Source organism: Ranitomeya imitator, chromosome 1 (genome assembly GCF_032444005.1).
Source record: "Ranitomeya imitator isolate aRanImi1 chromosome 1, aRanImi1.pri, whole genome shotgun sequence".
In the NCBI taxonomy this organism is placed as follows: domain Eukaryota; kingdom Metazoa; phylum Chordata; class Amphibia; order Anura; family Dendrobatidae; genus Ranitomeya; species Ranitomeya imitator.
The window spans coordinates 905,285,128-905,429,306 of record NC_091282.1 but is presented as its reverse complement, the minus strand read 5'-3'; the positions used below and the strand labels follow the sequence as shown (position 1 = coordinate 905,429,306).

Below are 144,179 nucleotides of genomic sequence, written 5' to 3'. Positions count from 1 at the left end.
CTGTGACATAAGCCAACTAGAAGACAGCTAAGTTACAACAGAGTGTATAGTACAGTGGTTAGGTGTGTAGGCTTGCAAACAGAGAGCTGTGAGTTCGAACCCCAGCAACAAAAGTTAATTTTATTTTATTATTATTATTATTTTTCTTATTTTAAACCAAAACTATGTGTGATGAAAAAGCATAAGGCTGCTTTCACACATCAGGTTTTTGTCGTCGGGCACGATCCGGCGAGTTTTGCAAAAAACGGATGCTGCGGAAAAAATGCATCTGGCAGTAAAAAAAACGGATTTGGCGGAAAAAAACATGGCAGAAAAAAACGGATCCTGCGGGGAAAAAAGGGATCAGCCAGGAAAAAAAATGGATCTGGAGGAAAAAACCAGATTCTGCAAAAAAAAAAAAAAAAAAAAACGGACCCTGCGCAAAATAAACAGGACGGCGGAAAATAAAAAGAATCGGTGGAAAAAAACGGATCCGGCAAAAAAAAACGGATCCTGCGCAAAAAAAACAGATTCGGCAATAAAAAAACGGATCCTGCGCCAAAAAAACTGATCCGGCAGAAAAAAACGGATCATGCGGGAAAAAAAGGGATCCGCCAGAAAAAAACGGATCTGGAGGAAAAAAACGGATTCTGCAAAAGAAAAAAAACGGATCCTGCGCAAAAAAACAGGACGGCGGTAAATAAGAATCGGTGGAAAAAAACGGATCTGGCAAAAAAAAACCGGATCCTGCGCAAAAAAACGGAGCCGGGAGAAAAAACGTATCCGGCGGAAAAAAACGGATTCTGCGCAAAAAACGGATCCGGTGGAAAAAACGGATCCTGCGCCAAAAAAACAGATCCGGCAGAAAAAATGGATCCAGCAGAAAAAACGGATCCGGCAGGAAAAAAAACGGATTGGCGGAAAGAAACGGATCCAGCGGAAAAAAACGGATCCTGCGCACAAAAAACGGAGCCGGCAGAAACAAAACGGATCTGGCGGAAAAAAAAACGGATCGGCGGAAAAAACGGATCCTGCGCACAAAAAACGGATCCGGCAGAAACAAAACGGATCCGGCAGAAACAAAAGGATCGGCGGAAAAAACGGATCCGGCAGGAAAAAAAAATGGATCCTGCGCACAAAAAACGGATGCTGCAGAAACAAAACGGATCCGGCGCAAAAAAACAGTACGGCGGAAAATAAAAAGAATCACCGGACGACAAAAACTGATCCAGCAGAAAAATAAAAACGATATGGCGGGAAAAAAAATGGATCCTGCATCTAGAGAGTACAGGCGTTGGCCTTACCATTGCACCACAAGCTCAAGTGATCCCAGGTGCTAATTTTAGCTAATTTTACTAATTTCAGGTATCAGAGTTAGGTATCAGAGTCAAGTATCAGAGTTAGGCTACGTTCAGATTAGCGTTGCGCGCCGCTGTGTCGGCGACGCAGCGCACGACGCACGAAAAAACGCGTGCGTCGTTTTTTGACGAAAATCGGACGCAAGAAAAATGCAACTTGTTGAATTTTCTTGCGTCCGAAGCTAGCGTCAAAAACGACGCACGTGTCGGAAAACGCAAGAAGAAAAACGCATGCGTCCCCCATGTTAAACATAGGGGCGCATGACGCGTGCGTCGCCGCTGCGTCGCCCGACGCAGCGTCGGGAAACGCTAATCTGAACGTAGCCTTAGGTATCAGAGTAAGGTATCAGAGTTAGGTATCAGAATCAAGTATCAGAGTAAGGTATCAGAGTCAAGTATCAGAGTTAGGTATCAGAATCAAGTATCAGAGTTAGGTATCAGAGTCAAGTATCAGAGTGTCGTAGCTGTTTTTCGTTCTGACCCAAATGTCAGCTGACAGATCACCAGTGAGACCAAATTGTGGAGTTACGCCCGTCATTTTACAAGCGCGCTTGGAGACAAAAAGACACCTCACACATATCCTGTGAGCAAGTCACTTTTATCTGAAGTAATAGAGCAAGAAGCAATATTTTATACCATTTACACATAATGCATTTCAATGTAACTCATGTAGCCCCCACCATCACCCAGGGTCATACTTTATTTACCATAACCCAGAATATGTTGTACTGACTCTTGAGAACATACATGATAAGAAGTACAGTCTCCTTGAAGAGGAGACCGTCAGACTACTGAGTCAACAGATTCTAGTAATTCTAACACTTAGAGGCAAAAGGCACTTAAAGGCAAGGTAGTTAAAGGCAAACTATTAACCATTCTATATCAAGAGTTAGGTATCAGAGTTAGGTATCAGAGTTAGGTATCAGAGTTAGGTATCAGAGTTAGGTATCAGAGTTAGGTATCAGAGTTAGGTATCAGAGTTAGGTATCAGAGTTAGGTATCAGAGTTAGGTATCAGAGTTAGGTATCAGAGTTAGGTATCAGAGTTAGGTATCAGAGTTAGGTATCAGAGTTAGGTATCAGAGTTAGGTATCAGAGTTAGGTATCAGAGTCAGGTATCAGAGTCAGGTATCAGAGTCAGGTATCAGAGTAAGGTATCAGAGTTAGGTATCAGAGTCAAGTATCAGAGTTAGGTATCAGAATCAAGTATCAGAGTTAGGTATCAGAGTCAGGTATCAGAGTAAGGTATCAGAGTAAGGTATCAGAGTAAGGTATCAGAGTTAGGTATCAGAGTTAGGTATCAGAGTTAGGTATCAGAGTTAGGTATCAGAGTTAGGTATCAGAGTTAGGTATCAGAGTAAGGTATCAGAGTAAGGTATCAGAGTAAGGTATCAGAGTCAAGTATCAGAGTAAGGTATCAGACAGAGTATTTCTGATGTTTGACTTTGATTTGTGACCATGTGTGAAAGTCAGGTATAAGAGTCAAGTATCAGAATGAGGTATCAGACAGAGTATTTCTGATGTTTGACTTTGATTTCTGACCATGTCCTAAAATGAACACCGTACAGGAAATGGTTTCAGCCACTCCCAAAACAAATGTGTATAAAAAGATGGTGTGGGAATTGCAAGGCCATTACTCTCTGGACGAGAGCACAACACTGGCTATGTAACTATAGGACCTTTGAAAATGTCTCTCACTGTACTTTTGGACTTTGTACTGTCAGAAATGATTTTGGTAATTATTGCAATGTGGTCTGACACGGCAGAGAAAAGTTACTGTGCTTTTTTTTCCAATTTTTTCATTTTTTTCCCCCCTTCACAGTGAAGAGAATCAAAATCTGGTGGCATTCGATGAAGGATTGCTTCAACAAGGACATGAGAGAGGAGATTTGGGTTAAAAGCGGTGCTGCAGAAAGGATAAGATACAAATACTACAAGAACCTTGCTTTCCTGAGGTCTGCGCTTGCTCAGCTAACATAAATATATATGTGTCAATACTTTTGGCCATGACTGTATATGTGTGTGTGTGTGTGTGTGTGTGTGTGTGTGTGTGTGTGTGTGTGTGTGTGTGTGTGTATACACAGTCATGCCCAAAAGTATTGACACCCCTGCAATTCTGTCAGATAATACTCATTTTCTTCCTGAAAATGATTGCAAACGCAAATTATTTGGTATTATCTTAATTTGTCTTAAATGAAAAACCAAAAAAAGAATTGTCCTAAAGCCAAATTGGATATAATTCCACACCAAACATAAAGAAGGGGGTGGACAAAAGTATTGGCACTGTTCGAAAAATCATGTGATGTTTCCCTAATTTGTGTAATTAACAGCACCTGTAACTTACCTGTGGCACCTAACAGGTGTTGGCAATAACTAAATCACACTTGCAGCCAGTTGACATGGAATAAAGTTGACTCAACCTCTGTCCTGTGTCCTTGTGTGTACCACATTGAGCATGGAGAAAAGAAAGACGACCAAAGAACTGTCTGAGGACTTGAGAAACCAAATTGTGAGGAAGCATGAGCAATCTCAAGGCTACAAGTCCATCTCCAAAGACCTGAATGTTCCTGTGTCTACCGTGCACAGTGTCATCAAGAAGTTTAAAGGGACTCTGTCACCTGAATTTGGCGGGACTGGTTTTGGGTCATATGGGCGGAGTTTTCGGGTGTTTAATTCACCCTTTCCTTACTTGCTGGCTGCAATATTGGATTGAAGTTTATTCTCTGTCCTCCATAGTACACACATGCACAAAGCAATCTTGCCTTGTGCAGGCGTGTACTATGGAGGACAGAGAATGAACTCCAATCCAATATTGCAGCCAGCATGCAGCCAGCGGGTAAGGAAAGGGTGAATCAAACACCCGAAAACTCCGCCCATATGACCCAAAACCAGTCCCGCCAAATTCAGGTGACAGGTTCCCTTTAAAGCCCATGGCACTGTGGCTAACCTCCCTAGATGTGGACGGAAAAGAAAAATTGACATGAAATTTCAACGCAAGATTGTGCGGATGTTGGATAAAGAACCTCGACTCACATCCCAACAAGTTCAGGCTGCCCTGCAGTCCGAGGGTACAACAGTGTCAACCCATACTATCCATCGGCATCTGAATGAAAAGGGACTGTATGGTAGGAGACCCAGGAAGACCCCACTTCTTACGCCGAGACATAAAAAAGCCAGGCTGGAGTTTGCCAAAACTTACCTGAAAAAGCCTAAAACGTTTTGGAAGAATGTTCTCTGGTCAGATGAGACAAAAATAGAGTGTTTTGGGCAAAGGCATCAACATAGAGTTTACAGGAGAAAAAAAGAAGCATTCAAAGAAAAGAACACGGTCCCTACAGTCAAACATGGTGGAGGTTCCCTGATGTTTTGGGCTTGCTTTGTTGCCTCTGGCACTGGACTGCTTGACCGTGTGCATGGTATTATGAAGTCTGAAGACTACCAACAAATTTTGCAGCATAATGTAGGGCCCAGTATAAGAAAGCTGGGTCTCCCTCAGAGGTCATGGGTCTTCTAAGCAGGACAATGACCCAAAACACACTTCAAGAAGCACTAGCAAATGGTTTGCGAGAAAGCACTGGAGACTTCTAAGGTGGCCAACAATGAGTCCAGACCTGAATCCCATAGAACACCTGTGGAGAGATCTAAAAATTGCAGTTTGGAGAAGGCACCCTTCACATATCAGGGACCTGGAGCAGTTAGCCAAAGAAGAATGGTCTAAAATTCCAGCAGAGCATTGTAAGAAACTCATTGATGGTTACCGGAAGCGGTTGGTCGCAGTTATTTTGGCTAAAGGTTGTGCAACCAAGTATTAGGCCGAGGGTGCCAATACTTTTGTCTGGCCCATTTTTGGAGTTCTGTGTGAAATGATCAATGTTTTGCTTTTTGCTTCATTTTCTTTTGTCTTTTTTCATTTAACCCCTTAGTGACAGAGCCATTTTGGTACTTCATGACCAGGCCAATTTTTGCAATTCTGACCACTGTCACTTTATGAGGTTATAACTCTGGAACGCTTCAACGGATCCCGCTGATTCTGAGATTGTTTTTTCGTGACATATTGTACTTCATGTTAGTGGTAACATTTCTTCGATATTACTTGCGATTATTTATGAAAAAAACGGAAATATGGCGAAAATTTTTAAAATTTTGCAATTTTCAAACTTTGTATTTTTATGCCCTTAAATCAGAGAGATATGTCATGAAAAATAGTTAATAAATAACATTTCCCACATGTCTACTTTACATCAGCACAATTTTGGAAACAAAATTTTTTTTTGTTAGGGAGTTATAAGGGTTAAAAGTTGACCAGCAATTTCTCATTTTTACAACACCATTTTTTTTTAGGGACCACATCACATTTGAAGTCATTTTGAGGGGTCTATATGATAGAAAATAATGAAGTGTGACACCATTCTAAAAACTACACCCCTCAAGGTTCTCAAAACCACATTCAAGAAGTTTATTAACCCTTTACGTGCTTCACAGGAACTGAAACAATGTGGAAGGAAAAAATGAACATTTAACTTTTTTTTGCAAACATCTTAATTCAGAACCATTTTTTTTATTTTCACAAGTGTAAAAACAGAAATGTAACCATAAATTTTGTTATGCAATTTCTCCTGAATACGCCAATACCCCATATGTGGGGGTAAACCACTGTTAGGGCGCACCGCAGAACTTAGAAGTGAAGGAGCGCCGTTTGACTTTTTCAATGCAGAATTGGCTGGAATTGAGATCGGACACCATGTCACATTTAGAGAGCCCCTGATGTACCTAAACAGTGGAAACTCCCCACAAGTGACACCATTTTGGAAACTAGACCCCTTAAGGAACATATCTAGATGTGTGGTGAGCACTTTGAACCCCCAAGTGCTTCACAGAAGTTTATAACGTAGAGCCGTGAAAATAAAAAATCGCTTTTGTTTACACAAAAATGATTTTTCGCCCACAAATTCTTATTTTCACAAGGGTAACAGGAGAAATTAGACCACTAATGTTGTTGTGCAATTTCTCCTGAGTACGCTGATACCCAATATGTGGGGGTAAACCACTGTTTGGGCGCACCGCAGAGCTTGGAAGAGAAAGAGTGCCGTTTTACTTTTTCAATGTAGAATTGGCTGGAATTGAGATCGGACGCCATGTCGCGTTTGGAGAGCCCCTGATGTGACTAAACAGTAGAAATCCCCCACAAGTGACCCCATTTTGGAAACTAGACCCCCCATGGAACTTATCTAGATGTGTGGTGAGAACCTTGAATGCCCAAGTGCTTCACAGAAGTTTATAATGCAGAGCCGTGAAAATAAAAAATATTTTTTTTTTCCACAAAAAAGATTTTTTAGCCACCAAATTTTTATTTTCACAAGGGTAACAAGAGAAATTGGACCCCAAAAGTTGTTGTCCAATTTGTCCTGAGTATGCTGGTACCCCATATGTGGGGGTAAAACCACTGTTTGGGCGCACGGCAGAGCTCGGAAGGAAGGAGCGCCGTTTTGGAATGCAGACTTTGATAGAATGGTCTGTGGGCGTTATGTTGCGATTGCAGAGCCCCTGATGTACCTAACCAGTAGAAACCCTCCACAAGTGACCCCATTTTGGAAACTAGACCCCCCAAGGAACTTATCTAGATGTGTGGTGAGAACTTTGAATGCCCAAGTGCTTCACAGAAGTTTAGAATGCAGAGTCGTGAAAATAAAAAATATTTTTTTTCCACAAAAAAGATATTGTAGCCCCCAAGTTTTTATTTTCACAAGGGTAACAGGAGAAATTGGACTGCAATAGTTGTTGTCCAATTTATCCCGAGTACGCTGATGCGCCATATGTGGGGGTAAACCACTGTTTTGGCGCACGGCAGAGCTCGGAAGGGAAGGAGCGCCTTTTTGGAATGCAGACTTTGATAGAATGGTCTGTGGGCATTATGTTGCGATTGCAGAGCCCCTGATGTACCTAAACTGTAGTAACCCCCCACAAGTGACCCCATTTTGGAAACTAGACCCCCCAAGGAACTTATCTAGATGTGTGGTGAGAACTTTGAATGCCCAAGTGCTTCACAGAAGTTTAGAATGCAGAGTCGTGAAAATAAAAAATATTTTTTTTTTCACAAAAAAGATTTTGTAGCCCCCAAGTTTTTATTTTCACAAGGGTAACAAGAGAAATTGGACCCCAGAAGTTGTTGTCCAATTTATCCCGAGTACGCTGATGCCCCATATGTGGGGGTAACCCACTGTTTGGGCGCACGGCAGAGCTCAGAAGGGAGGGAGCACCATTTGACTTTTTGAGCGCAAAATTGGCTGTCGTGTTTGGAGACCCCCTGATGTACCTAAACAGTGGAAACCCCCCAATTCTAGCTCCAACCCTAACCCCAACACACCCCTAACCCTAATCCCAACCTCATCCATAATCCTAATCACTAACCCTAACCATAATCACAACCCTTACCCCAAAACAACCCTAATGTCAACCCTAACCATAACCCTAATCAAAACCCTAAATCCAACACACCCCTAATCCTAATCTCAACCCTAACCTCAAACCTAACCCTAATCCCAATACACCCCTAATCACAACCCTAACCTTAACCCTAATCCCAAACCTAACCCTAATCCCAAGCGTAACCCTAATGCCAACCCTAACCCTAATACCAACCCTAATCCAAACCCTAACCCTAATCCCAGCTCTAACCCTAACTTTAGCCCCAACCCTAGCCCTAACTTTAGCCCCAACCCTAACCCTAGGGCTACTTTCACACTTGCGTCGTTTGGCATTCCGTCGCAATCCGTCGTTTTGGACAAGAAACGGATCCTGCAAATGTGCCCGCAGGATGCGTTTTTTGCCCATAGACTTGTATTGCCGACGGATCGTGACGGATGGCCACACGTCGCGTCCGTCGTGCACTGGATCAGTTGTGTTTTGGCGGAGCGTCGGCACAAAAAAACGTTCAATGAAACTTTTTTTGTACGTCGCATCCGCCATTTCTGACCGCGCATGCGTGGCCGTAACTCCGCCCCCTCCTCCCCAGGACATAGATTGGGCAGTGGATGTGTTGAAAAACTACAGCTGCTGCCCACGTTGTGCACAATTTTCACAACGTGCGTCGGTATGTCGGGCCGACGCATTGCGACGGCCCCGTACCGACGTAAGTGTGAAAGAAGCCTAACCCTAAGTTTAGCCCCAACCCTAACCCTAAATTTAGCCCCAACCCTAGCCCTAACCCTACCCCTAACCTAACCCTACCCCTACCCTGTTGTGAATTCTGTGGCTGAGTTCACTTCTGTGGTCACAAGTGGTATTGCAGTCTCTGGGCTTCCTCCCTCAGGTGTTTTGGTGAGCTCGTTGGCTGCCTTGCTATTTAGCTCCACCTGAGTCTGTCTTCCTTGCTCCTTGTCAATGTTCCAGTGTTGGATCTGAGCTACTGCATCTTTCCTTGGGCCTGCTGCTCTGCTAGATAAGTGCTTCTAGTTTGTTTTCTGTTTTTTCTGTCCAGCTTGCTATTAACTTTTGCTGGAAGCTCTGAGAAGCAAAGGGGTGCACCGCCGTGCTGTTAGTTCGGCACGGTGGGTCTTTTTGCCCCTTTGCGTGGTTTTCGTTTTAGGGTTTTTTGTAGACTGCATAGTTCTCTTTGCTATCCTCGCTCTGTCTAGAATATCGGGCCTCACTTTGCTGAATCTATTTCATTCCTACGTTTGTCTTTTCATCTTGCTAACAGTCATTATATGTGGGGGGCTGCCTATTCCTTTGGGGTATTTCTCTGAGGTAAGTCAGGCTTGTATTTCTATCTTCAGGCTAGTCAGCTCCTCAGGCAGTGCCGAGTTGCATAGGTAGTGATAGGCGCAATCCACTGCTGCTTATAGTTGTGTGAGGATAGATCAGGTACTGCAGTCTACAGAGATTCCACGTCTCAGAGCTCGTCCTATTGTTTTTGGTTATTGCCAGATCTCTGTATGTGCGCTGATTACTGCACGCTGTGTTGCCTGATTGCCAGCCATAACACTACCCCTAACCTAACCCTACCCCTAACCCTAACCCTACCCCTAACCTAACCCTACCCCTACCCCTAATTTTAGCCCCAACTGCTGTTCTCCTGCCGGCCGGCAGATGGAGACAGATGGCGGGCGCACTGGGCATGCGTCCGCCATGTTCTGCTGCCGGCGGCCAGGAGGAGCAGCAAGAGGATCCAGGGACCTAGGTGAGTATGCTAGGGTCCCCGAATCCCCCTATTTCTCTGTCCTCTGATGTGCGATCACATCAGAGGACAGAGAATTACACTTTACTTTTTTTTTTTGCGGTCGCCGGTAAACAGTTAATTACCGGCGATCGCAAAACAGGGGTCGGTAATACCGACCCCGAATCATGTTCTCTGGGGTCTCGGCTACCCCCGGCAGCCGAGACCCCAAAGATTCTCCCGGTGCCATTTTGAAGATGGCGGCGCCCACCGGGAGACACGAGGAGCTTCGGGGGAGCTAGGTGAGTATTGGTGGGCCACCTGGGACCCCTTTTCTCTGTCCTCCGATGTGCGATCACATCGGAGGACAGAGAAATTAAAAAGAGATCGCTTTTTTTTTTTTTTTTGCGATCGCCGGTAAACGGTTAATTACCGGCGATCGCAAATGCGGGGTGGGTTAAAAACCCCCCGAATCATGTTCTCTGGGGTCTCGGCTACCCTCGGCAGCCGAGACCCCGGAGAAAATCGGCCTCTGGGGGGCGCTATGGACTTTTTCCACAGCGCCGTTAATTAACGGCGCTGTGGTTTAAGTACCCTTAGCGGCCGCCGTTAAAAGGCGTATCGGCGGTCGCTAAGGGTTTAAGAAAAATTAAATGAAGATAATACCAAAGAATTTGTGATTGCAATCATTTTCAGGAAAAAACTGAGTATTATCTGACTGAATTGCAGGGGTGTCAATACTTTTGGCCATGACTGTGTATATAATATATATATATATATATATATATATATATATTTTTTTTTTTTTAAATGTTTAATTTTCCTTTACACAGAGCCTGGATGCATGACTCGATTGTGACACATGCGGCCCAAGTCGCAGGAGCTTTGCCCCTCACTCTCTAATCCCCTGATAAACCCATTACATTATGTCTTATTGCAGAACATATCCTACTATTGGTGTACCCTCACCTATTTTTTCCAAAAACCTGTTCTTTAGCGTTACAACGCGTGATCTGTGTTTGGCCTTATCCCAGACAAAATACTCCCTGTCTGCCTGGGATTGGCCTTTGATATATGCAGTTACTAAGAGATAATCTATTCTTTAATCATCAAAATACATTTCGACTATGCAGTGAGCACTTTACTTGGACACAGGTGTAAGTTTGGCACCCACTGAGATATGGCCATATAAAGACTACAGTGTCAGGTTCAGTGACTTTGTATTGCACTTAAGCACATTAATGGGTGTTGGTTACGGCTTAAGGTACCGTCACACTAGACGATATCGCTAGCGATCCGTGACGTTGCAGCGTCCTCGCTAGCGATATCGTCCAGTGTGACAGGCAGCAGCGATCAGGCCCCTGCTGTGCTGTCGCTGGTCGGGGAAGAAAGTCCAGAACTTTATTTGGTCGCTGGACTCCCTGCAGACATCGCTGAATCGGCGTGTGTGACACCGATTCAGCGATGTCTTCACTGGTAACCAGGGTAAACATCGGGTAACTAAGCGCAGGGCCGCGCTTAGTAACCCGATGTTTACCCTGGTTACCATCCTAAAAGTAAAAAAAACAAACAGTACATACTTACCTAACGCTGTCTGTCCTCTGCACTCCTCCTGTACTGGCTGTGAGCGTCGGTCAGCCGGAAAGCAGAGCGGTGACGTCACCGCTCTGCTTTCCGGCCGCTGTGCTCACACAGACAGTGCAGGAGGAGTGCAGAGCACAGCGCTGGAGGACAGACAGCGTTAGGTACGTATGTACTGTTTGTTTTTTTTACTTTTAGGATGGTAACCAGGGTAAACATCGGGTTACTAAGCGCGGCCCTGCGCTTAGTTACCCGATGTTTACCCTGGTTACCGGCATCGTTGGTCGCTGGAGAGCGGTCTGTGTGACAGCTCTCCAGCGACCAAACAGCGACGCTGCAGCGATCCGAATCGTTGTCGGTATCGCTGCAGCGTCGCTAAGTGTGACGGTACCTTAAGTGAGGGATTCCCTTTTAGGGTCAGGCAGTGTTAATCCACGTGGAGCGGGGGCACAATTATGTTTAACCTAGGGTGCCAACCTCCGCTGTCAGGTAGGGAAACAGAGGACTACTTTCTGTTCCCTTAGAATTATTTTCTTTGACAAATATACGTATCTTTGTCCATTTATGTGACCCCGACCTGATCTTCTCACTTACATGTTTATAAATGTTCAAGCTTTTTAGATTAAATACAATAAAAGCTAAATTTCAGAGTTTTGTTTTTCTCTTGTATAAGAGCCCTACAAATGTGGCATGGTGTCCGCAAACCACTGCAAAGTCTGCTTCAAAATGGCATACCTCTCTATTGGAGCTCTGCTGTGTGCCAGAACAGTTTTCCCCAACATATGGGGTATGGGTACACTCGGGAGACTTTGCACAACAGGGACAGGGGGAGTGGTACTTCACCCCCCCTCCCACCCCGTGGCTACGATCGCTCTGATTGGCAGTTTCACTTTCAACAGCCAATCAGAGCGATTTGTAATATTTCACCTATGAAGACAGGTGAAATATTACAATCCAGCCATGGCCGATGCTGCAATATCATCGGCCATGGCTGGAAACCGCGATCTGACCCCCCCTACCAACTGACAGCGGCGATCTGCCACCGCTGTCAGTCTTTCCTCCCCTCCATTCGGTGCTCCGCTGCTTTCCTCTCCCCTCCGGTGCCCCCCCTCCCGCTGTCCGATCCCACCCCCGTACCGCTGGAGTCCCGGGAGTTCCGTCAGGCATCTTCGATGGTCGCCGCCATCTTCCAAAATGGCGGGCGCATGCGCAGTGCTCCCGCCGAATCTGCCGGCCAGCAGATTTGTTACAGGTACATTTTGATCACTGTGATATAACCTATCACAGTGATCAAAATGATAAAAATAGTAAATAAAGTCTCCCCTTATCACCCCCATAGGTAGGAAAAATAATGAAAAATAAAATATATTTTTATTTTTCCACTAGGGTTAGGGCTAGGGTTAGGGTTGCAATTAAGGTACCGTCACATTAAGCGACGCTGCAGCGATATAGACAACGATGCCGATCGCTGCAGCGTCGCTGTTTAGTCATTGTGTGGTCGCTGGAGAGCTGTCACACGATGCCGAGGTCCCCGGTAACCAGGGTAAACATCGGGTTACTATGCGCAGGGCCGCGCTTAGTGACCCGATATTTACCCTGGTTACCTTAAAAAAAAAAAAACACACTACATACTTGCATTCCGGTGTCTGTCGCGTCCCTCGCCGTCAGCTTCCTGCTACTGACTGAGGGCCGGCCGTAAAGCAGAGCACAGCGGTGACGTCACTGCTGTGCTTTACGGCCGGCGCTCACAGTCAGTGCGGGAAGCTGACGGCGAGGGACGCGACAGACACCGGAATGCAAGTATGTAGTGTTTTTTTTTTTTTTTTAAGGTAACCAGGGTAAATATCGGGTTACTAAGCGCGGCCCTGCGCTTAGTAACCCGATGTTTACCCTGGTTACAAGTGAAGACATCGCTGGATCAGCGTCACACACGCCGATTCAGCGATGTCAGCGGGTGATCCAGCGACGAAATAAGGTGCTGGCCTTCTAGCTCCGACCAGCGATGTCACAGCAGGATCCTGATCGCTGCTGCGTGTCAAACACAACGATATCGCTATCCAGGACGCTGCAACGTCATGGATCGCTATCGTTATCGTTGTTAAATTGTTCAGTGTGAAGGTACCATTAGGGTTAGAAGTAGGCTGGGTTCACACTGCGTTGGGTGAACCCGTTTAACGGATTACGTTACACCGCGGCATAACGCGGTGTAGCGCAGTCCGTTAACGCTGCCATTACTTGCAATGGTGAACGCATCGCTAGCGCACGCCCACAATGGGCGTGCGCCAGCGATGTGCAGTCATTGAGTGATGGACCTGAGACGCGGGCTGCAGCGTTTACGGGTCCGTCACTGCTAGCGCAGATGGAGCTATCAGATGCTCCATCTGCGCTAGCGCAGTGATAAAGTCGGCACTTGTGTTAGTGCAGTCCATATAACGGATTTGTTGAACGGACTGCACAATGCAAGTGTGAACCTAGCCTTAGGCTATGTGCACACGGTGTGGATTTGGCTGCGGATCCACAGCGGATTGGCAGCTGCGGATTCGTGGCTGTTTTCCATCACGTTTACAGTACCATGTAAACTTATGGAAAACCAAATCCGCTGTGCCCATGGTGTGGAAAATACCATGCGGAAACGCTGCGTTGTATTTTCCGCAACATGTCAATTCTTTGTGCGGATTCCGCAGCGCTTTACACCTGCTCCTCAATAGGAATCCGCAGGTGAAATCCGCACAAAAAACACTGGAAATCCGCAAGTTAAACTCAGTGCGTTTTACCTTCGGATTTTTCAAAAACGGTGCGGAAAAATCCGCACACGAATCCACAACGTGGGCACATAGCCTTAGGGCTCGAACTAGGGTTAGGGTTGGAATTAGGGTTAAGATTAGGGATAGGGCTGTGTTGAGGTTAGGGTTAGGCTTGTGGTTAGGGTTATGGTTGGGATTAGGGTTGGTTGTGTGTTGGGGTTAGGGTTGTGATTAGGGGTGTGTTAGGGTTAGGGTTGTAATTACGGTTATGGTTAGATTTGGGATTAGAGTTAGGGGTGTGTTGGGGTTAGTGTTGGAGTTAGAATTGAGGGGTTTCCACTGTTTAGGCACACCAGGGGGTCTCCAATCACGACATGGCGCCACCATTGATTCCAGCCAATCTTGCATTCAAAAAGTCAAATGGTGCTCCCTCCCGTCCGAGCCCCGACGTGTGCCCAAACAGTGGTTTACCCCCACATATGGGGTATCAGCGTACTGAGGAAAATTTGTACAGCAATTTGGGGGGCTAATTTCTCCTGTTACTCTTGGAAAAAAAAAAAAAATGGGGGCTAAAAAATTATTTTTGTGGGGGAAAAAAAAAAGATTTTTTATTTTCACTCCTTACTTGCCATGGCTGTTTGTTTCAGGTCATTGTCATGCTGGAAGACACAGACACATCCCATATTTAATTCTCTTACTGAGGGAAGGTGGTTTGCTGGCTAAAACCTTGTGATACATGACCCCACCCATCCTCACTTCAATACGGTGCAGCTGTCCTGTCCCTTTTGCGGAAAAGCTCCCCCAGAGTATGACGTTTCCCCCGCCATATTTGATGGTTGGGATGGTGTACTTGGAGTTGTACTCATCTTTCTTCATCCTCCAAACACGGCGAGTGGAGTTGATACTAAAAAGTTCAATTTTGGTGTCCTCTGACCACAACCTCATAACCTTCTCCCATGAGTCCACTGGATCATCCAGATAGTCATTGGTGAATGTCAAACAGGACCTGGACATGTGCTGGCATGAGTATGGGGACCTTGCATGCACTGCAGGATTTTAATCCATGACGAAGTAATGTGTTACTAACGGTAATGTTTGGCACTGTGATCTCAGCTCTCTTCACATCATTGACCAGGTCCTCCCGTGTAATGCTGAGCTATTTCCTGACCTTTCTCACAATCATCCTTACCCAACAAGGCGAGATCCTTGTGTGGAGCTCCAGACCGAGGCAAATTGACAGTCATGGATTATTTTTTCCATTATCAAATAATTGCACTAAAGGTACCGTCACACTCAGCAACTTTCCAACGATCACGACCAGCGATACGACCTGGCCATGATCGTTGTAAAGTCCTTGTGTGGTCGCTGGAGAGCTGTCACACAGACAGCTCTCCAGTGACCAACGATGCCGAAGTCCCCTGGTAACCAGGGTAAACATCGGGTTACTAAGCGCAGGGCCGCGCTTAGTAACCCGATGTTTACCCTGGTTACCATTGTAAATGTAAAAAAAAAAAAAAACACATACTCACATTCCGGTGCCTGTCACGTCCCTGGCATCCGCTTCCCTTCACTCCTCCTGCATCCTGTGTAAGCGCCGGCCGTAAAGCAGAGCCGTGACGTCACCGCTGTGCTCTGCTTTACGGCCGGCCGGCGCTGACACAGGATGCAGGAGGAGTGCAGGGAAGCGGACGCCGGGGACGTGACAGTCACCGGAATGTGAGTATGTGTTTTTTTGTTTTTTTTTACATTTACAATGGTAACCAGGGTAAATATCAGGTTACTAAGCGCGGTCCTGCACTTAGTAACCCGATGTTTACCCTGGTTACAAGTGAAGACATCGCTGGATCGGCGTCACACACGCCGATTCAGCAATGTCAGCGAGTGATCCAGCGACGAAATAAGGTGCTGGCCTTCTAGCTCTGACCAGCGATGTCACAGCAGGATCCTGATCGCTGCTGCGTGTCAAACACAACGATATCGCTATCCAGGACGCTGCAACGTCACGGATCGCTATCGTTGTTAAGTTGTTCAGTGTGAAGGTACCTTAACAGTTGTTGCCTTCTCACTAAGCTGCTTGCCTATTGTCCTGTAGCACATCCCAGCCTTGTGCAGGCCAACAATTTTATCTTCCAGGATCTTTAGATAGGCTCTCTCAATTAGATAACCCTAAAGCTCATTGCCTCTTCTAGCTGTTATGGCTACTAGGAAAGTTGCTTTAATGGACAGTTTATTTAAATCCACTAAGGCTATTGGTTCAAAAGACGGAAGAGTAAGGCTGCATTCACACATCAGGTTTTTGGTTTCAGGCTAAATCCGGCAAATTTGCTAAAAAAACGGATCCGGCATAAATTGTGAAAAACTGATGAACTGGATCTGTTTTTTAGCTTGATCCGGCTCTCTGTATTGCGCATGGTTTTTGACTGCCTGGTGGGAGGAGAGGAGAGATAGATTTTTCATGCCAGAATCAAAAACAAAGCTTCTGGGCATGCTCAATGTGTAAAAACAGATTCGGTCACCGAAAACGTTTATTCACATATCAGTTCCATGCGTTTATTTCCAGAAACGTCACTTCAGGCTTTTTCGCCGGACACAAAAAAACGTTGCAGGAGACTTTTTTTTGTGTCCGGCAAAAAAGCCTGAAGGGACGGATCCGGCACATAACAGATGAAACGCATGTCCTTCAGGCACAATCCGGTGCTAATACAACTCTATGGGAAAAAAACTGATCCGGCATAAGAAAAAAACGGATCTGGATTGTGCCTGAAACTGCCGGATTGTGCCTGAAAGAAAAAACCTGATGTGTGAAAGCAGCCTTAGACCCTTGAGGACAATATTTAGGTTTTAATGTGGGACTACGTTGCTCCTTCTTGGATGCACATGGGAAGTTGCGGTCGTGAATCTCCTTGATTCACTTAATTTTAGTTAAAAAAAAAAAAAAGCTTAAGGCCACCACCTGGACGTTAAGGGTACTAGGTTTTCAGCCTCTTCCTACACCATCCTGTAAAAAAAAAAAATCCAAGATTTTGGATATGTCTGGATGAAGTGGATCAGGACTAACCAACCATACTGGTGTCCTTTGGATTCAGAGAGAAGTATAGCCCTACGTTTGCTTTTTGACTGCACGCATATAAAGTCTACTTCTGGATAACCCAATCTCCTGTTTATCATTTGAAAAACCCTGTATTCAGACAGCACTCACCCGGATGCATGGCTTTCTTGCTCAGAAATAGAGAAATAAACCTTGCACTCAACTTAATGCTCAAGTGAGATATTTTATTGTAGTACTAAAACGTTTCGGTCCAAAACACACAGGACCTTCATCAGTTACTACAAAAGTGAAACAAAATATGAACATAAATACAGTGCAGTGATAATAAAAAAAGTATATACAGTAGCCTGCTACTATGTAGCGTTACGGAGCCGGATAAAATGGTCAGGATAAGAGGAAATATTCATGGACTAATTGTCATTCAGAAAGAGAAAAGAAAAATACATGCCTCTAATATTAAGTATAAATGTGACCAGAGAGAAGACGAAAAGACTAATGACGTACCGTACTGTTGGGTAAGTTAGTGGACAAAGAAAAGAGACTAACGGGTCTCTAGGCACACAATAGGCTGCGCCTATGGTAGAACGACAGTAAAAAAATTGGGTCACGCTAGGTGTATCAAGGCGGTGTGCCGAAGCTAGAATGGGGTGGTGGCGTACCTGCATGAATCATGTGAATGGAACCAGTTAAACTAGAGAAAGGAAATGAATCCAGTTAAGAGAGCCTGAAGGTGCTGCTGCAGAGTGACAAAAACATATCCGCTGTGCAATGATTACCTGTAAGGTGGACGAGGTATGTGCCTGGGTCAGACGCGGTATCCCCCGCTCGTCTGCTGTGTATAGAGCGAGTGCGCGCTTATCTAGAAAGGGAGCGTGTCTCAATGATGCCCCGCTAGCCAATGAGAGAGCGCACATTAGAAGCGGAAGTGACGCCGTCGGTAGTAACCGGCCGCGTCGCTAAGGGTACGTTCACACTAGCGTTGCGCCGCCCTGCGTCGGCGACGCAACGCATCGAAAAACGCGCGCAAACGCGCGCAAAAACGCGCGCGTTTTGCGACGCGTGCGTCGTTTTTGACCAAAATCGGACGCACAGAAAATGCAACTTGTAGCGTTTTCGTGCGTCCGACGCCAGCGTCGGAAACGACGCACACGGCGAAAAACGCAAACAAAAAGACGCACGCGTCCCCACATAGGGGCGCGTCGCCGCTGCGTCGCCGACGCAACAGCGGCGCAACGCTAATGTGAACTTAGCCTAAGGAAGAGATGTGTGTAACCTCTAACATGTGGTCTGCCGGCGGAAGTGCGTCCCGATGCGGGAGTCTGCCGTGTGAAGCACAGTGCGGCGTAATGTGTTCCGTATATAATGAGACTAGGTACGGAAATAGGGGAGAGAGGAGGACCTAGAATGGGGCGGTGGATGGTAGTAAACGATGGACGGCAGAAAAGGAAGAAGTGTGCTAATTAAGGTAGTCCACTAGGTGCCTCTGGACATAAACGGCGTAGTAAGTGAGAGGTGAGATGTGTCCAGAAGAGCGGTATCCATGCCCCCCCCCCCCCCCCCCCCCCCCCCCGTGGCTACGATCGCTCTGATTGGCTGTTGAAAGCATTAAGCTACTTACTGGTAGCGGCATTTTTCGGAGACCCATGACAGCACTACGAGAGAGGGGATCCGCCCTTCAGGAACAGGAAACCTACAGATACAAGAGGGCGGTACCTCTCCTTATGCATCAGTTGTATTTCAGAGCCTGAGAGGACTACCGCGGTTAGTAGCACACAAATATGCATTATATACAGTTTATGTACAAAAATAATCCATCATATTGAACTATAAACCACACGTGAGATCTATCTCATTATATATACACTATAGGAAGTGCAACCCCCACGTGAATAGGGAGGGAACTAAGGGTGCTGTCATGGGCCTCCGAAAAATGCCGCTACCAGTAAGTAGCTTAATGCTTTATTCGGATTCCCATGACAGCACTACGAGAGAATTACAGAGATGTAAACTACCTTAGGGAGGGACTATAGCCTGCAGCACCCTTAACCCGAAGGTGAGATCAGAAGAGAACCCCAAGTCCAACCTATAGTGCTTGAAAAAGGTGGAAGGGGATGACCACGTAGCTGCCTTACATATCTGGTCGATCGACAATCCAGATATTTCAGCCCAGGATGTAGCCATGGCGCGGGTGGAATGTGCCCTCAGATTCTGCGGAGCTGGACCTCCACCTGCAGTATAAGCCAGAGAGAGCCTCCCTAATCCACTTCGCTAGCGTGTACTTTGAAACTCTAAGACCTTTCCTGGGACCTTGGAAGGATAGAAACAACGCATCCTCTCTCTTCCAAGCATCAGTGACTGATATATATTCTAATAGACATCTCCTAACATCTAATGTATGGAGTAACTCCTCTTTGGAATTAGAAGGATTAGGGAGAAATGACGGTAACACTATCTCCTGAGATCTGTGAAAATCTGAGGCCACTTTTGGTAAATAAGCTGGATCTGGTCTGAGGACTACTCTGTCCTGTAGAAATTCTGTATAAGGGGACAGCCTAGAAAGAGCCTGTATGTCTCCTACCCTACGAGCAGATGTAATTGCCACCAAAAACGCTGTTTTGAGGGACAGTAATTTAAGTGAGGCTGAATGTAAGGGCTCAAATGGTTCCTTAGTCAAGGCTGAAAGGACTAGATTGAGATCCCAAGGCATTGACCTATTCCTGTGTATAGGTCTGGATCTACTAGATGCTTTGATAAACCTTGATACCCAGTAGTTACCCGCAATGTTACAAGAAAATAGAGCCCCCAGGGCTGATACTTGTACTTTTAGTGTACTTGTGGATAGATTTAGCTCTAGCCCCCTCTGCAGGAATTCTAGAATCTGGTTGATTGGTATACCCTCTTCAATATTAAAATTTGAAGAGGCCAGAAACTTCCTCCAAGTTCTAGAGTAGATCTTAGTTGTTATGTTTTTCCTACTCTTCATAAGGGTATCAATTAGGTTTGGAGAAAAACCTCTGCTTTTTAACAATGACCTCTCAAAAACCATGCCGTCAAATGGAGACCCTTCACTTGTGGATGGTTGATCGGACCTTGATGAAGTAAGTCCGGAATGTCCGGCAGCACCCAGGGATCTTTCACGGACATGGTCCTGAGCCAGGAAAACCAAGCTCTTCTGGGCCAGAACGGAGCGATCAGTATGACTCTCGCTTGATCCTCCCTTATCTTTCTGACCACCAGCGGCAATAGATTGAGCGGGGGGAACGCATATGCCAATCGGAAATCCCATCTGATCAGGAAGGCATCCACTGCCAGTGGATATTCCCTGGGATTTAAGGAACAAAAATTTATCGTCTTTCTGTTGTGCTTGGTGGCAAATAAGTCCACTTCTGGATGACCCCACATGTGGACAATCCGGTTGAAGATCTTTGTGTTCAGAGACCATTCTCCTTGTTTTAAGGTGCTTCGACTTAGAAAGTCTGCTCTTATATTCTCTCTCCCTCTTATGTGAACTGCGGATAAAGATAGAAAATGGTTTTCTGCTGTCTGGAGCAGGCGATCCGCTACTTCCATCAGGGACTTGGAGCGTGTTCCACCCTGGTGATTCACATAGGCCACTGCCACCTGGTTGTCGGAGAGGATTTTGACATGGTGACCCTGTAGATATACGAGGAGTTCTTTAATTGAGAATGCAATTGCCATTAACTCCTTCTGATTGGAAGAGGCTGATGTTTGGGGATCCCATAACCCCTGGACTACTACGTCACCCATGTGTGCCCCCCACCCCGTGGGGCTGGCGTCCGACGTAATTACCCGAGTCACTTGAGTCACCCAGGGAACTCCTGCTGACAGATTGTCTTCCTCTAGCCACCATTTAAGAGATGCCAGAACCTCTGGACTCAATGTCATCTGACCCTGCAAGGAACCCTGTAAGACTATCATAATTCAGTACTTCAAACTGTAAAGGTCTGGAGTGGAACTGTGCCCAACGGACGGCGGGAATACAGGAAGTTAGGGAACCTAATAAAGACATAGCCTGTCTAAGAGTCATGGTTGGTTTATTAATTGCTTTTAATACCTGTTGTTGGATATGGAGCAGTTTATCAGGTGGAAGACGGCATTGTTGGGACTCGGAATCTAACAGCAGCCCTAGAAATCTCTGGGTTTTTAGGGGTTGTAATTGGGATTTTTCATAGTTTATAATCCAGCCCAGATGTTCTAGTTTGGACATAGCTGTTTTTACCTGAGCAAGGCAATGGTCTGCTGAGTTTCCAACTATCAGGAAATCATCCAGATAAGGGATTATGAGGATATTAGATTCACGTAAGTGCGCCATGACCTCCGCAACAACTTTAGTGAATACTCGGGGAGACGTTGAGAGGCCGAAGGGAAGTGCTCTAAATTGAAAGTGTCGAACAATACCCCCCATAGACACCGCCACACGTAGAAACCTCTGAAAGTTTTCATGGATAGGAACATGATAATACGCATCTTTTAAGTCCACAACTACCATGAAGCAGTGTTTGAACAACATTTTTATTGCAGAGCTGATTGACTCCATTTTAAATGTGGCCTTAACCAGGTATTCATTAAGGGATTTAAGGTTAATAATAGTCCTAAATGACCTGTCTGGTTTTTGAATCAGAAATAGAGGAGAGTAGAATCCACTCCCTCTATCTGACTCTGGGACCTCAATCAGCACGTTCTTAAGGCATAAACTCACAACTTCTGCCTCTAAAGCCATCTGTTCAATAGTGGAGGAGCGTAAGGGGGTTAACATAAATTTATCCCGAGGCCAGTGAATAAATTCCAATTTCAGACCTTCTGAAATAATACCTCGGACCCAGTCACTATTTGAGATGTTCGTCCATGCGGAAGAGAAGGCTGACAATCTCCCTCCCACAGGGATTGCTAGTCATTGGTCCGGTTTCTTACGTTCTTTTGAGGAACGGCGGAACATGTAACCCGTACCTCTCCTGCGTCTATCCTCCCATCTAAAATTTTCTCTAGAGGGCGAGGATGCGCGCTTCCTTCCGCGACCAAATCTCCTCCTGTTGAATGGACGCCGATAAGAGGCTGATGACAAACTAGGGAATTTTTTTTCTTGTCATCTCCAGCCTTTTCAAGCAGCTCATCCAAGGTTGGCCCAAAGAGATATTCCCCTTTGCATGGAATAGCGCATAATTTGGACCTTGATTGAATGTCACCTGACCAACATTTCAACCACAGGGCTCTACGAGCCGCGTTGGAGAGTCCTGCTGCTCTGGCCGCCATTCTGACCGAATCGACCGACGCGTCCGTCAGGAAAGCCGCAGCATCTTGAATCACCGGAAGCGCACTTAGAATAGAACTTCTGGAAGCGCCTTCTTTAAGCTGGGATTCCAACTGTTCCAGCCAGACCATTAGGGATCTGGCTGTACAAGTCGCAGCCACTGCCGGTCTCAAGGATCCGGCTGCCATCTCCCAAGTACCTATAAGGAAGGTATCCGCCTTCCTGTCAAGAGGGTCTTTAAGGGATCCCATGTCCTCGAAAGGTAAAGCGGCTCTCTTTGATGCCTTTGCCACCGCGGCATCTAATTTAGGGGCCTTGTCCCAGGTATCCACAGTCGTATCCTCAAAGGGATACCTGCGTTTTAAAGCTGGTGGTAATGAGCCTTTCTTCTCCGGTTTCTTCCATTCTCGGAGAATCAGGTCTTGAATTTTATCATTCACCGGGAAGGATCTACGCTTCTTGTGTTCCAAGCCACTGAACATTAGCTCCTGACGGGAAAGCTGAGTCTTAGGTTCTTCTAGGCCCATCGTACCTCTGACCGACTTAACTAATTTATCCACCCGGTCCAGAGGCAGACAGAATCGGCCAGATTCCTCTTCTGATGACGAGGAAGAGAGATTTGAGCCATAAGAACCTTCTTCTTTATCTTCCTCTGACGAATCAGAGATCACCGAGGCTCTCTGTTTTAAACTTCCCGCCTGGGACATAGACCGCAGGGATTCCCTTACTTCTGTACGGATCATCTCACGTAGATTAGCCGTAGAAGCAGATTCTTCCGCTACCTAGGGGAGGACAATAAGGGTGATACCATCTATCTAGCCTGATGTCACTCAACCCCTCCACTCCTGTAGACCTCACCGTCTGTTGTATACAGGAGGCGCATAATTTTTTAGTATAAGAATCTGGTAACGGGACTTCACACAGGGCACACTCCTTATGTTTCGACTTTGCACTTTTCTTCCCCTAGAATGACAAAGTATAAGGGGCCCGCGTCACTGAGTGAGCATTCACGTAGATCTCTTACCAGTGTACGCCAACAAAGGTACCGGAACACGAGGGGGTTCTTTGCCAGTCGATGCTCTAGATCCCTGCTTGGACGAGCTTTTACGGCTGGACTGGTCACTCCTGGCATGCTCCTTCTCCGTGGGCTTTTGTCGCACCTCCTCCGACAGCTGAAGCTGCCGCTCACCATCACTCTCCATGATGTGGATGTGACCAAAGGCAGAGCTCTAAATCCAGCTCCTGCTTAAATCCCCCTCAGATCTGGTCAGCAGGCTGCCTGGCGCCACTCTCATTGGTTCCTGCTGATGAGGCTACAGCTGGGGGGTCAGCGCAGTGTGTGAGGAGTCCGGCGTTCAGGATCGATGGGCGCCGCCATCTTGGATGAACTGCGCATGCGCAGTTCCCCAGTGACCCGGAAGCACCTGCTGACTCTCCCCTCGACGTCACTGCACCCGGAAACGCTCCAGCTAACGCTGAGAGCGATGCAGGATGCCGAAGAGCACGCAGCAGCGCTCCGGATAGCGTTCCCCTCCTGGCACCGCTACCTCACCACCGCGCTGCCACCACATGAACCGAAGGAGCGCTATACTTACCGGCGCCGGCGCTGAAGGAGATCAGGAATCCTCCGGACTCTGCTCCCTGCTGTCTACGTCACTGACGTGCAGTCCAGCCAGGACCACCGTGACGTCTTCCAGGGGCTTCCGCACCGGCCGAGGTAGGAGACCCCCCCGCTACCTGATTCGGTCCGGCCGGCCTGGGATCCATTACGAGATTCATCTGTAGGATCCTGTCCCTTCAGGAACAGGAAACCAACTGATGCATAGGGAGAGGTACCGCCCTTTTGTATCTGTAGGTTTCCTGTTCCTGAAGGGCGGATCCCCTCTCTCGTAGTGCTGTCATGGGAATCCGAATAAAGTGAAACTGCCAATCAGAGCGATTTGTAATATTTCACCTATTAAAACTGGTGAAATATTACAATCCAGCCATGGCCGATGCTGCAATATCATCGGCCATGGCTGGAAACACTAATGTGCCCCCACCCCACCGATCGCTCCCCCAAGCCACCGATCTGTCCGGTACACTGCTCCGGCTCCCCTCCATCCTGTGCTCCGCTCCCCCGTGCTCTTGTCTACTCCCCCCGTGCTCCAATCACCCCCCCGTGCTCCGATCCAACCCCCCTGCACTCCGATCCACCCCCCTGTGCATCATCCACCCCCCCATGCTCCGATCCACCCCCCGCGCTCCGATCCCACCCCCCATGCTTCCCCCACCCCATCATACTTACCGATCCTGCCGGGGTCCGTCTGTCTTCTCCCTGGGCGCCGCCATCTTCCAAAATGGCGGGTGCATGCGCAGTGCGCCCGCCGAATCTGCCGGCCGGCAAATTCGTTCCAAAGTGCATTTTGATCACTGAGATAATCTATCACAGTGATCAAAATAAAAAAAAATAATTGACACCCCCCCCCCCCCCCCCCCCATTTGTCACCCCATAGGTAGGGACAATAAAAAAATAAAGAATTTTTTTTTTCCCACTAAGGTTAGAATAGGGTTAGGGCTAGGGTTAGGGTTTCGGTATGTGACACGTATTCTGTTCCTCTGCGGATTTTTCCGCTGCGGATTTGATAAATCCGCAGTGCTAAACCGCTGCGGATTTATGACGGATTTACCGCGGTTTTTCTGCGCATTTCACTGCGGTTTTACAACTGCGATTTTTTATTGGAGCAGTTGTAAAACCGCTGTGGAATCCGCAGAAAGAAGTGACATGCTGCGGAATGTAAACCGCTGCGTTTCCGTGCAGTTTTTCTGCAGCATGTGTACAGCGATTTTTGTTTCCCATGAGTTTACAGTTCAATGTAAACCTATGGGAAACTGCTGCGGATCCGCGTTTTCCGCAGTGTGTGCACATACCTTTAGAATTAGGCTATGTGCACACGGTGCGGATTTGGCTGCGGATCCGCAGCGGATTGGCCGCTGCGGATTCGCAGCAGTGTTCCATCAGGTTTACAGTACCATGTAAACCTATGGAAAACCAAATCCGCTGTGCCTATGGTGCGGAAAATACCGCGGGGAAACGCTGCGTTGTATTTTCCGCAGGATGTCAATTCTTTGTGAGGATTCCGCAGCGTTTTACACCTGTTTCTCAATAGGAATCCACAAGTGAAATACGCACAAAAAACACTGGAAATCCGCGGTGAATCCGCAGGTAAAACGCAGTGCCTTTTACCCGCGGATTTTTCAAAAATGATGCTGAAAAATCTCACACGAGTCCGCAACGTGGGCACATAGCCTTAGGGTTAGGGTTGGAATTAGGGTTGTGGTTAGGGGTGTGTTGGGGGTTAGGGTTGTGATAAGGGTTATGGCTACAGTTGGGATTAGGGTTAGGGGTGTGTTGGGGTTAGTGTTGGAGGTAGAATTGAGGGGTTTCCACTGTTTAGGCACATCAGGGGTCTCCAAACGCAACATGGCGCCACCATTGATTCCAGCCAATCTTGTATTCAAAAAGTCAAATGGTGCTCCCTCACTTCCGAGCCCCGACGTGAGCCCAAACAGTGGTTTACCCCCACATATGGGGTATCAGCATACTCAGGATAAACTGCGCAACAATTACTGGGGTCCAATTTCTCCTGTTACCCTTGTGAAAATAAAAAAAATGCTTGCTAAAACATCATTTTTGAGGAAAGAAAAATGATTTTTTATTTTCACGGCTCTGCGTTGTAAACGTCTGTGAAGCACTTGGGGGTTCAAAGTGCTCACCACATATCTAGATAAGTTCCTTGGGGGGTCTAGTTTCTAAAATGGGGTCACTTGTGGGGGGTTTCTACTTTTTAGGCACACCAGGGGCTCTGCAAACGCAACGTGACGCCCGCAGACCATTCCATCAAAGTCTGCATTTCAAAAGTCACTACTTCCCTTCTGAGCCCCGACGTGTGCCCAAACAGTGGTTTACCCCCACACATGGGGTATCAGCGTACTCAGGAGAAACTGGACAACAACTTTTGGGGTCCAATTTCTCCTGTAACCCTTGGGAAAATAAAAAATTCTGGGCTAAATAATTATTTTTGAGGAAAGAAAACGTATTTATTATTTTCACGGCTCTGCGTTATAAACTTCTGTGAAGCACCTGGGGGTTTAAAGTGCTCAATATGCATCTAGATAAGTTCCTTGGGGGGTCTAGTTTCCAAAATGGGGTCACTTGTGGGGGAGCTCCAATGTTTAGGCACACAGGGGCTCTCCAAACGAGACATGGTGTCCGCTAACGATGGAGATAATTTTTCATTCAAAATGTCAAATGGCGCTCCTTCCCTTCCGAGCCTTACCATGTGCCCAAACAGTGGTTTACCCCTACATGTGAGGTATTGGTGTACTCAGGAGAAATTGCCCAACAAATTTTAGGATCCATTTTATCCTGTTGCCCATGTGAAAATGAAAAAATTGAGGCTAAAAGAATTTTTTGTGAAAAAAAAGTACTTTTTCATTTTTACGGATCAATTTGTGAAGCACCTGGGGGTTCAAAGTGCTCACTATGCATCTAGATAAGTTCCTTGGGGGGTCTAGTTTCCAAAATGGGGTCACTTGTGGGGGAGCTCCAATTTTTAGGCACACGGGGGCTCTCCAAACGTGACATGGTGTCCGCTAAAGAGTGGAGCCAATTTTTCATTCAAAAAGTCAAATGGCGCTCCTTCCCTTCCAAGCCCTGCCGTGCGCCCAAACAGTGGTTTACCCCCACATATGAGGTATCAGCGTACTAAGGACAAATTGGACAACAACTTTCGTGGTTCAGTTTCTCCTTTTACCATTGGGAAAATAAAAAAATTGTTGCTAAAAGATAATTTTTGTGACTAAAAAGTTAAATTTTCATTTTTTCTTTCCATGTTGCTTCTGCTGCTGTGAAGGACCTGAAGGGTTAATAAACTTCTTGAATGTGGTTTTGAGTACCTTGAGGGGTGCATTTTTTAGAATGGTGTCACTTTTGGGCATTTTCAGCCATATAGACCCCTCAAACTGACTTCAAATGTGAGGTGGTCCCTAAGAAAAATGGTTTTGTAAATTTGGTTGTAAAAATGAGAAATCGCTGGTCAAATTTTAACCCTTATAACTTCCTAGCAAAAAAAAATTTTGTTTCCAAAATTGTGCTGATGTAAAGTATACATGTGGGAAATGTTATTTATTAACTATTTTGTGTCACATAACTCTCTGGTTTAACAGAATAAAAATTAAAAATTGCAAAATTTTCGCCAAATTTCCGTTTTTATCACAAATAAACGCAGAATTTATTGACCTAAATTTACCACTAACATAAAGCCCAATATGTCACGAAAAAACAATCTCAGAACCGCTAGGATCCGTTGAAGCGTTCCTGAGTTATTACCTCATAAAGGGACACTGGTCAGAATTGCAAAAAACGGCAAGGTCTTTAAGGTCAAAATAGGCTGGGTCATGAAGGGGTTAATATTAAAGGCATGTATTTTTCTTTTCTCTTTCTGCATGACAATTAGTCCATGAATATTTCCTCTTATCCTGACCATTTTATCCGGCTCCGTAACGCTACATAGTAGCAGGCTACTGTATATACTTTTTTTGTTATTATCACTGCACTGTATTTATGTACATATTTTGTTTCACTTTTGTAGTAACTGATGAAGGTCCTGTGTGTTTTGGACCGAAACGTTTTAGTACTACAATAAAATATCTCACTTGATCATTAAGTTGAGTGCAAGGTTTATTTCTCTATGTACCACATGGTGTGGGAACCTACCTTTGCACCACTACTAATAGTGCACGCGTCCCTATTGTTTTCTTGCTCAGAAAGTCTGTGACAGTTGGCATAGCCATTTAGATGGAATATCAAAAGGGACAGAAGATGCCGCATAACTTATTTTGTTGAGACCGACTGCAGATTCCCAAATTTCATTCTTCCCTGTTAAATTTGAGCCACTGTGTTCATGTTGTCAGAAGAGATCCTATATCTGAGGTATCACTACAGCAGTCCTCAGGGTTTTTTCCACCACTTTCAGTTCTCTGAAATTGGATGGCTGAATGTTTATCTCTTGTGGCCAGATCCCCTGAAATGAGACTCGGGAGACCACCGCTCCCTATCCTCTCTTGCTGGCATCCTTTACTACAGTTGTTAGAGTAAACTGAATCCATGACACTCCTTTTGCCAGATTATCTGGCTTGAGCCTCCAACTGAGGGAGGATCTCACTTGGATGCGCAAACAAATTCTCCTGTTTAGGGCTCGGGGAAGGGGGGGGGGGGGGGATGGATTTGTCCCAGCAGGACAAAATATAAAAGTTTGAAGAATTCTAGGGGGAGTCTGGTACCAAGACAATGCTTGGATAAGTTATGTCATAGACCCCAGTAAAGACACTGCAAACCTTATGGAGACAGTCTTCTGATTTCGCAAAGCCTGTAGTCGTATTTGTCTCTTGGTAAAAAAGGATGCTCGTTCTTAGGAGCTTAAAAAGAAACCCTAAGAAAACCTGTATGGCTGAAATATTTAAATAATTACCAATCATCCTAGAGATGTCAGGATGAGGCATTATCTGTAGAGTTTCTCTGAAAAACTGTACAAAAGGAGGCATGATTAAAAAAAAAAAAATCAAGATAAAGAATAATATACATTCTGTTTTTTGACAAATACTACTATTCCTGCAATGATTTTCATAAACGTGAGGTGTTGATGAAATTCTGAAGGGTAGAACATTGAACTAGAAGTGAAGAGTCTGCTGTACATATGGGAATATGGTAGTAAGCATCTTGTAAATCGATGGTAGCCATAAAGTCTGTCCCTATCAGAGGGAAGTTGGACTTAATAGACTCCATCTTGACCTTTCCTTCTGTAGGTGATAGTGATTTATGGGTTTCAGATTTATAATTATTGTGTAGGTTCCATTTAGTTTCCTCATTAAGAATAGATGAGAGTAGTGATCTTTGACATGCTCCATTTCTGTAACTGGTGAAATTACTCCTGACATGTGCAGATTTTACAGACAGGACATTACAGATTTTTCTGCTTTTTGGGATTAAAGAAGTTACTTTCATGCTTTGGGGGGAGTAAGAAGAGAACTTTATCTTTTTCCCTACTCTGGCGGATTCCAGAACCACTTGATCTGAGGAAATCATTTGCCACTGGAAAAAAAAAATTGAGATTATTCTTCCAACATGCCTGGCTTCATTGTATACCTGGTATGCTGGTTCCTACCCCTTCCTCCTTTGGAATAGCTCCGGCATAGTTTTCCCCTTCCCTCTGTACTGGTTGGGTCTGTAATGGAAGAAAGGATCTTCTCCTTAAGACTTTTGGTTCAAGTAGCAACTTTTTAATCTGATGCTTTGTCTAAAGCAAGCCTGAACACATACTCCTCAGAAGGAAATGGAGCAAAGTTTGGCTTTGAATATATCTTTGTTCCACATCTTCATCCAGAGTGCCCATCTTGTTGCATTTAAAATACTAAAGACCTGGCTGCTACCCTGACTGACTGGTGAGGCATCTGCTAGGAATCCCATAGGTTTCTGATGGAGAGGTAAAAGAAGCTATTAAATCTTCTCTGGGAGTATCCATGCTCAGTAGATCCTTGAGATGGTTCAGTCATTGGAACATGGACCTTACCACACAGGTGGAAACCTCTTTTGTTCTTAAAGTTGCCGCCAATGCCTCCAAGATTTCCTCAGACACACTATCCATCTTCTGATCCATCGGGTCTTTGAGTTGGGAAGAATCCTTAAACGGCAAAGTTGTCTTCCCAAACGTTTCTCTGGGAACTTCCATTCATCCAGAATTACACTTTGAATATTGTCATGAATAGGGAACACCATCTTCCTTTTTGACCTTAATTACCCAAACATTTCGTCCTGGAAAATTTGAAGCTGGATACAACTTGTAGTGGTATTGCTTTAGAGTAGATACATCACATATCTAAAGCCATAGTATAACTCTGGTTCAAGATAATGTGACCAAATGTAAACCAAAGAGGTAAATATATGGACATATAGTCCCACTGCTTCTCTTAGTTTCTGTATTCCTTTTTTTCTCTCCTTAAAAATTACTATAGATCAGTTGCATATCCTAAATTTTCACATTTAGCTTGTAAAAGTACTTGTAAATACTAAATGCATAAATATGATTAATTTGCACACAATATACTTATTATATAGACACTGCTAATCAGTATGAGAGCCAAATTAGTTTTTCGCAATTCCCTAGCAGAGTAGTATGACATAAGGAAGAATGGACTTTGCTGCCTCCTGCAGTTATATAGACGTGTAATATTTTAGGACCGACTCCCAGCACTTCTCAGCCTTCTGATTCCAGTTAATGTTAAACTCAAATACACAGTGAGTCAAAATTAAAAACTTGGAAACAGTCACGAGCCAAACTTGATATTTATTGAAAAAAATGCCTACAATTGAGGATGTTATTCTTTCTCATCAAATATAACGATGCACCTTTTCATATCTAAACAAGTTAAGTTTTGCTTAAACATTGAATCTGGAACAAGCAAAGCTTAATACTGTGAACACATGTGAAATCAAGCGTAAGACATCTGTGGCATTCATTTCTTTAATTTTTTTTTTTTAATCTCATGCCTCCTCCTCTATTTGTAGCCTTTGAGTTTCATGTCCATGGTAACCTTTTATTCACAGGCTAATAATAATTTAATTTGATGAAAATTCAACCATTGAAGTCCATATTTTGGAGGAGCAAGGAAAAGTGAGCTTGAATGAGTTTTTTTTTTTATTTTTTTGCAGTTTGCTACACTATGATCTACTCTTGTACTACAGAAGGGAGAACCCTAATATTGCAGAAGTTAGGCTTGTGGAGATGGTAGATCGCAATATACAGAGGAGTGCAAAGGGTGCGGTGACTCAAGACTCCCCCAGTAGAAGGCACTGCAGCCAAAACGCACGTTGGGGTGGTGGCACCACATCTTCCGGTAATTTAAGCTCTGCTCAGTCTTTATTATTAATTACTTCTGTCTTTGATTATGTTGATGTGTCAGCTTCCCTCTGGTATTTTGGGTAACTTTACTCACCAGTAATAAGTTGGGTTTATATATAAAATTTCACACATGTCCACATTCTTTATAGTAATGTGTGCAATTTTAGCTTTAATATTACGGTACATCCTTTTGTCCTATAAGCTGTGGTTCCCTTTTTCTACGATTGGACATGGTCTTCACTTTGTATACCTTGATAATTTGCTCTAATATTTTATTCATTACCAATAAACTTTTTGTTTTAGAATTAAATGTTTTTTTGCTTTTTAGCATTTGCTAATATTATAATTACACATACTATATATTGGGATAGGATCTTCGAGATGGGAATATACTTTAAGGAAGTAGCTTATGGGTGAATCCAACAAAGGGGTAAAGAGATTATCCAGACAAAAAGAAAAAAATTACTTAGGAGCAAGCCTGCACAACATACGGCCCGCAGAAAGATGTGCGACCCGCAGAGAACCGCAAGACTCCTGTTCTTATCTACCTATATTCAACTGTGTTTACATCTTCCAGAAGCAAATGCAGATAAAAACTTCGGCGCCAGAACTCGGGAAGCACAGGACAGCCTCACCCTGACATGCAGCAGCGTGATTAAGTCTCACGTCACGCTGTGATCTCATCACACTGCTGCTGTTACCAGCGCCATAGCGCAGAAGAAGCAAGGACGTGCCGGAAAAAGTAAGAGCTCCTGGAGGAGAGAAAGATTAAACATCCTATTGTATGAGGGGGCTTGCTGTTACTATGAAGCCACATTATGAGGGAATGGGAGAGAGGATTGTGAAGGAGGCACAGGATGTGTGAAGGGGTAATATGGAGAGGAGCTGTGTATGTGTGGTGGGGAGGGATAATTATAGAAAGGAGCTGTGTGGAGTGGAAAATTATGAAGAGGAGTAATGTGTGGGTCAATACTACGGAGAGGAGCCGTGTGTGGGGGGGATACGACGGAGAGGAGCTGTGTGTGGGGGATATCACGGAGAGGAGCTGTGTGTGGGGGATATCACGGAGAGGAGCTGTGTGTGGGGGATATCACAGAGAGGAGCTGTGTGTGGGGGATATCACGGAGAGGAGCTGTGTGTGGGGGATATCACGGAGAGGAGCTGTGTGTGTGGGGGATATCACGGAGAGGAGCTGTGTGTGTGGGGGATATCACGGAGAGGAGCTGTGTGTGGGGGGGATATCACGGAGAGGAGCTGTGTGTGTGGGGGATATCACGGAGAGGAGCTGTGTGTGTGGGGGATATCACGGAGAGGAGCTGTGTGTGTGGGGGATATCACAGAGAGGAGCTGTGTGTGGGGGATATCACGGAGAGGAGCTGTGTGTGGGGGATATCACGGAGAGGAGCTGTGTGTGGGGGATATCACGGAGAGGAGCTGTGTGTGGGGGATATCACGGAGAGGAGCTGTGTGTGGGGGATATCACGGAGAGGAGCTGTGTGTGTGGGGGATATCACGGAGAGGAGCTGTGTGTGAGGGATATCACAGAGAGGAGCTGTGTGTGGGGGATATCACGGAGAGGAGCTGTGTGTGGGGGATATCACGGAGAGGAGCTGTGTGTGGGGGATATCACGGAGAGGAGCTGTGTGTGGGGGATATCACGGAGAGGAGCTGTGTGTGGGGGATATCACGGAGAGGAGCTGTGTGTGGGGGATATCACGGAGAGGAGCTGTGTGTGTGGGGGATATCACGGAGAGGAGCTGTGTATGTGGGGGATATCACGGAGAGGAGCTGTGTGTGGGGGATATCACGGAGAGGAGCTGTGTGTGGGGGATATCACGGAGAGGAGCTGTGTGTGGGGGATATCACGGAGAGGAGCTGTGTGTGGGGGATATCACGGAGAGGAGCTGTGTGTGGGGGATATCACGGAGAGGAGCTGTGTGTGGGGGATATTACGGAGAGGAGCTGTGTGTGGGGGATATCACGGAGAGGAGCTGTGTGTGGGGGATATCACGGAGAGGAGCTGTGTGTGGGGGATATCACGGAGAGGAGCTGTGTGTGTGGGGGATATCACGGAGAGGAGCTGTGTGTGGGGGATATCACGGAGAGGAGCTGTGTGCGGTGAATATTACAGAGAGGAGCTGTGTGCGGTGAATATTACGGAGAGAAGCTGTGTGTGGGGAAAATATTGTGGAGAAAAGCTGTGTAGGAGGAATCTTACAGAGAGTTGTGTGGGGAGACATTATGGAGACAGGCAGTGTGGTGTGGACATTACGGAGAGGGGCAGTGTGGAAGGGACATTATGGAGAGGGGCCGTGGGGAGGATATTATGGAGAGAAGCAGTGTGGGAGGGATATTTTACGTAGGAAGTACAGTAAGGGGCAATTTATTCAGGGGTGTAGCATGGGAGATATCTTTATTTAAGGGGCAGTATAATGAGAGTTATTTTTAAGGGCACCATGTTGGGATGTGCTGCTGAAGACAGAAGAGGGAAGTTTGCAGAGACGAGCTCTATACATGAAATCTCATCAATTCATCTGTACTATTTGGAGACAAAAGTGATGGGTACAATAAGAAGAGATGACACCTATATAGTACCTGGATGTAAATGGTTAATTGTGATCCTTCCTGTATTTCATCAGTGCTGTGGTTCCTGTGCGGTGCACAGTCTGACGATAGCTTGTAACAGCAACTCCCAGTATCTCCTTAAGATTGTTAAGGAAATACTGTGAGTTTTAAAGAGTGAGACATAACATAGGGGAGTGTACAAGAAAGCAGTGAGGTCATTTTATTTACAATTAATCTCAAAGTTACGACAAGTCTCCAAAAAAATTTGGTACTAAAAAAATAAATATTTAGAGGGGAGATTCATTACAGGTGCATGTGTCTGAAATCTGGTGTTCACACATTAATAAGTCGCAATATTTTTTAGGCAACTCAATAGTTGAGCAAAAGTATTGCGACTTTTGTGGTTTACACGGGAGTCTTGGTCAGCTGTGCCCATATGGGCATGGCATAGGCAGAACAGGACATGATCCCACCCTCCCATCAAATTGATCATAAGTTACTACAGTGGCATAAAGCTGGGTTCCAGATGCGCCTTGTTCATTAAGACGCTTAATGATCTGGTCAGCGTACTACAGTGAGCACTTCATTAAGACTGGCATGTGCTACAGTCTTCAGTTTATTTTTGTTAAAGTCTACAAACTGAATGTTTCCAAAAACCAATAAATATGAGTTTCTTGTGTAGCTCAACACTGGCGTTAAAGGGAATCTCATTAGATTCATGCTGCCCCAAACCAACATGAAACAAAGAGACAGTGCTTGCAGCCAGGTATGTTTTACTCTGGAATGCTGTCATAGGCTATAGATAGAAACTGGACTAGTCCGATGACAGGTCTTCCCCAATGTTTATATTTGGGAAACCCTGGCAATGAGATGAAATGGTCCGGGGAGAAGCTGGCCCAAGATGTCATCAGACTAGTCAAGTCTCTCTCTATTGCTCCTGGCCGGTTTGCCCTGAAACACAGCAGGGAGGCTCCTATTCATGGTGCCTGTGGTTTGGGCAGCATCAATGTTCCAACAGGATCCATTCAAAAAAATTTTTACACAAAACTTTAGAGCAGGGTAACAAAACGACGTATACAATAATCAGTAAACTACATTTTAACAATAGAAAATACTTTTATTTATTAAGTCGTTTTCGCTTTTTCAGAAGTGATTCTCGCAGAGCAATCTGAGGAAAGAAAACAAAAAGATTTTAACTATGAGATACTAAACTATTTGTTAAGTCACTGTTAGGGTATGTGCATATGGAGGCTTTTTTTTTCTCTCAAGGTTATCAAAAACTGAATTTTTTAGTACAAACCGCTTTAGGAAACAGTCCTTCCTTGAAGTTTTTGAAGGTGTTTTCGTTTTGTGAAACAGCTTTCATGGTTTTTTTTTCCTGTTTGGAATGTTTTCCATCAGGAGACATTTCAAAGTAGTAATATACACTTTTTTCTACCACAGGGATTTTTTTTTTACATTTTTTTAAAGAATTAAGGAGAAGGAAAATGCTAGAAAGAAAATGATTACAAAGCCTTCATTAAACAGTATTTGAGCAATTTTTCACATGTCTTTAGGAGCAAACCTGGTTCAAAAGACTCCTAGAAAAAAACAAGACATACCCTTTACACTTTAATCACCTTTCACGAATTTTTTTTGAATGAGCATGCATTTGTACACGAGCAGTAATACCATTTCTGGCCATTAACCCCTTTACGGACATCCACTGCTCATGTGCAGCGCAAGTCAGTAGGTGTGTGGAGCGGGCTCACAAGGTGAGCTCGCCCCATACTCGGCAAGTAACGGCTGTGCGTTAGGCTAAGGTAACACAAGCACATATTGTCTTATCTGAGAGAATTGGGCCGATAATGCAAATCACACTCTGATCAGTGTTCGATTAGAGTCTGGTTTGCATTATCGACCCGGTTCACTTGGATAAGAGAATATACACTATTGCGTTTCTCTCAGTTGAGGAGAAGGTGGTAGAAAATATTTTTTTGTTGGATCGCACAGAATACTGGTCAGAACAGGGGCTTCCCCCACCCATCAGCCCATGGCGGTTTTATTTACAGGTGGATCCTACCTACCCATATAAATGTAGGCTATCTGCCCAAAGAAGAATCGCATTAGGATAGGTCCCCAGCAAAAGAAGATTGCCTTGTGATTTGCTGCTGAGCATGCATGAATTGGCCAAATGATGTGCTAAGTATCTTTGTTTTTTCCCCCATTTTCTAGATATAGAAAGATATAATTCATGTTTACATGCTATAGCATTACTGATATTTTTATGCATGAGATCTTACAGCCAGGATCTGCCAATAAAAGCTGCAGGTGGAACGGAGTTCTGCACACAACTGTTAACCTGTTAAATGCCAATGTCAAACCCTCGACAGCAGCACTAATAGTACACTGGATTGGGGGAGCGTCATTTCATGTGCCCATCGGAGCGCTCATGATGCGATTGCAGGGATATATATATATATATATATATATATATATATATATATATATATATATATATATACACACACACACACACACACACACACACACACAGATATATAACAAAGCAAAGTTTGTCATCCTCATTTGTACTGAATGAAAAAAGAAAATAGCAGAAAGTGTTGCTATTCGTTGACCATACACCACCTCCTTAGATATTTGATGTGGTTTGCTCCCACCATATATTATGTATGAGACAGTCGAATTCGTCCCTTTTTGAAAACCTGTGCGGTACAATAATCTGTTCCTGCTGACATTAAGAAGCATGTTCACATCACACTGATTAACATGCGTCTGTGGAAAGCTGATGGCTGCACTCTCTTATGTGCACAGCTATTGCCAATGTACAGCTATTGCCAATGTCGCCATCCTATGTTCGAGTGGTCAACTAGCATTACCTGCTTATCTCTGAATGAACGCTTGTTTTTGGTTCGAATGTTCTGGCTGTATCTCATCATCATATAGTTCTTATTCCTTTTCTTCTCCTTGTTGGTGGTGCTGGCATGTGGATTCATTCTCATTTTTTTCTTCACAAATTCTTTTCTGTCCGTCTTACCAGCCTATAAAATAAAATGGTCGAGAATCCGTCAAACAGTAAAAAGTTTCATTTAAAAGCTTATCTGAGATACGTTAGTACAGAGCTGGGCAAAGTGCAGCCCATATTCAGCTGTCTGGCTGTTCCAGACCAGCACGCAGACAGACAGCCAAATAGGCAGCACACCATGCCCTTGCTACTGCCAGCTTCTTGATGTCACCTCAGGATGCAGACATCGGTGAATGCATGATTGATGAGGATGAAGCAGCCATCATCATCTTCCACCAAGCAGCATGTGCAACAGACACAGCAGACGTGATGATGTCACTAAATGTCTGCTGTGCGGAGAGTCAGTGCACCAGAGACGGGAGCAGAGCGCCAGGGGAAAGCGAGCGACGGTGAGCATGTTTTTTTTCTTTTTCATGTGTATGGAACGTTTGCATATCCATAAGGGGCTCATACTGTATACTAATAGTGTATTTAGGAGGCTATGTGGGGGCTCATACTGTATCTAGGCAGCTATGTGGGGACTCGTACTGTGCATAGAGGAGCTATGTACGGGCTAGACGGTATATAGGGAGATGTCAGCATACTTAATTCTGCTCAACATTAAATGATCATATTAATACAAAATAATAATTAATATGATATTAACCCCTTGAGCTTTTTTCAGTTTTGTGTTTTCGTTTTTCGCTCCCCTCCTTCCTAGAGCCATAACTTTCTTATTTTTCTGTCAAGATGGCCATGTGAGGGCTTAATTCTTGCGGGACAAGTTGTACTTTTGAACGACATGTCATGTACTAGAAAACGGGAAAAAAAAATTCAAGTGCAGTGAAATTGCAAAAAGAGTGCAACCTCACACTAGTTTTTTGTTTGGCTATTTTGTTAGGTTCACTAAATGCTAAAACTGACCTACCACTAGGATTCTCCAGGTCATTATGAGTTCATAGACACCAAATATGTCTAGGTTATTTTTATCGAAGTGGTGAAAAAAAATTCCAAACTTTGCTATAAAAATCCAGCATCAACAACCATAGAGGTCTCAAGTAGACCTCTGGTTGTCATGCCAACGCACCGATGACCCACAATCATGTGACAGGGTCATCGGTGAGCGCATTTCCAGCTGGCTGCGCTTGTGAAATGCCGCTGTCAGAGTTTGACAGCAGCATTTACCTAGTTAATAGGCGCGGGTAGATCGTGATTCCACCCATGCCTATTGCCATGTCCCAGTTTTGATGCGGGCTCACCGCCAGAGCCCACATCAAAGCAGGGGTACTGTCATTGGATGTACTATTCCATCCGATGGCAGAAAGGGGTTAATATGGAGCAGACTTAATTTCCACCTATTGGTTTGCCCCTCCACAACAGTCAGTCTCTCATGTGGCCCCTCAGGAAAATTAATTGCCTACCCCTGAATTAGCGAAATAACCTGCTTGACAATAATTTAGAATCTATCTTTATGAAAACTATATACTTTCTCGTACAGCGTAAAAAAAATAAATGACTGTAGAGAGTGCCAGATTCCATGCCTTTGGCCGCTTTAGTCTGTGGGTTGCCTCTGACACTGCTACCAAGCTGCGAGTCCTGCCCCGTGGCTACGATCGCTCTGATTGGCTGTTGAAAGTGAAACTGCCAATCAGAGCGATTTGTAATATTTCACCTATTAAAACTGGTGAAATATTACAATCCAGCCATGGCCGATGCTGCAATATCATCGGCCATGGCTGGAAACACTAATGTGCCCCCACCCCACCGATCGCCCCCCCAAGCCACCGATCTGTCCGGTACAGCGCTCCGGCTCCCCTCCGTCCTGTGCTCCGCTCCCCCAGTGCTCCGATCCAACCCCCCTGCACTCCGATCCCCCCCCCCCCGTGCTCCGATCCACCCCCCCCCCCGTGCGTTCCACCCCCTCGTGCTCCGTTCCACCACCCCCGCGCTCCGATCCCCCTCCCCCCATGCTCCGATCCCCCTCCGTGCTCCCCCCCACCCCATCATACTTACCGATCCTGCCGGGGTCCGTCCGTCTTCTCCCTGGGCGCCGCCATCTTCCAAAATGCAGATTCGTTCCAAAGTGCATTTTGATCACTGAGACATAATCTATCACAGTGATCAAAATAAAAAAAATAATAAATGACCCCCCATCCTTTGTCACCCCCATAGGTAGGGACAATAAAAAAATAAAGAATTTTTTTATTTCCCACTAAGGTTAGAATAGGGTTAGGGTTAGGGCTAGGGTTAGGGTTTCGGTATGTGCACACGTATTCTGTTCCTCTGCGGATTTTTCCGCTGCGGATTTGATAAATCCGCAGTGCTAAACCACTGCGGATTTATGGCGGATTTACCGCGGTTTTTCTGCGCATTTCACTGCGGTTTTACAACTGCGATTTTCTATTGGAGCAGTTGTAAAACCGCTGCGGAATCCGCAGAAACAAGTGACATGCTGCAGAATGTAAACAGCTGCGTTTCCGTGCAGTTTTTCTGCAGCATGTGTACAGCGATTTTTGTTTCCCATAGGTTTACATTGAACTGTAAACTCATGGGAAACTGCTGCGGATCCGCAGCGTATTCCGCAGTGTGTGCACATACCTTTAGAATTAGGCTATGTGCACACGGTGCGGATTTGGCTGCGGATCCGCAGCGGATTGGCCGCTGCGGATTCGCAGCAGTGTTCCATCAGGTTTACAGTACCATGTAAACCTATGGAAAACTAAATCCGCTGTGCCCATGGTGCGGAAAATACCACGTGGAAACGCTGCGTTGTATTTTCCGCAGCATGTCAATTCTTTGTGCGGATTCCGCAGCGTTTTACACCTGTTCCTCAATAGGAATCCACAGGTGAAATCCGCACAAAAAACACTGGAAATCCGCGGTAAATCCGCAGGTAAAACGCAGTGCCTTTTACCCGTGGATTTTTCAAAAATGATGCTGAAAAATCTCACACGAATCTGCAACGTGGGCACATAGCCTTAGGGTTAGGGTTGGAATTAGGGTTGTGTTTAGGGTTAGGGGTGTGTTGGGGTTAGGGTTGTGATAAGGGTTATGGCTACAGTTGGGATTAGGGTTAGGGGTGTGTTGGGGTTAGTGTTGGAGGTAGAATTGAGGGGTTTCCACTATTTAGGCACATCAGGGGTCTCCAAACGCAACATGGCGCCACCATTGATTCCAGCCAATCTTGTATTCAAAAAGTCAAATGGTGCTCCCTCACTTCCGAGCCCCGACGTGAGCCCAAACAGTGGTTTACCCCCACATATGGGGTACCAGCATACTGAGGACAAACTGCGCAACAATTACTGGGGTACAATTTCTCCTGTTACCCTTGTGAAAATAAAAAAATGCTTGCTAAAACATCATTTTTGAGGAAAGAAAAATTATTTTTTATTTTCATGGCTCTGCGTTATAAACTTCTGTGAAGCACCTGGGGGTTTAAAGTGCTCAATATGCATCTAGATAAGTTCTTTGGGGGGTCTAGTTTCCAAAATGGGGTCACTTATGGGGGAGTTCCAATGTTTAGGCACACAGGGGCTCTTCAAACGCGACATGGTGTCCGCTAACGATGGAGATAATTTTTCATTCAAAAAGTCAAATGGCGCTCCTTCCCTTCCGAGCCTTACCATGTGCCCAAACAGTGGTTTACCCCCACATGTGAGGTATCGGTGTACTCAGGAGAAATTGCCCAACAAATTTTAGGATCCATTTTATCCTGTTGCCCATGTGAAAATGAAAAAATTGAGGCTAAAAGAATTTTTTTGTGAAAAAAAAGTACTTTTTCATTTTTACGGATCAATTTGTGAAGCACCTGGGGGTTTAAAGTGCTCACTATGCATCTAGATAAGTTCCCTGGGGCGTCTAGTTTCCAAAATGGGGTCACTTGTGGGGGAGCTCCAATTTTTAGGCACACGGGGGCTCTCCAAACGTGACATGGTGTCCGCTAAAGAGTGGAGCCAATTTTTCATTCAAAAAGTCAAATGGCGCTCCTTCCCTTCCAAGCCCTGCCGTGCGCCCAAACAGTGGTTTACCCCCACATATGAGGTATCAGCGTACTAAGGACAAATTGGACAACAACTTTCGTGGTTCAGTTTCTCCTTTTACCATTGGGAAAATAAAAAAATTGTTGCTAAAAGATAATTTTTGTGACTAAAAAGTTAAATGTTCATTTTTTCCTTCCATGTTGCTTCTGCTGCTGTGAAGTACCTGAAGGGTTAATAAACTTCTTGAATGTGGTTTTGAGTACCTTGAGGGGTGCATTTTTTAGAATGGTGTCACTTTTGGGTATTTTCAGCCATATAGACCCCTCAAACTGACTTCAAATGTGAGGTGGTCCCTAAAAAAAATGGTTTTGTAAATTTCGTTGTAAAAATGAGAAATCGCTGGTCAAATTTTAACCCTTATAACTTCCTAGCAAAAACAGGATTTTGGGTTGCTTACCGTAAAATCTATTTCTTGAAGCCTCCATTGGGGGACACAGGAACCATGGGTGTATGCTGCTGCCACTAGGAGGCCGACACTATGCAAATAAAAAAGTTAGCTCCTCCTCTGCAGTGTACACCCCACCGACTGGCATTAAACTCTTCAGATTGTGAGAAAGCAGTAGGAGATAATGAACAAGGTTGAAAAACCATAACCACAAACTTGAGAACTGTAAACGTGAAAACAGTCATCGAACAGATAACAGAAAACATTGGGAGGGAGCTGTGTCCCCCAATGGAGGCTTCAAGAAACAGATTTTACGGTAAGCAACCAAAAATCCTGTTTTCTTTATCGCCTCTCATTGGGGGACACAGGAACCATGGGACGTCCCAAAGCAGTCCCTAGGGCGAGAAAAAACAGACTTCCATCAGGTCAGAGGACTCACCACTGCCGCCTGCAGGATCCTTCTGCCTAGGCTTTCGTCCGCCGAAGCGTAGGTATGGACCTTGTAAAATTTGGCGAACGTGTGGATGGAAGACCAAGTTGCCGCTTTGCAAAGCTGTAGGGCGGAAGCCCTGTGGTGCACCGCCCAGGAGGCGCCAACTGCCTGGGTAGAGTGAGCCTTAATCCCAGGAGGGGGCACTCTGTTCTTGACCCGGTAAGCCTCCAAAATTGCCATTCTGATCCATCGAGCAATAGTCGCTTTAGAAGCCGGCTGGCCTCTGCGCGTGCCATCAGGAATGACGAAAAAAGAATCCGTCTTCCGGAAAGAGGATGTTCTATCCAGATAAATCCTCACTGCCCTGACGAGGTCTAGCTTGTTCAACGATCGCTCCAGAGGATGAGTCGGAGCTGGACAAAAGGAAGGTAGAACGATGTCCTCGTTGAGGTGGAAGGTGGAAACCACCTTAGGAAGAAAAGAAGGTGGGGGTCGGAGGACCACCTTGTCCTGGTGAATGACCAAAAACGGAGGGCGGCAAGACAGTGCCGCCAGCTCGGAAACGCGGCGAATGGACGTGATGGCCACAAGAAAGGCCACCTTCCAGGATAAAACTGATAGAGGAATCTCCCTAAGAGGCTCAAAGGGAGAAGCCCTTAGAACGTCCAGTACCAGGTTTAAGTCCCATGCCTCCACAGGGGCCCTGTACGGCGGGACAGCGTGGGCTACTCCTTGAAAGAAAGTCTTAACCTGTGGCCGAGAGGCCAAGGTCTTCTGAAAGAGGATGGAAAGCGCAGAAACCTGACCCTTCAGGGAGCCAAGAGCCAGGCCCGAATCCAGTCCTGCCTGAAGAAAGGCCAAAAGAGAAGGCAGGGAAAAAACCATAGACGGAACGTGGTTGGACTCGCACCAACGGAAGTAAGCCTTCCAGGTGCGGTAGTAGATCCTGGAAGACGAAGGCTTCCGAGCTTGAATCATGGTGTGAATCACCCGGTCCGAAAGACCGGACGCTCTTAGAACCGCGGTCTCAACAGCCACGCCGTTAAACTGAGCGACCGAGAATTCGGGTGGCAGATCGGACCCTGGGACAGCAGATCGGGCCTGTCTGGAAGGCACCAGGGAGCGTCCGCGAGAAGGTTGACGAGCTCCGCGAACCAAGCTCTCCTGGGCCAATCCGGGGCGATCAGGATGACCGGCACCCCTTCCGCTTTGATCTTCTTCAACAGCTTGGGAAGTAATGGAAGGGGTGGGAACAGGTAGGGCAGCTGGAACTGTGACCAAGGAATGCCCAGAGCATCGACGCCCACTGCAAGAGGATCGCGGGACCTGGAGACAAACTGCGGAACCTTCCAGTTGATTCGAGATGCCGTGAGATCCACATCCGGAGTCCCCCATCGAAGACAAATCTGATGGAAGACCTCCGGATGCAAGGACCATTCCCCTGCCGCGAGACCTTCGCGGCTGAGAAAGTCGGCGGCCCAGTTGTCCACGCCGGGGATATGCACCGCGGATATCACCGGAACCGTTGCCTCTGCCCAAAGGAGGATCTTGGATACCTCGGCAAGAGCTAAGGAGCTCCGAGTCCCCCCCTGATGGTTGACATATGCCACAGCCGTGGCGTTGTCCGTCTGGATCCGGACTGGAAGGCCCCTGAGGATCCTTTCCCAGTGGCGGAGGGACAGAAAGATGGCCCGAATTTCGAGGACGTTGATCGGCAGAGAAGACTCCTGCGGCGACCAACGGCCCTGAACCGTCAGGTGGCGAAAAACCGCACCCCAGCCGATCAGGCTGGCGTCCGTTGTCACTACCTGCCAGTGAACCGGAAGGAAGGACCTGCCTTGGGAGATGAGAGGTGACGTCAGCCACCAGTTCAGAGACCGCTTGACCCGAAAAGAGAGTCTGATCGGCCGATCCAGGGAGAAGACCGACCTGTCCCACTGAGACAGAATGGCTTGCTGAAGGGGTCGAGAATGGAATTGGGCGAAGGGAATCGCTTCCAAGGTAGCTACCATCCTCCCCAGAACCTTCATGGCCGATCGGAGGGAGGGAGGCCGAGAACCCTGGAGCAAGCGTATGTCCCGACAAAAAGTGGATCTCTTGTCTTTGGGAAGGAAGACTCTGGTCTGATGAGTGTCGAAGAGCATGCCCAGAAAGATGATGCGCTGAGAAGGAATAAGGCAGGACTTCTTCCGGTTGACCAGCCACCCGAAACGGGCTAAGGTGTCGAGAACAATGGACAGGCTTTCGTGGGCCTGAGCAAAGGACGGAGCCTTGATGAGGATGTCGTCGAGGTATGGAAAAAGGACCAAGCCTCTGACTCTCAAGATGGCCATCAGCGCCGCCATGATTTTCGTGAACACCCTTGGCGCGGTTGCGAGACCGAACGGCAGGGCGACGAACTGAAAATGATCTTGTTGCACTGCGAAGCGCAGGAAACGGTGATGTCCGGGAAATATCGGAACGTGTAGGTAGGCGTCCTGGATGTCTATAGAGCATAGAAATTCCTGAGCCTCCATGGAAGCAATTACTGAACGAAGGGATTCCATCCTGAAGTGTCTCAGGCGAACCCTCCTGTTCAGCAATTTGAGGTCCAGAATGGGACGAACCTTGCCGTCTTTTTTCGGTACCACAAAAAGGTTCGAGTAGAAACCCGTGTACCGCTCTTTTTCTGGGACGGGAACGATTACCCCGGATTTGAGCAGAGAAGCGATGGCTGCGAAGAAGCCCGGAACCAGAGCGGGATCCCTTGGAGGACGGGATTGGAAGAAACGATCCCTGGGTCGGGAGGCGAACTCTATTTTGTATCCCGAGGATACAACTTCCCTGACCCATGCATCCTCTACCGCGGAAATCCAGACGTCCCTGAAACGGAGAAGACGGCCCCCCAACCTGGGAGTTGGGCTGGAGTCTTGCCGAGTCATGCGGAGGTGGATCTTCCAGTCCTGGGCCTGGACGATCTACCTTGGGAATAGCGAGGACGCCAGGACGGAGTGGGCCTGAAGGACACAGCCTTCTTCTCTTGACGTGCCTGTGGCCTCTGTTGCTGCTGGGAAAAAGAGTTTGATGCAGCGAAGCGACGAAAAGGCCGAAAAGAGCGAAACTGCCGTCTAGGAGGAGGGCGACGAGGCTTAGCCTGGGGGAGAATAGAACTTGTACCCCCGGTGGCGTCCTTAATGATTTGGTCCAGCTGGGAACCAAAGAGACGAGAGCCCTGGAAGGGCAGACTAGTGAGGGACTTTTTGGAGGACAAGTCCGCCTGCCAGGCCTTGAGCCAAACGGTCCGGCGGATGGCAACGGCATTGCTGGAAGCCTGAGCCGCACAAGATGCGACATCCAGGGAGGCGGAAACCAGGTATTCACCAGCGTGGGAAATCTGGTTGGCAAGTTCCGCTAATTGCGCGGGAGGTGCCCCGTCCAGGATACCTCGCCGTAGATCCTTGGCTTATTTTGAGATGGATTTTGAAGCCCAAGTGGAAGCAAAAGCTGGACATAGCGCTGCTGAAGCCGCTTCGAAGGCAGATTTTGCGAAGGATTCTATAACTCTGTCGTTAGAATCCTTCAGAGATGCTCCGCCGGACAGTGGAAGCACCGTGTTGGTGGACAGCCTGGAAACAGGGGGATCCACCGAGGGGGAGACCGTCCAATTGGCGGTAAGTTCTGGTGAAAAAGGATATAACACCCACAGGCGTTTTCCCCTCTGAAAACGTCTGATCGGATTCTCTCTCTCCCTGGCCAAGATTTCCTCGAATTCAGGATGAGGAGCGAAAAATTTTGAAGGTGGTTTGGCCCGTCTAAACGAAACCGCCTGATCTGCGGGTTCCGTAGAGGGATCCTTGATGCCGCAGGTTTGGTTTATAGCCCGAATGAGGTTCTGGACCGTCTCACTCATGGTGGCGATCTGGTTAGGATCCAGCTCCGAAATATCCTCTGAGGGCGCATCAGATAATGCCTCGCCTGACTCAGGGGAGGAGGATCGGTGGGACACCAACCGCGGGGGAGGGCCGTGCGGCGAGATGGAACGCGAAGAGGACTCAGACAGACGTTCCTGTCTGGACCTTTTGTAGCTTAGCAAGGAGGGTTCGGGCGGCGGTTCCTGCGACCCGCTGGCCACGGCAGGTGTCTGCAGGGGTAACCGATCCAGCGCGGACACCAGGGTTTGAGATACCCGTGTTAAATCGGCCACCAATTGTGACAGAGAGGCGGCCCAGCCTGGGATGGGGGGGATCACTCTCGGGCGGAACAGCCGGGGGATCCTGGGCGGTGGGAACAATCGGGTTGCTGCAGGACTGACACAGCGGGGAGGACTGACCTGAGGGAAGTTTGCTGTTACAGGACGAACATGCAAAGTACGTGACTAAGGCAGAAGATGAAGAAGTAGGGGGACGAGAGCGGCCCCCTTTAGAAGACATTTTGAGAGATCCCTGAAGATGCCAGTGGGTTAGGGGACAGTGGGCAGAGAAGGGTGTCAGTCTGCAGTGCAGCTACTCACGGACCCGGTCCTGGAGATGTCCCACTTGTCAGCGGAGAACTCCTGTCCTGAGGGCGCAGATCGCTGAGCTCACAGAAAAAAACACGTGCGGGGCTGAGCAGGTGCTGCTGTGGAGTGCACACCAGAAGAGTGACTAATCCCTGGAGGAAGTGGGCGGATCCAGCCACGGAGGCGCCGGTGGGCAGGACAAATATGTCGGGCGGGAAAAAAAGCCCGCCCGCAGACCGGAAGAGAGGGAGCGCGCAAACCGGAAGTAGGCCCCGGAGAAGCCGGGACCTAAAGTAGGAGCCGGCGGCCGAGGAGGCTAACCGCGGCGCCAGAAAGATGCGCCGGAAAGGTAACATAGTAACATAGTTAGTAAGGCCGAAAAAAGACATTTGTCCATCCAGTTCAGCCTATATTCCATCATAATAAATCCCCAGATCTACGTCCTTCTACAGAACCTAATAATTGTATGATACAATATTGTTCTGCTCCAGGAAGACATCCAGGCCTCTCTTGAACCCCTCGACTGAGTTCGCCATCACCACCTCCTCAGGCAAGCAATTCCAGATTCTCACTGCTTTAACAGTAAAGAATCCTCTTCTATGTTGGTGGAAAAACCTTCTCTCCTCCAGACGCAAAGAATGCCCCCTTGTGCCCGTCACCTTCCTTGGTATAAACAGATCCTCAGCGAGATATTTGTATTGTCCCCTTATATACTTATACATGGTTATTAGATCGCCCCTCAGTCGTCTTTTTTCTAGACTAAATAATCCTAATTTCGCTAATCTGTCTGGGTATTGTAGTTCTCCCATCCCCTTTATTAATTTTGTTGCCCTCCTTTGTACTCTCTCTAGTTCCATTATATCCTTCCTGAGCACCGGTGCCCAAAACTGGACACAGTACTCCATGTGCGGTCTAACTAGGGATTTGTACAGAGGCAGTATAATGCTCTCATCATGTGTATCCAGACCTCTTTTAATGCACCCCATGATCCTGTTTGCCTTGGCAGCTGCTGCCTGGCACTGGCTGCTCCAGGTAAGTTTATCATTAACTAGGATCCCCAAACACAGGCTGCGCCGCTAGAGAAAACCTGCTGCCGAGAAACCCCCTGCGGCACCAGAGCAGCGCGCCGCAGGAAGAAGCGGCGCGCCGGTCCGTCAGGGCCGCAGCGCCTGAGTGCCCCCGGAAATCGCGGCGCGCCGACCTGTCAGGGCGGCAGCGCCGGAGAGCCCCCAGCAAAAACTGCGGCGCGCCGTAGCGCCTGTGTGCCCCCTGGAAAACCGCGGCGCAGAGGTCAGTGCGCCGCGGGGAGAAGATGTGGCCCCTACCGAAGGACTGGTAGGAGAAATCGCGGAGCCCACCTCAGGCAAACGGCGCGGCAGCCTATAACGGCCCCGCGTCCGTAAGAGAAGATCTGCAGAGAAACTGCAAGCCCAGGTCGTGCTGCGGGGATCCATGCAAGCAGCGACCCGGGATACAGGAGCCCCTAGTAAGACCCCCAGGAAACTCTAGGAAGGGATGGGGGGAAACCGCGGCGCCGGATACTTACCTCAAAAATCCCACGCCGGTACTAACCTTTAAAAGGGGGATGAGACGTCCAGGGAGCTGATGGACGTCCTCGTCTCCACAACCGACAGGCTCTGGTGGGCGAGTGGGTGGGGGAAGGAGCCAGGACCGGACTTCTGAGCACGCTTGTGTGCTAGGATCTTGGTCCTGGATAGGGATCTATGAGGATACGGGGTGGCAGTACACGCCGTACTCATAGTCCATAATGTGGGACTACAGGTGTGACTGCTCACCCTGTATCCCATCCGGAAACCTGAAAGAAAAACGACGCACATTGAGGTAGATAAGGGTCTAATGAAAGACCCGTGTCCACCTCCTACTGACACTAAGCTAAACTGAAGAGTATAATGCCAGTCGGTGGGGTGTACACTGCAGAGGAGGAGCTAACTTTTTTATTTGCATAGTGTCAGCCTCCTAGTGGCAGCAGCATACACCCATGGTTTTTGTGTCCCCCAATGAGAGGCGATAAAGAAAAAAAAATTTTGTCTCCAAAATTGTGCTGATGTAAAGTATACATGTGGGAAATGTTATTTATTAACTATTCTGTGTCACATAACTCTCTGGTTTAACAGAATAAAAATTCAAAATGAGAAAATTGCGAAATTTTCAAAATTTTCGCCAAATTTCCATTTTTATCACAATAAACGCAGAATTTATTGACCTAAATTTACCACTAACATGAACCCCAATATGTCACGAAAAAACAATCTCAGAACCGCTAGGATCCGTTGAAGCGTTCCTGAGTTATTACCTCATAAAGGGACACTGGTCAGAATTGCAAAAAACGGCAAGGTCTTTAAGGTCAAAATAGGCTGGGTCATGAAGGGGTTAAAATGTCTTGTTGAAGAGGGCAATTATGGAACTGAGCATATGGTATCATCTCCCGCATGCCATAATGAACTGGGACATTCGTCTGTAAAGAGCAATGACTTTACAGTGAGTAAAGAATCTTGGCTTGAGCCGGGTTAAGACACAGAATGGTACAGCAAAGACTGAGTGGTTGCTCATCCAGCTGAAGTGCTATAAGACAATATGACAACTTCCTTAATTGGCCAACCTGGATGTGGATTTAATCATATTGTCATCCAAGGAGAGACAAAAAGGATAGGACCTCCTTGAAGACAACTGGAGCACTTACTGAATCAAACAGGAAAGACACAAAATGGCAATGTCTCAAAGGGATTGCAAAATAAACATACAACTGGCAAAACTCACAGATAAGCATGAACAGGTACACATCCTTGATATCTACTGAGGAGGTTCCTTAGATCCATTGATGCAACAACTAATGGTACCGTCTCACAGTGGCACTTTGGTCGCTACGACGGCACGATCCGTGACGTTCCAGCGATATACTTACGATCTCGCTGTGTCTGACACGCTACTGCGATCAGGGACCCCGCTGAGAATCGTACGTCGTAGCAGATCGTTTGAAACTTTCTTTCATCGTCAAGTGTCCTGCTGTGGCGGCATGATCGCATGGTGTGACAAAGGTGTGCACGATATTGTATACGATGTGCGCATAGTAACCAACAGCTTTCTACATCGCAAACACGTCATGAAATTATCGCTCCAGCGTCGTGCATTGCGAAGTGTGACCGCAGTCTACGACGCTGGAGCGATAATGGAGCGATGCTGGAGCGTCACGGATCGTGCCGCTCGTAGCGACCAAAGTGCCACTGAGACGGTACCCTAACTCTTCAGGTACAAGACTGGACGTGCAAGTCCTTTTTTAGCAAACAAAAAAAAGTTAAAATAAAAAATAAAACTGAAGAGTTTTTCCAGAGGGACTAAAACTAAAACCTAAGGAAGAAGGGACTGAGCGAAAAAAAAAACCTCTGCATTTTTTGATCGGGTCTCTGTTTCCTGTAAGAAGAGTGCAGCTTTAGAAGCGTCAAAAGGAACAAAATTGGTTTCTGCAATCTTTAGGGGATACAAGAGTGACTGGATCTCTTTTGGGGCAGGTGAGAGAAGGTTACCTATATCCTCAGAAATATCTGATCAAAGCAGCTGCCAAAAAGGTCAGAATTTGCAAAAATGCTAGGGACAGTATCAGTAATCCAGTATTTGAGTTAATGATTCTGGTGAATGGGTATAGAGTGGTAAAGAACAAGCTGGTAACTTCGCAAAGGTTTTTTCTTACACAGGCGATTTATTAAGGAATGCCTTAGAGCTGTTAGCCGTTTTGCCCATTTAAAGGTGGCTCTGCTCACTCCAGAAGAGGAAAATATTAGCAGCTGCCATAGGTAGACTGGTGTGCTTGGTTATGGCAGAAACTGAAGCATCCCTTGTTTAGGAAAAATTACCTTTTGTTCTACAAATATACTTGGAAGTGGCCCAGGATGTTGGGGGGGGGGGGGGGGGGGGCACATTACTACATAATAAAAGGGGTGAGAGGAGCAGCTTGTCTTTATAGGATGTAGAACACTACAAGGGCCCATACATCCGACCACATGCAGGGGGAGTCCAGGTCCAAGTTTTGCATCAGGATCCATCGAACTCTAGCTACGTCATGGTCCTCCTTTTCATGATGTAGATATTGAGGATAATAGTGGGGACAGGTCACTCTGTGCTCATCTCAAAAAAGGGTAATAAGGTGAATTTTTTTTAATGATATCGTCTGGAAATGGTGACATTCACGCATCTTGCTTTTGAGAAATCAAAACAAAAAAGACTTCCTTTCTGCATAAAAAAAAAAAAATCTCCAAATTTGTGGTTGTAGGAAAAAAAAGAAAGAAAAAAAAAAATCAGGCTGGGAGACGGGTGAAGCTGGAAGAAAAACCCTCTCGGGCTACATTTCCCACGATCAGGAAGTAGAGGCGCTCTGGACGCAGCGCATTATCGCTGCATTCAAAACGCAGAACCATGAGGATTTACTGCATTCAATACATTCTATTGGTGACATTTCTGTTGCAAAGACGATGAAAGATGCTTTGCGTGTCAGTATCTGTGGGTGATCCGCAGGTGCACATACAAGCATAGTGGACATGAGATTTCTAGAAATCCCATCCACTATGCTGTAACATCTGGCAGTTGCAGTTTTGATGCTGCATAAATATGCAGCTTAAAACTGCAGCAATTCCTAATCGTGGGAACGTACCACCCTCAGGACTCTTTAAAAATCAGTACCAGATATATCAGGGTCTGTGTTTCATACTTGTGGCAACCGTGTGCCGCATTAGTATCACACATACCGGCGCCTGAGAAAAACCGGGACAGTACATACCATTCTCAGACACCGAGTGCCTAAGACAGCTCACATCACTGTCCCCTACTCTGCCTGCTATCAGAGTGTGTAGAGGACAATGTTGAGAGTTGTATTCAAGCGTAATATTAAAAATAAAATAAAAAAACAACAATATTCCTCACCTATCCGAAGTTAAAAGAATCCAAAGTGTCCAACGTCGTAATCCTTCTATGCGACATTTGCTCATCAGCATGAGCGGTGGCCAGAAGTGATCGATCACGCTGAAGAGCAGGGGAGAATGACTCGCTGCAGCAAGAGCAGGTCTCACAGTGAACTGCAGTGACCTCAATGAGATCACCACTAGCACTGTAAGGCCGAGGTCACACTTGCGAGTCTCTCGCATCAATTCCCGGCACTGCCACCGGTGGTTCGGACCGGAGCGTGCGGCTGCATAGAAATACATGCAGCCGCAAACTCCGGTACCAAGTGCTGGCGGCAGTGCAGGGAATTGATGCGAGTTTCTAGCATTGAACTCGCAAGAGTGACCCTGGCCTAAGAAAAAGTCTCACGGTGCAGCGTAGAGCTCATTGAGGTCACCGAAGTTCAGGGGCCCGGCTGGGAACACCGCCTCGGTGACCTGCTGTAGCCTCGATGAGGTCACCAATGCTTCACTCGCAGCAGGTCATTCTCCCATGGTTTTCAGGGTGGATGGTTGCATCTTGGCACCATCCAGGTGGAAAAGTATTTAACGCAGACAGATTGCAGCGTGGGACAGAACGTAGGACAGGTGAGGCATATGGTTGTTTTTTATTTTTTAGTTTTTTTTTACAGGAGACCATGGCTTAAATGTAACGGTCGTTATGTGCGTATAACGGTTTGCTATTTTTAAATAAAAAAGTTAAACTGTCTTTATTTCAAATAAAGGACTTTATACTTGCTGTGCATTTATTTACCATATAACTATAGATTAATGGATAGGCGTCTTATAGACGCCTCTTCATGCCTAACCTGTGGGCTTGATGTCACCAATACAAAGGTGACATCAACTCCACAAATACAAACCTCACTCTTCACTGCCACAGGGCAAGTGGGAAGAGTTGGGCATAGCGCCAGAACTGGCGCATCTAATAGATAGTCCCATCAGCCGATGCCTGTGACCGGAGGGAAACTGTCAACTTCGGACAGGTGAGGGATGTAGTTTTTTATTTTTGATTGTTTACAGGGGACAAATGCTTTAGGCGATTAGGTGTTGAGGCAAGTATAATGTGAATTTTTATTTTATTCTTAGTTTTACACTTGAATACAACTTTAACAATTGTCCCCTGCTTGCACTTATTGGAAGCAGAGCAAGGGACAATTTTGTGAGCCGTCTTCATCACCAGGTGCCAGTACGTGTCACACCATGTGTCAGTGTGCATGAGTGCGGAATGTTTTGCGGCCCTTGCCACAGCTAAAAAAACAGACGTCCGCGTGTTTTGCCCATGGACACACGGTCCGTGGAAACACACTGACATGTGCGCAGAACCATTCACTTGAATGGGTCTACGTAAGTGTCTCCGGTACATGTGAAAACTGCCACAACACTTACTAGAAACACTGACATGTGAAAGAGCCCTTAGGAAGAAGATTCCCGAGTCTAGACAAGAACAACATTTTTCATGGCAGCATTAAGACTGTCAACTCTAGAGGTAACATTTAAAAACTGTAGCTTGTCCAGGATAGAATCTGAGTGAGAGTCCTCAGTAACCCTGGTCTTTAGATATAAAGTCAGAGCGCATTCCTTGGGAAAAAGGAATGTGGATAAATTCAGTGGTGTAGCTACAGTTCGATGGGTCCCTATGCAAAACTTGCACCTGGGACCCCCTTGTATGTTGGTCAGATTTAAGAGACCTTGTAGTGTTCTAAATCCTATAAAGACAAGAGTTGCCCCTCTCCCCCCTTCATTATGTGGTAATGTCCCCCCATCCTGCGCCCCTTACAGGTAGATGTCAATCCACCTGGTATATATGTCAGTCCATGCTGGTGTATATACATGTCAGTAAGAGTACCAAGAGGGAGCCACAGAAACGTTGGACATACATATAGTTGGTAGGTCACAGGGAAGTAGGTTCTCCACTGTCCTCCTTTTCGTTATGGAGGTAGTGAGGAGAATAGTAAGGACAGATCACACTGTTCCAACATCCAAAAATACAGTAATAAGGAGAAAAGTCAACAGTATAAAAGAGGAAAATAGAAAAGATGCTAAGTGTGCAGCTGTGCCTCCTACATACACGAAGCCAAAACTCAGTGAGCAGAAGAGATACGACCAATTGGAGGAGCTTACAATTTTTGCCAACTGTATGCCCCCTAGTGGCAGCAGCTATACCAAAGGTCATCAATTGCTGATGAGATACGGTGTTCTACTCTGCACAAAACATGATAAAGGCAGTGACTATTTAGTAAAAATAATTAGCAATAGGTGGGATGGTTGCTTATTGCTTAGTAATATAATTATATGACAACCTTTTCTAATTTCTATATATCTTCTGTACCTCGTCAACAACAAACACCTAGAAAAGTAAAATAATGTAGCTTTACAAGAACAAAGCCTTAGAGGCCTTGCAGCAAGAGTAATAGAATGGTCATAATACAGCAAATATAATAACACAGAAGCTTACCTTAACAGTGGCAAGCCTTGTTTCCTTATCGGACTTGGGCTTTTTGTGAAGATGTTCAATATCTCGGAGTGACAACAATTCACCTTTGCTGGAAATAAAAGCAGCCAGAATAGCGATCAATAAGTGCAGGCCTGATAAAAGCATTCAATTAAATATAATAGCAAAACAATAAAATTCCAGCTTTTAAAAAGGAAGTTAGCAGTTTTGACCCTTGAAATTGTTGACAGTGCAAGTCAGATAAGGGGTTAAGCAGATGAGGGTCTGGAGTGCATTTTGGGCAGGAAGCCGAGCACATCACTGATGAAGAGACCACCCGCAAGGCACTTCTGATCCCCAGTGAGAAGGATTAACGCTTGATTCCGCAGTCTTGCAAAGAGCATAATTCTTAATCTAGGTGTGGTTAACCAACTTTCATGGTGACGATGGTCATTAGCGAACATTACACAGGGCAATGAATACAGTTTTGAACAGAATAATCATTAAAAGGGGTTCTCTCAGAAAATGAAAAAAAAAAAAAAAAAAAGAAATAAATAAATATATATATATATATATATATATATATATATATATATATATATATACACACATATATATATATATATATATATATATATACATACATATATACACACACAGCTCCCCACTTTACTGTACTGCTGACAATTGCCTCTCCCCACACAGCCTCCATGATACTGGAAGCAGCACGGACCATTCTAACTGATGGTCTGAGGGCATCATTCTCCATGTAAGCTCTGGCTTCTTCTAATGAGAACCTTTGCTCCCGCACATGGTGATGAAGCCGTCCCCAATCAGAGTGTCCGCTGCCTGAGCTGCTTGGTTACGCCGTCTGCTAAATGTTCTTTATGCAATAGCCACTCACATTTTATACCACAGTGTTACACCGCTCTCCTAATATAAATGTGCTCTTGTACTAAAGTGTTCATCCTTCATACAGTGTTACCCTAGACACCTGCTTATCACTGAACTGGTCCCAATTCTCTCAGCCACTTGGACTAGGGAAACGCTCTGATTGTGGAACAGGGATAATATATAAATGCTCAGTATTGTGCTCGAGGAAGACGACCACAATCTTCCTCACATGTCAGAAGCCCAGAGCAGTAACACCTGACAGCGAAGGGCCTATTAAGGAAAGCGTCACTGTGCATTCTCGCCCTTTGCAGTGACAGAGAGGAAACCCCTTACGGTTACAAAAGGAGGGGGAGCAGTGAGGAGCAGCTCCAGCATCACACTGAACTGCAGGTTCTGTGGGGGTTCCAAACCGCACTATTCATGCTAGCTTTATATTTTATGAAGGCATAGCCATTAGAATGTTTGTTGTTGTTTTTAATCACACCCATTGCAGTAAGCTGGCTGTCAATCAGCATGATACAGACAATTACATGACAACAGAGCAAGTCTAAAGAGGAAGAGCTGCTCTGTTAATGTGAAGCAGCAGAATCACCAGCAGAAGTCTGTGATCAGTCTGAGCAGAAGAAGCCGGTAGTTTGCAACTACCTGCCTGTTAGTTCATAGGAAAACAGGAAAGAAAATACAAAAAAATAACAACAACAGTCTCAGAAATCCCCTTTAACCCTTGGGGTGGTTTGCATGTTAATGACCGGGCCAATTTTTTACAATTCTAACCACTGTCCCTTTAAGAAGTAATAACTCTGGAACGCTTGCACGGATGCCGCTGATTCTGAGTTTGTTTGCTCATGAAATATTGTACTTTATGACCGTGGTAAAATTTCTTAGATATGACTTGTGTTTATTTGTGAAAATATGGAGTCATGTGAGGTCTTGTTTTTTTGCAGGACAAGTTGACTTTTGTTTGGTACAATTTTCGGGCACATGACATTTTTTTATCACTTTCTATTCCGATTATTGGGAGGCAGAATGAACATAAACCAGCAATTATGCCATCCTGTGTATTGTAAAATTGATAAGGCAGTTTTATTCTTTGGGTTAGTACGATTACAGCAATGACTCATTTATATTTTTTATTATGTTTTGGCACTTTTATACAATAAAAACTATTTTATATAAAGAAATAATTGTTTTTGCATCGCTTTATTCTGAGAGCTATAACTTTTTTATTTTTCCGCTGATGGAGCTGTATGGCGGCTTGTTTTGCACAAGATGTTTCAGCTGTACCATGTTTATTTATATCCATCTTTGATTGAATGTTATTCCATTTTTTGTTTGGCAGTATGATGATAAAGAATTGTTTTTTGCCTTTTTAAAAAAATGTTTTTATGGTATTCACTAAAGGGGTTAACCAGTGGAACAGTTTTATAGGTTGGGTCGTTGCAGACACAGTGATACCAAATATGTGTACTTTTATTGCTTTTTTTCATTCAAATATTTAGAGATAAAATCAATATATATTCTTTTTTATTATTTTTTAAAAAATTTATTTTTACAGTTGTTTTTTTACTTTTATTTTGTCTCACTATGGGACAATCATTATTTGCAGGCTGATCGCTTGAAGCAGCATGATCAGCAAGTTTCCTCGCTCTGGTGACCCGGATGTCATGACGACATCGGGTCACCATGACAAGGATCAAATCAATAGGAGGCAGATGTGCAGTACCCAGCTACGGCCACAATCAGAAGGCTGAGAGGCTCCACAATTGAACAGCTCCAACCGGCGGCTGCCAACACCAAGAATAGCTGATCGGCGGGGGTGTTACATAGCAGTGGATGCTGCATAGCGGTGGATACTGCACAGCTCTGTCTTGTGTTGTCTAAGCACTTATTTCTTAATCCAGCGGACTGATGAAGGTCGAGTTATAGACCGAAATGTCCTTTTGTCTGGAAAATACTACAAATAAAATTTAATCTCTATTGGACACATTTGAGTGCAAAGTTTTCATATATCTGCTGATGGGATCCTACTTGTGCACCACTCACCAGAAGTGCCGTGTCTACCTCTCATGGGTGTTGGACCCCGACCAGACATTGATGACCTATCCTAAGGATAGGTCATCCATGATAAAGTAGTGGACAACCCCTTTAAGCTTAATACTAGAACAGACCATGTACAAAACTCATAAGTGATTCTTTTACAGAACAGGACAGAAGGCAACACAAACCTGTCTTCCTCATCACTGTCTATCTCAATATTCTTCCTCTTCTCTGCTTTCCCAGGCGCAGATGTTACTTCTTTTGCCAACTGTGCAACCCGTATTTTCTTGAATTCTTCCTGGGTAAGAAGTCTGCTGGCACTGACAGCGGCAGCTTTAGCCTTTCGCTCATCTTCTGGCATTGCTTGAAGCGTTTCTGCCTATAAAAGCACAAAACACATAGTTTAGCATTTATGAGTGACACTGTCACATTGAATAAAAAGATACCACTGTTCTCTTTGGGTACTACGGATTTTGCAGAGCCATCGCCGTCGTCAGCCTTTCAATTTGTTCATACAAAAAAACAGAACTGACAAACAAAATGTGAAAAACCGAAGCAGAACGTCGCCATTAATTAGAATTATTATGGGGTCCATGTGGATTAAAAACGAAGAAGAAAAGCTCTGCACAATGCTCTTTTCTATTGCTGCTTTTAAAAAAAGTACACTAACTAATAATTAATGAATCAATTATACAATGGTTTCGGCATTGACATCAATTCCGTTTGTCTGTTCCTAAATATGAAACAGTCAAAAGAAATGTCAAAGTGGTATTATTAATGTAAACTTGGTACTTCACAGCAATTTAGGAACTGAAAATATTAATCAATTAAATGACTATTAAGAGTGTGAATATAGCCTAAATTTAGTCTGCCTCTACCAGGCAAACCACTATACTGAATGCCATAAAAGAAAGGCTTACATATTATACAAATAAATCAAAATATACTCGAGACTAATATTCATCAGCAATGATCTCATAATGGTGGTGTATATGAGTTTATATCTAATATCTACAATACTGAGATTGATCAGTGTTTATCCTATGCTGGGAATATAGTGAACTTCTATTTTTCACCCATCTGGGTGTCTAATATCATGATGTATGGCTATTTGAGGTATGACTGAGTATCACAGTAGATGCTGTCTCACACCATTTAGATAGCACCCCAGTGTACATCTCCAGTATGCACAAAATTAAAGATATATGGTCATTGTCCTTATAAATAAGCACTGAAGCATCTTACCTACTACCAGCCTCCAACAAGTATATCTATAGCTCTAACACAAGATAGTAGGGACACAGTTTAGATAGAGATCTATAGTTTTAGTCAGATAGTGACATATATCTCTATTACTGTCTACATTTGATCTAATTTTTTTTTTTTATTTTGAGCACTGTGTGTGTGAGCATTTCTATCCCCTATCCCAATAGGGCCTTGATAGGGATAGCAGGGAGAGCCGACAAGGAGCGGGGGCGCCACTGCGCAGGATATAGGGTGCCAACCTCCGCAGGCAGGTAGGGCATATTCAGTGAGTACAGGGCCTGGCACCATCCTGGCCTTTTCTGTGGGATGTTAGTGTTTTTATGATTGATTGGCCCCATCCCCTTGCTGGTATGATTAGTCCCATCCCAGTCCTGGTATCCATGGCCCCATCAGAAAAGATTAAAAAAAACAAAACACAAACCTTTACTCTTACCTTCCTCCGCTCCCTCGCAGTCGCAGCGTCCTGCTCCAGTGCCAGCAGCTGTTTAATGCTTGTAAGCAGCGCATGGAAGGGACATCAAGCGTTGCTCACAAGCAGAACACAGCTGCCGGAATACTCAATGGGTGTTCATCAGAGATCACGGTGAGTATCCATTCCTCTTCAGTAGCGCGCAGTGTCAGCCGGAGCCTTCCTGCTGCTGCCGGCGGTCACGTGTGCCGATACTTAAGAGAAATTAATATTGGCTGGATGGGGCCAATCAATCATACCAGGAACTGGATGGGGCCAATCATACCAGGAACTGGATGGGGCCATGTATACCAGAAACGGGATGGGGGGGCCAATCAATCTTACCAGGAACTAGATGGGGCCAATCAATCACACCAGGAACTGGATGGGGCCAATCATACCAGGAACTGGATGGGGCCAATCAATTATACCAGGAACTGGATGGGGCCATGTATACCAGAAACGGGATGGGGGGGCCAATCAATCTTACCAGGAACTAGATGGGGCCAATCAATCATACCAGGAACTAGATGGGGCCAATCAATTATACCAGGAACTGGATGGGGCCAATCAATCATACCAGGAACTAGATGGGGCCAATCAATCACACCAGGAACTGGATGGGGCCAATCAATCATACCAGGAACTGGATGGGGCCAATCAATCATACCAGGAACTGGATGGGGGCCAATCAATCATACCAGGAACTGGATGGGGGCCAATCAATCATACCAGGAACTGGATGGGGCCAATCAATTATACCAGGAACTGGATGGGGCCATGTATACCAGAAACGGGATGGGGGGGCCAATCAATCTTACCAGGAACTAGATGGGGCCAATCAATCACACCAGGAACTGGATGGGGCCAATCATACCAGGAACTGGATGGGGCCAATCAATTATACCAGGAACTGGATGGGGCCATGTATACCAGAAACGGGATGGGGGGGCCAATCAATCTTACCAGGAACTAGATGGGGCCAATCAATCATACCAGGAACTAGATGGGGCCAATCAATTATACCAGGAACTGGATGGGGCCAATCAATCATACCAGGAACTAGATGGGGCCAATCAATCACACCAGGAACTGGATGGGGCCAATCAATCATACCAGGAACTGGATGGGGCCAATCAATCATACCAGGAACTGGATGGGGGCCAATCAATCATACCAGGAACTGGATGGGGGCCAATCAATCATACCAGGAACTGGATGGGGGCCAATCAATCATACCAGGAACTGGATGGGGGCCAATCAATCATACCAGGAACGGGATGGGGCCAATCAATCATACATAGTTACATAGTTATTAAGGTTGAAGGAAGACTATATGTCCATCTAGTTCAACCCATAGCCTAACCTAACATGCCCCAACATGTTGATCCAGAGGAAGGCAAAAAAAACCCATGTGGCAAAGAGTAAGCTCCACATTGGGGAAAAAAATTCCTTCCCGACTCCACATACGGCAATCAGACTAGTTCCCTGGATCAACGCCCTATCAAGGAATCTAGTGTATATACCCTGTAACATTATACTTTTCCAGAAAGGTATCCAGTCCCCTCTTAAATTTAAGTAATGAATCACTCATTACAACATCATACGGCAGAGAGTTCCATAGTCTCACTGCTCTTACAGTAAAGAATCCGCGTCTGTTATTATGCTTAAACCTTTTTTCCTCCAAACGCAGAGGATGCCCCCTTGTCCCTGTTTCAGGTCTATGATTAAAAAGATCATCAGAAAGGTCTTTGTACTGTCCCCTCATATATTTATACATTAAAATAAGATCACCCCTTAGTCTTCGTTTTTCCAAACTAAATAGCCCCAAGTGTAATAACCTATCTTGGTATTGGACCCCCCAGTCCTCTAATAACCTTGGTCGCTCTTCTCTGCACCCGCTCCAGTTCAGCTATGTCTTTCTTAAACACCGGAGACCAGAACTGTGCACAGTATTCTAAGTGTGGTCGAACTAGTGACTTGTATAGAGGTAAAATTATATTCTCCTCATGAGCATCTATGCCTCTTTTAATGCATCCCATTATTTTATTTGCCTTTGTAGCAGCTGCCTGACACTGGCCCCTGAATATGAGTTTGTCATCCACCCATACACCCAGGTCTTTTTCATTGACGGTTTTGCCCAGAGTTTTAGAATTAAGCACATAATTCTACATCTTATTACTTCTTCCCAAGTGCATGACCTTACATTTATCCCCATTAAAGCTCATTTGCCATTTATCAGCCCAAGCTTCTAGTTTACATAAATCATCCTGTAATATAAAATTGTCCTCCTCTGTATTGATTACCCTGCAGAGTTTAGTGTCATCTGCAAATATTGAAAGTCTACTCTGAATGCCCCCTACAAGGTCATTAATAAATATGTTAAAAAGAAGAGGGCCCAATACTGACCACTGTGGTACCCCACTGCTAACCGCTACCCAGTTCGAGTGTGCTCCATTAATAACCACCCTTTGTTTCCTATCCCTGAGCCAGCTCTCAACCCACTTGCACATATTTTCCCCTATCCCCATTATTCTCATTTTATGTATCAACCTTTTGTGTGGCACCGTATCAAAAGCTTTTGAAAAGTCCATATACACTACATCCACTGGGTTCCCTTGGTCCAATCGGGAACTTACCTCTTCATAGAAACTGATCAAATTAGTCTGACATGAACGGTCCCTAGTAAACCCGTGCTGATACTGGGTCATGAGGTTATTCCTCTTCAGATACTCCAGTATAGCGTCCCTTAGAATGCCCTCCAGGATTTTACCCACAGTAGAGGTTAAGCTTACTGGCCTATAATTTCTGAGTTCAGTTTTTGTTCCCTTTTTGAATATTGGCACCACATTTGCTATACGCCAGTCCTGTGGCACAGACCCTGTTATTATGGAGTCTTTAAAGATTAAAAATAATGGTCTATCAATGACTGTACTTAATTCCTGCAGTACTCGAGGGTGTATCCCATCCGGGCCCAGAGATTTGTCAATTTTAGTGACAAACAGGATGGGACCAATCAATTATCCCAGAAACAGGATGTGGCCAATCAATCATACCAGAAACAGGATGGGGCCAATCAATCATACCAGAAACGGGATGGGGCCAATCAATCATATCAGAATAAGAAGGGGACCTTGCATACCAGGACTGGGATGGGGCCAATCATACCAGAATAAGGCTGGGGCCATGCATACCGAATAAGGATGGGGATGAGGGCCATGCATGCCAGGATAGGGATGAGGGGACCATATTTACCAGGATTGGTGATCTTAAGAACAGAATTGACCACATTTTTTGCTTCAGTTTTATTTTTTCCTAATTTCCTTCTCTAAAACCTGGTGCGTGTTATAGTCTGAAAAATACGGTACATGGTCATCGCAATAACCACCACCAGATTGCCACCAATGACACTGCTGGTAGCAAACAGCCTGAAATCTGGGGACATTTCCTACCAGAACACAGCAGAAGGAGCTGCCAATCCAAAAGATGGCTATGCCCATGACCTGTATTTAGCGTGGCTCTCTCATAACTATAATGACTATTACCAATCAATACATATCAAAAGAGAATTTATTAAATAGTGCGCTATATTGCCTTTTTTTCTGTTAATTTTAATCAGTGATATCCAATATTTTTTCTCACCTGTCATCTGTGTGCAATCCATATGCAATTCATTTTTTTACAGCAGCACTAATTAACTTACAGGACCATTTGCAGCTTCCTATGTTACAGAATTGCAATGTATCCATACAAATCAGATGCTATATTGTGGCTCCATATGCCACCCCATTTATTTATTAAGCACGCAGACTTGAATGGGCGAGTCTCATTCGATTTACGGAATAATTTAATGCATGCTGCAATTTTCTCATACAGATAGTGAGAAAAATCGCTCTGCATGGTCCCACTGAATAACATTGGTCCGAGTGTTCTGTTTTTCCAATGGACAGCCACATGGACAAAATAATACTAAAAATATTAAACCATGTATTTCAATACTTACAACCTCCTTTTGTTCCTCATCAGATGAGTGATGGACATCAATCCACTCCCCATCTTCATCATCATCACTGAGGCTTGCACTTTCCCAGCCATCTGAGAAGACAACATATACTAAGTTAATACTTTTTCAAATGTCTAACAAATGTGTCATTGACATTTTGTGTCCTTAATTACCATCTTCCCCTGCTTCTTCTGTTGCGTTATTTTCAACTTCCAACACCTCAGCTCCAGGAATATAGTCTTTTGCAACCAATTCTCCATATGCATGAATTTTAGCCTCGGTCGATGCTTCTGTTGGTTTACCCTGTGTAAATGTATTAAATGCTTAGAACATAAAACAGAACTCGTACTACACAAAACCTCACTTTTCATATGTGTCCTCAGGGGACATGAAGACTGTGGGTATAGGCTGCTTCAATTAGATGGTGGACACCAAGGCAAAAGTGATTGTTCCCCGCAGCAGGCTATATCCCGCCTGCAGACACTGGACTGATCATCTTATCGTAAGCAAAACGCACGGTCTCCACTTTTATTAAATTTATTTTTTCTTTTCTCCCCCACAAGGGAAGGCAGTGATGACTACTAGGTGTGAAGCAGTGAAAATAAAGATGACCTGGACAACCTAAATTCTGTGCCACGCACCAGCCATGGGATCACCCACCATTCCTCACTACCCATTCGCAATTACCTTCCAGGTAATTCAAGATTTACAGAACGCCACATTTCCCACCTAACTTAGATGGAGTTTTGCTACAAGGACTCGTGAGACGATACACTGTATAATAGGGGGACCATATGACTGACATGGCTTAACAGGGGTTTTCCACTTTCAGGAAATTAAAATATCTAAATGAAATGCTGTAAAATATCTAAAATAAATAAATCAAGGACTCGCCCTCCCTGGGCACAACGGTAGCTCCCCTCTACTGCTTCAATCTGTTTTGGCTGCAGCGATGACATCACATCGGCAGTGTATATCTATTGGAAATCAATGAAGTCAGCAACTGATGAGGTAGACGGCACGAGTTGGTAACTTCAGAGGTTGGCAACTGCACTGTCGATGTTATCACTGCTGCAGCCAAAGCACTGATAAAAGCATCAGCAATTATCTGGTCCCGGTGAACACCCACTCCAGTTAGTTATTTTAGACATTTCACAGCCTTTCAGGTCCACTTTTCCTGAAAATCAAAAATCCCTATAAACAAAGCTAATGTGATTATCAAGCTGTCACATTCCCTTTTTTTGTAGATATGGTAACTTGTTAGATGCTGTAACTTGCATGACTGCAGTTACTACAGCACAGGATGCCATATTACCACCCTACATAGGTGTTGTAATTGTAAAACTGCAAATTATTCCTTTTTGTTAGACTTAGAATTAACTGTTCCAAAACTTTGAGAAGAGAGCTCCAACCCTTATTCAGCAGTGTTTTTGATTATACTAGATGCTACTTTATCCCTAGATGGTCCTGAAATCATCCTGCAATACCTACCTGGCTCAGACGCTGCCATCTGTGGCCCTTGCTGATTCCCAGCCTGTCCCCGTGATAAGAAGTTACTGACCTACTGGATGGGATGCTTAACCTTCTCATACCTTACACAGAGCTGACCAATGAAGTGTAATTGCTAGAAAACTTTTGTATAAGAGGAGAAGGTGTACTGCTTCCTTTGCCTCCTCAGTTCAAGACTCGTTCTGCTGACTTCTTTAAAAAGGGTAAAAAAAAACTTTTTAGAGGGGGGAGGTCACCAATTTTAATTTGGACCACCTAATTAGGTGCTGAACAGAACCACTAGTTATCTTCCATTGCTATTTTTGAGGTTGTCAAAGATGCTCCAATTTAAGGATTCTAGATCCCTTTGGTGCATCACAAACTTAAATGGAGTATTCATAAAAAGAGTAAGCACTCAGGACAGGGTATTTATTCTTCTACAATATCCATGGCAGATGCTCCTCTTCCATGTCTTTTCAAATGGTCACCTAGAATCCATTCCAAACCCAGACTTTAAAGTTAAGGCCATTACAACTTTGTGCATCTCATCAACAAATGGAGCTCAAGAGTGTAATAAGCTTTCCTACAGGTCTTCTGATTAATGGTTCTCACCTATAAAGCAACCTTGCTCAAAAATAAACTTTGACACATTTTAAAACAAAGAGCATGGTTATTCATCTCACTTTAGCACCAGTTCTACAGGGACAGATAGTTCATCTAAGCATAAGAAAAACCTTCAAGCACATCCATCTTAATGCTTACATTACAGGAATCAAGCTACTTATGGCGCTATTCTACATGAAGGCGATCATCTACTACTTGGGACTTCTGTGGTGTTAGGAAGCTACCATTTTTAGCACTCTTGGTTAGTATACATCTGAGATGCTGGGTCTGTAAATAGATTCTTTGGACTACAAATGAATACTTATTTCCTTGTCCACAGGCTTCTTTCGATTGGACTTTCTCCTCTAAGGAAGAGCCATTCCTAGTCTTCTGGAGGAAAAAGTCAGGTGCATTTTACTCACGCTCTTACAGTGTCCATATAATGAAAGGATGTTTTTGCCCAATACAGGACAGATTAGAATTTTTGGATACAACACTTTTGAATGGAGTGATAGAATGTTTGGATTACCTGCAAGAAGCAACACTCATTTCTTCCTTCTGTGAATAACTTTAAATGGCACAACCCAATTGGCCTGGGTGACCAGTTACTTTGCGACTCAATCACAGGATTATAAACTTAAATCCCCTTCCTCCAGTCTGATAACTGCTCTGTGCGAATTGTGTTTGCCTTTCTGGTTTTCCATTCATGACCTTCATCCTGTTAAATGCTTATTCCTGCTTAAAGTTTTGGCTTGACACCTTTCATATCCTCTGTATAACCTTTCTCACTTCAGTCAGATGACATTCCTAGTCATTGTATCTTCTTCCCCACAGCACTGGCTCACTTCGAATATATAAATGTTTCATAGGTACACAAGTCATTCACTCTGGGAGAAAGACTTCTCCACTCTCTCAAACTACTTTTGTCCATTAAACCGGATGTAAGGCCCATTATTTCAGGGGGTCAAACATGCATCGGTCCCCTGCAGTTGTCTTTTAACTGCCTCTGTGGGTGGACTCTTCACTTCATTTTGGAAGGTAGCGATTTTGGTGGCTGGTGCTTTCATCTAAAAGGGTTTCTTCTTCTGCTTGCCTTCCATCTAGTTCCTTTCTTCCTCTATCTGAGCAAATTTCTTTTCTCTCTCATTCCCATATGAAACAATGCTTCCATCCCATCCATATGGTTGGGAGTTTTTCAGATCTATATGTCTGAAACATTTTCCATATGTTAGTCTGACGGGACCCAAGGCTACAATGATTTAATAGATCAGGATGGCAACTTGTGACATGCTTATGTCAAAGGCAAGATGCTCCATTTCCATGGACCCCTTTTGGATAGCATGCCTTAAGAGTCCCTGTACTTAAGGTATGCAAGTGAGCTCCAAAGAACTGTCTTCACACCTTACCAAGTTCATTGGTGAGCAAACTTTTACAACACTGGATGCTTTTTGCTTTTGCATATTCTGGACACAGCTGTGGACTGGTTGGGTTCTATGTCCACCAGGGACTGATCTAAGATCACTCGTGATGAGTGAATGTGCTCGGATAATGTGTCATCTAAGGATGCTTGTGTGCTAACTGATTGTCTTCGGCGTGCTTGAAAAATAGGGATTTTTGTGTACTCCCCGTAAAATCCTTTTCTCCGAGCCAATCATTGGGGGCCACAGGACCATGGGTGTTATGCTGCTGCCACTAGGGGGACACTAAGTAAGACAGAAAGAATAACGCCTCCCCTGCAGTATACACCGTCCAGCTGGCTCCAAGTGAACCAGTTCGGTAACAAAGCAGTAGGAGCTTAACATTTAACCAGGATGAACTATGTCAAAACCAAGGCAACACAGAAAACCAAAGCCGTTAGGCTAACAGGGTGGGTGCTGTGTCCCCCAATGATTGGCTCGGAGAAAACGATTTTACGGTGAGTACACAAAAATCCCTATTTCTCCTACGCCTCATTGGGGGACACAGGACCATGGGACGTCCTAAAGCAGTCCCTGGGTGGGGAAAAATAAACTGTAATTGCTCCATGTACCCACAGGTTACGGATGCGGCATAGCCGCCTGCAAAATTCATCTGCAGAGGCCTGAGAATGAATATGCCAATGTTTTGTAAACGTATGCAGACTGGACCAGGTCGCAGCTCTGCAAACTTGTGCTGCCGAAGCTTGCTGCCGGATGGCCCAAGACACACCCACTAACTGAGTGGAATGAGCCTTAATCTGCTGTGACAGAATGACCTCTGACTCGGTAGGACTCCCGAATAGCTGGACAAATCCATATTGCTATTATCGCCTTGGGAGCGGGAAACCCCTTCCTTGGCCCTTCCGGGAGCACAAAACAGGGCATCCGACCAGCGGAAGGACGCAGTCTGCGAGATATAGCTCTTGAGAGCTCTCGGTAAATCCAGTGTGTGGAGGGCCTTCTCGATACGATGTACTGGTGCCGGGTAGAGAGACGATAAGAATCTCCTGATTGAGATGAAAGGATGAGACAACTTTTGGCAAAAAAGACGGGGATGTTCTCAAAACCACCCTATCCTGAAGAAAATTCAGGAAGGGAATTTGACAAGACAGAGCCGTCAGCTCTGAGACTCGACTAATGGATGTGACCGCAACCAGGAAGGCAACCTTCCTTGAAAGAAAAAACAGGGAAACCTCCTGTAGGGGTTCGAAAGGAGCTTCTTGCAAGACTCAGAGGACCAGATTAAGGTCCCATGGTTCCAACGGCATCTTATAGGGCGGTGCCCTATGGGAGACTCCCTGAATGAACGTCTTCACTTGTAATCTGTTAGCAATCCTGCGTTGGAACAGAACGGACAGGGCTGAAATCTGCCCCTTGAGAGAACTAAAGGTGAGACCCAAGTCCCAGGGTGGATAAAAATCAATGTTTTTGTTTTTTTAAAAAAAAAAAAAAAAAAAAAAAAAAAAAAAAAAAAATCGGATTTTTTTTTATTTAACCCCTTTACCCCCAAGGGTGGTTTGCACGTTAATGACCAGGCCAATTTTTACAATTCTGACCACTGTCCCTTTATGAGGTTATAACTCCGAAACGCTTCAACGGATCCTGGTGATTCTGACATTGTTTTCTCGTGACATATTGTACTTCATGATAGTGGTAAAATTTCTTTGATAGTACCTGCGTTTAATTGTGAAAAAAACGGAAATTTGGCGAAAATTTTGAAAATTTCGCAATTTTCAAACTTTTAATTTTTATGCAATTAAATCACAGAGATATGTCACACAAAATACTTAATAAGTAACATTTCCCACATGTCTCCTTTACATCAGCATAATTTTGGAACCAATTTTTTTTTTGTTAGGGAGTTATAAGGGTTAAAAGTTGACCAGCAATTTCTCATTTTTACAACACCATTTTTTTTTAGGGACCACGTCTCATTTGAAGTCATTTTGAGGGGTCTATATGATAGAAAATGCCCAAGTGTGACACCATTCTAAAAACTGCACCCCTCAAGGTGCTCAAAACCACATTCAAGAAGTTTATTAACCCTTCAGGTGTTTAATAGGAATTTTTGGAATGTTTAAATAAAAATGAACATTTAACTTTTTTACACAAAAAATTTACTTCAGCTCCAATTTGTTTTATTTTACCAAGGGTAACAGGAGAAATTGGACCCAAAAAGTTGTTGTCCAATTTGTCCTGAGTACGCTGATACCCCATATGTGGCAGTAAACCACTGTTTGGGCGCATGGGAGAGCTCGGAAGGGAAGGAGCGCTATTTGACTTTTCAATGCAAAATTGACAGGAATTGAGATGGGACGCCATGTTGCGTTTGGAGAGCCACTGATGTGCCTAAACATTGAAACCCCCCACAAGTGACACCATTTTGGAAAGTAGACCCCCTAAGGAACTTATCTGGATGTGTGGTGAGCACTTTGACCCACCAAGTGCTTCACAGAAGTTTATAATGCAGAACCGTAAAAATAAAAAATCATATTTTTTCACAAAAATTATATTTTTGCCCCCAATTTTTTATTTTTCCAAGGGTAAGAGAAGAAATTGGACCTCAAAAGTTGTTGTCCAATTTGTCCTGAGTACGCTGATACCCCATATGTGGCAGTAAACCACTGTTTGGGCGCATGGGAGAGCTCGGAAGGGAAGGAGCGCAGTTTGACTTTTCAATGCAAAATTGACAGAAATTGAGATGGGACGCCATGTTGCGTTTGGAGAGCCACTGATGTGCCTAAACATTGAAACCCCCCACAAGTGACACCATTTTGGAAAGTAGACCCCCTAAGGAACTTATCTAGAGGTGTGGTGAGCACTTTGACCCACCAAGTGCTTCACAGAAGTTTATAATGCAGAACCGTAAAAATAAAAAATCATATTTTTTCACAAAAATTATATTTTTGCCCCCAATTTTTTATTTTTCCAAGGGTAAGAGAAGAAATTGGACTTCAAAAGTTGTTGTCCAATTTGTCCCGAGTACGCTGATACCCCATATGTGGCAGTAAACCACTGTTTGGGCGCATGGGAGAGCTCGGAAGGGAAGGAGCGCCGTTTGACTTTTCAATGCAAAATTGACAGGAATTGAGATGGGACGCCATGTTGCGTTTGGAGAGCCACTGATGTGCCTAAACATTGAAACCCCCCACAAGTGACACCATTTTGGAAAGTAGACCCCCTAAGGAACTTATCTGGATGTGTGGTGAGCACTTTGACCCACCAAGGGCTTCACAGAAGTTTATAATGCAGAGCCATAAAAATAAAACAAAATTTTTTTCCCACAAAAATTATTTTTTAGCCCCCAGTTTTGTATTTTCCCTAGGGTAACAGGAGAAATTGGACCCCAAAAGTTGTTGTCCAATTTGTCCTGAGTACGCTGACACCCCATATGTGGGGGGGAACCACCGTTTGGGCGCATGGGAGGGCTCGGAAGGGAAGGAGCGGCATTTGGAATGCAGACTTAGATGGAATGGTCTGCAGGCGTCACATTGCGTTTGCAGAGCCCCTAATGTACCTAAACAGTAGAAACCCCCCACAAGTGACACCATTTTGGAAAGTAGACCCCCTAAGGAACTCATCTTGATGTGTTGTGAGAGCTTTGAACCCCCAAGTATTTCACTACAGTTTATAACGCAGAGCCATGCAAATAAAAAATATTTTTTTTTCCACAAAAATTATATTTTAGCCCCCAGTTTTGTATTTTTCCAAGGTTAGCAGGAGAAATTGGACCCTAAATGTTGTTGTCCAATTTGTCCTGAGTACGCTGATACCCGATATGTGGGGGGGAACCACCGTTTGGGCGCATGGGAGGGTTCGGAAGGGAAGGAGCGCCATTTGGAATGCAGACTTAGATGGAATGGTCTGCAGGCGTCACATTGCGTTTGCAGAGCCCCTAATGTACCTAAACAGTAGAAACCCCCCACAAGTGACACCATTTTGGAAAGTAGACCCCCTAAGGAACTCATCTTGATGTGTTGTGAGAGCTTTGAACCCCCAAGTATTTCACTACAGTTTATAACGCAGAGCCATGCAAATAAAAAATATTTTTTTTTCCACAAAAATTATATTTTAGCCCCCAGTTTTGTATTTTTCCAAGGTTAGCAGGAGAAATTGGACCCTAAATGTTGTTGTCCAATTTGTCCTGAGTACGCTGATACCCGATATGTGGGGGGGAACCACCGTTTGGGCGCATGGGAGGGTTCGGAAGGGAAGGAGCGCCATTTGGAATGCAGACTTAGATGGAATGGTCTGCAGGCGTCACATTGCGTTTGCAGAGCCCCTAATGTACCTAAACAGTAGAAACCCCCCACAAGTGACCCCATATTGGAAACTAGACCCCTCAATGAACTTATCTAGATGTGTTGTGAGAACTTTGAACCCCCAAGTGTTTCACTACAGTTTATAACGCAGAGCCGTGAAAATAAAATATCTTTTTGTTTTCCCACAAATATTATTTTTTAGCCCCCAGTTTTGTATTTTCCCAAGGGTAACAGGAGAAATTGGTCCACAAAAGTTGTTGTCCAATTTGTCCTGAGTACGCTGATACCCCATATGTTGGGGTAAACCCCTGTTTGGGCACACAGGAGAGCTCGGAAGGGAAGGAGCACTGTTTTACTTTTTCAACGCAGAATTGGCTGGAATTGAGATCGGACGCCATGTCGTGTTTGGAGAGCCCCTGATGTGCCGAAACAGTGGAAACCCCCCAATTATAACTGAAACCCTAATCTAAACACACCCCTAACCCTAATTCCAACGGTAACCCTAACCACACCTCTAACCCTGACACACCCCTAACCCTAATCCCAACCCTATTCCCAACTGTAAATGTAATCTAAACCCTAACCCTAACTTTAGCCCCAACCCTAACTGTAGCCCCAACCCTAACCCTAACCCTAGCCCTAACCCTAGCCCTAACCCTAGCCCTAACCCTAGCCCTAACCCTAGCCCTAACCCTAACCCTAGCCCTAACCCTAACCCTAGCCCTAACCCTAACCCTAGCCCTAACCCTAGCCCTAACCCTAACCCTAGCCCTAACCCTAACCCTAGCCCTAACCCTAGCCCTAACCCTAACCCTAATCCTAGCCCTAACCCTAGCCCTAATGGGAAAATGGAAATAAATACATTTTTTTTTATTTTTCCCTAACTAAGGGGGTGATGAAGGGGGGTTTGATTTACTTTTATAGCGAGTTTTTTAGCGGATTTTTATGATTGGCAGCCGTCACACACTGAAAGACCCTTTTTATTGCAAAAAATATTTTTTGCAATACCACATTTTGAGAGCTATAATTTTTCCATATTTTGGTCCACAGAGTCATGTGAGGTCTTGTTTTTTGCGGGACGAGTTGACGTTTTTATTGAAAACATTTTTGGGCACGTGACATTTTTTTATCGCTTTTTATTCCGATTTTTGTGAGGAAGAATGACCAAAAGCCAGCTATTCATGAATTTCTATTGGGGGAGGCGTTTATACCGTTCCGCGTTTGGTAAAATTGATAAATCAGTTTTATTCTTCGGGTCAGTACGATTACAGCGATACCTCATTTATATCATTTTTTTATGGTTTGGTGCTTTTATACGATAAAAACTATTTTACAGAAAAAATAATTATTTTTGCATCGCTTTATTCTCAGGACTATAACTTTTTTATTTTTTTGCTGATGATGCTGTATGGCGGCTCTTTTTTTGCGGGACAATATGACGCTTTCAGCGGTACCATGGTTATTTATATCTGTCCTTTTGATCGCGTGTTATTCCACTTTTTGTTCGGCGGTATGATAATAAAGCGTTGTTTTTTGCCTCGTTTTTTTTTTTTTTTTCTTACGGTGTTTACTGAAGGGGTTAACTAGTGGGACAGTTTTATAGGTCGGGTCGTTACGGACGCGGCGATACTAAATATGTGTACTTTTATTGGTTTTTTTTTTATTTAGATGAAGAAATGTATTTATGGGAATAATATTTTTTTTTTTTTTTCATTATTTTGGAATATTTTTTTTTATTTTTTTTACACATTTGGAAAATTTTTTTTTTACTTTTTTACTTTGTCCCAGGGGGGGACATCACAGATCAGTGATCTGACAGTTTGCACAGCACTCTGTCAGATCACTGATCTGACATGCAGCGCTGCAGCCTTCACAGTGCCTGCTCTAAGCAGGCTCTGTGAAGCCACCTCCCTCCCTGCAGGACCCGGATCCGCGGCCATCTTGGATCCGGGGCTCGAGCAGGGAGGGAGGTGAGGAGACCCTCGCAGCAACGCGATCACATCGCGTTGCTGCGGGGGGCTCAGGGAAGCACGCAGGGAGCCCCCTCCCTGCGCGGTGCTTCCCTGCACCGCCGGCACATCGCGATCATCTTTGATCGCGGTGTGCCAGGGGTTAATGTGCCGGGGGCGGTCCGTGACCGCTCCTGGCACATAGTGCCGGATGTCAGCTGCGATAAGCAGCTGACACCCGGCCGCGATCGGCCGCGCTCCCCCCGTGAGCGCGGCCGATCGGCTATGACGTACTATCCCGTCCAGGGTCAGATAAGCCCAGGGCACCTCGACGGGATAGTACGTCTAAGGTCACAGAGGGGTTAAATCGGATTTTTTTTCAATAAACTGCTTTTTGAGGAAAATATTTTACCATCCAAAGGTTCTTCCATCATGAGATAAAGCTGAGTTGTTTAACTCAGTAGAATAAAGGCTGTATATGTGTAACATTCACAATGCCATGCTCTTCCAGAGGTTTCTGTAGGATTAGTGGGCAGTTTCTCTCCTATATTATCACAGACGCTCGCTTTACTTACGCAGTTCTCAAAACTGAATTTGACTCCGCAGAGGTCTCAGCCTCTTCTTCACGGCAAAAATGTTACAACATGAACAGAGTTGAGAAAAAGACCTTAATCCTATTGTTCTACAAACCTATGAATACAGAATCAACCCCTTCAGTGCCAAGTCCAAGAAGTTAGACAATATGTTTCTGATTGTTTGGAGTGGAATAGATCTGCACAACACAAGAAGGATGTGAATCTAAGTGTGAAGGGGAGGAAGGGCAAGCAGACAAGAAAATGAAAGTGAAACTTTGAGCACAATACTGCAGCATAGCCACAGACAGACAAGTCTGGATCTGTTTGTGTGTACGATCTGAGGTTTATTACATTCTTTCCTTATAATGGCAGCAGGCCGTAAAAGAGACCCATTGGGAATATTTTAATGAAGCTCCTTCGCCTATCGGTAAGGCAGGCATGCGTACAAAATGCAAACGATGCAACAAAGATGCAAGGCCTGGTGGCGCGAATGAGGCAACATCATGAGAAGTGCGGTGATGAAGATGAGCTTCATTAAAATATTCCCAAACTGGGTCTCTTTTACGGCCTGCTGCCATTATAAAGGAAAGAATGTAATAAACCTCAGATCGTACACACAAACAGATCCAGACTTGTCTGTCTGTGGCTATGCTGCAGTATTGTGCTCAAAGTTTCACTTTCATTTTCTTGTCTGCTTGCCCTTCCTCCTCCTCACACTTAGATTCACATTCTTCTTGTGTTGTGCAGATCTATTCCACTCCAAACAATCAGAAACATATTGTCTAACTTCTTGGACTTGGCACTGAAGGGGTTGATTCTGTATTCATAGGTTTGTAGAACAATAGGATTAAGGTCTTTTTCTCAACTCTGTTCATGTTGTAACATTTTTGCCGTGAAGTAGAGGCTGGGACCTCTGTGGAGTCAAATTCAGTTAGGTAGAAACTTTGATTTAAATCACTGATTTAAATCAAGCCTTACAGACTAGTGATTTAAATCGTGATCGTAAATCCACCCTGCCAAGTCCAAACCCATTTGTAAAAATTTGAGGATGGAAGGAATGTAGAATTCAAGAGGAGAACATCCCTGGCCGTTGCACCAGAAAAAGAAGGTTTTTCAAGTGTGATGATAAATGCGCATAGACGTAGGCGTTCTATCGCTGATCATGGTAGAGATGACTTCCGAAGAAACCTGCCTGGGTTAGAACCCAGGACTCAACGGCCAGGCCGTCAAACACAGGGCCTCGGAGTTCTGGTGGTAAATGGGGCCCTGTGAAAAGAGGTCTGTGCGATTCGGTAATCGCCAGGGAACATCGGCGACTAGTTGAACTAGTTCCGTGTACCATGCCTGGCATGGCCAATCTGGCGAAATAAGGATTACCGGTACTCCCTCCGCTCTGATCTTCTTGATGACTCTCGGCAGAAAAGGGAGCGGGGAAATATGTACGGAAGCAGAAAATGATGCCACGAGAGTACGAGTGCATCTGCCCCGATTGCTGCTGGATCGTGGGATCGAGCTATGAAGTCGGGAACCTTGGAATTTCGCCGTGAGGCCATCAGATCAACGTCCGGGAACCCCAACGACAGCGGATCTGATGGAAGATCTCCGGGTGGAGAGATCACTCCCCGGAGTCGAGGCCTTGACGACTGAGGAAATCTGCCTCCCAATTGTCCACTCCCGGATGTGAACCGCAGAGCTCATTGAGCGGTTTTCCTCGGCCTAACGGAGAATGTAGCCTACCTCATTCAAGGCTGCCATGCTGCGGGTTCCCCCTTGTCGGTTGATGTATGCCACTGCAGTGGCATTGTCGGACTGAATCCTGATGGGACGACCCGCCAGGAAGGGATGGAATTGGAGAAGAGCTAACCTGATTGCCCAAATTTCTAAGATGTTGATCGGAAGGCGTGATTTCTGAAGAGACCCGCGGCCCTGAGCAGTGTGATGTAAGAACACCGCTCCCCAGCCTAGAAGACTGGCATCTGTTGTCACAACTAGCCAATATACTGGAAGAAAAGACTTCTCTTGATTCAGGGAGGACTATAATGTCCACCACCTGAAAGACAGTCGCTGGGAAAGGAAGAACCGACGGTCGAGGGAGAACGGGTTCCTGTCCCAAACAGCCAGGAGGGCATGCTGTAAAGGATGGAGCTGTAATAGGGGAAATGGAACCGCCTCCAAGGCTGCTACCATCCTGCCAAGGACTCTCAGTGAAGCGCAGAGAGTGAGTGCGAGGTTGAGAGAGCTTCCGAGCTTCACGCTGTAAGGCGGAGATCTTTTCCGGGGGAAGAAGCACCAACCCCTTGGGCGAGTGCAGTATCATTCCTAGAAAGGAAATTCGCTGAGCCGGTACTGGGGAAGATTTTTTGAAATGTATCTTCCAACCCAGGCGAGAAAGAATCTATTGTGATGTTCACAGTCTCCATGCAGGCGCGGAAAGGGGGGCCTTTGATGAGGATATCGTCTAGATACGGTAGCACCACCACTCCTCAGGTGTGGCGTATGGCCACGGCAGCCGCCATGACCTTTGTGAATACCCTGGGGGCGATGGCGAGGCCGAAGGGCAGAGCAACGAATTGGAAGTGTTGGTCCTGAACTGCGAAGCGAAGTGAGAAGGTAAAGTAGGAATGTGGAGGTATGAGTCCTGGATGTCTATAGATGCCAGGAAGTCGCCTTTTTCCATGGAGGCGATGACAGGACGAAGCGATTCCATCCAGAACCGTCGCACCATGACGAACGTGTTCAGCAGTTTTGGGTCCAGTATGGGCCGTACTGTACTGTCCTTCTATGGAACCATGAAGAGGTTTGAATAAAAACCTTGAAAACATTCGCTTTGAGGGACCGGAATAATAACTCCGTCTTTTCTCAGAGAGCTTATAGCTTGGAAGAACTCAAGCCCTGGGAGGATGAGATAAGAAATCTATCTATCTTGTATCCGGAGAACACTAAGTCGTGGACCCACTTGTCGTGAATAACCAAGAGCCACGCGTGCACTGAAGAAAAGCAGGCGGCCGCCTACTTTGAGGGTGTCCCCGGGATACCACAGGGAGTCGTCGTGTGGAGGCTCTGCCCGTTCTGGAGCCTCTGGATCCCGACTGCCTAGGCCTGCCTCTCCATCAAAGGGAAGGTTTATAAGAGGCCTGGGAACCTCTGTCTCCATGTTGTACCCGGCTGAACCAGGAGATGTGGAAATAGAGGACCAGTATGAGTTATAACGAAGAAAAAAAAAAAAAATCGGGACCGATCCTGTGGTTGTGGAAGATAATTACTCTTCCCACCGCTGGCGTCTGAAATCAATTGGTCGAGCTTTTTGCCAAAAAAGGCGACCGCTGTGATATGGTAGCTAAGTCAATTACTTTTTTGGAAACCGAATCCGCACACCAGTCCCTGAGCCATAATGACCTCCGGATGGTGATGGCGTTTGCTGCTGCTTGAAAAGCACAGCTAGCGGCATCCTGGGACGCGGTGACTACAGAATCTCCATCTCTGGCTGTCTGGTAGTGAGGTCTGCTATCTCGGGGGGACGATTGGTATCCAGCACCACTGAAGACAAGACCTCAGCCCAGTGGGTCATAGCCTTAGCCACCCACGTAGTGAGGATTCAAAGGCTGAACGCGCCATATTCTCGATCTGACGATCGGTTGGGTTTTTAATAGAGGCGCCCTCCGAGGAGGATAAAACAGATTTAGTAACCAGGCGTGATCGGGGGAGACTGCAACCAATCTTTTCTTGGGCAAAAGAATATATTAACTCCATGGGCTTCTGCCCTGTGAATTGTTTATCTGGACGGATCTTGTGAGATTCAACGATTTCCTTTCATGAAACCCGACCCGACCCCTGTGTGGGGTCGGCCATGAGGTCGGCGATCTTCTGAATCTGGTATCGGAATTCCGATACCGAGTTCCGATATGTTTGCAATATCGGAAATCGGTATCGGAATCCATATTTAAGTGTAAAATAAAGAATTAAAAGAAGCAGGGCGCGTCCGAGGGTGAGTATATACCTAATAGGAATATACTCACCCTCGGACGCGCCCTGCTTCTTTCCGGCAGCCTTCCTTCCTAAGAATCAGCGCTTGAAGGACCTTCGGTGACGTCGCGGCTTGTGAGCGGTCACATGGGCGGTCGCGCGACCAATCACAAGCCGCGACGTCATCTAAGGCCCTTCACGCGCTGATTCTACGGAAGGAAGGCTGCCGGTTAGTACCAGGGCGCGTCAGAGGGTGAGTATAGCAATATTTTTTATTTTAATTCTTTATTTTACACTTAAATATGGATCCCAGGGCCTGAAGGAGAGTTTCCTCTCCTTCAGACCCTGGGAACCATTGGAAACCCAATGCACTGCATTGGGTTTCGTGTTTCGGCCGACCCCGACTTTTTTATAGGATCGGCCGATTTCACTCAACCCGACTTTTGAAAAAGTCGTGTTTCATGAAACCCGATCCGATCCTATAAAAGTAAAAGTCGCTCAACCCTAGTGCCCTGTTAGAGAAAGGGTCTTGGAACAACTCTAACGCTTTTGCCAGGGATGCCATAGACCGGGTAAGGGAGGTAGCCCACTCAGGGGGACTATGCTCACTGGGTTCGGTATCAGCAACAGGTGGTTCCTGAGCAGTCACCGGTTCACAAGCTGTGCAGAATGCAGTATTGTGACCCCGGGGTAATGACACCTTACGAGCGGTACATGCCGCAAAGAATATAGTGTGGGTTTTCCCAGACTTTTTGTGAGGCTTTGATTGAGGCATAGCATAGCCTTGAAGAGAGCGCTTACTAACAGGGGAAGGGTTAAGCCATGTTTCTGCAGCTTACCCAGGTCCTGTGTCTTGAGTCCCCAGGGGAGGTCCGCAGTGTTTGCCCAGAAATCGCTAGTCCTGAAGGCTGTGATTCAAAAAGGCTGGAGCAGTGCTGCAGCATCGGCCCTGTGGGTGTACCAAGATGGCCGCCGAGATCAGGAAGTGAGAGCGCTTCTCAGGGAAAGAAGCGCCAGAGAGCGGGCGTCAGAAACTGCCGGTGGGCGTGGCCAAACACCGGCCTGTATGAATGGGAAAAGCCGGTGCTAAATTTTAAACCTGCGGTTGCGGCCTGCACCGCGACCGCTAATAGCGCCCTTCTTAAGCCACACTCCTTCACTGAATTGCCGCACTGCAGACCACGCACGGACCCAGGCTTTAAGGTGCGGACCTTCCATACCCCGGGGACCAGGACTCACCAGCGCTTCGGCCCCCACAGTGTACTCCTGGTAGATGCGGTGGGCCGGTGCTCAATCCACCATCGCCATAGTCAGGGAGGGGGTGGAGAGCTTCTGCCGCCATGCATCATCCGCTATATATCAGTGGTGATGCAGAGGGGGGCTGCATGGACGCCATACATATTTATGGCCGGCTATGCACCTGGCTCCAGGAGAGGTAGATGGAGGGCTACTCCATGTGGTCGCCTGCTATGGAGGGGGGAGATCGGAATGCGAAGGAACCGTCGCCCGTAATGTGAGCTCAGGGCTGGCATCCAACGTTGCAGGAAAGGATACGGGAGGGACGCTCCACGTACTTGCCTGTTGATGGTTTGGGTGAGATCGGAACCTAGAAAGGAACAGTTGCCCCTATTTGCTCCGTTAAGGGAAAAAAATAGAATAAAAAGTAAATTAAAATTAAAACGGTGAGGTCTGAAACAGACCCAAGTGCCTCCTGCAGACACTAAGCAAGAACTGGTTCACTTGGAGCCAGCAGGAGGGTGTATACTGCAGGGGAGGAGCTATTCTTTCTGTATTACTTTGTGTCCTCCTAGTGGCAGCAGCATAATACCCATGGTCCTGTGTCCCCCAATGAGGCGTAGGATAAATATGTTCGAATCCCCAGCGGCTGCATGTCTTGCAGCTGTTAGGCAATCTCTGCATGTGTTGTGGCTATTGAACAGCCACTAGACATGCAGCCACGGGAACTCAAACAAATTTTTGAGCAAGCTGAAAACACTCAGCTAGCACACGAGCGTGCTCAGATAACACCTTATCCAAGCATGTTCGCTCATCGCTAATGATCACTCATGGTCCTCTGTATACTCTAGGAAAATGGGATTTTTTTTTTTATTAGCAGAGTTTACTGAAGGCCCAAAGCTCCCACACAGTATTTTTTGCAGCCTTTATGCACAAAGTCTTCAGTAGTCCCCAATTTAAAGAATTAAGAGTTGAGGAACAAACATTATTACATTAATATAGCTGGTAAGATCAAGATACATACATGCTAGAAGTTGCTAAACAGCAGACAAAAAACAATCCAAATATATAACGTATTAACATATGAGTATTCAGTAATGTAAGAAATGTATACTACTGAAAATGAAGGTGTGGTGGACCGAAGATTTATTGACTGAAAATTATTTTGAAAACTGACCCTATATTGCTATGAAAATGTCACAGTAAAAACACCCATCAAGGCCAATTTAAAACTTACCCGAAATTTCTTTTGCAACATCTGAGGATTTAATGTACGGAAGAGCTGGATCAGCGCCCTGGCAGACATTGACACATCTAATTTGAGACACAAAGACCGAAAAAAAAAACACCAAATTATTAGTGATGAGCGAGTGTATTTGTTAATATTTGCTATTCACATGGATAGTACAGTATTCGGGTTACTCGTTACATTGCGAGTATTTGAGTACTCGCCTCGCTATACTCAGATGTAGTTTTGGTGCCTCTTTTGCAGCCACTAAACATGCTGGGCTTTTTAACCAATCACAGTAATGCCACATCTTGGTTGTGGTATTACTGTGATTGGCTGGCCGCCCAGCATCATAGGATCTATTGAAGCCCTGCCATCACATTTTGCGCACATTGCATCCGGAGCCTGCATTTTATAAGCATAGGGAGAGATCGATCAGCTGCTAGGGAGAGTCTTTAGGCTTCTTGATAATACAAAAGCCCTAAACATAATCCAAAACCCTAACCCCAACCCTAACGGAAAAATGTATAAATATAATTTTTATTTCATTATTTTTTCATATCTAAGGGCGTGATAAAGGGGGTGCACATGCGCCCACCATTTTCTTACCGGAAGAAGATGACACCGGCCGTGGGGGGGGGGGGGGGGTGGTTAGGGGGGGAAGGGGCTTGAAGCATGAGGACCCAGGGACACTGGAAGGTATCGGGAGACCCTATTTCTCTCTCCTCTAATGTGCGATCACATCGGAGAAATTAAATCGCGAAGCTGACTTTTTTTGGCGGTCACCATTATACGGTTAACAACGGTGATCGCAACCCCGGGGTCAGTAAAAACCGATCCGAATCACATTCTCTGGGGTCTTGGCTACCCCCAGCAGCTGAGACCCCGGAGAAAATCAGACTCTGGGGGCGCTATACACTTTTTCATCAGCGCAGTAACAGTGTCGTGGTTTAAGTACCCTTAACTACTGCCGTTAAAAGGCATATCGGCGGTGCTGTTTTTGGGGTCAGAGCCTGGCTTCTGCTGTCAACATTAGTCACACTTCTGTCAGGGTTTCCACCTCTTCATATTATTATTATTTATTTATATAGCACCATTAATTCCATGGTGCTGTACATGAGAAAGGGTTACATACAGAGTTATACTGTACATATGGTTTACAGAAAACAAATTTACAATGACAGACTGGTACAGAGGGGAGAGGACCCTGTCCTTGCGGACTTACATTCTAAAATATTCCACTTCCTCTCTTCCTTTCTCCTGCTCTTCATCCTCTGCTGAAGTACGTACTCTCCACATTAGTGATGAGCGAGTGTGCTCGTTACTAGAGTTTTCCAAGCATGCTCGGGTGTTCTCTGAGTATCTTGGGCGTGCTCGTATATTATGTTGGAGTCCCTGCAGCTGCATGATTTGTGGCTGCTAGACAGCCTGAATACATGTGGGGATTACCTAACAAACAGGCAATCCTTGCATGTGTTCGGGTTGTCCAACAGCTGCAAATCATGCAGCTGCAGGGACACAAACAACCTACGAGCATGCCCAAGATACTCAGAGAACAGCCGAGCATGCTTGGAAAACTCAAGTAACGAGCACACTCGCTCATCACTACTTCCCATCACTGCCAAGCTGGGACCTGTGCAGCAGCGCACTGGCAAAGCGGCGACACGCTCTGCTGAGGCAGGTCTGCTTAGGTCATAAACCCTACACTGCAGCAGAGCTGTGGCAAGCTTTAAAACAACAGACCGATCAGTGCCTCTCCCCGCTGCACCTCCAACCTGGTCTGGTCCTCTGCGATAATGGCCGTAACCTGGTGTCTAGTTCAGAAATTTCTGATAAGTTACCCTGCCTTGCCGTACCTACTTGAGAAGGTGTGCCGTATAAGTGCCCATTTCTGCCATCCCTCTACCACTTTGCTTGTCTTACAGCGCTGCAAAAGCGCTTGAACTTGCCAAGTCACTCATTTGCGACATGCCCACGCGGGAACCTAACCTATCATATGTTGGCGAGGATTAGTGAGCAGCCGATGGCAGTAGCAGAATAACAGCTTCAACATGCCCGTCAGACTGAGAGTCAGCCACCACACAACTGTCAAGTGGGTGCGTATCGCTGACTTTTGTAAGGTTCTTGAGAACTTTGAGTAGTGCACCAAGCTCGTGAGCGGTGATCAGGCTATTATCAGAATAACCATCCCGCTTCTGTGTCTCTTGAAACAATCACTGCATAATCTCTAAGAGAAAGCTTTGAGTGCCCAGCATGTTGGTATGGAGCCAAATTTCACAACGGGTGCTACTACCCAGCCCATATTCTGATGCAACATTGGGTGATGAGGAGGAAGAGGAGGAGAATGAGAAGGGAGAGGACTTGCTTTTCTGTGCTACCGAGGGGACTCCTAATGCTACAGAGGGGACACCCAACCCAAGTTTCAGGTCGGTGCAGCCTGGATGGGCTGGAGAGGAGGTGGATGAGGTGACTCACCATGAGGAGAGGATGGGTACAGTTCCTAATGTTGGGGACACAGAACATTTGCCTTTTTGCAGCTTGGCTCACATGGCACAGTTCATGTGTAAGTATCTGTGGCAAGACCCTTGCGTGATACACATTTTATCCAACAACCAATACTCGTTGGCCACCTTCCTCGCTCCACGGTACAAGGAGAAATTTCCTTCTCTCCTTTTGGATTCACAAAAGAGTTTTACAATAGAATCGTTCAAGAGGGCCGTTGTAGATCAGTTTCTGAAAATCATCACCCTCAGACAATGCTGGTGGCAGAGGTAGCGGCTGTTTTCAACACTAAGGGATAATGGCGAGAGACACAAACATCAGGTCCAACAGACGTTAGGGGAAAATGTGCACAAATTGGGCAATTTTCAATAAACCAGCACAACTGCTAGGGCTATCTGTGCCTGTAACAATTCCAAGGAGAAAAAAGTTAAAGAACATGGTCAAGGGGTACTTAAGTGACCATACGTGTGTCCTTTCTGACAATTCAGTTCCCTTTAATTATTGGGTGTCCAAGCTGAACACTTGGCCTGACCTATCCTTATACGCCTTGGAGATGCTGGCCTACCCGGCTGCTAGTGTGATGTCAGAGCGTGTTTTCAGTTCTCCTGGATCAATCATCACTGATAGGTGCACACACACATCTCCATGGAAAAAGCAAACAGACTTACTCTGATTAAATTCAACAAGGACATCTCCACAGTTTACAATCCCTCCAGATGACAGCAAGACAACCTAAGTTAACCAAAAATGCTGATTCATGCTACTGCTGTTAATGTCAACCCCTTCCCATAAAATTTGTTTCCTTCCTTCGGCAACCACGACTCAGCCAATAGGGCTAATTTTTACAAACCCTATGCACATCGTGCAGTGGACAAACCAGAACAGTAGTCCTACTCCAGCCTATCTACTTTTTGTGATTGGAGGCCCTTGGGATGGTGGCTTCCTGCGTCAACCATGACTCAGCCCATAGGACTAATTTCTTCAAACCCTATGGACATTGTGCAGTGGACAAATCTGGAATGTAATGTAGTGTGCTCCTACCAAACTAATATTTGTCATTGAAGGCCCTTGTGACAGGTTGTCCCACATTGTGACAGATGGGGGATACATATTCAATAGAAATGTACACTGCTGTTGATGACCGAATGATGGCCCTCTGAAAACTTGAATTGAGGCCCACAACTACTACAGTAGTCGAGTGTAGCTAATGTTTGCCAAGGGAGGCCCTTGTCATGGTATCTTCCTGCATCTATGACAGCCCCCAGAAGTAATTTCTTGAAATATGATGCATATTCTGCACTCGACCAAGTAGTTCAGTATCAAGGAGTCTTCTCTTCCGATATAATCTGGGGAATATTGTCAATACTCCACCCCATCTGGAGGGGGGGGGGCACCATATATCCTTTGTCCATTGACTTGCCCAAGAGATATAATTGAGATCGTCATCCAGTTGACTAGTGCAGATTTATTTTTCTGTTTCACAGAGTTCACCCAAATCAGAGGATCACAGGCCACAATCACTGCTACCTTCTAATATTCCATGTCTCTTGCCCTTTTACCATGTAGTCTCTGCCCTTAAATTAGTTAAATAATATAGTGAGGGACGTACAATATGAATAAGTGATGGCACTCAAATGTGCACAAGAGGGCCCTCCAAAATTTCTAGAGGTGGGCACTTCGAAATGTATGTTGCAGGGCCACATGAGGGCTCTCACTAAACTCAGGTATCCTGCCTACTGCAGGCACTCTGAGCATTTGAATTTAGGGCCGCAGAATCACATGGAGGTGGAGGAAGGGGGAGAGGAGGAGGGTGAAGCCCAAAGCTACAATGGGTACATTGTAAACGGCTATGGAATATATATATATTCCACTATCTGAGTGTCAATGAGGGAGGGACCGCCCAAATGTATAATTAACAGCAGTCCCTCCAAAACTCATGTTACAGGGCCAACTGAGGCCTCTCAGGTCAAAGATCAACATGCTGGGGAATAGCTAACTAAAAATGATGTATGACAGAAGGACCTACAAAATGTACAATTCAGGGCCCTCACAATTGTAAAAGGTCAAAAAAAAAAACCACAACAGTACATGTGAACAAACGCTAAAAGGGATATTTTTTTGTTTCTCTGGCTTATATAGCCTTATATACAAGTGATTAAGCAGGAAAAAATTGTTTCTTAACCTTTTTGGTGTGTTAAATGCAATTTAGGTTTGGTAGTTGTTCCTGTGTATCTGTAAAAGTGGCATAATAGTGCAACAAACTTGTTCCCAGAAACCATATGCGAGTCAGAAATGCATGCAGGCATATTCTCCAGGCTCTTCCCATTCAGTTTCATCACTTTCCCATCCATTTCAGCCTTTTCCTTAGGCACCCAGACCCCTTTGTAGGGTCCAGCAGAAAATTACTCGCATTTCCCATTGACTTTCATTGTACTTGCTATTCGGAATGAATATAGCGATTACGAATATTACGGTACTCGCTCATTACTACAAACTATAATAAAACATTCTTATTTATACATGCATCAAAGAGCTATTGAACCATTATCAAGAATGTTTAACCCCTTAGTGACAACCAATTTTAACCTTAAAGGGAACCTGTCACCCCCAAAATTGAAGGTGAGCTAAGCCCACCGGCAACAGGAGCTTATCTACAGCATTCTGTAATGCTGAAAGATGAGAAAAAGAGGTTAGATTATACTCACCCAGGGGCGGTCCGGTCCGATCGGTGTCGCGGTCCGGTCCGGGGCCTCCCATCTTCTTACGATGACATCCTGCTCTTGTTTTCACGCTGCGGCTCCAGCGTAGGCATACTTTGTCTGCCCTGTTGAGGGCAGAGCAAAAAACTGCAGTGCGCAGGCGCTGGGGCCTCTTTGACCTTTCCCGGCGCCTGCGAATTGCAGTACTTTGCTCTGCCCTCAACAGGGCAGACAAAGTACGCCTGCGCCGGAGCCTGAAGACAAGAAGAGGACGTCATCGTAAGAAGACTGTCTGTCCAGACCGGACAGCGACACTCATCGGACCAAAACAGAACCGGGACCCGCCCCTGGGTGAGTATAATATAACCTCTTTTTCTCATCTTTCAGGATACATCAGGGGCTTATCTACAGCATTACAGAATGCTATAGATAATCCCCTGGTGCCGGTGGGCTTAGCTCACCTTCGATTTTGGGAGTGACAGGTTCCCTTTAATGACCAGACCAAATTTTATAAATCTGACCATTGTCATTTCATGTGGTAATAACTCAAAACCTTCAACGAATCCCAGTGATTCGGAGATTGTTTTTTCGTGACACACTGTACTTTGTTAATATGTTTTGTGTTTTTGAAAATATTGAATTTTGGTGAAAATTTAGAAAAAAAATTGCAATTTTCAAAGTTTCAATTTTTCTATCCTTAAACCAGATAATTTTATATCCTTAAATTAATAAACATTTCCCATATGTCTACTTGACATCTACATCATTTTTCAAATGTACCGTATTTTTCCGACCATAAGACGCACTTTTTTCCTCCAAATTTGGGAGGAAAGCGTGGGTGCTTCTTTTGGTCGGAAAGTAGCATGTGAGGAGGGGGCAGCGGCAAGTGGGATTGCACTGTGATCCCATTTGCAGGAGGCAGAAAAATGTCCCTGCTGCCCGAATTAGCTCTGGGGAAACCACATGGTCCCAATGATTAAAGTGCAGTGAATATTCATTAGCCACTTCCTGCCCACCTGTCAGCTGAGCAGTGAGTTGGGAGCAGCCATTGAATACTCCTTCACTGAAACACACATGGTTTCCCTAGCGTTGGATTCCTGCAGCAGCTGGGGAGACAAGAGCACCGCATACCTGCCTGGGCTGGATGCTGAGTGCTGGGCATAAGGACCTGTGTGATGTCATGAAGTGGGTGGGCTGGAGCATCACATGGAAGCACAGAGCCCTCCCTCTTCTGATGTCATCACAGGTCCTTCAGACTCTCACTAGAATCTGCTGGCTTCCTCTTATAACCTGTGCTGTGGAGAGGCAACAAGAGGGAGGGCTCTGTGTGTGCAGTCATGGGATGCTCCATGTGGCTGGCTGCCACAATTAAAAGGTTAGTCTTTACAACACAGAATAAAGCACTCTGCCACTCCTGTGTTGAACTATAACTCCAAGCATGCCATAGGATCTGCAGGACATGCTGGGAGTTATAGTTCTCCCAATGGGATCTTAAAGCAGCACTTCAGCGTTTTTTCAGTTCTGGAGTGGTGCTTTAAATAAAAGCCCTGTGCCCCCCTTCTTATACTCACCCTCCAGCATCTTCATATAGTACTGTACAGACCCCACACTGGTCCCGCAGCACCAACTTCTACCCGCAGCTTCCAACATAATAACATACTATTATATATAATTACACCACATAATAGTATGTTAAATTTTACTACATTTTTTTTTTTGCTTCAAATATTTTTTTCCCTATTTTCCACCGCTAAAACCTGGGTGCATCTTATAATCCGAAAAATACGGTAATTTTATTTTGTTAGGATGTTAGAAGGGTTAATAGTTAAAAAGCAATTTCTCATTTTTTCAAGGGGTAAGGTTTCTCCTTGTGGAGAGTGACATACCAGCTCTACCTTGTCAAGGTAAGGAGGCTTATTCGCCGTGCAATGCTCCTCTGGGAAATTGAATATGCAAATTGCCTCTTCAGAGAGAAAGAGGACTTGAAGGGTATGTTTCCACGTTCAGGAAACTCGTCGTGTTTGACACTGCGTTGAGCCGCAGCGTCAAACACGCAGCGTCCAGATGTTACAGCATAGTGGAGGGGATTTCATGAAATCCCGTCTCCACTATGAATTAAAAGACGCATGCGGCAGACCCGCGGAAATGGACATGCGGCGCGTCTTTTAAGAATGCAGCATGTCCTTACATTGCAGAAACAACGCAAGGACAACGCAGGTGACCTGCCAGTGACCTCAGGTGCAGATTTGGTCAGGATTTTACCTGCATAAAATCCTGACCAAATCCTGATGCAATCCTGAACGTGGACACATACCCTAACTCTATATAGTGCCACCTGTTGGAAGTAGCGATCCTACAAGTCACAATCAACCCTTTAACGTGTCTTGTAATAGGACTTAGGATAAAAGCCAAATCAGAATCTCAATTTGCAGACACAGTGTTTCGGACTATTGGCCCTCGTCAGTGCAAAGTATGAGAACTGATTTGGCTAGATGAGAGGCTCTGGACTGGGGTCTAAGAGGTAAGATTTCTCCTTGTGGATAGTGACATACCAGCTGCCATCAAATTTTTACAATAACCAGATCCATTTTTTTCCCCGATAAGCGCCAGAACCCTACATGTAATCGGAAAATATTTTTCAGGCATCGTACAAAGCTCTGAAGGCAAGGAGCCATACTATAGTGCAGATTTTACTATTATGGTTTGCGGGTGCCATGACCCATTGGGATAGCCCATGAGGTGCCAGAACAGCAGAACCCCCCATAAGTGACTCCCATTTTACAAGCTACACTAATCAATGAATTCATCTAGGGGTTAGATGATCATATTGACACCACGGATGGGTCACAAAATTTTATACCATTGGGCAGTGAAGAAAAGACAAAATATCTACATTTTTACCACCAAAATTTTGTTTTAGCCACAGATTTTACATTTTGACACAAGAAGTAGGTAAAAATGGCACCAAAATTTGTCCCACAATTTCTACTGAACATGACAATACCCCATATGTGGCTGTACAGTACTGCTCAGCCATACGGAGAGACTTGGGACAGAGAGCTATTTGTCTCCTGGAGCGCAGATTTTCTAAGAACAATCTGCAGACTCCATATACAGAACCCCTAATTCCTAGAAGAGCAGAATAATTACTCAAGTGACCCCATTTTGGAAATTATACCCCTTGGGGAATTTATCTACAGATGTAGTGACGGTTTTGACTCCATGGGTGTTTTCCAGAAACAAGCAGCAATGAATATTGCCAAGTGAAAACTGTAAACTGCCGTTGCAGTGACCAGTATGCTGTTGTGACCAGTATGTTATGCCAAGCCGGTGCTATGTGTGGTTTAGGTACACTGTGGGGCTCAGAAGGGAGGGGGGCATTTGGATTTGGGAGCACAGAATTTGCTGAATTTCTTTTGGAGGGTGAGGAGCCATTTCACTTTTCCACAGGCTTTGTACTACAAGTAACATGGAAGCCCCCTATATTTCAGCTAAAAGATGACAGACCTGAGTGGGGACTTGATTTTTTTGTGGATTGCGTTGAAGCTTTGATTTGCAACATTTTACATAACGTTTGGGTTCGCTTTTATCTGGTGCTCTACGCTGAGCACTTATGGTACTTTGGGGTTTCCATGTAAATCTCCGAGTTATGTGATTCAGATGAAACCCCTGAGGGATCCATTCACTATAATGAGGCAGCAGAGTTACTCTGGACTGTGATCTCTGTGACTGACTACCCTTTCATGCAATCCTAAAAAGACGGATACCATCGGATCACAGGTAAGATGGCGTCCACTCTCTCTCCATCTGCCTCATTATAGGGAATCTTCCGCAAGAGGTTCCGTCGGAATCATGTATTTCAGAGATTTATGCAGAAACCCCAGTGTAAACGCTCAGCCTAGAGCACAGAAATGTGTGCCGAGCCTTACTGCGATCTTTGGGAGGCAGATTGTAAAAAAAAAATCAACAGTTGGTGAAACTGTTACTGGTGTTACTCCATTCCTCGTGCGGTGTAAGTGATTAGGCGACAATCTTTGGGTCGGTGCGATTACCGCGATACCAGATTTATAGCGGGTTTTTATGTTTGGCAGCTGTCACACACTAAAAGACAATTTGTTGCAAAAAAATAGTTTTTGAATCACCATATTTTGAGAGCTATAATTTTTCCATATTTCGGCCCACAGAGTCATGTGAGGGATTGTTTTTTGACGTTTTTTATTGGTACCATTTTCAGACACATGACATTTTTTGATTGCTTTCTATTCCAATTTTTGGGAAGCAGAATGAACAAAAACCAGCAATTCAGGAATTGCGGGGGAGGGGGGGGGGGGGTTGGTAACGTCGTTCCACATGTGGTGAAATTGATGAGGCAGCTGTATTCCTCGGGTCAGTACAATTGCAGTGATATCTCGTTTACCATATATGCTCATGTATAAGCAGAGTTTTTCAGCACTTTTTTGTGTGCTGAAAACGCCCACCTCGGCTTATACACGAGTCACGGCCCTAGATAGCCAGCGGGGGAGGGGGAGCAGCGGGTCACAGAGGCCGGAGCCGGCGGCTGTGGCTAATGCCTGTGCGGCTGTTGAAATAGGCACAGTGCCAGCCGCAACCTCTGGCTTTCAGGACTCATCATACTCGCCTACCGGGGCGCCCTCGTTGCTGGCACTGCATCTCGTTCCGGCCTCCAGCCGAGCAATCACATGGCACAGCTCATTAAGGTAAAGAATATGCATGCCTCTCCACTCCAATAGGCGTGGCGCGCAAATTCATTACCTTAATGAGCGGGGCCACGTGATCGCTCGGCGGGAAGAGCTGCTGGAAACCGGAACAAGATGAAGTGCCACCGAGGGAGTGCAGGCAGGTAAGTAAGATGTTTTTTTTTTTTTTTTACAGGAATCATACATAGGGATACAATGGCAGGGACCGGGGAGCCATGCATACAATGGCAGGGACCGGGGAGCCATGCATACAATGGCAGGGACCGGGGAGCCATGCATACAATGGCAGGGACCGGGGAGCCATGCATACAATGGCAGGGACCGGGGAGCCATGCATACAATGGCAGGGACCGGGGAGCCATGCATACAATGGCAGGGACCGGGGAGCCATGCATACAATGGCAGGGACCGGGGAGCCATGCATACAATGGCAGGGACCGGGGAGCCATGCATACAATGGCAGGGACCGGGGAGCCATGCATACAATGGCAGGGACCGGGGAGCCATGCATACAATGGCAGGGACCGGGGAGCCATGCATACAATGGCAGGGACCGGGGAGCCATGCATACAATGGCAGGGACCGGGGAGCCATGCATACAATGGCAGGGACCGGGGAGCCATGCATACAATGGCAGGGACCGGGGAGCCATGCATACAATGGCAGGGACCGGGGAGCCATGCATACAATGGCAGGGAACGGGGAGCCATGCATACAATGGCAGGGACCGGGGAGCCATGCATACAATGGCAGGGACCGGGGAGCCATGCATACAATGGCAGGGACCGGGGAGCCATGCATACAATGGCAGGGACCGGGGAGCCATGCATACAATGGCAGGGACCGGGGAGCCATGCATACAATGGCAGGGACCGGGGAGCCATGCATACAATGGCAGGGACCGGGGAGCCATGCATACAATGGCAGGGACCGGGGAGCCATGCATACAATGACAGGGACAGGGGAGCCATGCATACAATGGCAGGGACTGGGGAGCCATGCATACAATGGCAGGGACTGGGGAGCCATGCATACAATGGCAGAAACTGGGGAGCCATGCATACAATGGCAGGGACCGGGGAGCCATGCATACAATGGCAGGGATGAGGGGACAATGCATACCCAGCTTATACTCAAGTCGATAAGCGTACCCAGTTTTTCGTGGCAAAAGTAGGTGCCTCGGCTTATACTAAGGTGAGCTTATACTCGACCATATATGGTATATTGTTTGTGTGTGTTTTGGCACTTTTACACAATAAAAACTTTTATAGAAAAAAAAAATAGTTATTTTTACATCGCTTTATTTTGAGAGCTATAACTTTTTTGTTTTTCCGTTGATGGAGCTGTATGGCAGCTTGTTTTTTGAGGAACAAGATGACGTTTTCCGCGGTACCATGATTATTTATATCCTTCTTTTTGATTGCGTTTTATTCCACTTTGTTCTGCGATGACAAGGCACAAAACAATGCTTTATTTTTTTATGGTGTCCAATAAAGGGGTTATCTAGTGGAACAGTTTTATAGGTCGGGTCATTGCAGACGCTGCGATACCAAATATGTGTATTTTTATGATTTAGCTCTTTTTTTAAAAAAAATTTATGGGTACAATACCATAATTTTTTTAATTATTTTTTTTTATATATATTTTTACAATTTAGAAAAAAAAATGTACTTTTTTTTTACATTTTGTCCCACTATGAGAATATCATTTTTTGCAGGCCGATCGCTGGTTTAGCATGGGGATGCGGCAGCAACCCTATGCTATGCAAACTGTCAGCTCTGCACTGAAAGCAAATTGCGGATCATGCTGAGCATGATCCAGCAACTTTACTAGCTCTGGTGACCCGGATGTCGTCATGACGATATCGGGTCACCATGGCAACGATCGGGACCCTGCAATGACGGGTCTTCGATCCGAGGGCAGAAGAGCTTTCTTCCCTCTGCCCGCTTGCTAATTGCTGTGATGGAGTTCGATCACAGCATTTAGGGGGTTAAAGCTCCAGAGGTGGTACGGGACCGCTCCTGTCACCAAAAGCTGACAACCGGTGGCGCACAGCCCAGTGTGCAGATGATCGCCATGACGCACATGTACTGCATCTGTTGGCAAGTCCTTCCTGATCATGACATACATGTACTTCAAATGTCAGGAAGGGGTTAAAAGGGCTAATTGACTCCAATCAGCTCCAAAACCGAGGGGGCAGATAACGCAGCTGATACTCAAGGTAATTTCGGCCTCGGGACAGCGGAGTTTCCTTATTCACTATTGCCATTTTAAAAAAACACTGATCAGGGAATAAGGCCCCTCAACAACTGTCATTTTAATGCGTATCAGCTAGCTGTGCTATACAGTTTCCATAACTCCCAACATCTTCTATAAGTGTTAAACAAGTGAAAAGTGGACATGCTCGGATAAGGAAGGTGTTATCCGAGCAGGGTCAGTCGCTATTCAAGTGACTTCGGCATGCTCAAAAAATATGTTTAAATCCCCGCGGCAGAATGTCTCGCGGCTGTTCGATAGCTGCAAGATATGCAGAGATTGCTTAATAAACAGGGAATAAAATAAGCTAGGATGGGACAATTATACTGAATGGTTAAGGATTTGTTTACCTATCCAGGAAGTACTAAATATTACATTATTTCATTAAAAAAAAATACACCAAAGGAAGTGCTGTAGTTTATTTTGCAAATTGCCTCTTCAGAGAAAAAGAGGACTTGAACTCGATAGCGCCACCATTTGGAAGTAGCAATCCTACAAATCACAATCAACCCTTTAACGAGTCGTGCAATATGACTTGGGATAAAAGCCAAATCAGTATCTCAAATTCGCAGACACGGTGTTTCGGGCTGTTGGCCCTCGTCAGTGCGAAGCATGAGAACTGATTTGGCTAGGTGAGAGGCTCTGGACTGAGGTCTAAGGCAGGGGTGTCAAACTGCATTCCTCGAGGGCTGCAAACAGGTCATGTTTTCAGGATTTCCTTGCATTGCACAGGTGATAATTTAATCACCTGCAGAGAATGATTCCAGCACCTTGTGCAATGCTAAGGAAATCTTGAAAACATGCATGGTTTGAGGCCCTCGAGGAATGCAGTTTGACACCCCTGGTCTAAGGGGTAAGGTTTCTCCTTGTGGAGAGTGACATACCAGCTCTGGCTTATCAAGGTAAGGAGGCTTATTCGCTGTGCAATGCTCCTCTGGGAAATTTACTATGCAAATTGCCTCTTCAGAGAAAAAGAGGACTTAAACTCTATAGCGCCACCTGTTGGAAGTAACGATCCTACAAGTCACAATCAACCCTTTAACGAGTCTTGTAATATGACATAGGACAGTGTTCCACCAACTCCGGTACTCAAGAGCCACCAACAGGTCATGTTTTCAGGATTTCCTTAGTATTTCACAGGTGATGGAAATATTGCCTGTGAAGGTGATGCAATTATCACCTGGGCAATACTAAGTAAATCTTGAAAACATGACCTGTTGGTGGCTCTTGAGGATCGGAGTTGGGGAACACTGTCCTAAGTCATATTGCAAGACTCGTTAAAGGGTTGACTGTGACTTGTAGGATCGCTACTTCCAACAGGTGGAGATGTAGAGTTCAAGTCCTCTTTTTCTCTGAAGAGACAATTTACATATTAAAATTTCCCAGAGGAGCATTGAACAGCGAATAAGCCTCCTTACCTTGACAAGCCAGAGCTGGTATGTCACTCTCCACAAGGAGAAACCTTACCCCGTAGTTTATTTTAACAAATAAAATATGTTTTATAGTCTTTCAAATATTACTCACTTTTATCCTTGTGGGTCTTATACTGTGACAGATCCTGTAAGAGCTCTTCTTTCATTGCCAAAGGACACCGAGCAGTTATCTCTTTTATGGCATTTATTCTGTAAAGTAGAAAATGTAGGACAAAATTCAAGAGACAACAAGAAGACACATACTGCAAGATCCAACATCATCTTCTGTGATAAAATGCTCAAAGATGAGGAGCAGTAACAGTGATTTGGCAGTGTACCAAAGAGGTACGTGTCAAATTTCAGCTAAAATATTCACTGTATCAATCTTCATTAATCCTCTAATAATGTAGGTTTTTGACATTGCCCCTACAAAGAAAAAGTTGAATTGCATGCAGAAGACACCTTTGGGAATACTTAAAGGTGTTATCCCAAAAAGTACATTTTAATCAATGACCATGTTCCTGCATGGAGAGACAAAGCCATTGCACAATACACAGCAAGGGACACATTTAGAAGATTATCGCAGCACAGGAACATTTTTGTTTAACCCCTTAAGGTACCGTCACACATAGCGACGCTGCAGCGATACCGACAACGATCCGGATCGCTGCAGCGTCGCTGTTTGGTCGCTGGAGAGCTGTCACACAGACAGCTCTCCAGCGACCAACGATCCTGAGGTCCCCGGTAACCAGGGTAAACATCGGGTAACTAAGCGCAGGGCCGCGCTTAGTAACCCGATGTTTACCCTGGTTACCATCCTAAAAAGTAAAAAAACAAACGCTACATACTTACCTACAGCCGTCTGTCCTCGGCGCTCTGCTTCTCTGGTCTGGCTGTGAGCGCCGGGCAGCCAGAAAGCAGAGCGGTGGCGTCACCGCTCTGCTTTCCGGCTGACCGACGCTCACAGCCAGAGCAGGAGCAGTGCAGAGCACAGCGCTGGAGGACAGACAGCGGTAGGTAAGTATGTAGTGTTTTTTTTTTTTTTTTACTTTAACGATGGTAACCAGGGTAAACATCGGGTTACTAAGCGCGGCCCTGCGCTTAGTTACCCGATGTTTACCCTGGTTACCAGCAAAGACATCGCTGAATCGGTGTCACACACGCCGATTCAGCGATGTCTACGGGGAGTCCAGCGACGAAATAAAGTTCTGGACTTTCTTCCCCGACCAGCGATCTCCCAGCAGGGGCCTGATCGCTGCTGCCTGTCACACTGGACGATATCGCTAGCGAGGACGCTGCAACGTCACGGATCGCTAGCGATATCGTCTAGTGTGACAGTACCTTTAGTGACCGAGCCAAATTTTTTAAATCTGACCAGTGTCACTTTATGTGGTAATAACTCTGCAACGCTTCAACAAATCCCAGTGATTTTGAGATTGTTTTTTCGTGACACATTTTACTTTATGATAATGGTAAATTTTGTTCAACATTTTTTGTGTTTATTTATAAAAAATATCAAAAATTTGAGAAAAATGTTAAAAAATTAGCAATTTTCTAAATTTTAATGATTATCCCTTTAATCCAGATAGTCATACAACAGCAAACCATTAATAAATAACATTTCCCACATGTCGGCTTTACATCAGCACCATTTGTAAAATGTTATTTCATTTTGTTAGCATTTTAGGAGGTTTAAAAATGTAGCAGCAATTTTTCATTTTTTCAAAGAAATTTACAAAATTTATTTTTTTAGGGACTTATCCATGTTTGAAGTGACTTTAGGGGTCCCATATATTGGGAAACCCACAAACGTGATACCATTTTAAAAACAGCACCCCCTGACATATTGAAAACTGCTGTCAGGTAGTTTAACAACGCTTCAGGTGCTTTACAGGAATTAATGCAAAGTGGTATGACAGAAATGAAAATGTGTATTTTTACCACCTAAATGTTGCTAACTTCTAAACAGATTACTGCAGCCGTCAGACTCTAAGGCCACTATTTGGTCATGAATTGCCATGGCAAACATCAGGACAACAAAATCATGATCTGAGGGCACCAATTGTGACAAAGAAGAAGCCCCCACACTCTGTTAACCATTTATAATGATGTAGTCACTATTGACAGCAGCATCTAAGGGGTTAAACAGATTTAGATGGTGCAAATACTGATCGTGGCTGGTACAGCAAGTTGTCAGCTATAGTGTACAACCGACAGATGCTGGATTGTCATCTGTATGGGGAGGCTATTCTCTTATATCTCAGGTCAGTTAAAAGACGTATTGACGGTCATTAAGGGGTTAAACACATGCAATTGTGGAACTTATCCTAAGATCTATTGACTAAAAAGTACTTTGATCGTGTTACAATCCCTTTAAGGCTTCCTGCCATAGCTCTTATTTCCCAGCTTGGTTGATATTTCACTCTCCTAAAACTGGGAGAAGTGAAAACATACCTCAGTCCCATTACTTGACTGTGTGAATTAACGTAGAAGGAAACTGAAGACTATCTCAAATTCATGTGAAAATCTACCAAAAGACTAAGAAATTCTGGCCAATGGTAAGGTTCAAGTAGAAGAAAAACCAGGATTATCTTAAAGGGAACCTGTCACCCCGTTTTTTGAGATTGAGCTATAAATACTGTTAAATAGGGCCTGCGCTGTGTGTTCCTATAGTGTATGTAGTGTACCCCGATTCCCCATGTATGCTGAGAAATAACTTACCAAAGTCGCCGTTTTCGCCTGTCAATCAGGCTGGTCAGGTCGGGAGGGCGTGGTGACATCGCTGGTTCTTCCTCAGCTTTACGTTGGTGGCGTAGTGGTGAAGACACAGCGCGCGATCTGCGCTGTCATCCCTTTCGTCGGTGGGGGCGGCCATCTTCCTGGGGCCGCGCGTGCGCAGATCGAGTGCTCTGCTGCACGGGGCTTCAGGAAAATGGCCGCGGGATGCCGCGCGTGCGCATTAGAGATCGCGGCGGCCATTTTCCCAAAGCCGAGATGCAAACTCGGCTTTGGGAAAATGGCCGCCGCGATCTCTAATGCGCACGCGCGGCATCCCGCGGCCATTTTCCTGAAGCCCCGTGCAGCAGAGCACTCGATCTGCGCACGCGCGGCCCCAGGAAGATGGCCGCCCCCACCGACGAAAGGGATGACAGCGCAGATCGCGCGCTGTGTCTTCACCACTACGCCACCAACGTAAAGCTGAGGAAGAACCAGCGATGTCACCACGCCCTCCCGACCTGACCAGCCTGATTGACAGGCGAAAACGGCGACTTTGGTAAGTTATTTCTCAGCATACATGGGGAATCGGGGTACACTACATACACTATAGGAACACACAGCGCAGGCCCTATTTAACAGTATTTATAGCTCAATCTCAAAAAACGGGGTGACAGGTTCCCTTTAAACATACAGAATGGCAATTAACTCTAAAAGTTGTGAGAGAGTCTTTAGGCCCCCTGCATAGACCAAGGTTAGGAGACTCAATTTCCCAAAATGTCAACATAGTGATGGGATTCTAATACATCTTCTACAAAGCTGCCCTTAAATACAACATTTCTCAAATGGGCAGCGCCATGGGGAGCGCAAAATGTCCCCACAATATTCCAACTTATTTATGGCGAAACTGGAGGAAGAATTTTTGTCATCTTGCTCTGTTAAACCTCTTGCATGCTTCCACTACATTGATGATCTGCTAATAATATGGACAGGCTCAAAAGATGATCTACTCACCTTCCACAATAACTTCAACAAGTACCATCCAACCATCAAGCTCACCCTCAACTTTTCAAAGACCCAAATACACTTTCTGGACATGACTATATATATATATCAAGGACAATGCCAAACAGACATCCATTTACCACAAGCCCACAGAACGTCCGGCTTATCTTAGATGGAACAGCTTTCATCCAAGACACACAAAAAATCCATCATCTACAGTCAAGCTCTGAGGTATATGCGGATCTGTTCAGACAGCAAAGACAGGGAACTACAGCTGCGATGACTGAGGAATACATTCCTACAACAAGGATACCACCACTGGTAATAGATGAACAGATCCACAGGGTTACAAGGATCCCAAGAAACAGCCTTCTAGATTACAAACAGAGGATAACAACAGGGTACCTCTTGTGGTCACATACAACCTCCACATGAGCATCCTAAGGAAAATTGGTGCTGATCTCTAACCCATATTCCACAGAGACCACAAATTGAAAGACATATTCCCTGAACTACCACTTCTCTCCTATAAACAGCCCCCTAACTTAAGGAATCTCCTAGTCAGAAGTGTCCTCTCATCACCATCAGTGACTGGCACATTCCCTTGTAACAATAAAAAATGCAAAACGTGTAGCCACATATTATCAACAAATATAGGCCGCGTACCAAACACAAATCAGGACTATAAGGTCACGGGTTCCTTTTCATGTACATCCTCCAACGTGGTGTACATGATACAATGTACGAAGTGTCCTGGAAGTATCTATATTGGGGAAACTATGCAAAGATTACAAACTAGGATGAATCTACACAGACACACAATCAGGAATGATATGGACACGTCTGTGGGAAAACATTTCTCTGAACCTGGACACAGTATGACATTTCAAAATCTTAATACTAAAAGGTCATTTTAAAGGATGACAGGGAAAGAAAATTTTGGGAATTCAAACTGATGAAGATGTTCAATTCTTTAACATTAGGACTCAATTTAACACCTGGATTTATGAGTCACTACATGGATACCATTCACACCTCCACCAGACAGACTCCAGATAACTAAAGGTACCTTCACACATAACGATATTGTTAACGATATCGTTGCATTTTGTGACGTAGCAACGATATCGTTAATGAAATCGTTATGTGTGACAGCGACCAACGATCAGGCCCCTGCTGGGAGATCGTTGGTCGCTGAACAAAGTCCAGAACTTTATTTCGTCGCTGGATCTCCCGCGGACATCGCTGGATCGGCGTGTGCGACACCGATCCAGCGATGTCTTCACTGGTAACCAGGGTAAACATCGGGTAACTAAGCGCAGGGCCGCGCTTAGTAACCCGATGTTTACCCTGGTTACCATCCTAAAAGTAAAAAAAACAAACACTACATACTTACCTTCAGCTGTCTGTCCCCGGCGCTGTGCTTCTCTGCACTCCTCCTGCATCCTGTGTCAGCGTCACAGCGTCACAGCGTCAGCTGTGCTCACAATCAGTGCAGGAAAGCAGAGCGCCGGGGACAGACAGCTGAAGGTAAGTATGTAGTGTTTGTTTTTTTTTACTTTTAGGATGGTAACCAGGGTAAACATGGGGTTACTAAGCGCGGCCCTGCGCTTAGTTACCCGATGTTTACCCTGGTTACCGGCATCGTTGGTCGCTGGAGAGCTGTCTGTGTGACAGCTCTCCAGCGACGCTGCAGCGATCCGGATCGTTGTCGGTATCGCTGCAGCGTCGCTTAATGTGAAGGGGCCTTAAGAACATTATTGCCACTGCCTCTCCATTTGCAAGAAAATGCCTAATTTGATTTCCTTGGCTTATCACACTTCCCACCCCCCTGAACAAATGTCCTACTATAGTATCATTTAAATGTTGTGCTCTTTTCTTATTAATCTATTTTTGTAATCCTGCCTGAAGAAGGAGCCACTGTGCTCTGAAAGCTTGCAAACATATTTTCTGGTTAGCCAATAAAGGTATCACTCCTAGAATACTTTTGTCATCATTAAGCAGAAAAGTATTCACATCGATTTTTCTGGCTAACACGGTACTACAATATAATTTGTTATTCTACATCAACATTTCTCAAAGAGTTTTAGACCTTTGTGTTCAGAGTGGACCGGAAAATTGGCATATTATTAACTGTAGATAATTTACTGGGAATACTATCATATAGTATTATCTAGGGCTCTATATATAGCACAGTAATGTATCGCTTTCAAATAATTTCACATTCTGAAGATGAGTGAATATCTTCAACGACCTTAACTCTAAAATTTGAAAAAGAATATTTTGGATACTGACTGTAAAATCTTTCTCACAGCCTTCATTGAGAGACACAGGAAACCATGGGTGTGTATGCTGCTGACACTAGGAGACTAAAGGTACCGTCACATTAAGCAACTTACCAACGAGAATGACAACGATCCGTGACGTTGCAGCGTCCTGGATAGCGATCTCGTTGTGTTTGACACGCAGCAGCGATCTGGATCCCGCTGTGACATCGCTGGTCGTCGCTGAAAGTCCGGAACTTTATTTGGTCGTCAGGTCGCCGTGATTCGTCCTGTTTGACAGCAAATGCAACGATGCCAGCAATGTTTTTCCATGGAGCGAACAACCAGCGAGAACGATAAGTATGTCACTGGATCGCTCTTGCATCGCTCAGCTGTTGCCGGTGTTTGACGTCTCCTAGCGACCTAAACAGCGACGCTGCAGCGATCGGCATCGTTGTCTATATCGCTGCAGCGTCGCTTAATGTGAAGGTACCTTAACACTATGCAAAAAAAATTAGCTCCCCCTCTACAGTGTACATCCATCAAGTGGCACAAAGTTAGAAAGACAATGAGAAAACAGTAGAAGAAGCAACAGAAAGGCAAGAAAATAGAAGAACCAATAGAACTTTACACAAAGGCGGATGCGGTGTCCCCCAATGAAAGCTACGAGAAAAATTTTATGGAGAGTACCCAAAATCTTTTTTTCTATATCTCATCATTATGGGATACAGGAAACCATAGGACATCCTAAAGCAGTCCAAAGGGTGGGCAAAAGGACAGTTCCCTCAAGTCTGAGCTGGGACCACTGCGGCTTGCAGGACCCTTTCACGGAGGTTTGCATCCGAGGAGGCGTAGGTGTGTGAACCCTGTAGAATTTTGCGAAGTTATGAATGGAAGACCATGTAGCAGCTTTGCAAAGCTGTGAGGCAGATGTCTGGGGCTTCTCAGGAAGCCCCCACTGAGAGAAACGTGACCCTGCTCTGTCCCTTATACGACAGGATTTCCAGAATGGTAGAACGGATGCAGTGGACAATGATAGCTCTGGACGCAGAAAGGCATCTGTCAAGACCGTCGGGAATTACGAACAGAGAATCCACCCATCTGAAGGGTGCAGTCACAGAGAGATAGAGATGTAGAGCTCTCACGAGGTCCAGCATGTTTAGTGACCGCTCCAGAGGGGGGAGACTGACAAAACAAAAGGAAGTATGATATCTTTATTAAGGTGAAACAAGGAAACCACCTTAGTAAGGATGGGATCGGACACATGACCACCTTGTCCAGGTGGAACAACAGGGAAGAGGAACGGCAAGAAAGAGCCGCGAGTTCAGACACTCGTTTGACTGAGGCGATGGCTACTAGGAAGGCAAGCTTCCAGGAGAGGAAGGAGAGAGAGATTTCTCATAGTGGCTCGAATAGGGACATCCAGAACCAGGGTGATATCCCAAGACTCTACCGAGGGCTGGTAAAGAGAAAGAGTACGCAAAACCATTAAGGAAGGTACTGATCTGAGGAGGAGACGCCATATTTTTCTGAAACAGAATGGACAGTACCGAGACCTGACCTTTGAAGGAACTGAGGGCCAGATTCAAGGCCCAACTGTTAAAGGGCATGGTAGAGCAAAGACCATGAGGGCGGCCTGCTTGGCTTCACACCAGAGGAAGAATGTCTTCCATGTATGTTAGTAAATGTGAGAGGAAGAAGGCTTCCTTGCCATGATTATGGTCTGAATGACCCAATCGGAGAAAGCATCGAACCTCAGTACCGTGGCTTCAACAGCCATGCCGTTAAAGTGATTGAGAACTCTGGCGGAAGAGAGGGCCCTGCAAAAGAAGATCTGAAAGTTTCCACGGAACGTCCGTGAGGAGATGGATTTACTTCCGTGAATCAAGGTCTACTGGGCCAGTCTGGAGCCACGAATGTGACAGGCACTTCTTCCGCATTGATCTTCTTGACCAGCCTGAGCATCAGCGGCAGATTAGAACACAGGTATGGGAGGGACAACTGGGACCAGGAGATTGCCAGCATATCTGAGGTGACCACTAGGGGATTGCGAGATCTTGATACAGACTCTGGTACCTTGTGATTCAGTCTGGATGCAAAATATATTGATGTTGGGAGTTCCCCATCTGAGGAAGATCTTGTTGAAGTTGGGTTCAAGGACCATTCAACAGTGGTGAAGCCCTTTCTGCCGAGAACGTTGTCAACTCCAGGGATTTGCACAGCCGAGTTAGCCAATGAGTTCCATTGGGCCCACGACAAGATATGAGACACTTCTGACATCACCGCTCAACTTAGAGTTCCTCTTTGGTGGTTGATGTATGCCATTGACGTGGCATTGACAGAATGGGCTCTTATCGGATGGCTGCAGAGAAGGTTCAGACAGTGAAGAAGAGCCATGAAGATTGCTCTGAGTTCTAGAATGTTGATGGGAAGGGAGATACTCAAGTGTTCCATTGGCCCTGGACTGTTAGATCTTGAAAAACTGCTCCCCAACTGAGCAGAATGGCATCCGGTGTTACAGCTTTCCAACACATTGACAGAAACGATCTTATGCGATGAACAAGGGGAGAGCATCTACACCATTACGGGGATCACTTTATTTGGAACGGAAATGTGACAAGCCGCTCCAATGAACAAGTGGACTTGTCCCATCTGGAAAGGAGAGAGCTGTAGAGGACATGTGTGGAACTGCGCAAATGGGACAGCTTCCATTGAGGCTACCATCTTGCACTGTACGCTCATGCAGACCTTGAGAGAGCATGCGGTTTCTTTCTTGGTTGGCGCTTTGTCTTCCTGAAGAATACAGTCTGATCGGATGGTCTTAATTAACTGCCAGAAACAGAACATCCACCATATCCCGTAGTTTTGAGAATTGTTCGGAGTCCAGATTGGAATCAGAATGGGAGTCTGACTCCTAAAGCGGCGCAGCGGCAGAGGAAGGAGCGTGAAAAAGGGATTCCATCCTGGATGATGCGGAAGGCGATGGGAGTACTGCACGATGAGCTGGTGCATGCTTTATCATGGTGGAGTTGAGGAACCAGAAGGTTCAGGTCGCCGGGGAATCAGGCGGGAACCCCGTGGCTGTAGCAGCATTGGGCAGTCATTCGTGATGGGCGAGTATACTCGTTGCTCGGGTCGCCGAGTATTTTCTAGTGCTCGGACATTTAGCTTTCCTCACCTCAGCTGCATTATTTACGGCTGCTAGCCAGGCTGAATGGAATGCATGTGAGGAATGCCTGTTTGTTAGGGAATCCCCTCATGTATTCAGCCTGTCTGGCAGCCACAAATCATGCAGCTGGGGTGATGAAAACTAAATCTCCGAGCACTACAAAATACTCGGAGACCACTCGAGCATGCACTGGGAAACCCAAGTAACGAGTACACTCGCTCATCACTAGTAGTCATCCCATAACCATGGTCTTGGACACCAGGTCGGCGACTGACCGGAATAGCGTGCTGGCCCACTTGGGGAGAGGGGGCATGCTCTTAATGCTGGCAGTGGGTGGCTCCTGGGTGGATACAGCATGGTGGGTGGACTGCAATCTGTGTTAGAGGTACAAGGTCTGACCAGTGTGAAACCTCCTGTTGCAAGAAGAGCAGGCAAAGGGCAAAACAATAGCCAGGAAATGGGAGGGAGACTCCTTGGGGTTAGGCATAGAGAAGGAGAAATGTTCCAATGCTGGGGTTAGAGAGCTGCCCTCAGATGAGGGAGCTTACCTAGGCCTTGGGGCCTGTGAATCTTTAGAACTGGTTGAAATAGTAGCTCAGCAGTCCAGTGTGGTGAACTGCAGTCTGTAGGAGTCTAGAAGATGGCACAGGGGAGGAAAAGAGAGGGCGGAGTCAGAAAGGAACTCCCTGATAGGCTGAGAGTGGTGGGCAGGGGCACACGAGAGCAAGCTTGTCTGATTGTCTGGGCTGCCAGGGGTGTGGACTTGCCACCAAAGGCCCTGTTGAAAGCCCGGGACTAAGTTTTAAAGTGTGGGCGCTGAAGAGAACCAGGAATCCACAAGTGGTCTTGGAGGGAAAAGACAAAGATTGAATGATTGAATAGTGGGAAAAATGCAAGGGAAGTGCTAGGACCTGTTTTTTTTTTCTTCTTCTTCTTTGGGAGGCCCCTAAGTGCCCACAGATTTAGAAGGTACCTGTCATGCAGATCCCGGAATCCTTCTTCGCTGATCGGGAGGATGACTCATGACCAGACGCAGTCTTCCGGACAGCTAGAAGGTAATGGGTCAGTCTTCCCTCTTTGGGGGCAGGGTTGTGGTGGCAAGAACCATCCGCCGGGGAGCCCTAAACACTCTTGTTGTGTTCGAGGATTAGGGTCCTGTATCGTAGACCAGAGAGGATACAATATTGACACTACACACTGTGCTCTCGGTCTCTATGTGGGATGTCACTGTTGCCCTCAAGCTGTAGCTGACAGAAAACGGGGAATTAAAAAAAACAAACCTAAAAAGATAGAAATAAGATTGGGTCCAGACCAGGGTCGGACTGGCCCACCGGAGAACCTGAGGATTCTCCGGTGGGCCCAGGCCCTGACACCTGCTGGCATACAGTGCCAGCAGCTGCCTAGGGCCCCCGGTGCTCCATGGGCCCCCAGCAAGTGGGGTGTCGCGAATAGCACACACCACACAGCTGCTATGGGGCCCCCGGTACCAGCGGAGCAGCAGCGGGTGACAGGAAGCCCAAGCCTGTCCCCGCTGCTAAAGGGAAATTAATATTCACGCTTCCCCACACCCCTGTGGGCGCGGAGAGGAGTGACTTCATTTCACTTTAATAACTGGCAGTGTTTGCCGCAAGTTGCAGCTAAACACTGCCCGCTATCAGAGCCCGCAGACCAGGGCCCCCGCTGCCTCAGGGGCCCCCAGCTCACACGGCCGCTATGGGGCCATAAGCCAGGGGTCCCAGAGCCAATGCCGCCCCACAGCGCTCGTTAATGGGGAGAGAGCGTCAGATGACGCTCCCTCTCCCATGATTCCCCTCACCGCTGACACAGCGGTTGCGCGATGACGTCACTTCATCGCGTACCTGCTGTGTGTGAGACTGACAGCAGCGCAGCCCCTGACATGATGCCCTATGGGGGGAGTGAGCTGCATGATGCCCTATGGGGGGAGTGAGCTGCATGATGCCCTATGGGGGGAGTGAGCTGCATGATGCCCTATGGGGGGAGTGAGCTGCATGATACCCTATGGGGGGAGTGAGCTGCATGATACCCTATGAGAGGGGGCAGTGTGATACCCTATGAGGGGGCAGCATAATACCCTATGGGGTGTAGCATGATACCCTATGAGGGGGGGCAGCATGATACCCTATGAGGGGGGGGCAGCATGATACCCTATGAGGGGGGGGGGGGGCAGCATGATACCCTATGAGGGGGGGCAGCATGATAACCTATGAGGGGGGGCAGCATGATACCCTATGGGGGGGTAGCATAATACCCTATGAGAGGGTGGCAGCATGATACCCTATGAGGTGGCTACATTATATTCCATGAAGGGGCTGCATTATACCTTATGAGGAGGTTCCAGTATACTCTAACGGGGCTACATTATACCCTATGGGGGGCTGCATTATACTCTGAGGCTGGTTGCATTATATTCTATGGGGGGCTACATTATATTCTATAGGGGGCTGCATTATATTCGGTGAGGGGGGCTATTTTATATACTATGAGGGGGATACATTGTACCCTACGAGGGGGCTACCCCAACATCTGCTACGTAATTAAGACGTGTACTACCTTATATTATACCCTGATATTAGCGTGTTTTACCGCACAATTGGTGGTCTTGTATTTATTTCTATGTAGCTACATAGTGGGCCCCAAGAATGATTTTCTCTTGTGGGACCAAGGTGCTCCAGTCCGACACTGGTCCAGACCCATGCCTGCCTCATACTGACACTAAGCAAAAACAGATTAATCTCGTGCCAGTTGATGGTGTAAACTGCTAGGGAGGAGCTAACTTCTTTTGCAGTGTCACCCTCCTAGCGGCAGCAGCATACACCCATGGTATCCTGTGTCTCCCAATGAAGAGAGAGAAATCTCATTTCATAAAAGGTCTATACTTTATTTCTGTAGATTAGACAGGATTATATGGGTAATGGTTGTATACTTCCCATTATGCTTAAGAAAGGGTGATGTGTTGGAATGTAGGGTTTGGGTGGTTTTGTTTACACAATTTTATTTACAAAAAATCTGATAAAAACATTCCGATATAAAAATGTATTAATGAGAAGTTAAGTTTTTCTGTAGTTTCCAATTTATCTTTCTAATTTAATGGGTTTCTTACTATTATTTCTTCACAACATCTGTGCCAGATGGATGATTACAATTAATCACTTACCCAACAGTCATCACTTCTCCTGAATTTCTGTCAGTCACAAAGTTATTAGCAATGGTCATCAGCACAGACTGAGCAATCTGAAACAAAACTCAATAATGAGAATACAGCAGGTGATTATTTTTAGAAATCATGACCATATTGCTGCACTCTTACTAAAGCATGTGCATATACAGTATTGGTGAAAAGTTTGGACACTTGTTAATGTAAGGCTTTGTGCACACGTTGCGTTTTTTTTCGCTTTTATTCGCTATAAAAATGCATGCATTATGCATCCCATCATTTAGAATGCATTCCGCTATTTTTGTGAACATGATGCGCTTCTTTCCGTTAAAAAAACGCATCGCGGTAAAAAACGCAGCATGTTCATTAATTTTGCGGATTTTTCGCGTTTTTCCCACTATTTAATGGATTGGGAAGCTCCGGGGGAAAAAAGCGTCAAAAACGCGCAAAAAAGCATCAAAAACGCATGCGGATTTGTTGCAAAAAATGTCTGGTTTTGCTCAGGAAATTTCTGCAAGTAATCCTGAACGTGTGCACATAGCCTAAAGGTTTTCCTTGTTCTTATTGGAAGGTGCACAAAGTGGATTCAGACTGTAGGCAGCAAAACCACAGATGAACACATCTGAAAAAAAGTGCAAGTGGGAAACAAGCTTCAAAAGAACCCTTTTTTTTTTACTATAATGACATCTTTACATCCCCATGGGATTCTGTCAAGCAGCTTAATAAGGTAGATAACAGGAATAGCTTTCCAAGGGTTGAAAAGGAGTTCCCAGAAGTGGTGAGAAATTGTTGGCTGCCTTGCCTTCACTGAGGTCCAACTCATCTCTATTGGGTTGATGTCTGGTGATTGTGGAGGCCATGACAACTGACGAAGCACTCCATCCCTTCTTCTTGGTTATGTAGCCTTTACATAGCTTGGAGATGTGTTTGGGTGATGGTGATGTTGTAGCACAAATGATGGTCACACTAACTGCAAACTAGATGGGATGGCAGGTCACTGCAGAATTCGGTGGTTGTCATGTTTGATAAGTGTGGCGTCAATTTGGAATAAATCGCCAACAGTGTCACTTGCAAAGCACCCCCACACCACCCCTTCCATGCTGAATGGGCAGTACTGACACCTGACCCTTGAGGGTACTGAGGGACAGGCCAGATTCAAGGCCCGACTGTAAAAAGGCATGGTACAACAAAACCATGGGGGCGGCCTGATTGGCTTCACACCAGAGGAAGAATGTCTTCCATATACATTTGTAAATTCGAGAGGAAGGCTTCCTTGCCCTGACCATGGCCTGAATAACCCGATTGGAGAGGTATCTTTTGAACACATAAGGTTTAACACATTCTGGTTAGTTTCAGATGTGTTTCTTTAATTCTTTGTTTCAGGTGTTCTTTTGTGGTTTTGCAGCCTTCAGTCTGAATCTACAATGTGCACATTCCAATAAGAACAAAGAAAACCATTGCACTCACTGGTGTGCCCAAACTAATGAAGGGTACTGTACACAGGCAATTGTTAGAGTTGAGCGAATTTTTGAAAATTCGGTTCCGATTACGACCAGCAGCGAATATTGTATTTGCAATATTTGCCGAACACAGACGAATGTCATTGGAGTAAATGGGAGTAGAAATGACCGAATATGCTCGGAATCGATTGTCAAACATAAATTCAGCACAATATGGCAAGAATATGGCAAATTCTGTTTCGGCGACCGTTTCCGAACATATTCACTCAACTCTAGCAATTAGTATGTTCTCCCCGTATTTGTGTGAATTTCCGATTTCCTTCTACACTCCAAAGACATACTGACATACTGACAGGGAATTTAGATTGTGAGCACCAATGGGGACAGCGATGATGTCTGTAAAGCACTGAGGAATATGATAGCATTATATAAGCAAGTAAAATAAATTAAAAATCTAGCTTTACATTTGTTGGAAGAAAAATCTTATATCTGACCCATGAACCCGGCTGCCAAGCTTCTATTCACAGATGGCTTGTAAAAGTGCTGCCCCATGTTATCATTATAGCTTTATCTGTTTCCCTAGCAAAAAATTTGATGGAACTTTCTAAAGTCTGTTAACCTTAAGGCAATAAGTGCTAGAGATATGTCTGCTAACCAAGAAGCAGGAGTAGGGACAGCGATTGGTAACGTACAGCATGAGCCAAAGCGGTCATTCTTCCTGTTACTGGTGTGAGCAGGATCTTTTGCTGGTCCAACACAAACAAAAATTATAATGAAAATGAAAATATGAAAAATTCAGAGCAATTTTCAAGTGACTAGCTGGAATGATGTTTTGTCTCACTAAATAAATATGGTTAAACATATTGCACTTAATAATATGAACACGTATTTGCACTTATGGAAAGAATCAAAAATTACCTCTGGAGGAACTAGGTGATGGGTAGCATGAGCAGCAAACAAAAGGATTCTGGTCACCTCTAATTAAAAGAAAATAAGAAATTAGAGAAGAATGGAAGCTCTGACAATGGACTTTATGCCTCACAGTTGGAAGCCTCCCTTAACACCTTAAGGACTGGGTAGTTTTTCAATTACGCAGTTTCAGTTTTTCCTCCTCTTCTACCAAAACATATTTTTCTTTTTCAGTCTACATGGCTGCATAACGGCTTGTTTTATTGGGGGACAAGTTGTCATTTTAAATGACAATATTCACTTTACATAAAATGTACTTAAAAACAGCAAACAATTGCAAGTGAGGTGGAATCGAAGAAAAATATGAAAATGACCTGGTAACTTTGCTCTATGGACTAGTATGGTTATGAAGATACCAAATGTATACTTAGGTTTTTTGAGAGACATAACTTATTTTTGGGTCAATAGAGTTGTAGGAGGGTGTTTGGCTGCATCAGCTGTAGTTTTGATTGATACCATTTGTGTGTGCATACTGCTTTTTGATCTCCTTTTGTTTGGGTGATAAACAGTTACGTCCATAAATATTGGGCCAATTCTTAGATCAGGATTGTTTTATTGTCCATATCTAAGAATTGGCCCAATATTTATGGACGTAACTGTTTATCACCCATGGTAATTCTGCTTCATGTCACCTGGCTTATCCATGGTTTTTTTTCCCCTCTTTTTTTTTCCCTATACTATGTGTTGTGCATAAATATGTGATTCTTCAGAATTTGTTTTAGTCTTTGCCTGATGAAGAGACCTGTGTAGTCTCGAAAGCTTGCAATTTGTTACCATCTTTTCAGTTAGCCATTAAAAGATATCAACCACTGAGGACTCTCAATTCTAAATATTTCACTTATAGGGAGCATATAATAACAATTACAGTAGACAATTTTATGTACAAACACTATGACAAATAATGTAATCTAGTAATATTATATTCTCTATGGGTGTGTAATAAATGCCTCAATATGTATACACCTATCCTAAAATAAAACTAAAGTTAGGCTTCAACGTTAAATACGGTAATCTAAACCCACTGATTTTGACAGGTTTCAGCAATGGAATAGGGTTTATGGCCAAGAGCACAACATAATCGATTCTTAGTTTCAAAAGCCACAGATTATGATGAAGTCATATGATTTAACAGTTGGCCGATCATTAGTCGCATTTGTATGGCAGGCTTTGCCATTTGTAGAATATGCATTGGACAAGAAAATAAGGCGGCTTACCTCTTTGATGAGGTTGCAGAAATCTTTGTATAAATGGGTAGAAGTTAAAAAGAAATAGCTGTAAGAAAGTATTGGTCATAATTAAAATTTACTACCAAAAGAAAACAATTTATGGTAATTATTAATCCATCCAAATATCTATGAAAGCACTCCAAAATTATAAGTAACAATACAAATATAATGACTAGAAAATTTTAATAATTAAATGCTAGATTAATATTTCTTTTTAAATAAAAGCTTGCCATCTGTAGTTTATATAGACAGGTGTCAACAAATTTGGCAACCAAACCAAAAATGGCAACCATTCTAACAAGCAAAAATCGAGATGCTGCAGAGACCATCTCTCACTAGTAAGACCATGGTCATGAATGTTTTATATTCAGGCAACTAACCATCTCAACCTGCCACATGGTCACTCCAACAAGTGGCTCCTATGTTAAATGGCAGGTTCAGAGAAGATTTGCTGTAGCAAGAATTAGAATATCTTTAAAAGGCTATTGTGCCAAAATTCGAGCCATATATTTTCCTCCGACGTTATTTTGCATCTCTGTAATAGTCCCATGTCAAATGAATGTATCGGGTACACCAGACTGGCTCACAAGTGAGGCTCATTGAGCTGGGTCCCAAGCAGGTGGGCCAATTTTTTGACAGCTGAATGATGAAAAATGGTCTGTGTGCAACCGCTAAAAAAGGAGATTTTTGTGTACTCACCGTAAAATCTTTTTCTCCGAGCCAATCATTGGGGGACAGAGTACGATGGGGTGTTATGCTGCTTGCCACTAGGAGGACACAAAGAATTAACTCCTCCTCTGCAGTATACACCCCTTGACTGGCCAGTAATGACCCAGTTCGCTAGTAAAGCAGTAGGAGTATAAGGAAAAACCAAACAAGTAAACTATGTAAAAAACTGAGGAACAAACCACAATAACAACCAGCTGATAGGCTAACAGGGTGGGTGCTGTGTCCCCCAATGATTGGCTCGGAGAAAAAGATTTTACGGTGAGTACACAAAAAAATCTCCTTTTCTCCTACGCCTCACTGGGGGACACAGGACCATGGGACGTCCTAAAACAGTCCCTGGGTGGGGAGCAATTGCACTGCTAAACCCCTATGTACCACTGGCTTACTGAGGTACCACTGTCTGCAGAATGCACCTGCCAAGGGCAGCGTCTGCCGAAGCCTGGGTATGAACGTGATAGTGCTTCGTGAAGGTATGCAGACTGGACCAAGTCACAGCTTTACAAAGCTGTTGTGCTGAAACCTGGTGCCGAATGGCCCAAGAAGCACCGACCGACCGAGTCGAATGCGCCTTAATCCCTGCTGGGACAGAGGCGTTCCTGAAGCGGTAGGATTCCTGAATAGTGGAGCGAATCCACTTGGCTAGAGTGGCCTTTGAGGCGGGGAGACCTTTCCTATGTCCCTCTGGAAGCACGAACAGGACATCAGACTTACGGAAGGGAGCCGTGCGAGATATGTACCGCCGAAGAGCTCTAACCACATCCAGAGTATGGAGAACTTTCTCGATACGATGGGTTGGTGCCGGACAGAATGACGGCAAGACAATGTCCTCATTTAGATGAAAGGAGGAGACGACTTTAGGTAGGAAAGAGGGAGAGGTTCTCAAGACTACCTTGTCTGGGTGAAAAATCAGAAAAGGGGGTCGGCTCGAGAGGGCTGCCAACTCAGAAACTCTCCTCATTGACGTAATCGCCACAAGAAAGACCACCTTCCATGAAAGGAGGGTGGGAGAGATGTCCTGCAATGGTCCGAAAGGGGCCTCCTGAAGAACTCCGAGAACCAAGTTAAGATCCCATGAAGCCAAAGGCATTCTATAGGGAGGAACCACTCGGGAGAATCCCTGGATGAACGTCTTAAAGGGAACCTGTCACCTGAATTTGGCGGGACTGGTTTTGGGTCATATGGGCGGAGTTTTCGGGTGTTTGATTCACCCTTTCCTTACCCGCTGGCTTCATGCTGGCTGCAATATTGGATTGAAGTTCATTCTCTGTCCTCCATAGTACACGCCTGCACAAGGCAAGATTGCCTTGCACAGGCGTGTACTATGGAGGACCGAGAATGAACTTCAATCCAATATTGCAGCCAGCGTGCAGCCAGCGGGTAAGGAAAGGGTGAATCAAACACCCGAAAACTCCGCCCATATGACCCAAAACCAGTCCCGCCAAATTCAGGTGACAGAGTCCCTTTAACTTGCAGTCTGGAAGCGATCTTTCGTTGAAATAGAACAGACAATGCAGACACTTCTCCCTTGAGCGAGCTTAGGGCAAGGCCTAACTAAACCTGATTGGAGAAACTCCAGAATGGACGGAACGGAAAACACCAGAGGTTAACGTCCATGGGCATTGCACCATGAAAAGAAGATGCGCCAGGTGTGATGATAAATGCGCATGGATACGGGTTTCCTAGCGCGAATCATGGTAGAAGAAACCCCTGGAGAGAAACCGGCTTGAGCTAAAATCCAGGATTCAACAGCCACGCCATCAAAGACAGGGCCCCGGAGTGCTGGTGGCAAATCGGGCCCTGTGAGAGGAGATCCCTGCGATCTGGAAGCCGCCAGGGAACATCGGTGACCATTTGGATGAGTTCCACGTACCATGCTCAGCGCGGCCAGTCCAGCGCGACGAGGATTATCGGTCTCCCCTCTGCCCTGATCTTCTTGATGACTCTCGGGAGCAGAGGTGGAAATATGTCTGGCAGCTGGAACCGATGCCACGACAGGACCAGAGCATCTTCCCCGATGGCGCAAGGATCGCGGGATCGAGCAATGAACTGGGGAACCTGGTTGTTGAGCCTGGAGGCCATGAGATCCACATCCGGCGTCCCCCAGCGAAGACAAATCTGCTGGAAGACTTCCGGATGGAGGGACCACTCGCCCGAGGCAAGACCTTGGCGACTTAGGAAGTCCACTTCCCAATTCTCCACACCCAGTATGTGGATCGCCGAGATGAGCGAGTGATTGGTCTCGGCCCAGCGCAGGATGTGGGAGACTTCGAGCATGGCTGCCCTGCTGCGGGTTCCCCCTTGCCGGTTGATATACGCCACGGCTGTGGCGTTGTCGGATTGGATTCTGATGGGATAGCCTGCAAGAAGATGGTGGAAGTTGCATAAGGCAAGTGTGATCGCTCGAATCTCCAAGATATTGATTGGAAGACACGACTCTCTCGTGGACCAACAACCTTGTGCCGTGTGGTGATTGAAAACTGCGCCCCAGTCGAAAAGGCTGGCATCGGTGGTCACCACTAACCAGCGCACTGGGAGAAAGGACTTCTTTGGTTCAGGGAAGACTGAAGCGTCCGCCACCTGAGGGTCTGAGGGAAAACGGACTCCTGTCCCAGGCTAACAACAGCACCTGTTACAGGGGACGGAGATGGAACTGCGCAAACGGAACGGCTTCCATTGCCACAACCATTTTCACGAGGATGCGCATCGCAAAGCGAATGGAGCGAGGGACTGGGCGGGAGAGACTGCGCACTCCCTGTTGTAAGGACAAGACCTTCTCTGGAGGGAGAATGACTAACCCACAGGAAGAGTCCAAAATCATGCCCAGGAAGCAGATTTGCTGAGCTGGCACTGGAGATGATTTCTAGAAGTTGATTTTCCAACCCAGGCGAGAAAGAGAATCCACGGTGATACTTACAGACTCCTCTCAGGCAGAATGGGACGGACCCTTGATTAAAAGGTCGTCCAGATACGGAAGGACTACCACTACCCGACCGTAAAGAATGGCCATGACAGCCGCCATGACCTTTGTGAAGACTCTGGGGGCAGTGGCGAGTCCGAAGGGCAAGGCCACAAACTGGAAGTGTTCTTCTTGGACTGCGAAGCGCAGGAACTGCTGATGAGAGGGAAAAATTGGAATATGTAGATAAGCATCCTTGATGTCTATGGATGCCAGGAACTCTCTTTTTTCCAGGGACGCGACAACGGAACAGAGCGAGTCCATCCTGAAGTGTCGGAGCCGTACGAACTCCCTCTCCCCAGGGACCCGGACCGCATCTTCCCACGCCGGCAGCGTGACGAAGAGTAGTACTCACCGAGGAGGAGCCACCTCCAGCTCAAGCGATCCTCCCTATGCTGGGAGATGGAAAGCGTCCTGATGTGTGCTTGCCTTCTCAGGGGACTTACAACTGTGCCTGCCGTAGGGGGCTTACGGCTACTGTGGGGACTACATGACGCCAAGGTGTGGGCTTGAGTGCGGTGGAGCCCAGGAGATGCACATAAGAGGTATACTCTATGTGCTCGCCATCTTACAGGGGGGAGATCGAGACCGTATAGGAACCGCCGCCCTAGCGCATATTAGGCGTGCCCCAAACGTCACAGGAGAGGTATGGTGAGGTATACTCGCCTGTTGATGGTTCGGGGGAGAGCGGACCCTGAAAAGGAATCCGTCGTCCCCTTCACACCGTTAATTAAAAAATAAAAATTTAAAGAAAAATAAAAATAAAATAAAAAACGTTGGGGTCTGAAAGACCCAAGTGCCTCCTACAGACACTAAGCAAGAACTGGGTCGTTACTGGCCAGTCAAGGGGTGTATACTGCAGTGGAGGAGTTAATTATTTGGGTTTACTTAGTATCCTCCTAGTGGCAAGCAGCATAACAGCCCATGGTCCTGTGTCCCCCAATGAAGCGTAGGAGAAAGGCATTCATGCAGTGTTCCTCCTGCAGATTTTTGTGACCCTGTAAAAGTAGCAGGAAAATCATTCTTTAGAAAACCAGCATAAACAGCAACTCACCTCATGGATTCCAACCAGCCTGGAGATGAGGTCCATAAACATCATCTTGACTTCAAAACGTTCTTTGGATTTTTCCAACTCTTTCAAAAGTTTTTCTGCAAAATCTGAAGGAATATTGAAACAAGTGTGGAATTTATAAAGTGCGCTAAAGGTTTTTTTTGTTTCATTAACGCCTCATTAAAAGATATTTTGCACTTATGGGAGTTATTTCAGGTTATCAAACATGGGTAAAATCGCAAGGTGCTTATAAAAAGAGCAACTTTGCAATTTACTCCATATTAAAAATCTTCTCATCAAAAACTAAGGGATTTTGAAATAGGCTTGCAATGTGTTTTCCATAAAGCTTTTAAATGCCGACTGAAGCTGACTGGCTGAATCGATGCAGAAAAGGCAAAGCTGACTTTGCTTACAGCATCAGAGAACTGACACTTTAAGGCAACGATTCAGCCATCGAGAAATGAAGAGGTGAGCGTGTGAAAATAAGAACCCTTTAAGACTAGTTGGCTATGTGCATATCTGCATTGCAATGGTTTCTGTTGAAGTCAAGTTCAACAGCAAAAATGGCCCCCATAAACCTAAACACGAGGAAGATTTAATCAATTATAAGTCAATTAAATCCCAAGCTTGCATACTTGATCTCATTTATGAATGTATGAACACAAAGCTGGCCATGGGTTTTTTGCCATTGCAACCTGCTGTAAAAATGTAAAATTTGCCCTGATATTGTATAGAGAGAAAAAAAACACGCGACACGGTTCAAAGTGGTCAACTAGACCTCTTAATGGATGATTTTTCATAATTACACTTAAGAGGTTGTGTCATGACCAAAAGTATATTTTAATCGATAGATATTGGAACAATAATAATTTCCACAATTAGATGTGTTTAAATAAAATGTTCCTGTGCTGAGATAATCGTATAAATGTGCCCCAGCTGTGTACTGTGTAATGGCTGTCTGACCGTACAGGAACATGGTCTGATCATACCTCATCTCCTGGGCAGGGGAGGAAGCAAAAGATTATACAGATATTACAGCACAGGATCACAGCTGATTCTTTTTGTGAATAAAATATTATTATTGCCTGTTTGTTATATAATCCCTACGTGTTGCGGGTGTCGAACAGCCGCGAGACATGCAGTCTCGGGGACTCAAACATATTTGTTGATGACTCCAAAGACATTCAGTTAGAACACGAGTACGTTCGCTCATCACTAGTAGTAATAGCAGAGACCTTGTGAACACGAACTTCATAATTGATTGAGAAAAACTGAACTGTTTTTTTCTACCCATGTGCATTTTCTACTGTTCTTTTATGGATGTACATTGTTATACATATAACTCCAATATGACTAAACTCCAATATGACTAAAGCCGTTAGACAACATCTAACTTACAAAGACTGAAATGGGAAATTGGTTTCCTTTGTAACATGAACCATATATTTAATTACCTTGTGGGTCATGCACCAGATGAATTGCTGAAAAGTTGAAAACCTCTGGTCGTCTCTTTTTTTTATGTTGCTGAATGATTCGGAAACAATTGCACAAAAGAGCAAAATGAATAAAAGTGAGATTTCAATAACTTTTGCCACCTATCATTTCAAAAGGTAAAAACAACTTATAGTCAACTCTCAAGCTTTCCATTAGAATAGTTTAACCTTCGTCAGGCTGCATAATTTTACAACGTTAACAGGCTGCAGAGGTACAATTCTACCTTCATATATATTTTATTGAAATTTGGCCAATATATTCTGGACCAAAACTGCAGAGATGTCACGAAATTTCAGCCCTCTACGACTTTTCAAAAAAAAAATTTATTGCAATTTTAAAACGGAATAGTTACAATTGTACCTACTCAGCCAGACGAAGGTTAAAGAGGACATTTCACCTGTTGGCCACATCATGTAATAGTGGCTGCAGGCCTAAAAAAAAAAAAAAAAAAAAGTATTTATTTTTTCATTTCTCCTCTCCAGTGCAGAGATATTAGCTTGTAAATTTAGGTTGTAAATTATAAGCGATTCCCTAGCTAGGAGAACGTACTTTTCCCCCTTGCATGGCACTGACCAACCATAAGCTGCAGGTGTCATGCAGAGAGAAGGAGAAAAAAGGGATTTTTGTGTACTCCCCATAAAATCTTTTTCTCTGAGCCAATCATTGGAGGACACAGGACCATGGGTGTTAGGCTACTGCCACTAAGTTAATACAAAGAAAGTTAGCTCCTCCTCTGAAGTATACACCCCCATACTGGTTCCCAGAGAACCAGTTCAGTGCAAAAGCAGTAGGAGATCATTAACAACATATATGAGTACATGTGAAATTACAGAACAAGTACAAAGCTATTAGGATAACAGGGTGGGTGCTGTGTCCCCCAATGATTGGCTAGGAGAAAAAGATTTTACGGTGAGAACACAAAAATCCCTTTTTGTCCCCTTCGCCTCACTGGGGGACACAGGACGTCTCAAAGCAGTCCCTGGGTGGGAAACAACATAACAGATCAAGGCCCCACATAACTGTCTAGATGTGTGCCACTGCGGCCTGCAGAATTCGCCTGCCCAGACTCGCATCAGTGGAAAATGTAGAAAAGGAAGCAGCATCCATTCCAGGTGAAGGATATATCAAAAGAGGTCTTTATTCTGCCATCACATCATACAACGTTTCGGCCAAACATGGCCTTTGTCAAGTATCACATCAGTGGAAGTCTGGGTGTGAATATTATAGTGTTTCGAGAATGTGTGCAGACTGAACCAAGTCGCAGCTTTGTAGACCTGCCCTGCCGACGCCTGATGCTGAATGACCCAAGAAGCCTCCATCGACCAAGTGGAGTAATGCCCTGATCCCCACTGGGATAGGCTGACCTGTGACGAGGTAGGACTCCTGGATGGTGGAACTAATCCACCTGGCTATAGTAGTCTTTGAAGCAGCTAAACCCTTCCTGTGCCCCTCAGGAAGCACGAATAAAGCGTCCGACCTATGTAAGGACGCCGTCCTCGAGACATACCTTCTCATAGCTCTTAACGCCCAGAGTGTGAAGGGCCCGTTCCACTCTGTGGACAGGTGCCAGATACAACGAGGGAACAACAATGTCCTCGTTAAGATGGAAGGACGAGACTACTTTGGGCAAAACGGATGGGGACGGTCTGAGGACAACCTTGTCCTGATGGAAAAAAGGAAAGGCTTCTGACAGGACAGAGCGGCTAGCTCCGAAACTCGCCTAATTGACGTGACCACAATGAGAAAGGCGACCTTCCAGGACAGGAAGGTCAGCGAGACATCCTGAAGCGGTTCAAAAGGAGTCTCCTGTAAGACCCCAGGACCAAGTTAAGGTCCCAAGGATCTAATGGCATGCAATAGGGAGGCATTACATGTGCAACCCATTGCATGAAAGTCTTCACTTGCAGTTTTGTCGCAATCCTACGCTGGAATAAGACCGACAAGGCCAAGAACTGAGGGAACTGAGAGCCAGGTCTGAGTCCAGACCGCACATAAGGAAGTTAAAATGGTGGGAATAGAAAAAACGAGGGGAGAACATCCCTCTGCACCATGCGAAAAAGGTTTTCCAGGTACGGTGGTAGATGCGTACCGACGCAGGTTTACGAGCACTAATCATTGTGGAAACAACCTATTGTGAAAAACTAGCCTGGGTTAGAACCCAGGATTCAACGGCCAAGCCATTAAACACAGGGCCGCTGAGTTCTGGTGGCAAATCGAACCCTGGGAGAACAGATCTGGACAATCCGGCAATCGACAGGGGATGTCGGCGACGAGGTGTACCAACTCAGCAAATCACGCTTGGCGTCGCCAGTCTGGAGCGACCAGGATCACTGGCACCCCCTCCGCTTTGATCATCCTGATGACTCGGAAGTAGCAGCAGCGGGGAAAAAATAAGGAAGGCGAAACTGGAGCCACGGAAGAACCAAAAGCAACCACTCTGATGGCTCTTGGATCTAGAGACCGAGTCTGGACGCCATTAGATCAATATCTGGAGTCCCTCAGCGAAGACAGATCTGTCAGAAAACTTCCGGATGAAGTTCCCACTCCCCCCAAGGAGAGACCCTGACGGCTGAGGAAGTCTGCTGCCCAGTTTTTTACACCTAGGATGTGCACTGCCGAGATTACCGAGCGATTGCTCTCAGCCCATCGGAGAATGTGAGCTACCTCGGCCATTGCCGCTCCGGCTGCGTGTACCCCCTTGATGATTGATGTATGCCACAGCCGTGGTATTATCCGATTGAATTTGGATGTGGTGACCTGCCAGAAGACAGTGGAACTGCTGCAGGGCTAGCCGTATTGCTCGGATCTCTAGAACATTCATCGGAAGTCTGGATTCCTGAGTTGACCAGCAGCCTTGAGCAGTATGGTGACGAAAAACTGCTCCCCAGCCCAGAAGACTGGCATCGGTAGTCACCACTAACCATTGAACCAGAAGAAAAGATCTCTCCTGGTTGAGGGAGGAGCTCAGAGTCCATCTGACTCGCAGAGACAAGCGGCACCGGCGGTCGAGAGAGAAAGGGTTCCTGACCCAAGCTGCCAGAAGAGCATGCTGTATGGGACAGAGATGCAGTTGAGCGAAGTGGACTGCTTCCATTGCGGCCACCATTTTTCCCCAGAATCCTCAAAGCAAATCAGATGGAATGAGGGGACGAGTGACAAAATGCACAAGGGAGAATCACCAACACTCAGGAGATGTCCAGGATCATCCCCAAAACGGACTCTGCACAGTCCTATAATGACAGTCCTTTGACTAGAAAGTCATCCAGAAAAGGCAGAACTACCACGCCCCGAGGGTGCAAGATGGACAGGACGGCCATCATGACCTTTGTGAACACTCTGGGAGTGGTAGCGAGGCCAAAGGGCAAATCCGTGAACTGAAAATGTTGTTTGCGAATGGCGAAGCGCAGGAATTTTTGGTGAGGGGAAAAAGAGAAAGAGAAAGAGAGAGAGGTAAGCATCCCGAATGTCAATGGAAGAGGAAACTCCTTTTTCTAATGAGGTAATGACCAAACGGACGGACTCCATCTGAAATTGGCAGACCTTGACAAACTTGTTTAGAGGTTTGAGGTCCAGGATGGGTCTTACTTTTCCATCCTTTTTTGGGAACACAGAGGTCGAGTACAACCCTTTGAACCTTTCGTTTTCTGGGACTGGCACAATGACTCCATCTTGACGCAGTGAATCTATGGCTCGAGAGAAAGCCCTTGCCCTCGCTTTGGATTTTGGAAAACGGGAAAAGAAGAACCATGTTGCGGGAATGAGAGGAAAAAAAATCAATTTTGTATCCGGAGGACACCAGGTCTCTGACCCATTTGTCGTGGACGACGGAAAGCCAGACCTGACTAAACAGAAGTCATGTCACCTGGCTTATCCATGGTTTTTTTTCCTATACTATGTTGTGCATAAATATGTGATTCTTCAGAATTTGTTTTAGTCTTTGCCTGATGAAGAGACCCGTGTAGTCTCGAAAGCTTGCAATTTGTTGCCATCTTTTCAGTTAGCCATTAAAAAGGTATTAACCACTGAGGACTCTCAATTCTAAATATTAAACAGAAGTAGGCATCCGACTACCTTGCTGGTGCCGACCGGATAACGCCAGGAGTCATTGAGCAGAAAATCTCTGAGACCTAGTTCCCTTAGGTCTAGACCATTGTTTCCCAAACTCCAATCATCACTGACCCCAACAGGTCATGTTTTCAGGATTTCCTTAGTATTGCACAGGTGATGGAAGTATCAGGAGTTCTCTCACTTGTGCAGCACTATGGAAATCCTGAAAACATGACCTGTTGGGGTCCATGAGGACTGGAGTTTGGGAAATACTGGTCTAGACTGTCTTCGACGACACTTCCACTGCTGGTTGGGTCTATAGGAAACTTGCGACCCTTTGTTCCTGCGTGGGGAATGCCCTGATTCGGAAGAAGTAGCGGGCCAGCTTGGATTGGTACAAAGGGACCGGAAGCAGATTTGTTGCTGACGCTTAAAAGGGACACCTAAGCCTCTGCTGGGGAAGGAATTTGCTTTTCCCTCCTGTAGCATCCGAAATAAGCTGATCCAACTTCTCACCAAATAAAAGGCCATTCTGGTAAGAGAGTGATGTCAGACTTTTTGGACGCAGAGTCCGCTTTCCATTCTGAGCCATAATGTACTTCTGATTGTAATGGCATTTGCTGCTGACAGCGCCGCACAACTAGCCGCATCCAAAGAGGCGTGAACCACAGTCTCCCGCTCAAGAGATTTGATTGGCCAGCTGCAGTGCCTCCGGGGCAAGGTTACTGCTCTGAATCGAAGTAGTTAAGGTCTCCGCCCAGGAGACCATTGCTTTAGCTATCCATGTGGCAGTGAAGGAAGGGTAGAGCGCTGAACACTAGGCCTCAAAGACGGAATGAGACAGATTTTCTATTTGACGGTCCATGAGATTTTTAATTGATGACCCATCCAACAGGGATAGAAGAGTTTTGGAAGCCAGTTGGGATTCTGGTGGGTCTATTACAGAAGATTCGGCCCAATCTTTCCTAAGATCAGGTGATAAAGGGATACCGCGCTTCAAGAGGCCTCTGCCCAGTGAATCGCTTATCTGGACGCTCCCTGTGCCGATCAACTATAGTCCAAAACTCCGGGTGAATGGCAAATGTTCTACGAGGGCGTGTAGTGCTTTTGAAGAATACTGTGTGATCTGGAGGAGAACCGGAGTCCTCGTCAACCTTCAGAGTTTGGTTGACGGCCTCAATAATGGAATCCAACATTTTCTGGAAACCTGGAGAGTCCAGATCCAAGGAAACATCTGAATCATACTCAGAATCATGTTTGCCACACACCTCTGGTGAGAGAGCGAGAAGCGGTGCTCGCAGATGGCAAGGCACTAGTGACGAGAGAGTATACTCATTGCTCGGGTTTTCCCGAGCACCTTCGGGTGGTCTCCGAGTATTTGTGACTGCTCGGAGATTTATTTTCCTTGCCGCAGCTGCATGATTTGCGGCTGCTAGACAGCTTGATTACATGTGGGGATTCCCTAGCAACCAAGCAAACCCCAACATGTACTCAGGCTGGCTAGCAGCTGTAAATCATGCAGCTGAGGCAAGGAAAACTAAATCTTCGAGCAGTCACAAATACTCGGGAGATCACCCGAGCGTGCTCGGGAAAACCCGAACGAGTATACTCGCTCATCACTACAAGGCCCATGATAGCTCGGTAGACGTACTTCGGACCAGTTTACTAGACGCCAGCACGTTTCTAGAATGCTTGCAGCCCCTGCTAGCCGACGGCTCCATCGTAGGGGAGGATCCATCTACCTCAGTCATGGGAGCTGTCCAATCCACGGAGGGATTCAATTGTTTTGGCAAAAAGCCATGGATAGCGACAGTGACAAAGCACACTCAGGGGGACTAGGTACACTTGGCTAGGTGACAGTGAAAGGCTCCTGAGCATATATAGGGTCACAGGCTTTGCAGAGTGGCAAGTCCTGGACTTTAGGGAACGCAGACTGGCAGGAGTTACATGTGGTGAAAAAGACTAATAGTCTTATTAGATTATTTAAGTGCTTTGGACTGAGACATAATGTACCCTTCTATGAGCCCTTTTACAGAGATTCCTTCAAAAAATGCAGAACTGTTACCCAGATCTTTGAGCAGATCCTGTGTGCCAGATCTTAGTCCAGATCTTCTGGCCCAGGTCCTGTGTCCACTGCTGATTAGCGCTGTTCTCAGCGCTTAATGTCCGAATCCTGACAAGGAAAAGGCTGCTTCCAGATTTCGAGCTAGTGTCCGGAAAGCGGCATGAAGGGACAGGAAGATGGCACCAAGAATACAAAAGGCGCTTCTCGTCCTGAACGTCAGGTTTGTGGGCGGAGCCGCCAAAACGAGTCATCGCGTGAGCGGAGCCTCCAGGATGAGGCCTACACAAGGCCGAAGCCAGGGACTACATTTCCAGCGCCGGACAAGGGATAATAAGAGACCCTCCCCCACTGCAGAAAATAAAAGGAACTCCATTACCAGTGTCCCTGACCGCCTGTTTGGAGCCCTCCAGTCCCGGCACTTATCTGGAGATGCTGCTGGGTGCAGAGAAATGCAGCTCTACTCAGCAGGTACGGTATGGGCATCCTGCTGTTGCTGCCGGTTTCTTTGGATAGTGCAGGGAACCCTGAATCCACCATCCCTTTAACAGGGAGGTGGAGAGGGACCATACACCTCCTTGCATCATCCGCTTTAACAGTGGTGATGCAGTAGGGGCTGCACGGACGCCAAAAGAGTTAAAAAAAAAAGCCTCTGTACATCCAAGGAGTTCAATCCCCTAGGATAGGACGGGGCTGGATGTCCGACATTAGGCCTGGCTGCAGAAAAGGGTACATGGAGGCGACACTGCATGTGCTCGTCTATTGATGGTGTGGGGAGAACGGTGCCCTTTAAGGGACCAGTCACCCCCAAAAATCAGACCAGGCACGGCATTCCACAACTGATTTTTTTCCTCTCATTCCCGCAACATGGTTCTTCTTTTCCCGCCTGTTGTTGGTTCGGGAGATCAGAGCCTTGAAAAGGATCAGTCGTCCCTTCATCCAAAGAAAAAGTAAAAATGTAAAAAGTTATACTTTGAAAATTAAAATAAAAAAGGTGTTTTTGGTCTGAAGACCAGACCAGTGTGCCTCCTATGGACACCAAGCAAAACTGGTTCTCTGGGAGCCAGCATGGGGGTGTATACTGCAAAGGAGGAGCTAACTTTCTTTATATTAACTTAGTGTCAGCAGCATAACACCCATGGTTCTGTGTCCCCCAATGAGGTGAAGGAGAAAAAAATATATATATATAAATCTTTGTGTTACTCACCGTAAAATCCTTTTCTCCGAGAGGCTCATTGGAGGACACAGGACTGTCGGTGCATGCTACTGCCGCCAGGAGGCTGACACCAAGTAAACAAAACAAAAAAAAAAAAAAAACTTAGCTCCCCTCCAACATATACACCCCGACACTGGCCGCAGGTGAACCCAGTTTGGTCCAAAAAGCAGTAGGAGAACAAAAAGTAAATCAGCTTTTATACAGGTGCAACATATCTAGAAACAAACCCACCGAATAATAAAGAAGAAGCCATGTGGCTAACAGGGTGAGTGCTGTGTCCCCCAATGAGCGTCTCGGAGAAAAGGATTTTTCGGTGAGTAACACAAAAATTCATATTTCTCCTTCGTCTCATTGGGGGACACAGGACGGTGGGACGTCCTAAAGCAGTCCCTGGGTGGGAAACTGACTCTACAGTATAAACCCTAAGCACCTACTGCCTATAGGTGCGCTACCGCTGCCTGGAGAATCCTCTTACCCAGACCTACATCCGCCAAAGCCCGAGTATGGATATTATAGTGTTTGGAGAAAGTGTGTAGACCAGACCAGGTCGCCGCCTTGCAAACCTGTTCCACTGATGCCTGGTGCCGAAGAGCCCAGGAAGCGCCCACTGCCCGAGTGCAGTGTGCCCCGATCCCAGCCGGAACGACTGCTCCTCTGATGCGGTAGGACTCCTGGATAGTCAAACATATCCATCTGGCTATGGTCGATCTTGAGGCCGTGAGTCCTTTCCTGCAACCTTCGGGGAGGACGAACAGCGTGTCTGTCTGCTGAAAGGAAGCCGTCCGAGACACATATCTCCTGAGAGCTCTCACTAGATTATTATACATTTTTATAGCGCCATTTATTCCATTTACACTTTACATGTGAAAAGGGGGCAAATATAGACAAATACAATTAAACATGAGCAAAAAGCAAGGCACACAGGTACATAAGGAGGGAGGACCCTGCCCGCGAGGGCTCAGTCTGCAGGGGATGAGAGAGGATACATTAGGAGAGGGTAGAGCTGGTCGTGCGGCGGTTCAGTAGGCTGAGGATCACTGCAGGCTGTAGGCTTGTCAGAAGAAGTGAGTCTTCAGGTTCTTTTTGACTGTTTCTATGATAGGCGACAGGCGAGAGTCTGATGTGTTGGGGTAGCGAGTTACAGAGTATGGGGGAAGCACGGGAGAAGTCTTGGATGCGGTTGTGGGAAGAAGAGATGAGAGGGGAGTAGAGAAGGAGATCTTGAGAAGATCGGAGGTTGCGTGTAGGTAAGTACCGGGAGACCATGTCACAGATGTATGGAGGAGACAGGCTGTGGATGGCTTTGTATGTCATTGTAAGGGTTTTTAACTGGTCTCTGGGCGATAGGAAGCCAGTGAAGGGCTTGGCATAGGGGAGAGGCTGGGGAATAGCGGGGAGACAGGTAGATTAATCGAGCAGCAGAGTGTAGGATGGATTCGAGTGGTGCCAGAGTGCTAGAGGGGAGGCCAGAGAGTAGGAGGTTGAAGTAGTCAAGGCGGGAGATAAGGGCATGCATTATTTGAGACGGCAGGAGGAGGCAAGGGCTTAGATATGTGACTTAAAAGAGAGGGCAGAGTCGAGGATCACCCCAGGCACCGAGCGCGTGGGACTGGGGAAAGTGAGCAGCAACTGACATTGATGGATAGGTCTGGTGGAGTGGTAGAGTGAGATGGGTGAAAGATGATGAATTCTGTTTTGTCCATGTTCAGTTTTAGAAAGCGAGCAGAAAAGAAGGCCGAGATAGCAGACAGTATGGGATCTTGGTAAGTAAGGAGGTGAGGTAAGGTCAGGTCCGGATAGGTAGATCTGCGTGTCATCAGCATAGAGATGATACTGCACACCGTGGGATTCTATGAGCTGTCCCAGGCTGAAGGTGTACATGGAGAAGAGTAGGGTTCCTAGAACAGAGCCTTGAGGAACACCGTCAGACAAGGGGCAGAGTGAGGAGGTGGTGTGGGGGAGGGAGATACTGAATGTTCGGTTTGTCAGATATGACGAGATCCAGGATAGGGCCAAGTCTGTGATGCCAAGAGATGAGAGGATCTGTAGCAGAAGGGAGAGGTCCACAGTGTCAAAGGCAGAAGACAGGTCCAGGAGAAGGAGGACAGTAGTGTGGCTTGCTCTTGGCAGTTAGTAGGTTGTTGGTGACTTAAGTTAGGGCAGTTTCAGTTGTGTGATGGGGTCCGAAGCCAGATTGTAACCGGTCAAAGAGGGAGCAGGATGAGAGGTGGTAGGACAGTTCAAGATGGACATGTTGTTCCAGTAATTTTGAGGCATAAGGGAGAAGAGATATCGGGCGATAGCTAGACACAGAGAATGGGTTGAGGGATGGCTTTTTGAAGAGCCCTTTCTACACGGTGCGTTGGCGCCGGACAAAACGAAGGCAAGACAATGTCCTCGTTCCATGTGGAATGAGGAAACAACCTTTGGCAAAAAAGGGGGTGCTGGCCTAAGCACCACCTTATCCTGATAAAAAAGAAAAAATGGAGCTCGGCAGGATAGAGCCGCCAGCTCCAAGACCCGCCTGATGGATGTTTTGGCCACCAGAAATACTACCTTCCAGGAAAGGTATGTCAATGAAATGTCCTGAAGAGGCTCGAATGGAGATTCCTGCAGGACCCCTAGGATCAGTTTAAGGTCCCAATTAGTAGCGATCCTGCAATGCACAAGGACAGACAAGGCTGTTATCTGTCTCTTGAGGGTACTTGGTGCTAGACCCGAATCCAGGCCAGCTTGGAGGAGAACTAAAATGTTGGGGATAGAGAAACGAAGCGGAGAATAAAAGCGCTCTCTGCACCATGCAAAGAAGACCTTCCAGGTGTGATGGTAGATACGTGCTGAGGCGGGCTTCCGGGCGCTAATCATAGTAGCAGCCACCTTCTGTGAGAACCTGGCCTGTGTTAGAATCCAAGATTCAACGGCCAGGCCGTTAAACTCAGGGCCCCCAAGCTCTGGTGGTAGATCGGGCCCTGGGAGAGAAGGTCTGCGCGCTCTGGCGAGCAGCTGTCCTAGGTCCGCGTACCATGACCGACGAGGCCAATCTGCAGCGACCAGAATTGCTGGGACCCGCTCTATCTTGATCTTCCTGATGACACTTGGGAGCAGTGGCAGCGGGGAAAACAGGTATGGGAGGTGAAACTGGTTCCAAGGTAGAAAAGAAAGAGGTCTGGGAAAAACCAGACATGTGCCTCCTAAAGACAAAAAGCATGAACTGGGTTCGCCTGCAGCCAGTGTCAGGGTGTATACGGCGGACGAGTAGCTAACTTTTTTTTTTGTTTACTTAGTGTCAGCCTCCTGGCGGCAGTAGCATACACCCACAGTCCTGTGTCCTCCAATGAGACGAAGGTGAAAATGTCAGAAGAACATGCTTTCTCCAGAGAGATGTAATCATAGCCAGCCCTGATCTCTACGCTTAATGTGTATTATAGAGCAGAGCTGGGTATGATTACAAACACCCGTGGCAGTTCCCATCTCCTGGCAGTGAATGTAGGGGAGCTGCAGAGGTGTTTGTAATCGAACTCAACTCTGCTGTATTACCATAAATTACAACCAAAACTTTACAAGCCATTATCGGCTTCAAGTTCAAGACAAAGACATTTCCTCTTCTTTGAGAAAAGGTACAACTGCATATTTTTTATACATGCATCTGTAAGAGCGCAACATTTTTTCCTTCTTTCGTCACAATAATTGAGGAATTAGGCTTATGTCGCATTTGTATTCTTTTACATTTTTATGTCAATATTGGGAAAAATATGAAGGAAAAAAAATAATTAGTCCTCTCCTTTTTTGGGTAAGTTCACACAGGGCGTTTTTGCGGCTTTTTTTTTCTGCAGCAAAACATGATCATCTTGGCAGGAAAGAAGATGCATCAAAAACGCAGGTTTAGGTGCGTTTTTGATGCGTTTTTTTGTTGCATTTTTTTTTCTCTTTGTTCATGCTAATGTCCTTGGATTTTCAGCTGCAAAAACGCAGCAAATAATGATACCTTCATTTTTGCTGCATTTATTTCAACACCTATTCAAGTCAATGGGTAAAAAAACGCAGCAAGAACGCTGAAAGAAGTGACATGCTCTATGTCCAAAAAACGCAGCAAAGCACAAAATACTGAGCAAAGAAAAAAACAATGTGTGTGCATGAGATTTTTGAGATATCATAGGCTTTGCTGGTATTGTAAAAAGCAGCTGAAAATTTGCATAAAAAAAAAAAAAAGCAGCAAAAACACCCTGTGTGAACTTACCCTGAAACTGTATTTAGAACCACAAAAGGACCAATAAAAAACACAATTTAAATGGTGTCCCCTCCTTTCCGTTACAAATATTTTACAAAATCAGACAAGTGGCTTTTTCCCCTCCCCAATGTGGTAGCAGCTTTTTCTCCCCTACTAAAGTTATGGCTATAATTGCACTATAATGCTGATTTAACAGATACCTGATGTGAAACCATCCGATCATCGGCTGTTGAATCTCACCTTGTGAAGTTTTTATAAAATGACGTCTTGTGTGCTAATAGAAAGCAGACTCATACTGCACACGCTCCGCCAACACAGTGATGGTGGCAGCATTGCATTTTAAGACGGAGGCAGGTCACTGAATAATCAGTGACCTGTCCAAAAAGCAGAGAAGGCTTGTGGGTGAGGGGTGCAGAAAATCAGAAGACCACCTTGCCCCTATGTCCCACCATGAAACACGCAAGATGCCTTTTTATGAAAACTTCACAAGGCGAGTATTCAACCACCATTGATCAGATCCCTTCACATCAGTATCAGATAAATCAGCATTATAGCACCATTATAGCCATGACTTTAGTTTATAAGGCTAAATCCTGCCAGCAGGTTCTCTTTAATTATGAATTTCTTTCTAACTTTGTGCCATTTAACAGATCTTAAAAAAACTCCAAATTTCCCTAGAACTGGGGAAGACATATTAGAGCTGATCCAAGTCTGTTAGGACCTAGTAGCTCATGCTCCCTCCCGTCACTATGATCACAAATACTGGGTCCAGAGCAGGAATCACAGTCAGCCCTTCCTTTACTGTATACTCTGCACATGTTCATAGACAGATAATCAGCAATCTCATGCAGCTACTTACTATGCAACATCACTGCTGACTAATATGTGGACCACCCAAATGTTTAACGTCTATGGGCAGTGCTGAATTAGCTAGCATCTTATTATAGATAATCATGTATGAATCATGCTGTCAGTCCCATATCAATAAACAAGACTGCTTAAAATGACACAGTCTATTGCATATGCACCTTCAAGACTTTCATGGCTTTCTCCAGTTTCTTCTTGCTCTTTGTATTCTTTTTCCCAGTGGCATATCTCACCATTAGGTCTCTTGCAGTTGGTCCTTCATCCTTTAAATTAAGTGGGAATTTAATTCACTTTAAAATTAATATAATATATATATATATATATATATATATATATATATATATATATATATATATATATATATATATATATATATATATATATATATATATACACACATATACTCCTGGGTTTCAAGCTGCTAAGTATGGGTGACAGTAACAACCTGCTGCCAGATAAAGTAGAAAAAAGACAAAGGTATATTCCAAACAGCGCTCAGAAATGAAGGGGGATGGGATGGGGGGGTGAGAAGATATGTCCTCCTGCAGGGTTTTGTGGTAAGTGTACAAAAATACTCCTGCTGAGTTTAAAACCCTACTGCGAGAGCGTGTCCTTAATTTCAGGGATAATCCCTGATGAAGGAAGCCGCAAGCTACCAAAACGTGTAGGATTAGGACCCTTTATATTCCTTACACCCGATTTCAGGTAGGGGTGTGATGTCACCAACACTAATACATGTAATTTTACCATTCGGGTCAGTTGGCAATATTGTTCCACCGGCCGGGGCAGCGTATGGGTCTAATATTATAGCCCAAACTTAGCTTTATACAGCCCTTGTAATCCTTAAACAGATAGATCCATGGATACGTACCGTCACAGATACACTCACACAGGTCAGTGCTGGGAGCGTATAGGACCTAGGTTCTCTATCAGTTTCCCGTTTCTTTCCAATGTAGCTCCAGCCAGCCCCTCAGGCCACAAGGCTTCCACAGTATTGCTGCGTGTCCTTGGCGGCTCCTGGTGGCTGTCACTGCGCGCCGACACAGTGGACTCCTTCCTCCGGCGCCCCGTGTGTTTCTACGCCAACACAGACGGACACCTCCGTGCTCACTACAGACAAACAGCGCCATCTCTCTACCCTGCAGCCGGCTCCTAAAGTGACAGCAAGTTTTGTGCACCCATCTAAAATCCAAGGTAACCGCATGAGCTTATAGGTTTATTTGCACGTAGCAGTATTTATACACATGTGCTTTATGTACTGGTAAACACACTACGGCCACGGACATAACGCACCCAGCTTTCTTGTTAGGATCAGTGTACCCAGCTTTCCTAACAACCTAAACCCCGGGCATTAATTGCCGCTTGTTTTATAGAACTACATGCTGATACACTTGCATCAATATATGTGAGGACATCGTGCACCCAGCTTTTACAGTGACAGCAAGTTTAGTGCACCCATCTTTTCCAGCCACTCGCCAGTAAAATCCAAGGTAAAAGCATTATATTATTATAATATTATATATTATAATAACTATATGTTTAATTAACAGCATTTCACACATGTGCTGGCAGTCTGGTGTATGTATTGTTTAAATACACTGCGGCCCCGGACACAAGGCACCCAGCTTTTCTGTTAAGATCAGTGTGCCCAGCTTTTCTAACAACCTAAATTTTGGGCATATTTGCAGGTTGTTGTACAGAACTACATGCTTATGCATTTAGATCAATTTATGTGAGGTGGTATCTTGTCCTATATACACTGCCACTTTTGTGAAATTAAGGACACCCTCTCAGTGGGGTTTTAAACTCAGCAGGAGTATTGAGGTATACTTACTGCAAAACCCTGCAGGACATAAATTCTCCCTCCCCCCTCCCATTTCTGAGCGCTGTTTGGAATATACCTTTAAAAATTAATATAGTCTGCAAAATTGAAACATCTACCCTGACAGGACTAACCTCAGACTCTGAGTCACTGTCTTTCTTCTCATTGTCCTTTCCTAGAAAAAATTGCAAAGCTGCAACCAGTATCTGGGAAGAGAAAATAAATAAATCGTATGGATTTCAAGCAATGTATCACCTGAAATTCCCCACCCAGTAGCAAATAATCAGTAATTTTAATAACTGCAAAAAAAAAAAAAAAATGGATTAAACCTTATAAACTCACCTTAGTTACTTTAGAAAAACAGGCAGTTGTTATTACATTGACTGTTTTAGCATCATTCCTGAAAGAAAAAAAACAAGCTATTAAATATATATATATATATATATATATATATATATATATATATATATATATATATATATATATATATATATATATATATATATAAAAAATAAATCACTTAACATAAAATTATTTGCCACACAATATTGGGAGGCAAAAGTTAATTAGGAGTAGTGATGAGTGAACGTTCTGGGATAAGATGCTATCGGAGAGAAGGCCCGGGTGATAACTGAGTGAATTCGGTGTGCTAGAAAAATATGTTTGAGTCCCCAAGGCTGCATATCTCACGGCTGTTGATGAGAGCATTATACTGCCTCTGTACAAATCCCTAGTTAGACCGCACATGGAGTACTGTGTCCAGTTTTGGACACCGGTGCTCAGGAAGGATATAATGGAACTAGAGAGAGTACAAAGGAGGGCAACAAAATTAATAAAGGGGATGGGAGAACTACAATACCCAGATAGATTAGCGAAATTAGGATTATTTAGTCTAGAAAAAAGACGACTGAGGGGCGATGTAATAACCATGTATAAGTATATAAGGGGACAATACAAATATCTCGCTGAGGATCTGTTTATACCAAGGAAGGTGACGGGCACAAGGGGGCATTCTTTGCGTCTGGAGGAGAGAAGGTTTTTCCACCAACATAGAAGAGGATTCTTTACTGTTAGGGCAGTGAGAATCTGGAATTGCTTGCCTGAGGAGGTGGTGATGGCGAACTCAGTCGAGGGGTTCAAGAGAGGCCTAGATGTCTTCCTGGAGCAGAACAATATTGTATCATACAATTAGGTTCTGTAGAAGGACGTAGATCTGGGGATTTATTATGATGGAATATAGGCTGAACTGGATGGACAAATGTCTTTTTTCGGCCTTACTAACTATGTTACTATGTTATGTTACTATGTTCAAAAGCCACAACACATGCAGGGATTACCTGTTTGATAGGCAGTCCCTTCATGTGTTGCGGCTGTCCAACAGCCGCTAGACTTGCAGCTGTGGGGACTTGAACATATTATTCGAGCACACCGAAAACACTCGGTTAGCACATGAGCATGCTCAGATAACACCTTATCCTAGAACGTTCGCTCATCACTAATTAAGAGCATATTACCCGCTCCATGCAGAGTGACCTGTTAGTATAGCCTGGCGAGTGGCTACATCCTGAACACTGCCATACAATGAAGAGCCAGGCATGGCATAGGCAGAGTTGCCAATTTAATAGCTATGCCTGCCCTGTTCCCTGTCCATACTTTGGAAAAAGGGGGGCCAGCTTTCCTAGTGAAATTCCCATGCTGAAACGGAAATGCGGTTCTGTTTTGAGTAAAGGACCGGGAGACGATTTTAGGCATAAAGTATTTCACTGTGCCAACATTCAATTCTCTGACGTCAAGCAAAGTCCCACACTTCTTGGATTTACTTACCAGATATTTCTTCTGTACAGCTCTATCATGACATCCAGTGACATCTTAGCTGCTATTGTGTTGTTGTCTCGGAGCATTGTATACATAAAGTTCTGTAGGGTCTAAACACACAAGTATCACCGATTATTTCAGGGGATTCTGCCCCAAACACCGTATACTATGAAGAGGGTTCTTACTGTGTTCACTTTGTTGTTCTTATGTTTTGCATTTATATTCTTGATGTCTGTCACAATGTGAGTGTACAGGGTCTGTAAAAAATAAAAATTATTACAGTAATTAACAGTGGTCTCCAAAATTCTCTATATATAGTGGACCAAGCTCGGATTTATTTTATGTATTATTGCTACAACATAATCCATAGTTGTACTGAACAAATTGCTATAAGCTCGACAGAACCATGGAAAACCCAGGTGCTCTTATGTTATATGTACACAGTGATCAATTATTAGGCAGCTTGCTTTCCTCAGGCCAAAAGGAGCAAAAAAAAGATCCAACTGACTCTGAAAAGTCTAAAGGTACCGTCACACTCAGCAACTTTGCAACGAGAATGACAACGATTCGTGACGTTGCAGCGTTCTGGATAGCGATCTCGTTGTGTTTGACACGTAGCAGCGATCAGGATCCTGTGACATCGCTGGTTGGAGCTAGAAGTCCAGAACTTTATTTGGTCGTCAGGTCGGCGTGTATCGTCATGTTTGACAGCAAAAGCAACGATGCCTGCAATGTTTTAACATGGAGCTAACAACCAGCGAGAACGATAAGTGAGTCGCCGTTACGTCTCTGGATCGCTCCTGCATCGTTCTGGAGCTGCTGTGTTTGACGTCTCTACAGCGACCTAAACAGCGACGCTGCAGCGATCGGCTCGTTGTCTATATCGCTGTTATTGAGAAGAAGGTTGGCTCTACTGATCAGTGATAAAGATTTTTTTGGTGACATATCAGCAATTTGCTTTTGTACAGTTTGAGTTGTTTGGTAATGTTTCTCACTTTAACAGGTGAAAATAAACAACAGAGATGGGAAAATTTACGTTTTTCCATTTAGCTGCATAATACAGCACACAAAGTTGCTCAGTAGTTCTGCACCCATAGATATTCTCCTAAGAAAGACAAAACCTCACTTTTACTTTTTTATATATTCAGGTTTCTTAACCTTTTGGGTTGACCAACAGCACTGTAGTTGTTCAATAATCACCAAACTGCCTAATAATTAAACACTACACCCCACATAGTACATGTGGAGTGTAGGGGCATTTTTCTAATATTTTTAAAGGAACACTTTGGACAAAAAAATATTTGTACTTAAGAATTTATAAAATATTTATAAATCTCATTACCTTTCTTAGAAGTTTATCTTGGCATCTTAAAAGTTCAAAGAAGAGTTCAAGAAGAACAGCCGGGCTAATTAAGTCCTTGTTTCTTAACATGATTAAAGCTTTGCATAAAGTCTGAAAGAGAAGAAGCAAATGAGTCACAAGCACAACTACTTCAATTGTTATTACCAGCAAACATACACATTATCCATTTTATTTGCGAAGACTGCTTTTGACATTATGGGTGGCTGCCTCAAACAAGTATCACTATAGTAGCAGCTCCACCTACTATGAAATAATTATTATTATTAATATTATTAATGCTAAAGCTACCTAAAAATAGGGATTTTTGTGTGTACTCACCGTAAAATCCTTTTCTCCGAGCCACTCATTGGGGGACACAGGACCATGGGTGTTATGCTGCTGTCACTAGGAGGCTGACACTAAGCTGAGACAAAAAAAGATTAGTTCCTCCCCTGCAGTATACACCCTCATGCTGGCTTCCAGAGACCCAGTTCAGTGCAGAAGCAGTAGGAGAATAATAACAAAATATCATGTAACATTAGAGTATAACATGTCAAAGAAAGTCAAAAACCGAAAAAGGTAAAAGAGCCGAACAGGCTAGCAGGGTGGGTGCTGTGTCCCCCAATGAGTGGCTCGGAGAAAAGGATTTTACGGTGAGTACACACAAAAATCCCTATTTCTCCTTCGCCACATTGGGGGACACAGGACCATGGGACGTCCCAAAGCAGTCCCTGGGTGGGAAACAATACAACCAAATAACTCCGTGTACCATCTGACTATAAATGCGCGACAGCCGCTTGCAGAATACGTCTGCCAAGGGCCGCGTCCGCAGAGGAATGAATGTGGACATTGTAGTGCTTTGTGAAAGTATGCAGGCTGGACCACGTTGCGGCCTTGCAGACCTGCTCCGCCGTTGCCTGGTGCCGGATGGCCCAGGAAGCACCCATCGACCGAGTGGAGTGTGCTCTAATCCCCGCCGGGATAGGTCTGCCCCTGACCCGATGGATTCGATCTGCTATCCAGGAATCCTATCTGGCTATCGTGGCTTTAGACGCAGCCAAACCCTTTCTGTGACCCTCCGGGAGAACGAAAAGGGAGTCCGATTTTCTGAAATGAGCCGTTCTGGAAATGTACCTCCTAAGGGCCTGTACCACGTCCAGGGTATGAAGGGCTTTTTCAACCCTGTGTTTTGGCTGCGGGCAGAAAGAGGGAAGAATGATGTCCTCATTAAGGTGAAAAGTTGAGACCACCTTAGGGAGAAAAGCCGGAGATGGACGTAGGACTACCTTGTCCTGGTGGAAGGCAAGAAAAGGAGCCCGCCAGGATAAAGCGGCCAATTCTGAGACCCGTCTGATAGACGTCACCGCTACAAGGAAGGCAACCTTCCAGGAGAGGACAGTTAGCGGAATGTCCTGAAGAGGCTCAAACAGAGGTTCCTAAAGAACCCCCAGAACCAAGTTGAGATCCCAGGTCTCTAACGGCATTCTGTAGGTGGGTACCACATGGGAGACCCCCTGAATGAAGGTCTTGACTTGAAGGTTGGCAGCGATCCTACGTTGGAATAACACGGATAACGCCGAGATCTGACCCTTGAGGGAACTCAGCGCCAAGCCGGAATCCAAGCCGGACTGAAGGAAATCCAAAATGCAAGGGATTGAGAAAACAAGCGGAGGGTGACCTCGGAGCCTGTACCACGAGAAGAAGGTTTTCCAGATGCGGTGATAGATGGAAGCAGAAGACGCCTTGTGAGCGCTTATGGTGGGAATGACCTGCTGAGAGAAACCAGCTCGAGTTAGAATCCAGGTTTCAACTGCCACGCCTTTAAACGTAGGGCCCCTGAGCTCTGGTGGCAGATCGGCCCTTGGCGAAGCAGATCTGGGCGGTGTGGTAACCACCAGGGGACGTCGGCTACGAGCTGAATGAGCTCCGCGTACCAAGCGCGACGTGGCCAATCCGGGGCGACCAGGATGACTGGAACCCCCTCCGTCTTGATTTTCTGGATCACCTTCGGCAGTAAGGGAAGCTGAGGAAACACGTACGGGAGTTGGAACTGATGCCACGGGGATATCAGCGCGTCCACTCCGATAGCCTGGGGATCCAGAGAGCGAGCAATGAAATTGTGAACCTTGGCGTTCAATCTGGACGCCATCAGATCCACGTCCGGGGTCCCCCAGCGAAGGCAGATTTGCCGGAAAACCTCTGGATGGAGTTCCCACTCCCCCGAGGCAAGGCCCTGACGGCTGAGAAAGTCTGCCGCCCAGTTTTCGACGCCCGGAATGTGCACCGCGGAAATGGTGGAGTGGTTGGCTTCGGCCCAACGAAGAATGTGGGAGACTTCCTGCATTGCCGCCCTGCTGCGGTTACCCCCTTGATGGTTTATATATGCCACCGCTGTGACATTGTCCGACTGGACTCGAATTGGGTGACCCGCGAGCAGGGAGGGAAAGCATCTCAGGGCGAGTCTGATCGCATGAATCTCCAGGATGTTTATAGGGAGCCTCGACTCCCGAATTTTCCAACGCCCCTGGGCAGAGTGGTGTAGAAACACCGCTCCCCAGCCGAGGAGACTGGCGTCGGTAGTTACCACTAACCAGCGGATCGGGAGAAAAGACTTCCCCTGGAGGAGAGAAGGACCCAGGGTCCACCATATGAGGGATTGCCTGGTCCGCGGGGACAAGGGGCATGGACGATCGAGGGATAAGGGACTCCTGTCCCAGTTGTCCAGCAGAGCCTGTTGTAGGGGGCGGAGATGGAGTTGAGCGAAGGGGACCGCTTCTATTGCGGCTACCATTTTGCCCAGGATCTTCATGGCGAACCGAATGGGTCTCGGGCGAGGATGGCAGAGCGTCCGGGCTCCTTGCTGAAGCTCTTGGGCCTTGGACCGAGGAAGCAAGACCAGTCCCCTTGAGGTGTCCAGGATCATTCCCAGGAAGGAGATCCGTCGGGCAGGAACGGGGAAAGAGAAATCCAAGGTAATGCGGACGCTTGCCTCGCAGGCCTGATAGACAACCTCCTCATAAAAGGTCCGTCTTAAGTAAGGCAACACGACCACTCCTCGAGAGTGAAGAATGGCCATGACTTTTGTGAATACCCTGGGCGCCGTGGCAAGACCGAAGGGCAAGGCCGTGAATTGGAAATGGTCCTCTAGGAGGGCAAAATGGAGGAACCTTTGATGTGGCGGGAATACAGATAGATATCAAGGATGCCTATTGATGCCAGGTATTCCCCTCTCTCCATCGAGGAGATGACCGACCGGAGCGATTCCATCCTGAAGTGCCATACTTTTACGCACTTGTTCAGGAGCTTCAGGTCCAAAATGGGGCGCACCTTCCCGTCCTTTTTTGGCACGACGAAGAGGTTTGAGTAAAAACCTCTGAACATCTTGTGTTCCGGAACCGGAACAATGACCCCGCTTTGGCGGAGGGAATGAATGGCGCAAAGAAGGTCAAGAGACTGAGCCCCCGAACTCGGGAGACGAGAGGGAAAAAAAACCGTGCTGGAGGGGAGGCAGAGAACTCTATTTTGTAGCCAGATGACACCAGGTCCCTGACCCATTCGTCGTGGATGACAGAGAGCCAGGCTTGCTGAAAAAGAAGCAGACATCCGCCTACTTTGGAGGCGTCGACTGGAATAGTTCCCGAGTCATTGCGAAGGGAATCTGGCAGGCCTGGACCCTCTGGTTCTGGGTTGCCTAGGCTTTCCTCGCCAGGACTAATTCGACCTGAAAGAGGGACGAACGTCTCTGTCTGAGCGAGCGGATCGGTCCGATCTGGATGAGGCGGCGGGATTGGACCAGGATGGACTGCTACGAAAGGGCCGAAAGCGAAAATATTGTTGGCGCTGAAAGGCAGCTTTGGGCCTATGTTGGGGAAGGAACTTGCTCTTTCCACCTGTAGCGTCAGAAATAAGCTGGTCTAGCTTTTCTCCAAAAAGACGCCTGCTCTGAAAAGGGAGAGAAATCAGAAACTTTTTAGAAGAGGAATCTGCGCGCCACTCTCTGAGCCAGATAGCTCTTCTGATGGTGATGGCGTTTGAAGCCGCCGTTGCTGCAGTCCGCTGCATCGAGAGATGCGTACATCACGTAATCACCAGCCATGGGAATCTGTTTGGCAAGGTCCGCCACCTCAGACGGGAGATCCTGTTCCTGAACGGATTTTGCTAGAGCATCTGCCCAGGAAACCATTGCCTTGGCAACCCAAGCCGCGGCGAAGGAGGGAGATAGGGAAGAACCTGAGGCTTCGTACACTGAGCGAGCTAGGGAGTCTAGCTGGCGTTCTGTGGGTTTCTTAATTGAAGCGCCATCCGGAACGGATAAGAGTTTTGGAAGCTAGGCGCGAAACCGGAGGATCTACTAGTGGGGATTCAGTCCAGTCTTTAACGAGATCTGCGGAAAAGGGATACTTCAATTCCAGGGCCTTTTTGCCTATGAAACAATTATCCGGACGCTCCCTGTGTCGCCTGACTATATCCAGGAAATCTGGGTGAGAGGCGAACGTCTTATGGGAACGCTTGGTTCTAGTAAAGGAGACTGAATGGTCCGGAGCAAAATTAGGGTCATCGTCCACGTTAAGTGCGTGATTGACTGCCTCAATGAGGGAGGATGAGCGAGAGGTGGAACTGCCCGAGGCTGACTGGCGTGGTGAGTGCTCAGGAGAGGTAGTGCGGATCCGTTTTCTGGATGACCGTGCCTCTTTCCGGAGAGAGCGGCCCCTGCTGGCCAACGATTCCCCTGTTACGGAGGGATCTCTTAACCCATGAAAAGGATTGCCCCGCTCCCCAGAAGGGTCCTGAAGGGATTTAATAGCTTTGGCTAAAGAATCCACAGACTGTGACAGTGATGCGACCCACTCAGGGGGACTAGATACACTGGGGTCGGCGGCGGTGGAGGGCTCCTGGGCACTTGAGGCATCGCAGGCTGAGCAGAGGGGGGAAATCTGAGGCCGAGGAAGTGGAGCCTGGCAGGTGGTACACGCAGAAAAAAAAAGGTAGTATGCACCTTTGAGGATTTTTGGGTCCTTGACTGGGACATGATGTACCCTAATGTAAGATAGACCTCAGGGTCTATAAACTATGGAAGCGAGGGCGGCGCTGCAGGGGAGAACCTGACGTGGTCTCCTTACCCGAGGGAGGGAGAGGGAGAGGCGGTGCTGCAGGGGCGACAGCCGGCGTTCAGAGCGCTGCACGTGGAGGAATGGAGCTGCGGCTGGGAGAGCTGGAGCTGCGGCGTGCAGAGAAGGAACCAAGATGGCCGCCGGGAGTTGAGGAGGGTAATCTCGCAGAGAGCGAGAAGCGCCAGGACCGGAGGGCGGAGCCGCAGGATGACACAAAAAGGGGGCAGAGCCTATCGGGATGCAGCCTGTGCTAGGCCAAAGCCGGGGACTAAATTTGCGGCTTCAGCCCGGCGCGCAGCCGCAGAGCGCCGGCACCTAGGGGAGACCCTGAAAAAAGGTGAAGGAGCCCTCCAGAACCGCTGGGACGACCGACCACCCCCCATGTTATGGCACTTACCCCGAATAGAGGGGGAACGCAGAGACGCTTGCTGCAGGTGAGCTGTGCCCGGGGTGATTAGGACGGTGCAGGGTTGTGGGAAGCCTCTATCCACCATCCCCATGAGAGGGGGGTGGGGAGGAACCGTCCGCCTCCTTCCATCATCCGCTTTCTCAGTGGTGATGCAGTGGGGGCTACACGGACGCCACAATGCAGGGGGGCCTCTGAACAGCCGAGGGTAAAACCTGGTGGGCAGGGCAAAATGTCCGGCAAAGAAGACCTGGCTGCAGAAGATGATACGTGGAGGACACTCCATGTGCTCGTCTGTAAAGAGGTGGGGGAGATCGGTCCCTAGAAAGGGCCCGTCGCCCCCAAAAATCAGCTCAGGCAGTGGCATCCCACGTCGCAGGAGAGGATACGGAGAGGTGAACTCCCGTGCTCGCCTGTTGTTGGTTCGGGGAGATCGGAGCCTTGAAAGGTTCCGTCGCTTCTTCCGTCCGATAAAAAAAGGGAGAGAATTAAATCCAGTGTGCCTCCTACAGACACTAAGCTTGAACTGGGTCTCTGGAAGCCAGCATGAGGGTGTATACTGCAGGGGAGGAGCTAACCTTTTTTTTGTCTCAGCTTAGTGTCAGTCTCCTAGTGACAGCAGCATAACACCCATGGTCCTGTGTCCCCCAATGTGGCGAAGGAGAAATAACTATTAGGCTGAATTCACACATCTAAGTTTCAAACGGACCGCACAGAGAGGCTATATGAATGGTATCTGTGTGGTGTCAGTCTGAAGCACAGTCCAAACTTGGACATGTCACTATTTATTTTAGGGTTGGGATAAAGGGGGGCAAATCTTCAGCTCACTTATGCTGTCTGAAAAAAAAGTGCAGAACACAATGTGTGAATGTGGCCAAATGCAAGGAGATTACCATTCGGAGATCTGGATCCATGAATGTGTGTTGTGAAGATAGGATAGATTTCAGCTGCTGTGGGAAGTCCTGGAGGTGTTCTGGATAGCAGTGAGCAGTCTGGAAAATACAGAGACATCAAGGCCACTTTCACATGGATGTAATGAAGTCATATTTTAAGATTTGTTTCAAGCCAAAACACCCACACCTATTTACTCAATGGTTCTGCTGAACTAAAATTAGGTCACCTTTGGTGATCTAATTTTAGTACTGTAGAACCATGGGAGTTCAAGTGCTAGAACCGACCATACTCTTTATATGATTCTAGCCTTATCAGTAGGCTGCATTCACACATCTGGGTTTGCAGTCCGTGATGAACATCTGGCCGCGGGTCTCCTGATCCAAATTAAACACCCTCATAGCTGCATATGAGGCTGTCAAGTTCAGGACTGGAGACCCCTGGCCAGAACGTGCATTGCAGTTCATACTCAGACCACAACACACAGATTATCTAACCAAACATCCTAAAAATAAACCCCCATCAAGTCAGTCCCAAAGTAGTCTAAGATTCTTACCTGTGCCATAAACATGACCAGTGTAGCCAAATCCTTGTTAGGTCGGTCTGGCTGCAGCTTGAAGACTTCAATGATGGACTGATAGTGTTTGTACTGCTGTAAAAACTTCATAAAACATGAAAACTTTAGTATTTAACACTATATAACACCACATGCTTTCATGGGTTAAATGCTACATTTACAAAAAAAAAAAAAAATACGAATAAAATCAGCCATTTCCTGACTTGAAAGATTAGATTTGGTAGCCAAATAGTTAGTTGGCAATAACCAAAATAATGTTTTCAGAATTGCTCCCTTTAAATGTAGGAGTGTCCAAATAACCTAGAAATAAAGACTACCCTGAAGACCAGAAGTATAAATTCACACACAGCAGATTTGTTGCAGATATTTTTGAGACATAAAATCAGTTCCATTTTTTTCAAATGGAAAATGAGTCTGCGACTCAAACACACATTTGTGCCAGACTTATTTACAAGTGTGAAAAAAAATCTATGCTGCGAAAAATAGGGATTTTTGTGTTACCGTAAAATCCTTTTCTCCGAGACGCTCATTGGGGGACACAGGACTGTGGGTGTATGCTACTGCCGCCAGGAGGCCGCACGGACAGTACATATGCACCTGTACAGCTTAGGGTTTCGTTACCTTAGGGTGGTTAGGGCTTCACACATAACGATATCGTTGCTTTTTGTGACGTAGCAACGATATTGTTAAGGAAATCGTTATGTGTGACAGCGACCAACGATCAGGCCCCTGCTGGGAGATCGTTGGTCGCTGAGGAAAGTCCAGAACTTTATTTCGTCGCTGGATCTCCCGTGGACATCGCTGGATCGGCGTGTGTGACACCGATCCAGGGATGTCTTCGCTGGTAACCGGGGTAAATATCGGGTTACTAAGCGCAGGGCCGCGCTTAGTAACCCGATGTTTACCCTGGTTACCAGCGTAAAAGTAAAAAAAACAAACACTACATACTTACCTACCGCTGTCTGTCCCCGGCGCTGTGCTCTGCACTCCTCCTGCACTGGCTGTGAGCGTCGGTCAGCCGGAAAGCAGAGCGGTGACGTCACCGCTGTGCTTTCCGGCCGCTGTGCTCACAGCCAGTGCAGGAGGAGTGCAGAGCACAGCGCCGGGGACAGACAGCGGTAGGTAAGTATGTAGTGTTTGTTTTTTTTACTTTTACGCTGGTAACCAGGGTAAACATCGGGTTACTAAGCGCGGCCCTGCGCTTAGTAACCCGATGTTTACCCTGGTTACCCGGGGACTTCGGGATCGTTGGTCGCTGGAGAGCTGTCTGTGTGACAGCTCTCCAGCGACCAAACAGCTACGCTGCAGCGATCGACATCGTTGTCGGTATCGCTGCAGCGTCGCTGAGTGTGAAGGTACCTTGAGTCCGGCAAGTCCCACGTCGCGGAAGAGGATACGTGGAGGCGACACTCCACGTGCTCGCCTGTTGTTGGTTTGGGGAGATCGGACCCCTTCAATAGGAACCGTCGCCCCTGTCTCATTTCCATGTGAAGAAAAGGAATTTGGAGAGTCTGAAAATCAGACGTGTGCCTCCTTCAGACACTAAGCATAAACTGTGTTTGCCTTTGGCCCGTGTCAGGATGTATATGACGGAGGAGGAGCGAAACCTTTTTTTATGTTTACTTAGTGTCAGCCTCCTGGCGACAATAGCATACACCCACAGTCCTGTGTCCCCCAATGAGGCGAAGGAGAAAAACCCTGAAGAGAATTCCCACCTCCAAGATCCTATCCCAATATGGAGTAGGTATAATAGCAGCAAACAACTCAAATTAGAAATGTAGTATAGTTCTTCTGATTCGCTATGTCCCTTTCCTCATGTGCAGACATTGCAGTAGCTTAAGTATCCATGGTTGCAACCACTTATATCACGACAGTTAGCTAGTTGCTTGTGGTCGTAACCATTGATACCTAAACTACAGCAATACCTACACATGAACAAAGAGACAGAATCTGAAGAACTATACTACATTTGTAATTGGAGGTATTTGCTATTATCATCATCATTACACCTACTACATATTGGGATAGGATTTCAGAGATGGGAATACCTCTTAAAATACCCCTTAAAGACATTCAGCGTCTCCCACTCACACACCACCTCCTCACCTCGCTCCCTATCTGTCGGAGTCCCACAAGGTTCAGTTCTAGGACCCCTGCTCTTCTCCATTTACACCTTTGGCCTGGGACAGCTCATAGAATCTCATGGCTTTCAGTATCACCTCTATGCTGATGACACACAGATCTACATCTCTGGACCAGATATCACCTCCCTACTAACCAGAATCCCTCAATGTCTGTCTGCTATTTCATCCTTCTTCTCCGCTAGATTTCTGAAACTTAACATGGACAAAACAGAATTCACCATCTTTCCCCCATCTCACGCGACCCCTCCCCCCCCCCCCCAACGAACCTATCCATTACAGTAAATGGCTGCCCACTCTCCCCAGTCCCACAAGCTCGCTGCCTCGGGGTAATTCTTGACACTGATCTCTCCTTCAAACCACATATCCAAGCCCTTTCCACTTCCTGCCGCCTTCAACTCAAAAATATTTCACGGATCCGTACATTCCAAAACCAAGAATCTGCAAAAACCCTAGTCCATGCCCTCATCATCTCTCGCCTTGACTACTGCAACCTCCTGCTCTGTGGCCTCCCTTCTAACACTCTTGCACCCCTCCAATCTATTCTAAACTCAGCTGCCTGACTAATCCACCTGTCCCTCTGCTGTTCCCCGGCCTCTCCCCTCTGTCAATCCCTTCACTGGCTCTCCATTACCCAGAGACTCCACTACAAAACCCTAACCATGACATACAAAGCCATCCACAACCTGTCTCCTCCATACATCTGTGACCTCGTCTCCCGGTACTTACCTACACGCAACCTCCGATCCTCACAAGATCTCCTTCTCTACTCCCCTCTTATCTCCTCTTCCCACAATCACATACAAGATTTCTCTTGCACATCACCCCTACTCTGGAACTCTCTACCACAACATATCAGACTCTCACCTACCATCGAAACCTTCAAAAAGAGCCTGAAGACCCACCTCTTCTGACAAGCCTACAACCTGCAGTAACCACCGATCAACCAAACCGCTGCATGACCAGCTCTACCCTCACCTACTGTATCCTCACCCATCCCTTGTAGATTGTGAGCCTTCGCGGGCAGGGTCCTCTCTCCTCCTGTACCAGTTATAACTTGTATTGTTTAAGATTACTGTACTTGTTTTTATTATGTATACCCCTCCTCACATGTAAAGCGTCATGGAATAAATGGCGCTATAACAATAAATAATAATAATAGTTACACAGTATCTTTGCAGTTTTTGTTTCCTCAAGAGAGGAATGCAATTCTACCTTAAAATGTGCGTTGGAGACTTAGCACCCTCACGTCAGTGGCTCCGTCGGGACTTTCGCCTTAGGAAATGGGATTCAGGTGTATGCAATGATTGACTGTAATGATGGAAATGGAGTCCTGGTGCATTCTGTCGGACATCAATTTTAGCCATATCTGTGTGATCTACTAAGTTTTGTTGGCCCCCCTCGAATAGGTGGATACGGCCAGAACGGATATTCAACAGAGCACATAGTGACCCCCATCCGCATCATTACAGCACGTATACCTACATTATGAAGCCCTGGAAGACACACAGATCTCCGCTGACAGCAGGGAGCTCCGCTGCGCTGGGCCCTGTTCTCCGTTGGGGACACCTGTCCCTGGTATATGGCGGACAGCGCTCCGGGGGAGGCGATCACACAATCCCCATGCCCTTCTACAGCCCAGAGCAGTAACCTATAGTAACAAGAGGGCTCCCTGAGTGTACTGCTGGACCTTCACCTCCTTGGCATGGGCACTGAGGAAGCACACACACCCTCTCCCTATGTATGTGCAGCACTGCCGGCGATACTGACACATTCTATGGTGGAAATCCATTGTACAACCTTCCTCGGCCATTCCTTTCCCTGCTGGCACCCAACTCTTACCTCCTCGGTGTATGAGGACGGCTCCCTCTTTATCAAGTTCTGCAGCTGCGGAAGGTTGTTCGGCAGCTTGTTATTATTTCTCCCGGACATGATGACGACTTTTCAGGAGCAGCGCTTCCTAGGTTCTCCGATTCTCCACAGCCTGCTGAGCAGTAGTCGTCAATAACCAGTACACGTGTGCGCACACTAGGAGGCCGCCATGTTGAATCGTTACGTCAGGACGGCAAGTCGAACGGGACATAATTCTTCACTAGTGCGCAGGACACAGCGCCATCTAGTGGTGTGATCGGATATAGGCTTACAGGGATGTTATGGCACGAGTTATCAGTGGGACGAGTTTTGTCAGTGTCCGTGCTGCATGGGCTCAATGCTTTTCTTATGTTCCACAGCTAGTCTCACTTATTAAACGTGGATAATTGCAATGAAAGGAATGTCAATGATTCATTACATTTAGTCTGGGACCATCCATGCATAGCTGCCAACAATCCTACGTTTGAGCTGTACAGATTTTTCAGACACAAGACCAGCAAATTTATATGTAGAGATTGCAACCTGTGAGAGCCCTTCACAAGGTGATGCCTGACAACCCCCAAAATGAGAGCCGCCTACAGATGGGTATGACTTAGCTACTTTCACACTTCCGTCTTCTGACGGCCGTCACAATGCGTCGTTTTGGAGAAAAAACGCATCCTGCAAAGTTGCCCCCAGGATGCGTTTTTTCTCCATAGACTTGCATTAGCGACGCATTGCGACGTATGGCCACACGTCGCATCCGTCGTGCGAAGGATGCGACGTGTTTTGGCGGACCGTCGGCACAAAAAAAAGTTACATGTAACTTTTTTTGTGCGTCGCGTCTGCCATTTTCTACTGTGCATGCACGGTCGAAACTCCGCCCCCTCCTCCCCAGGCTGCAGAATGGGCAGCGGATGCGTTGAAAAACTGCATCCACTGCCCACGTCGTGCAATATTTTCACAACGTCCGTCGGTACATCGGCCCGACGCATTGCGACGGGCCCGTACCGACAGAAGTGTGAAAGTAGCCTTAGGCTACTTTCACACTTGCGTTTTTCAGCTTCCGACACAATCTGTCGTTTTTTGAGAATGCAGGATCCTGCAAAAAAAATTTGCAGGATCCTGCATTTTCCCATGGACTTGTATTAGCAACGGATTGTGATGGATGGTTATCTGTCGCATCTGTCGTGCACTGGATGCGTCGTGTTTTGGCGGACCGTCAGCACGAAAA

At 45.9% G+C, this 144,179-nt stretch overlaps 1 protein-coding gene across 1 annotated transcript; it reads right to left on the bottom strand.

Moving 5' to 3' along the window:
- Positions 1-34,734: 34,734 nt before the first annotated feature.
- Positions 34,735-143,143, bottom strand: SDAD1 (SDA1 domain containing 1). Its single transcript, XM_069743401.1, has 22 exons — positions 142,937-143,143; positions 138,933-139,037; positions 138,379-138,477; positions 131,969-132,079; positions 130,812-130,883; positions 130,636-130,736; positions 129,154-129,211; positions 128,946-129,017; positions 127,151-127,252; positions 114,530-114,599; positions 113,079-113,182; positions 108,328-108,385; positions 107,063-107,121; positions 104,685-104,761; positions 92,469-92,566; positions 78,779-78,855; positions 62,182-62,311; positions 62,009-62,100; positions 56,480-56,670; positions 53,385-53,472; positions 36,518-36,679; positions 34,735-34,806 (listed from the first exon to the last, which is right to left on the bottom strand). Exons 1-22 carry the CDS (start codon positions 143,024-143,026, stop codon positions 34,756-34,758), a joined length of 2,067 nt encoding a protein of 688 aa, XP_069599502.1. The 5' UTR covers positions 143,027-143,143; the 3' UTR covers positions 34,735-34,755.
- Positions 143,144-144,179: the final 1,036 nt, after the last annotated feature.

What these genes read in the sequence shown, in the direction of transcription:
- SDAD1 (XM_069743401.1), bottom strand. Translation starts at nt 143,026, where the DNA reads ATGTCCGGGAGAAATAATAACAAGCTGCCGAACAACCTTCCGCAGCTG. An exon ending in GTTTTTCTAAAGTAACTAAG is followed by an intron (nt 129,018 to 129,153) that starts GTGAGTTTATAA and finishes TTCTCTTCCCAG; the next exon opens with ATACTGGTTGCAGCTTTGCA. An exon ending in GGAGAAGTGATGACTGTTGG is followed by an intron (nt 92,567 to 104,684) that starts GTAAGTGATTAA and finishes TCTACTTTACAG; the next exon opens with AATAAATGCCATAAAAGAGA.